This window comes from Neolamprologus multifasciatus, chromosome 17 (genome assembly GCF_963576455.1).
Source record: "Neolamprologus multifasciatus chromosome 17, fNeoMul1.2, whole genome shotgun sequence".
Classification (NCBI taxonomy): domain Eukaryota; kingdom Metazoa; phylum Chordata; class Actinopteri; order Cichliformes; family Cichlidae; genus Neolamprologus; species Neolamprologus multifasciatus.
In genome coordinates this window covers 38003097-38114614 of record NC_140455.1, presented here as the reverse complement: position 1 = coordinate 38114614, position 111518 = coordinate 38003097, and the positions used below count along the sequence as shown (strand labels likewise).

Genomic DNA, 111518 nt, shown 5'->3' with positions numbered 1-111518 from the left:
CCAGCAATTTTGCACATACAAGTGCCAACATCTTTATTTAAATGTCTTTCATGCTCGCTGCTACTTTCTTTCGCTTCCTCTTTCTTCTACTTCGTTTCCTCTCTCTTTTAATTTCACCTTCTATCTGCTGAGCTTGTGGTCAAAAAATCCTCCTGAAGGTGGGCCCAGTTCCATTTCCTATTGGATTCCTAGCTGACACGTTTGTTCCTCGTTAACTGTTTAACTGCAGTGTGTAAAAACCTGGTTATCTTTCTACTTTCTGCAAAGCTGTTCCAGCACTTTAAACGGTGGTACGTCAGGCCTGTTCATCAGTGTGCTGCTTGCACTCATCTCTGATCAGTACAACTGATGGTGTGAATGCAAGAGCAGCTGACCTCAGAGATCATGATCAAGCAGGAAATTCATGGCTTATTACCAAGAAGTACCCTCTGAAGGGCTACTAGAAGATGTGGATGCAGCATTAAAGAAAATCCCTACTGGTACATCACCGAGACTAATCAGCTGATCTACACCACGGCAGCAATGATCACTGAGATGCTACAAGGTCAACAGCCACAAGGAGCAATACCCTTCATGGAGAAGAAGACTAGAGGCGAAGATCAAGGCAGTGCAGAGGGAAGTTAGCAAATATAGGAGCTGCAGACAGGTGGGATGAAGAAAGGGAAAGAACAAACCTCAGAGGCTAGCAGCTCTAACAGCAGACCACAGCAATCTGCAGTAACCATCACAGTGGCAGATATCCAAGAAAGTTTCTCCAGTATGAAGAGTTGGACAGCACCAGACCCCGACACGGTTCATGCCTACTGGCTGAAGAAGCTGACTGCACTCCACGAGCATCTGGCAGCACAAATGAACCCAATGCTAAATGATGAGACACCCAAAATGCCTAAAATCAGGCAAAATCAGTCCAGTCCCATCCAACTACTAATAACCTGCCTCAGCACCACATGGAAGCTCGTGTCAGGCATCATAGGGGCTAAGATGATGGGGCACATGGGTCGATACAGAAAGGGATTGGCAGGAACACCTACTGGTTAATAGAGCAGTCACCCAAGACTGCAAGACCAGGCTCACCAACCTGTGGACCACCTGAATGACTATAAGAAAGCCTTTGTGTCATGCACCGCGGTGCGCGCACACAAGCGGGATCCAAAAGCAGCCTCAATATGTCAAATGCGAGCAAGAAACAGTGTATTGCTTTAACAAAAAGTGACCCGGAACAACCAAGGAAGCAAAACGAGGAACTGAAGAAAAACCGGGAAGATAAACGACACAGGGAAGCCATAATCGGGACCGTGGGAGATGCAACAGAAAGGGGAGAAAATTACTAGTGAGCCGGGAAATAGAAAGACACAACAAGACAGGGCTTTACTAAGTGGCTTACGATCAGAGCGGGACAGTGGGACTCGGAAAGGGGGGGAAGTGTGTCCTGTGGGAAGCGAATCCGAGGAGGCAGGGATGAGGACAGACTGAGTGATCCGAGCAGGCAGGTGGCAGACACAAACGCCGGATCGTAACCACAAAGCTTTTGTGGGAAGCCTAGTTACCACTGAGGGGTGACTAACAGACTGGTGTGGAGCATCCGTCAGTGCAGGGTTACAGAGTCCTCCAGGTAATTGCCCAGGATGGAAAGCAGGTGTGCAGGTGATGGCCCAGCTCGGGGGTGTGGCCACCAGGGCATCCCACACACTCCTCAGACATAGGGCCACGGGCCATGACACTATGACTTGATGCCCCACACATGGATCCTAGAATGCCTACAACTGTACAAGATCAACAGGAACCTATGAGCTTTCAGCAGAAATACAGTGGGGATGTGAGACAATTCAGCACATAACAGCAGGGTACGAGATGCTAGCAGGCAACATCTGTGCCAAGTATGGCCTGTAAGTCCTGAGGTCAAAATAGGACACGCCCCCTATGGTGGTTGAGAATGACAAACAGGCTGACCAACCAGACACAGTGGTGGTGGAGAAGCAGAAGCAGAGCTTCGTACTGATAGATGTAGCTATATGAGCAAAAGCACCATCAGGTAAAAGGAACAAGAGCAGCTCGAAGTACAAAGGGCTGAGAGAAGAGATCAGGATGATGCAGCGAATGAAGGCAACAGTTGTCCCTGTGGTAACCAGAGCGTGTGGGGCACCGACCCCCAAGCTGAGCGAGTAGCTTTAGCAGATCCCAGGAACAAAACCCAAGATCTCTGTCCAGAACAGCAAAGATACTGCACAGCACCTCCGAGCTCCTGTTAGAGGACCTGAGCTTGGAGGATAAAGACCTGTGAGCACATGGACACGTGGGGAAATTTTAAATATGATCAGACTTCAATGGGAAATAAAAATCCTGCTGGGTATATATTCTGATGTGGATGTGTGTGGAATGATTTGATGTAGCGACACCCTGAAAATTTAAAGTGAAAAAAGGACGGCGAGGACCGTAAACGTGTGTTTTAATGCTGTGTGTGTCACGAGTGACCATTAGAGTGACTTTGGCTTTGCTTCGTGTTTTTTTAACTGCCAGATTTTGCTGCTTGGTGTCAGATAGCTCTCACACCAAACCTAAATGTGAGAGCATGAATGCACTTTCACCTGTTAGAGCTGACGGGACCAAGAACTGAGAGGTGAAATCAAGTTACAGGAACATATTTTAAGAATTTACAATGATTTTGTTCGTTTCTCCACAAACCCCGTTTTCTTTCTGTCTATTTTATTTCTGATGACAAGTTAATGGTTTTATGGTTTTCACAGTGCTGTGTGAAGCTAGTGGGGTTTGTTTTTTTTTGAAATATTTTAACTTGCAGAAAGAACATCTTTGTCTTTATTTGCATTGCCTGGTGCAAGTTCCTGTCAGTGTGGCTCCTTTCCCCAGTGCTCAGCTACATCTCGAGAAACTCGTGTCTCTGGACTCCAGCTGCAGCTGCTGCTGAGCTGTCCCTCTGACATACTAATGTCTGAACTTGTCCATCGTTTTCACTCCCAACGAAAATATTAACATCTTCAGCCTTCCTCCTCCTCTTCTCTCCAATGCATACAGTGGGGCAAAAAAGTATTTAGTCAGCCACCGATTGTGCAAGTTCCCCCACTTAAAATGATGACAGAGGTCAGTAATTTGCACCAGAGGTACACTTCAACTGTGAGAGACAGAATGTGAAAAATAAATCCATGAATTCACATGGTAGGATTTGTAAAGAATTTATTCGTAAATCAGGGTGGAAAATAAGTATTTGGTCAATAACAAAAATACAACTCAATACTTTGTAACATAACCTTTGTTGGCAATAACAGAGGTCAAACATTTACTATAGGTCTTTACCAGGTTTGCACACACAGTAGCTGGTATTTTGGCCCATTCCTCCATGCAGATCTTCTCAAGAGCAGTGATGTTTTGGGGCTGTCGCCGAGCAACACGGACTTTCAACTCCCGCCACAGATTTTCTATGGGGTTGAGGTCTGGAGACTGGCTAGGCCACTCCAGGACTTTCAAATGCTTCTTACGGAGCCACTCCTTTGTTGCCCGGGCGGTGTGTTTTGGATCATTGTCATGTTGGAAGACCCAGCCTCGTTTCATCTTCAAAGTTCTCACTGATGGAAGGAGGTTTTGGCTCAAAATCTCACGATACTTGGCCCCATTCATTCTGTCCTTAACACGGATCAGTCGTCCTGTCCCCTTGGCAGAAAAACAGCCCCATAGCATGATGTTTCCACCCCCATGCTTCACAGTAGGTATGGTGTTCTTGGGATGCAACTCAGTATTCTTCTTCCTCCAAACACGACGAGTTGAGTTTATACCAAAAAGTTCTACTTTGGTTTCATCTGACCACATGACATTCTCCCAATCCTCTGCTGTATCATCCATGTGCTCTCTGGCAAACTTCAGACGGGCCTGGACATGCACTGGCTTCAGCAGCGGAACACGTCTGGCACTGCGGGATTTGATTCCCTGCCGTTGTAGTGTGTTACTGATGGTGACCTTTGTTACTTTGGTCCCAGCTCTCTGCAGGTCATTCACCAGGTCCCCCCGTGTGGTTCTGGGATCTTTGCTCACCGTTCTCATGATCATTTTGACCCCACGGGATGAGATCTTGCGTGGAGCCCCAGATCGAGGGAGATTATCAGTGGTCTTGTATGTCTTCCATTTTCTGATGATTGCTCCCACAGTTGATTTTTTCACACCAAGCTGCTTGCCTATTGTAGATTCACTCTTCCCAGTCTGGTGCAGGTCTACAATTCTTTTCCTGGTGTCCTTCGAAAGCTCTTTGGTCTTGGCCATGGCGGAGTTTGGAGTCTGACTGGTTGAGGCTGTGGACAGGTGTCTTTTATACAGATGATGAGGTCAAACAGGTGCCATTCATACAGGTAACGAGTGGGGGACAGAAAAGCTTCTTACAGAAGACGTTACAGGTCTGTGAGAGCCAGGGATTTTCCTTGTTTGAGGTGACCAAATACTTATTTTCCACCCTGATTTACGAATAAATTCTTTACAAATCCTACCATGTGAATTCATGGATTTTTTTTTTCACATTCTGTCTCTCACATTTGAAGTGTACCTCTGGTGCAAATTACTGACCTCTGTCATCATTTTAAGTGGGGGAACTTGCACAATCGGTGGCTGACTAAATACTTTTTTGCCCCACTGTACCTCCAGCCTTCCAGGCTCTTTTCCACTTGCCTCAGTGGCAGCTGTTGCCGACTTGTTAACCCTGATTAAAACATAAGTTTGTTATGTAACATTTATGTCACATTAAAAAATGCTTTGGGCCTTCCTGTCGTGGATACTGACGGTCAGGAGGCTGTAATTCTTTGGACTGTTCAGCCGTCCTATTATTAAAACCACTGTTGCAAGAAAACCATGTTACATGTAATAGAGGTGGGAATCACCATACATCCCACGATACAATATTATCACAATACTTAACGCACGATACGATATTATTGCGATTTTTAAAAATATTTTGCGATATTCAGATTCTGTACATAAAGGTAAACTTTATCAATCATCATTTTCTCTAATATCAAAGTCTCACACTCAGTCTTTGTCTCATTTCAGTTTGATTGTTGACAAACTGAACGGTTTGTATTACAGTCTAGTCCAACTTAACTGAATCAACCATCTGGTACAATTATAGCTATTCTGAACTATGCAGTTTATGAAAACTATGCAGCCCCTTCAGCAACTGAAGAATTTGAAAGTAAATTAAAACAAAATATAATTTTACATTAAATAAAAAAGTTTTAAACTTAATTAAAATAAAACATGTCTTAAATTAAAATAAGTAAACTGTCACATTTGGACAGTGAAGGAATGTCAGGATTCTTGCTCAGAAAAAGGAGCTGATCAACATTCCACAAAACCTTTTTGTAACAAAATATCGATTTCTGCTGTCCCTGTATCGATACATTATTAGCAAACAAAATATCACCATGCTACAAAGTATCCATTTTCCCCCACCCCTACATGTAACCATGTCACTAGTTGGTCAAAGATGGTAAAGGTAGCCAAACGACTTCTTCTTTCTCTTTTCATAACAATCTAACTTTGATACAATATTTAAGAAACCCAAGTTTTCAGTGGTTCCTCAGGAGGAACTGTTCACTTTTTAAACAACAAAACTTTGTAGTTTCTTACTAAATTAACAAACTGCACATACTTTAAAGATCATATTTAAATTATATCTTGTGATAAAATAATTTAATCCGATTTTGCGATCGTTTTCGTTCTGAAAGGCTCGAGTGCTGACAGCATTTTAAGCAGTTAAATGTGATTAAACGTATTTTTCTGTCTGGCGAGGGAGGGGGGAGGGCATCAGGCGAACACGAGCAACATTCAGAGGTTTCATCGTGCTACATTATGTTCTTCACTTCTAAATACAGCATCTTTCTAATGAATGACATGCGGTTACGCTGGTTACATATCTGTGTAGCTGCTAACAGCAACACTGCGCTCCTCATACAGTCGTGCAGTCACACATTTTATTTGTAACAACAGCTTCCATTTGATTACATGAACATCGGGCTGTTTGCTTAAGAGTCACTTCCTGATTACAAGAATCTGCACTGTGAGAAGTGGAAATAGCCAAATGCATGTTTCATTTGTCTAGGAGGAAATCCATATTTAGATTTTCTACAAAAAAGCCGATGTCTTTGTCGGAAACAATGTTTCTGCTCGGTTTGTGAAGTCAAACTAATTTCCACCGAATGTTTCAGAGTGAAAGAAAGAAGAAACTTTCTCTTCTTCAAAATGACTGAAAACATTAAGGAGATCATGTGACTGTGACTGCTGCTCTTTTTTAAATAGACTATATATAACTGTGTGATTCATATCAGCTTGTCACGCCATGCAAAGCAAGTTTAAGTAAAAGGTTTTATCGGCTCAGTACGACCGTCTCAGCACAAAGAAAGCTCTGCTTAGTTCCCTGCATTATTTCATATAAGAGCATGAAAAGCTGTGTTTCATCCATTTTTACATCAGCTCCCCCCCCCCAGTGTGTGAGTCTCCCCGGAGAGTGTTCGACTCCCCTCCTTCTCTTTTATCCCCTATTTTCTTGTGTATGTAAACAGAAGTAAAGCATTTTAGGGCTCCGAGGCAAAGCGTGGTGATCAAACACCATCCACGATCAATGACTTTGAAGAGATCTAACGCCTCTTATGAATGTCGTTCACGCGAGATGAACTGCAGCAATGAAGAAATTCATTTCTGGAGCCAATGGCCGTGTGTTTTCTGTCTTTAGAAGGAGAGAAGAAGAAAAAGAGAACAGAGTTCAACAAAGGAAAGACTGCCTCTGGTTTCTTGCACGTTGCAGTGATAACTTCTTGTTAGCTTTGGCTGCACGGATGAGCCGTCGTGGGCCTGCAGGGGAGGAGTCAGTGAAAAAGACGAGGTGCTCTAAGAAGTTTCACAACTCTTAGAGTCTCACAAGCAAAGTTGCTGAAGTTTAACATGAATAAAACAGAAATTACTCGGGCCTGAAACTTTAACCCGGAGGCTTCACCGTGCTCTCGTCAGTCTCATCATCATTTGTGTGCCTCGTGTTATTTGAGCCGTCAGACGCGACCCTAAAACTGAAATCTTGACCGTATTGGCAGCTATCAGCCGCCTTTTTCAAAGGTCAGAGCGATTTCACCCTTCATCAAATTCAAGTGAACATTAGACGAGCGAAGGCTTCCTGTTCTTAGTGGCGTAGTTGAAATGATGCTTCCTGTCAGCAGACGTTAAGGTAAAGGCAGTCTCTTAAGTGTGACATCACTGCCACTCGCTTGACTCGAAACCAAAGGCGAGGTTTAGAGTTTGGGGAACAAGTCCAGGAAGCTGTGTCAACCGATAAGACAGAGAACTTATGTCGCTTTAACACAGACAGCTTTTCTATGTTAGGTTTGAACTGAGGTAAGAGTTGGAAATACGTTTTGGCGTGCGACGATCTGCCGGCTGCTTTCACTGTACGGTGTGTGGCTGTACACACCCTGACTCCTGGACATGGCAGGTCTTTGGGGTCTGAAGATGCTGTTCTGGGCCGGGCTCATCGGTTTGACCTACTGTAAGTGACCATCTGCAGTGTTCTCGGTGCTGCTTTCTTTAAGGATTGTAGGAAGACTTTGAAGTTTCTCTGTGTCTGTAAACTGAGGAGAAATAACAGAAAAACGTCTGCAAATGCAAATCATGTAGGTGATGAAGTCTCCCCCCTAAACTCGCTGTGTTTGAAGTCGGATGTTGAGCTTGTGATGGTGTATGAGGATTATTATCCATGTGTGAGATGCAGACGTGAATCTGTCAGCTGAAAAGCTTCTTTAGTTTTTGAAAACTGTGAAACATCATCAAGCAAAATGTGACCTTTTAAATAAAAACTGAGGGCAGAGGCTACGCCGTAGCACGCTTTGGAGATGCATCCGCGTTTGTGCTACTTCACGTTTCTTAAACTTTCCAACCCCGAGAACAGCAGACAGGAACTGCACACGCTTGTGATGTGAAAGCTTAAAAATGACAGGTTTCTGAGCCCTTTGGCAAAAGAACGAACACTCGTGTTCAATCAAAGGCGGCTGTTAATAGGAAGAAGACGCTCTTTAAAACATCTTCTTTTATTTGGTGCTTTGGGAATTTTTGCAATCGTGTTTCTGTTCTGCTTTGATGCCGTGCACGTATGAAAGTGTGATTGTGTACTGTATATGTGTAACTGTGGGGGTGGGGGGGCCGTGTCTGTCTGAAAGCAGAGACTTTTTCTGGGGTGTGTCCCTGCAAGCTGCTGCTTCACCTCGGTGACTGTGGGTGCTGTGTGTGATAAACATTCAGTGTGTGTGTGTGTGCACGTGTGTGCGTGCACGTGTGTGCGTGCACGCTGAGTTACACTGACCTCACTGCCTCCATCATCACTCATAATTCATCTATAACTCAGCTGTTTTCAGACAGTCTGAGCTGATGAGCTGAAATAAAATCTGTCATTTATCGTCTTTGCCCTCAGTCTGGCTCGTTTGTTTCTAACATTTCTCAGCCAGTGTGAAGGTGTGTCATCATCTCACCCAAAACATGATTGTTGTTTTCCTTTCAATCATATTAATGTGGATCTGAACTGATCAACCGTTATTTTAAAAATTAAAAATAAAATTTCTACATTTTCTCTTTAGTGATGTATCTCATTTTAATTATTGTGCATCCAGTAAATCTCATGTTGAATTATTATTATTCTAACTCCCCGTAAAACTCACTGTTATTATTATTAAACGAACGTTGTTTTACAGTTTAACAGATTTTTACATTAAATTGTATCAGTTCATCGTAACACTGTGAACTGTGTTTAAATATTTACTTTAATGAATACTGATATACTTTTATTTCGTTACGTGAACTTAATTACGTTTAAAGAATCTGAATTCACTTTAATAACATTTGATTTTATCCTTTATTATTCATCTTTAGCGAGCTATACGTGTAATCGTTACAGACAAAATGTTAGGAACACCGCTAAACATCCACGTTTTTGATCAATAAAGTTCAATTTGATTGTGCCGTTATTAATCTCATGTCTCTTTGAGATGAAAGTCTCTTAAAAAGTTCAGAGACATCTCCCAAAAAGATGTCTCTCAGTGTATGATTGTATTTTAATATTAAACGCATTTAAAAATAGTTTAAAACTCGGCTCGACTTCTTCATCTTTTTCTATATTTTCCTGCTTTTTTCGCTACTTTTAAAGAATTACTCCACGCGTGTGTCAGCTCAGTAGTAAATACCAAAGTTCACGCGTCTTCTGCGTAAACTGGGCGAGAGAAGCTGGGCCCTGTTTAACAGGCCGCCTGCATTAGCAGCAGCAAGACGGCGTTGTGTGATCAAAAAGTTTGACCACTTCCGTGTTCCATTCGTCGTCGTCTTCATTTCCTGGCAGCGCAGCGCGGGCCGAGCAGGCCGAGGCACCGCGCAGCAAACGACTTGAGGAAAAAAAGGGGAAGCACAGGGTCTAAAATGAAGAAAGGAGGTTAGAAATGTGAAGCATGACTTTAAAAAGTTTCTGGGAGGAGGAGAGCGGCACAGAGCAGGACTCTGTGGTGAACGCAAAACATGAGATGGAGGAAAAACAGAGAAAATCAATGAATTAGAAACAGAGCTGCTTACTGTGTCCGTGTCTTTACTGCATTCAGGGATAATCACATTATTGTGTTTGTGATTGTCATAATACTACAATACTGTCATGCAAATCACAAACCTACTTTCCTGAAAACATTTAAAACCAGTTTAAATAGTGAAGAAAAGGTTTTCTTTATGTTTACGTTCCTGGGCTTCAAACACATCATAACGACATAGTTATGATATAAATAAACCTTCACTTCATCTCCAAACGAATAATCGATGAGCTGCGTTTGTGCGAGGCGCTGAATGTCGCTGCAAACATGTTGCATCTCTGCACGACTGAGTGAAACAACAACGCGCCAAAACCACATCCTGAGTCTCATTGTTTGACTGTCCCCAATCACCCAGTCATTCAGTTCTTATTTCTATTGTTATAAAGAACAAATGGACAACATCAATAAACCCGTTTAAAGTAAACTAACTCATGTACTTGTGAATATGATCCAAATGTATTTGTTTGTTTTTTATTCTTTGTAATATCGAAAAAAACAGATTTTAAGAGAAGAGAAATTCAAACAAAGAACAAAAGAGAAGTTCATAGCTGACAAATATTATCTGAAACCGTATTTATTGAAACACTTTGGTTAGAAATGTATTTTTGGTTGTGTCTGGTTCAGTGACACAGCCAAACCGAAACCAGTTTTGTAAGTACGGGGCGGTTCTAGGTTTGAGTGCAGGCAGGAAGCTGCGGTTTGCTTTCTGATATAGCAACTGTGGCTCTTTGTCACAGTGTCATAGCAACCAGGTTACACAGCAGCGATACCTCATCCACACGATGCTGGTAACAAAGTTCACCCTGCTGTGTTCAACAGAGGGATGTGTAAAAAGATTTATAATAAAAAATATTTATAATAAATATTATAAAATATTTATAATATATATATATATAATAAATATTTATAATATATATATATATATATTATAAATATTTATTATATATATATATATTATAAATATTTATAATAAATATAAAATATTTATAATATAATATATATATATTATATTATAAATATTTTTACACATCCCTCTGCTGTGTTCAACAGAGGGATGTGTAAAAAGATTTTTACGCCTCTGTCAGTGCGCCCCAGGGTGGCTGTGGCTACAATGTAGCTGCCATCACCAGTGTGTGAATGACTGAATGTAGTGTAAAGCGCTATACAAATACAGGCCCTTTACCATTTAGTAATCACTGGTTTTTTTATGTGTTTTGTTTTGTTTTTCCTGCAAATACAATAAATTATTTAATCACAATCAAACTGATTTACACTTTCTTCTCTTTTAATTACAGCTCAAACCACCAAATGTGAGTACCATTATACTTTATCATGTTATTGAATCTCTATAGTTGTTCACTTCTCGTAGTCATCATGACAAATATTTAGTAATCACTCATTGTTTGTGTTTTCCTGCATACACAGGCAATGTTTTCATGACCAAAACACTAATTCTGACTTTCTTTTCTCTTGTAATTCCAGATTACACCAAACGTGAGTTCCAATATATTTATGATGTTATTCAGTTTATAACATTTACTTCTTATTATGTTGTTTTCAGACTTGTTTAATTCCAGTTGTCCCCCTGCTGTGCTTCCTGATGTAGCACGCATCTCCCTCAGCCTCATGTGTAAATGTACACAGTCCTCAAACACTTATTCTGAAATGACAGAAATGTGTCTTCTTACTTAAACTGATGAACAGAAGCTTCGATCTGGGTTCTCTGTGTCAGACAGAATTTAAACGCAAACACCAAAAACAAAAAACAGTTATGTTTTTGCAAAATGTGTAAAATGTATTGTTCTTTGTCTTCAGTTAATTGTAAGTTTACTGTGAAAAAGATGAAATCCTTGTTTTCATATAGCAGCTGTTTTGCACAGATAATTTTCCATAAATGTGTAATCACATATATGTGATGACGTATTTTCCAAATCATTTTTACCCTCTGTGAAGCTGATTGAAAGCAAGTTAACATGCTGTATAGCAGCGGTCTCCAGTGGCTCTGTGGTGCGGGTCGTTTGGTACCGGGCTGCGTGATGTGAGGCTCTTGGGCTCTGTTTGCTCATATTATAATGAAATATATTTATGTGTAATAATTCATAGCTTTGCACATAATGTATCTTTTCCATACTTTCTTTTGCCCGAAGTCCCTGCACGTTAAATTTGACTTTAGATTCCTTGTAATTTAATTTAGATGCATTTGAGTTCAAGTTCAGTGAGTCTGGAAAAATCAGAGCAGCAGCTCTGTTGTTGGGATTTAGATCAAATTCACATGAAAGTAACATGAAGTCACTGATTATCCAACACAACAGTTAGTCTTTTATTGTCTATAAAAACTTACCATTGATCCATCTTACTCTCATCCTTAGATCATTTTGTTTGTGTTTTGTAAACAATAATTAGTATTAATAGGACTATATTTAATTTGCTAGCATAGGAAATGGGATAGCAGTGACAAGTAGCACAGCATCTTTCTAACAACATGAAACACGACTGTTAGAGTGAAAATGTTACAGTGAGAACATTTTACATTTGCTACAGTTACAGCTAACATTTTTACGTCATGCTGATTTCTTTTTCTTGGAATGAAAATTGTTTCAGCCTCCTCACCTCCACGCACGGCTGCAAAAGCTACAGTAACCACTTCAACAGCCTCCTCACCTCCACGCATTTCCACCAGTCCTACAGTAGCCACGTTGTCTGACTCCTCACCTTCACACATGGCTCCAAATCCCATAGTAGCCACTTCGACAGGCTCACCTCCACGCACGACCACAAATGTTACAGTAACCAATTCAACAGCCTCCTCACCTCCACGCATTTCCACCAGTCCTACAGTAGCCACGTTGTCTGACTCCTCACCTTCATCCACGGCCCCAAATGCTACAGTAGTTAGTTCATCAGTGAATTCAACTGCCACGTCTGGTAATGTATTCAGAGTTTATAGTTTCATGGATTTTTGGCACAGCTGTGTGATAAAATCCTACATTTGTAGTTTAGCATCGTGTCAGGTACAACCAGTCTGCTAGCTGTTAGGTATTTCTGCCTGAAGTTGACCTCCAGCCTGCTCTCACACAGCAACCACAGCTCCTCCTGCAAGCACCTCAAATGAGACCTCACCCCCACCCACTCCACCCAGCAACTCCTCTGACTCTCAGGCCTCACCTACAGACACCACAGTGACAGCTACCACTGAAGGTTGGACGTTTCTTTATTATACAGGCCTGTGATGACATTGATGTGAATATAAACTAAGAACACGGCGCTGCTGAGTTACAAGTACCTGTAAGGTGCTCTGAGCTGTTGTACATTCATGCTACATAATCACAAACTAATTCTTTTCTTCTTTTCTGATCTCATTTAAATGCATCGTTTCAGCCGCCGAGACGACTCCTGAGCCTCCAAAGTGTGAGTGTCAGTTTAAAGATAATATGTCGTCTGATTTCAAACACCGGTGATGCTGTCGAGCGTTTCTTACTTAGTGAAAGTTTCTTTTTCTATCGAGTGTTTCAGTTTTAGCCAACGCTGGACTGTGGTCAACATCTGCATGAACAAACTGACTGAGATGAAACATTTCAGCAGCTGATTGATGTTAATGAACAAAATGTAACAATTTATTGGATTTTGTGCTCAGGTTCCTACACTGTCACACCCATCGAGTTTGGACTGCAGATTGATGTGATGAACTCCCCCCCTGGTGACTACAACATCAGTATTATTGAAGGAGGTCAACGAGTGATTAACAAGACGTTCAACTTTACTCACTCTGGTCAACACGACATCCAACACCTGAAGCCCTGTACTGAATATGAGCATCAAGTTTTATACAAGTATGGCAATAAAACACTCCAGTGTACCTACAATGGAAATAAAACTGAAACAAAAGAAATGAGTGAGTACAAATAATTCATATTTTTGTTTCACCTTCTTGTAGTTTAACAAACTTAATATCAAATATATTTGTGCATCACTTGTGTGTTTCAGGTAAAACAGACATTACAGGGCAAAGCAACAAAAATGGATGTGTTTGTTACCAGAGTAACTGGGACATCAGCTCTTCAATATCAGCACCAAATGTAGCTTCAGCTGATCAGTGCAGCAGTAAAAGCTTCTGTGTCAAACACAGAGACATTTGCTCTGATTTTGAAACAACCTTCACTTCAGGAAACTGTGTGAATTCTTCATTTGATATCACCAAAAACATCATTGTTGGTTCGTACAAAAACTTGAAACTTGAAATTCATTTTCTTTTAGAGCTAAATTAATAATGTTTTATGCTTTTGCTTTTTTTTAATTTCCACAGATTTATATAATTCAAGCGAAATACAGCAAAGTCATTCCACTGGACTTCCTGCAGTGATAAAGCCAACGTTACCAAACGTGTCAGAGTGTGAAAACCTCTCAGTCTATTACACCTGTTCAGGTAAGTGGAATATCTGCTTCATTATGAGTAGAGTTGATCTGAAAGCTCTTCTGCCATCAGAGGACTGAGTGTTTTGTGCTCTTTGTGAATCTATTTTTATTCTGTATTTGAATATAAAACAAAGAATAACTGCTGCATGCATTTTGGTACAAAACATTATTGTCGTCCTCGTTTCTCCTCAGAAAAAGACAAACCTGATGAGGTGAACAAACTGGAGCTGTCTGAGCTGGAGCCCTTCAGAAACTACAGATGTACTGGTCTGATCTTAAACAGCAACATTAGCACGGATAAGACAACTCCACCCGTCCACCTTAACACTTCCTGTGGTGTGTTGATATTGAACTTACCTGATGAAGCTTTTCCTCCTCAGATAGTTTGAAGTGACACAAACTAACAGGTGCTTCACTGTTACTGTTTGTTTCAACAGATCTTACAATAAACTTTGAGAAGGAAACAACTAATACTTCCATTAAACTGAGCTGGAAAACAACCAGTAAGAACTGTAATGGTGTCCTTCACACCCTTCACCATCTCTCATATGACTGCAGTTGTTCTCCCGGTGATAAAAAAGGTAAGTCCAATCATTTAGATTCACTTTGATTCAATTTGCTTTGTTTTTATTTTTTTAAAATATTGAAATTTCCCACACGTGGGACTAATAAAGGTTATCTTATCTTATCTTATTTGAAAATTAAAATATACAGAAGTGTTTATATTTTGAGCTAATAATTTAGTAAATATAACTGCTTGAAATTTAACCCCCATCACTAAACACATGAAATATGATGCAAAATAACGACATGTCACTGCATTATTATCTTATACTCAGATCTCCAACCTGTTCTGTTCAGTCTGCTGCTCATGTCGTTGTCGTGGTTACTAAAGCCAGCAGGTCAAAGTCACCTGACGTCTCTTTAGCTGGACCTGCTGATTTAAACCACAAAGAGTTCATGAACTTTATTTTACAGGAATCACAAACCTTCAGCCTGATGGAGGAACGTGTGATATTACTGATCTCACACCATTCACTTTTTATAATTGTGGAGTCCAACCCAAATACAACGGCAAGATAGTTCCCAATAAAAAGGAAGTTGAACTGAAAACTGCTCCTGGAGGTAAGTTAGCAAACGAAATATTGAGAATTACAGCTCATAATAAAGCTGAACCCTTCACTCATCAACATCAAACTTTGTTTAGCTTCATTTTTTATATCATTCTAAAACACAACATGAAGACTTTGGTGGTGAACAGCAGAAAATAAAGTTACAAAATGATGTTTTCATGAAGAAGAATAAACTCAAGAGCTCATTTATTTTAGTGAAAGATTGGAAACAAATGTGTGTTTTCACAGTCTTGATCATAACTAATATAATTGATGTTCTTTCTAAGATAAATATCATGAAACAGAGAGCATCCCTCATATCAATTTAACTAAATCCGACTCTCTGAAACGTTACAGTGAACATTAAAACATGCTGAGTCATCAGTGAGGAAACGTTCAGTCGTTTAAGCAGCTGATTCAGACTCTTATTCTCTGGACTTATAGAAATGTGTCCGTTTGTTCATTTTCGTTACTCGTTCATTTTATTCTGCTGGGAAAATGTGTTTAATGTTCAGAGATAACTGAAGTTCATTCACATGTTTTCTGCTTTCACACAGTTTGTTTTTTAAAGTTACACATCTGTAAATAAAATGTAAACTGGGCTCCATGACAACAAAATGATCAATTAATTCTTCAATAATTAATCATTCATTTCTATTATGAATCGTTTTAACATTGCAAACATAAACATGTTTACTTTCACATGTTTCACTGCTGATGGACATAAAAATGAATCTTAAAACTATGATCCCTGTTTTCATTCCCTTACAGTACCCGTCGGTTCCCCTACAGTGACTGTAACTGTGCCAGAGAATAATGTGATTAAAGTAGACTGTAACCATAGAGACAACATTAATGGACCAACAGAAAAAAAAAGATTCATAGCACGTCTTCATCCTGGTGGTGAAAACAAACTACAGAATAAAACAGATTGTAAGTTTGAATTCAAGGATCTGAGCTACTCTACAGAATACACAGTGGAGGTTTGTATCATCCTACTTTTTAGAGCAGCGGTCTCCAACCTTTTTTGCGCCACGGACCGGTTTATGCCCGACATTATTTTCATGGACCAGCCTTTAAGGTGTCGCGGATAAATACAACAAAATAAAACTAGTACCGGTACTGAAAAAAAGAAGATTTATTCATAACACACGTGAAAAGACCCAGGAAAACAGAGTAAACGATAAAACGATAACAAAATAACGCTGAAAACTGATAAAAACCCTGAAAACTTTACATTTCACACCTGAGCCTCAACTCTCGCGGCCCGGTACCAAACGACTCACGGACCGGTACCGGTCCGAGGCCCGGGGGTTGGGGACCGCTGTTTTAGTATATGATTATTTTATTATAATGGTGTAATTTCTTATGAATGAACATCTGAAACATCTGTATTTATAGGTGACTGTTTTCAACGGACACTTTGAAAGCAAACCGGGCACAAGAACTGTTCATACTCGCTGTAAGTATGGATTCAATGACACAGTTTGTTAGATAAATCAGTTTACATATTGTTCAGCCATGTTTAAAAAAAATTACACCATTCTCTAAATTGTACGATTTTATGACATAATAAAGATAATCTACGGAGCCCCGCAGGGGACATGGGAGTAAAAAAAATTAAGACGGACTTTTGCGAGATCTCGTTTTGCGAGATCTCGCAAAAGTCCGTCTTAATTTTTTTTACTCCCATGTCCCCTGCGGGGCTCCATAATAATCTTTACATAAAACTAGGTAAATATAAATTCAGATGAAAAACATTTTACACCATATCTGTATTCACTTAATACAAATTAAGCCAAAACTCAGAAGCAGTGTGTAAAAAACTAAGTACAGCCTTATTGCTTCCATAGGAGTTTAGTAGTAGCCACGTGCTGCTGATCAAATGCACTTCATTAACTTTGTATGAGCAAATGTGAGCACCTCTGGATCATTTGTGGTTGTATTAACACCGTGCCAAGGAGGATTTCTAAACCATTTGGAAAGTCTATCATTCTGCAATAAGTGAGATTATTCACAAGGAAAACACTCAGGACAGTTGGTAACTGTCCTGAGTGTTTTCCTGGAGTCTAGGAAAACGTCCCAGGAGTGGATGTCCCAGAAAATTCACCTCAGTGTCAGACTGTGCAGTGTTCATGGAAACTACAACAACCCAAGTGCTGCATCTCAGACTCTACAGGTCTCAGATATCATGTTAAATGCTAAAACAAAACAAAGAATAGTTAATGAAAAAGTACAATGAGCACAAAGTATTCAAAACACAATTTAGAGGCCATGTGAAAGTGGTTTTAAAGGAAAAGAATCAAAGTGTTCAAAATGACCCATTCCAGAGTCCAGACCTCAATATGATTAAAATGCTGTTGCAAGACCTTTAGAGAGCTGTGCAGAAGTAAAAGCCCATAAAGTGCAATAAACTGAAGCAGTGTTGTAAAGACGAGTGGACCAAAATTCCTCCACAATGATATGAGAGACTTATATCGCCAACAAGAGAAGGATTATTTCAAGTTATTGCTTCTACAAGTGGTTCTAGAAGGTACTCAAACATGAGATGTATTTAATCTTTCACACACTGCCTCTGAACTTTGGCTTAGTTATTGTTGGATCAGTAATGATCCAGTGTAGTCGGATGTCTTGTATATACTGGATTTAAGATCTGCTGAGGGGTCGATTATTGTTTATTATGTCCTGATGTCAAACCTTAGAAATGACATAAGTTGTACTTTGTTTTTGCCGTGACCGTATATATTTTACATACATGCACTCACTCGTCCCATTCTTTTACAGATAATGACAAAGCTGTCATTGGGTTTCTGGTCTTCCTCATCATCCTCACGTCTGTGGCTCTACTTTTTGTCATCTACAAGATCTACATTTTGAAACGCAGAAACTCCCAGTAAGAAAACTTCTGTCTCTCTTCCACAGCATGTCTTTATCCTGTCTTCCTTCTCTCACACCAACCAATCACAGCAGATGGCCCCGCCCCTCCCTGAGCCTGGTTCTGTTGGAGGTTTCTTCCTGTTAAAAGGGAGTTTTTCCTTCCCACTGTCGCCAAAGTGCTGCTCATAGGGGGTCATATGATTGTTGGGTTTTTCTCTGTGTGTATTATTGTAGGGTCAACCTTACAATATAAAGCACCTCAAGGTTGTTGTTATTTGGGGCTGTATAAATAAAACTGAATTGAATATGTCGTTTCCTTTGTTATTTTAACAGTCGAGCTGCGCTCGCTTTTTTAGGATTTGTTCATTTTACACAAATAAACCAGCATTTTTTCCTGTTAATAAGATAATATCATTTGCACTGCTTCTGTTGAATTTAAAAACCTTCCTATGCTCTTTTCTTCACAGTGACCTGGGAGAAAGCATGATGCTTATTTCAACAACAAGTGAGTTTTATTTAATAATAGAGTTTCGGTTCCTGGCATCATTTCATATGTTTTTGTACTGTTTTTATTAAAACCTTTAGGGTTTAGATAACAACAGGATGACAGGATCAAGTAAACTATGTTCCTCTTTTCAAAATTGAGTTGACTGTGAAGTCATGCTGGTTCTCATCTATGATCATTGGAACTGCTGTAAAAGCAGCTGTAGAGCACATAAAAACATCTGTGACACTATCAAATCTGAAGAATTCAGACCCCAGACCTCAGTGTAAAACGTACTAATATTTAAAGTTCAAAGTTAAATTTCATCACGTTGTGAGTAAATATGATGACTGTGGTATTTACTCATTTCTTTGAAAATGAAATGAATGCAGTGAAATTGTGTTTGAAAATCACAACAGGATTTTTCTTTAAACTCCTTTAAGCAAGAAGTGAAACTCATTTACATAAGTGTCCTATGGCTGGTCTGAAGTAGGCGGAGTTAACCTGCCTTTTAACCTCATATATGTATTATTATAATATAATATAATATAATATAATATAATATAATATAATATAATATAATATTATATTATATTATATTATTATAATATTATAATAATATAATAATAATATAATATAATATTATTATATAATATAATATAATATAATATAATATAATATAATATAATATAATATTATATTATATTATATTATATTATTATAATATTATAATAATATAATATAATACATATTATTATTATTATATTATATTATTATAATATAATATAATATTATATTATATTATATAATAATATTATATTATATTATATTATATTATATTATATTATATTATTATAATATTATAATAATATAATAATAATATAATATAATATTATTATATAATATAATATAATATAATATAATATAATATTATATTATATTATATAATAATATTATATTATATTATATTATATTATATTATATTATATTATATTATATTATATAATAATATTATATTATATTATATTATACATAATATTATTATTATTATTATGTATGTTATCTAACAGCAGATCACTTTGTTGAATTCGGGTGACTGACAGAGTCAGTCACACGAATTATAATAATATAATATAATATAATATTATATTATATTATACTATATTATTATAATATTATAATAATATAATATAATACATATTATTATTATTATATTATATTATTATAATATAATATAATATAATATTATATTATATTATATAATAATATTATATTATATTATATTATATTATATTATATTATATTATATTATTATAATATTATAATAATATAATATAATACATATTATTATTATTATATTATATTATTATAATATAATATTATATTATATTATATAATAATATTATATTATATTATATTATACATAATATTATTATTATTATGTATGTTATCTAACAGCAGATCACTTTGTTGAATTCGGGTGACTGACAGAGTTATATAAAACTATGCATACAAATTATGATGCATGTTAACAAAAACTATAAGTTGTGGTTTTTTTTACGAGCTCATTTTTTTGCTGACTGCTTTTTGTAGACGATGAAGAAAACCTGTTGCTTGTTGAGCCGATCGCAGCAGAGGTCCTGCTGGAAACCTACAAGAGGAAGCTCGCTGATGAGGGGAGACTTTTCCTGGCTGAGTTTCAGGTAAGTGCACTCTGTGGTCTTTGGTAGGGGGTATTTCTATTTCTGCTATTTATTTTCAGGAATTTATTTACCATAGTATGTCAGAGGAGCAGACAATGGAAAACAAAAGGCCAAAACTTGATCTGAATACATGTTAGACGGTTGGAGTCCAAAGTGTATGTTTTTTAAAGGACGTTGCTTTAATTTACTTGCAGAGCATCCCAAGAATTTTCTCACGATACACGGTGAAAGAGGCCAAGAAGTCCTGCAATTCTGTCAAGAACCGCTACGTGGACATTCTGCCCTGTGAGCTGATCGATGTTATTAAACTTACTGAGAGTTACTGTGAAGACTGTCATCATTTATTTTATTTATTTATTTGTCTTGAACTAGATGATTATAACCGTGTCCAGCTAACCACAGGAAACGGAGAGCCAGGATGCGACTACATCAACGCCAGCTTCGTTGACGTATGTAAAAACGTTCAGCTTGTTCAACATAAAGTTCATGACATCTGTTTGATAAAACAGTCAAACATCCCTCCCGTTCTTCCTGCAGGGATTCAAAGAGTCCAAAAAGTACATCGCAGCTCAAGGTAAAGTCACGCTCGCGTTCTTCACACAGCTGCACTGAACTGTGTGATGCATGATGCTTATCGACGGTGTTTTCGCTGCAGGACCAAAGGAAGAAACTATAAATGACTTCTGGAGGATGATCTGGGAACAGCAGTCCTCAATTATCGTCATGGTAACACGATGTGAGGAGGGAAACAGGGTAAGATCGCGAGTCACAGAGAAATATCCTTTCTTTGAGAAGCTTCTTATCTGATTTAGTTAGACCTTCGTATTGTTTGCTCCGTTCTTCTTCCTCACTGAGCGACAGTCAGCTTCTCTCCTCTCACATCGTTTCACAGGTCAAGTGTGCTCAGTACTGGCCGTCTCCTGACCGAGAGACTGAGCTTTACGAGGAGTTTATTGTGAAGCTGAACTCAGAGGACCACTACCCCGATTACACCATCCGCCGTCTCAGCCTGACAAACGTACGCCTCCGTCACACGTTGACCCGACGAAACTGTAAAAGTGTTAAATGTCTGTAATCATATCTGTGTAGAAGTGTTGCACATTTATCTCAATAAATGCACCTGCAGAAGAGAGAGAAGAACTCAGAGAGGGAGGTGACCCACATCCAGTTCATGAGTTGGCCCGACCACGGAGTCCCCGGGGAGCCACACCTCCTCCTGAAACTGAGGCGGCGCGTCAACGCCTTCAAGAATTTCTTCAGTGGGCCGATCGTTGTTCACTGCAGGTACGATGAGGTCGCACTGTACGCTCGGCTGTTTGTTTAGGAGTCGTTTCACTTTCTTCCATCAGATATTAGGCAAAGTCTGACTGGATGGACGTCTATTTGTAGCCACACCTACTTCTTCAGATCACCGCCTCTTAGTTTCATTCAGATTAAAACACGAGCTGTTAATCGAGATCTAAAGTGCGTCATTGAACATCAGGTTAAATAAGACAACCTCACTCATGGGTGATACTTCTTTCTCGTGTAGTGCGGGGGTCGGCAGGACAGGAACCTACATCGGCATTGATGCCATGATGGAAGGTCTGGAGGCGGAGGGCAGAGTGGACATCTACGGCTACGTGGTCAGACTCCGCAGACAGAGATGCCTCATGGTCCAAGTCGAGGTAAAATATCTGTGTGTGTGTGTGTGTGTGTGTGTGTGTGTGTGTGTGTGTGTGTAAATACAACGAATTTGATGCCAATTCTCATTAAAGTAAATCACCTTATATCTGCAAATGACAAAGATTAACAATTAGTTAAATCAGCTAAACTTATATATGTATAATTGTATATATTGTGTATATTTTTTAATATATTTTTTAAAAATGTTATATTGATAAGAAGTTGTATTTTAAACACGTACACCGTAGCCTTTCTGTCATTTCCTGTCTTCCTCGGTGTTATTATCTCCTGTCTTGTTCCGGTTTTGCTTCCTGTTTTTTTTATCTCCTCTTTGTGTTTGGCCCCGCCCTCTTTTTCTTCACCTACATCTGCAGCTCTGTGTGTGCGTGTAGTCCTGTTCTTTAGTCTGCATGTTCGTATTATAGACTCATTCACCTGCTGTGTAAAGAAATCACTATAATAGTTTAAACATGTATGTGAGGAACACGCGTGTTAGATGTACACACACTGACAACACTACACATAAACAAAGCTTCATTTTTAAAATGCTGTATTAAATAAATGAGGATAAATGAGATATAAACGCTCTCGTGCATTAACATGAGCGCGTTTGTGTGCACGCAGGCCCAGTACATCCTGATTCACCAGGCCCTGCTGGAGCACAACCAGTTTGGAGAGACAGAGATCAGCCTGTCTGAGCTGCACAGCACAATGAGCACGCTCAAAGAGAAAAACGTGGACGACGAGCCCACGCTCATGGAGGAGGAGTTTGAGGTACGCCGTATCTTATCACTTTTATAGCTGTAAACTGCAGAAGAGCAGTGCGAGGGACCGAAAGTGCAGCTTTGATCATGTTTAAGTCGCTGAGTGAGTCACAGAGAAAAAGCTCTGACACAATAATGTAAATGACCCTAAAACATTGATGCAGCACAAACAGCTGACATATAAAAATATCATCAAGTGTGCCGGTCGGCCTCTTCTCCATCACGTCCTGCACGATGGATTGGATGGAAGCAAAGTTTTAATATTAAAAATGATCTTGCAGAGACTCCCCACCTTTAAAAACTGGAGGACGCTCAACACAGGCGTGACCGAAGAAAACAAGAAGAAGAATCGCTCTCCGTCCGTCATCCCCTGTGAGTTTACTTTGCACGCACGCGTGTGCTCACGTGTAAGACATCTGCTCACTTCACCTTCTTTCATATGAAACCTGCAGATGACTTCAACCGCGTGTTACTGAAGCTGGACGAAGGACGAAGTCAGGACAGTGACCCCGACGAAGACGATGAGGAGGAAGATTCTTCAGATGAAGAGGATGAAGACTCTCAATACATCAACGCCTCGCACATCACGGTAACGTTCGGCCTATTTATGAACCCGTTTCTATGTAAACTACTAAAAATACCAGCTGATGTCAAACTGCTTCCTGTCACCTTCTTTCCTGATGCAGCAGATAACGAAATGTGTCTCGTCTTCTGTGTTTGGACTCGATGTGTTTGTCTCCCACACAGGGATACTGGGGCTGCCGAGCCTTCATAGTGGCGCAGACCCCACTGGCGGACACCACGGGGGACTTCTGGTCGATGATTCACCAGAAGAAAGTTTATACTGTCGTCATGCTTTCAGACAGCAGTGAAGGAGACGCGGTACAAACAATATGACATACTTATAGTGATACACATTAAACGTACATGTGGTAAATATGCTTGTGTTCTTCTGCTCAGCAGGACGGTATTTACTGGGACAAAGAGAAGAAGAGCTTTGGGGAGATTGAGGTGGAGGTGACGAGCACAGACAACTCGCCGAGTTTCATCAGACGCACCATGCAGATCCGCCACGTCAAGGTAACACAGCAGCCACCCACTCTGCCTCTGTAAGCGAGCCTCGCCCGCTGACGAGACCGGACGTTTGTAAGCCAGCTGTGCTCTTCTCGTCCTCTTCTATCCACAGAGGAAAGAGAGACGGGAGATAAACCATTTCCAGTTCCTGAAGTGGACGAGCAAAGAGGTGCCGGAGAAACCTCAAGACCTCACAGACATGATCAAGGACATCAAGCAAAACTGCGGCACCAGCAGATCCCAGAGGAACAACCCCATAGTGGTCCACTGCGAGTAAGAAACACACGGGCGAGCACACGGGCGAGCACGCGGCGACGAAGTCATCGTTCTCAGCGATCAGTAAAATGTTTCGCAACAGCCGACTTCTCCATCTCGCTGGGTTTCAGGGTGGACACCAGTGATCAGTGTTTTTAAATAAAGAGCTCGGTAAAATCTAAGCAGCAGGATATCTTTTAAACAGAGAAATCAGCTACGTAGCTGCATTTCTGCACATATCCAGATGCTGCCACATGTTTTAGTGCAAGCCCTACAGAGCGTGCATGAATGCAGCAATCATTTACGTTGCAAATTTTAGATAAAGATCTTGATGAAAATGAGCTCACCCTGCTTTGCAGCCTCACCTCATTTCAAGGAAACCATGCATTTGATTTCCTTTGAGGCATGAATATGTTATAAAAATAGTGTGAATACTCCCAACCGCACTCTCTACAGCCACCTCGCACAAAGTGTGATTACTGAGTGAACACAGTAAAATGCATCTATGTTAGTGTGAAAGACAGTAAAGGTCAGCTGATAGTTGAGTATTCCCATGAATTTAACCCAACATCAATTATTCTTTTAAGGAAATCCTTTGTTTAATGTTTAATTAGTTATATTTTTATTTCCTATGACAACAGATCCACTTTCAGACTTTTTGTTTTTCATGTGATGTCCTTCACAGGCCCACAGCTGTCTAACACATGGATATGTATAAATGTAACTTGTTTTGTGCTCCTCAGTGACGGCTCGTCCCGCTCGGGGGTTTTCTGCGCCCTGTGGAACGTGCTGGACAACGCTGAGAACGAGAAGCTGGTGGATGTTTTCCAAGTGGTCAAAACGCTGCGCAAAGAGAGACAGTGCATGGTCTCCAGCCTGGTGAGAAAGAGGAACACAATCGTTCACACTCTGTTTATAACCAGAGATCAGCGTTGCACATCACCAGTTCCCTGTTCTAGCTATGAAATGCAGTATTTTATATTACTGTTTTAAAAACAAAAGTAAGCTCAAGTATAAAGATAATTTCTGCCTTTTATTTGATAACAAATCTATGAAAAAGCCACGCCCATTTGTTTTCTCTCTGCTCCTGCTGTAAACTTGAGTAATTGTTGCATTTTGCCTGTTTTCAGCAGCGTGTTCAGGCTTATGTGAGCTTTTACAGCAGCTGGAAAGTGACTAGAAGAAGCACTGTGATAGCCGTGCTTGTCCACACAGAGTTTAGTAGTATCGGTTCAGTGTTTGTGTTCGTGGGATTCTTCCTGCTGGTTATTTAGGGAAGTGTAGACTGACTACAAAGCAAGATTCACTCTAACAAGAAACACACTGAAACAATATTTGTTTCCTGTGTTTCTAACAGGAGCAATACCAGTTTATATACGACGCCGTGGAGGCCGCGTTCCCCGTTCAAAACGGGGAAGTGAAATCGGTGCAGGCCTCTGCAGCCGACTCGGTGCAGATCGTCAACGAGACGAAAGCGGCCGAGCAGAAAGACGAAGGCAAGGCTGAGGAGCCAGCCAGCACTACCAGCAACGAGCAGCAGGCGGCAGCAGAGAGCACTCCTCTGGTGCCGGACGGAGACAAAGAAGAGAAGAAAGCGGAGGCGGAGAAAGAGGCCCCACCCACGGAGACCACGCCGCTGGACGACACCAGCAACGGTCCCGCTGTCACGGTGGAGGTGTGAGGGTGACGTGACTGTGTCCACTGATGGGAAGAAGCGCTTCAGTTTTATGCTTTTTGAAATTACCTTATGAATGTATAAACATTGTAAAGCTTTTAGATTTGTGGAAGAATTTGACCAAATATCTCATGTCAGTTTCCAAAATGTTTGATTTAAATTAAGTTATAAATGTTTCTGAATGCAAATGTAATTTCTCTCTTTTCACAAAGTTTACCAGCACAGCTGTCATCAAACTGGAGCCTTTACTGGGTATTTAAAGGCGTCTAACAACTAAATCTGAAATATACAGCAGACGAGTTGTTTTGTCCTCTACGCTGTTATTTAGTTCATCTTCTGTTTTCCTCATTTATACATAGTAACAAGCATTTTTTGAACATTTAGTTAAAGTCAGTGTTTTATGGCACATTGCGTTTTTTGTTACAGTTGTATTTATGCGTTGTATTTGCTCACTGTCATCGGCTTTGTTAAGCATATCTTAAGTATGTTACTCACTCAGCTTCTTACTACAGGAACACTGGAAGGTTTGAAGTATTTGTTTGTATATTTCTCCCACTAATGAAGTTGGAGCAACATTTGAATCAACATTTTTTGGTTGTGCTGGTTTGAGTTTCTTTAGGTCACACCAGTAACGTACTCGTGGAGCAGACTAGGTCAACAGTTTCCTTTTTCGTTTGCAATAAATTTACCTGATGACATTTTACTCTGGATCTTTCCTTGAATAGAAAAATGTGCGAGATCTGAAAACGAGCTCAAATCTTCAGGAGGTTTAAATCATACACGTGTCTTTGTTCTTCATATTAGTAATTATCAGTGTTGGGAAGGTTACTTTTAAAATGTATTCCATTACAGATTACAGATTACATGCCCCAAAATGTATTCTGTAACCTATTCCGTTACATTACTCAATGAGAGTAACGTATTCTGAATACTTTGGATTACTTAATATATTATCATGCTGTTTACAACTACATGAATGTACTATTGCTGTGATTTATTACTGTTACTGAAGGTCCGCGGCTCCGAACCGTAGTAAAGGGACCTCTGGCTAATACGGTGGGTTCTGTGTCGGGCTCGTAGCTGAAAACTAGCTTTACTTTGTTGTCTGTTTGCTAGCGAGAGACAGAGAGAGGCGTTGAAAGGCTGCTCCAATGGAACTTATTGTTTTTGGATGAAAACACGAACACGGTGTACAGTCGAGTCTTAATAGCTTATATAACGTGTATGGCAGTCCATTCTCCCTGCAGCACGGACTACACTGCCCATGATGCTACATTCTTTAGAGCTATACCTGTAGCATTCTGCCTATTAGCTTAGCACAACAACAACAAAAAGGCCTCTCTCACCCAGGAAACACGCAGAGAGAGAGCGTCACCCTGTAACCATGGCAACCGTAACGCTGCCTGGAACAACAGAACGTAGCTGTCAAACAAAACCCAAACAGTCCTGACCCGCCACAGTATGAAACAGGGAAGTACCGCCGTGTAATCCATTTATTTCAACAAAGTAACTGTATTCTAAATACCACCTTTTTAAACGGTAACTGTAACTGAATACAGTTACTCATATTTTGTATTTTAAATACGTAACGGCGGTACATGTATTCCGTTACTCCCCAACACTGGTAATTATTTAACACACTAATAACACGTCTCAGCTCGTCTCAGGGCGGCTCTGAGCCAGAAACCAAAACCTCGAGCTTCATCAAAAGTTGTTGCTAAGTGTGTGATTGTTTCAAAAGATGGGAAAAAACTCAATAGAAAACTGACAGTGCAAAAAAATAGACTCAGTCATATAATTAAATGTCTTTAAAACACATAAATAGAAATATCTCATTTCAATAAATAGGATGTTATTCATTCACCAGTGGATGAATGTGTGTGTGACTGTGTGTGTAAAGCGCTATACAAATACAGGCCATTTACCATTTATTCATTCTGCCTTAAACATTTAGAAACTTTGCTCACTGTTGACATTTATAGTTTGCTTACTTTTATTTAATGTGTCGCTGTGAGAACCGCTGGGCTTGTTTTTATTGGCTGTCTTGCATAACCTGAGCTTTGCTTAAATGGATAAATATGATTTAAGTGAATAATATGAACTATGAATATTCTGTTTCCTCTCTGCTTAAAATTCTCTTAAGTCCTTCTTTCAGTCTCACCTTAGAAGCAGTTTTTATGTCTTTACTTTTGTTTTATCCAGATTTAGTCTCAACTTTGAAGGGACCATGTGAGAAATATCAACATTTTACAGTTTAGATTATTGTTTGTACCTGTGGAAGCTTTGTGAATACTCGCACAGATGTCAGCACTTTAATCCTCGAGCACGTGTGTGGGGGGCCGCTGTGAATCCCAGTGCTAATTCGCTTCTATGTTTGTTTGTGTGCAACAATATAACTGTAAAGGTTGTTTCTGAAGAAGATTAAAATGGCAGCTGCTCCAAATGTAGAAAAAACAGAAGATTTATCTTTTATTTTTTTGAAAATTCACATTTACTGTGATCATGTAAATAATTTATCACGTTTTTCATTGACAAAGGCCAACAGTTACAAAATTTAAGACACACAAGACACAAAGCAGACAGTTTCCCTCTATTTGAATCAAAAGCAACATTTCTTGCTTTGAATCTCAGAAACATTCATCCTAACCTGAAGTCAAAAGTATAAAAAGTCTGTCCTACGAATTTAAAAAATCAAATATGTTTGAAAAGAAAGAAAAGGGTGAGATCTGTGCGCTGCCCTGTACAGCTGACTGAGGCCCTGTGAGCGTTTGTGAACGCAGCAAATGCCAGAGTTTAAATCCACTAACGAACCTTTACAGCCACAGAGGATTTAACAGCTTCGTACTGTTGATTGTTTGCGCTGTGGAGTCACAGACGTCCACATTAAACTACGAAGGACTCAAACGCTACAGTCAGTGCACTGCACAGTAACACGTTTCCAAGCTAAACTCTTTTGTGTGCGTTCAGCAGACACAACAACACAACACAGTGTAATAAAGGACACGTAGAAGCTGTTTGTCGGTGACTCTCAGTCAGTTTTAGTGAGGAATGAAATCTCAGAGGTGCTACAGCACCGACACGGAGCAGCATTACACAATAATGTCTGCAAAGACTTTGTGGTGTTCAGCTTGGACGTGTTCTCTGCTGCACTGCTCGACATGCTTTGTTTCCTGCTGCATTAACGCCTCGCTGCATACATGCGATTGTGCTGTTCCTGTAAATGTACGACTCAGTGATGACCTGCAGTTATTGCTAAGTTTAGCAGCGCACACTCGATTGATCATCATTTTCTTGATGTCTCAGAAGTAGCAAACTTACTTTCACTTCCCCCCCTTAAACCCCCATTAATGCATTTCTATTAAATACCAGAAGCAGCTGCTTTCATAGCTACACTGAGCTTCATGCATCAGTGAGAAGAGAGAAGAAAAAGGCCGATGGACGGAGGTTTTTGTTTTTCATCAAAAAAACATCTTCCCAATTTGTTATTTCGTGTATGGCATTGTGTTATTTTCACATGCTTACCTTTACAACAGGTAAGGTTTGCAATACTTATGAGGAATAAAAAAAATGACGGACTATCCAGCTACGCTTCACAAGGTTGAGTCTCAGCTCGTGCTCAACCAGGAGCCACATGTTCACGTCCCAGTTTATCATCTTTCCCACTTGGCAGCTGTTTCCATTTGTGCTTCTCCGATCCAGGTGCCGTCACTGTAACGCATCAGTTCAAGGCACAAACGCGTCCTCGCTGCCGTGTGTTACATGGCGGGAGTTTATTTGGAATCAGTGACCTCTGCAGAGTGTCCCGCCTCCAGCAGGACCAGTTAACTGGCTCATCATCAGGTTTAACAGCTTGCACCAGATGCACTGGGATGCTTGTGATGCACCGACCTCGATTCACTGTAACAACCAGCGTTTCAGCTCCGATGTGAACCCGCCGCCGCTTCGTTAGGCTTGTTTAGCAGTCGCAGGCCGGGCCTTGCTGGGCTCGGCTATCGCCTGAGTGTTATCAGTTCGAGCTTTAGCGGTCTCTGGACGGGTTTTGGACTCTTTCTTTGGCGCTGGGAGGGTCGGCGGTTCCCAGAGGAAGAACTCGTGCAGGAGCGTATTAACGGGATCCGGACACTCCATCATGACCATGTGACTGCCGTCCTCCAAGACCTTCAGGAACGCCATTAGAAGTATCTGATAAGAATAAAGGTTAGACTCATCACCAGCTCAACACTTTCTGAATGATATTTCTGCAAATAACAAACTACAGTTCAAGTGAATGAATCAGAGTCAAAGTGTTAATCCAAACAAAACTTTTTGATCCTTTTTATTGGGCGGAAAACAACCACACTATGTGTGTAAGTTCACAGAAGGACACAATTTGGCATTTAAATGAATTTCTGTGTCTCTTCTCATGAATCAGCCACTAAAGTTCAGCCGCTGCATCATCGTTTTGGCTGCTGTTTACCTGAGAATTTGTTAAAGCAGCTGATTTTTTTAAACATTCACTGGATGCTGTAAACTGATATCTGACCTGATTTCATATTTCAGCTTGTTACGGTGAATTTGTTTGCAAACTGCTGCTCGTTTAGCAAAGCACTGATTCGGTTGTTTTTCTGGCCACCTGAGAATTATATTTCTATTTCTGCTTCGATTACGACCCCTGAGGGAACCATCTGTTCCCTAAGCTAATTTCATCGCTGCGTGCAGAGAAGCTATTTTCATCAGAGAGAAGAACCAGGCTGAAAGATTATCAAATGTTCACCGGAGAACACCAATCACCCCAGCTGGTTGCAGCAGATGGCCCCGCCCCTCCCTGAGCCTGGTTCTGAGGTTTCTTCCTGTTAAAAGGAGTTTTTCCTTCCTACTGTCACCATAGCGCTTGCTCATAGGCTACCTTACAGTATAAAGCACATTGAGGCAGCTGTTGTTGTGCGTCGTTGCTGTATAAATAAAGCTGAACGTCTGCTTTAATCAAGATTTTTAACTGGATTTTCTTCTTTCCAAACTTTGACACATTTCTTATCCTTTTCACCACAGAATTATGTTTTCAGTCCACAATCTGTTATTTATAATAACAATAGCTTCATTAGGAAGTGTGAGACCCCCCACTTACTTCTGCCATTCGCTGGTCCTCTTCAACAGGGACAAATTTGTCATGCATGCCATGCACCAGCAGGACGGGCACTGTCAGCTCAGCGTGGTAGACCTCGTCCCCCTCAGGCCAGTACTGCCCGCTCATCATGGCACGCAGCACAAAAGACGACACATTGAAGGCATTGTTCTCTTTCAGCAACTGCTTCTCCCTGGCGCCCTGCCGAGCGAAGCCCGCCCTGCAGAGTAGACGACATTTATACCAAAGAAAAAATTATTATTTTAAACATTAATTTAACAGCAGATTTAACATAGGAAGAATTATCCTACATACATGATATTACACATACAATAAATATGATTTGCTACTACAGACAGTTTTACTGTCTGCACTACTTTTATTTCTTTGTCAAACTCTCTTACTTACACTCTTTCTGCAAAATGTGTAAATAAATATTGGCACTATGATGTTATATTGAAAAAACAATGTATAACACTGCAAAATACCAGACTGTGTGCACATTTCATCTGACTGGACTCATTGTGTTTATGTTTAGGAGGCTACAAACCTGAACTTCAGCTGTTTAGAGAAACAGAAAACAAACTGAGTCGTGCCTCCTTCCTTGGAGGATCTTTCAGTTTCGCTGTCTTACTTGAGAAAGCACCAGGCGAGCAGCGGGGAGAGGCAGTGAAGCACACAGGTGGGCAGGTTGAAGATGGAGCAGAGGCTGGGCTCCAGAGCTGTGGGACCGCCGCCGTTGATCATCACCATCTTGTGAATTTGTTCTGGATATTCATGAGCCAGGAAGGTGCAGAACGACACACTAGACAAAAAGAACAAAAGGTAATGATGCTGTGGTAGTCATCTTTGAAATCAACTGTTCAGAATTGGCCTTTTTTTATGTGTGAGTCCAAATATTGTGCCTCACTTTTTCACTTGCTCACATTTTCACAAGTCAGCACGTCTTTAAAGTCTGGATTAAATACAGTGTGTAAGAAACTGAGCAATAATTATCACAGTTAACAGCAATAACACAGATTTTAATGGCTATACAGGAAGTGAAAGGAAGTTAGTGTAGCATAAGACCCAGCTAAATAATACAGAGATAGACAGATTAATAATAATACAGACAGAATAAAATTTAGCATTATTTATATTCACTACACTCAAAAAAGTATTTATGCACAAAATGTTGACTTCAAGTCATTTGTTTGCAGGAAATTACAGGATTTTTGTTACATACAATGCAAAACACACTTATTAGAATCTGGTCAAAAGAAGTTCACTGGATGGGCATAGATTCAGTTTACAGGTGGCTTTATTCAGGAGGCAGAGCATACATGCTAACTGAAGGCTGGCGGTTTGTGGCTGGTGCCAAATATCCTTGGGAAAGATTCTAAACCCAAGTTAGTCCCCAACCCCAACCAATCACAGCAGATGGCCCCGCCCCTCCCTGAGCCTGGTTCTGCTGGAGGTTTCTTCCTGTTAAAAGGGAGTTTTTCCTTCCCGCTGTCGCCAAAGTGCTGCTCATAGGGGGTCATATGATTGTTGGGTTTTTCTCTGTATCTATTATTGTACGATCTACTGTACAATATAAAGCACCTTGAGGCGACTGTTGTTGTGATTTGGTGCTGTAGAAATAAAAATGAATTAAAGTTGCTCTCTGATGCATCCATCAGTGTAAATGTTAGTTAGAAAGCACATATGCATAGAAAAAAGTGCTTGGATGAATCATGCAAGTTGTATAAAGCTACCTGAGTGCTGAGTAGAGTAGAAAAGCACTTTATAAGAACCAGTCTGTTTACCATTTAATTCTGTTGTATTTTACTCAAAGTTATTGTTTCATGCTTATGAAGGCAAAGAATCATTTATTTAGTTAGACTAGAAAGTCCCTTTGAAATTAAATATATATGTTATTCACATACTAAATGTCTATGCTGTATAATTTACACTTGTGGTTTTAATTATAGCTCTAATTATAGAAGTTTAACAGTTCTTCTTAACATATCTTTTGTTACTGTATAGCATGTCCCACTGTATGTTGCTGCACCTTTTGTTTACTGGCAACCTTATTTTCCATAGCTTATTATGACGTGTCTAAAAAAAACTATTTTTAGAATTAGTTTTGAACATTTTTAATTATTCATCCCCCGTGGTCTTTGAACCAGTGTATGGTATGGTGTGGTGTGGTGTGGTGTGGTATGGTGTGGTGTGGTATGTTATGGTATGTTATGGTATGGTGTGGTGTGGTGTGGTATGGTATGTTATGGTGAAATTCTTGTTTTATCTGACTAACTTCATGAAATCTAAATATGTTGAATTTTGACTGACATGAAACTGCAGAGTAAATTCTTATATTTAAGACCCTCCAGTAAGATCTCAGATCTTTGCCTGACAAATGACTGAAACAAAGCGGCGCTGAGGTTTCCTGAACACTTCTGGATGACCTCTGGACCGTGTTCTGTTTGAACGCTGTGATCTGGGACTCACCCGTAAGAGTGTCCTATGAGGATATTCCTCTTCCGAGCGTATCTCTTGAAGATGATTCTCATATCCTCAGCCAGCGCATAGAACGTGTACGCTGCAGGAATCTGCGGTGCTGAGCTGGCTCCGTGTCCTGCCAGGTCCGGGGCAATCACTTCGTAGCCCAGCCGAGAAAAGAAGTCCAGCTGGCTTCCCCAGATATCCAGCGAACCTCCGACCCCGTGAATGAAGAACAACGCCACATCTGGATGTGTCCCTTTACAGGCTGATATCTTCCTTTCACAGTCGATCACCACAGTGCGCTTGGGCTTCCGCCTGCGCTTCCTGGGTTGCTGAGATTGGTCAGTCTGTCCAGCAGCAGGTGCCTCGCCTGCTGCTGCTGCTGCTGTGTCCGATGTGCCGTTGTTTCCAGCCGTGAGAGAGTCTGATCTCGCCTCAGGAATGCTGACGGGCGGCGATGACTTACCACAGTCCATCAGTTCTACCTCCATGGTGCTGTTGGATTCTGTCTCTCCATTCTGGCAGCTTTTCAGCTCTGCGCTCGCCCGGTCACCCAAGTTCTCAATGAACAGCTGTCCATTACGGTAAACTGTGATTTTTCGTTTGCAGCTCACACTCCCACCAGGCCCGGTGGGCTCCTCCACCACCGGCCTGTCGGGGATGATATGCCGAACTCGCAGAATGCGGCCCGGTTTCACCTCCACAAACTCGTAGCCATCAGCAGGTTCTGAGGTTTCTACAGGAACCACAATATTGGTCGGCTTTGAGGTGAAGCAGCAGAGCAGACCTTCCAGAAAGCTGGTCAGCATGGCTGCCAGTCTGCAGGGAATATAGTCACATAAAAACACACATAAGAAACACGAGCGAAGAGGATCATTGAAGAGATGCAGACAATGTGAACCTTTATCATACAAGCAAGCTCTCTGGTTAAGCTAGAATAAGAACACAAAACTGGAAAAATGATTCTCTGCTCACGTCATTAGAAATTCGCTCAGGAAGATGAATACGAGGAGATGAAGACACAGTACACATGCATCAAGCACATGCATTTGGAGAAACAGCAGTTAAATAGCAAATATTAACTAAATATATGCTGCATGTCATTTAAGACTTCTCTACATCAACTGACTATCTGGGAAGCTTAAATGTACCATTCAGAGAAATAAACAAGTTCAGGCGCCTTTACAACCCGGCATCTGTTTACAACTTAAAGCTTCGCTGCTTTCTGTCAGACGTAACTGATCACCATCTTTACTCAGCACGGCCTTTCGTGGTATTAATAGACATGAACGGATGGTAATAGCTCCCTGAGTTAAAGCTGTCCACCATGTGATCGCTCTGCAGGAGCAACACGCAGCAGTGCTACTGGTTAAAACCACACAACAACCCATCGGTGATTAAAGGTGCTTTTTTTGAAGCGTTGCTCAGTGATTATTGAAGGATATGCATGAATAAAGAAAAGCCAGAGTGTTACTTTGGTGTAAATTAAGCTCATATAGACAGCACGCTCTTCTTCTTCTTCTACTGTATATCATATTCTTCAATTCCAATACAACCACCTTTCTACTTCCTCCTTCTTTTGAAACTTCTGCAACAATTTTGTAACTAAACAGCCCCCAAAAGGTGTCGCTGTGCATTACACAGGTCCTCCTGCAGTATCAGTTGTTGGTTGATTATCTGCTATGGCAACAGCAGCCATGCAGGGTCTGCAAGCGTCTCTGCTGGCTGCATTATCCTACCTTCCTCCCTGCTAGAAAGGATTATACTCTCAGTCTCTCTGTTTAAGTCCACAGAGCACAATCTGTCTCTGGATAAAAACAGGAAACTACGGCACTGTGCAGAGACAGTTTTATACTTTGTGTGAACTGCTGCATTTTTCTCTCAACTTTACATCAGCTCCTGTTTTCATGTGGGGATTATAAGCACAACGTAAAACAATATTCCTGCTTGGCTGGAGCTTTTAACCCTTTCTGCTAATACTGGCACATCCACTCTCCAAATAACAGTGCGGTGCTGCCTTTACTGACAGGAAGAGGCTGAGAGCGGCATTTTCACATAAGTGAGGGTCACCCATTCATCTCACAACAAAAGGCATCGTTTTGATCAGGCAGAAGGAGTGACGCATTTTATTTCCTGTTCCATTTGTATAAAATACTGGCGAGGCTGGATCATAAAAACATAAAAAATAAACATTTATCCATCTACCACGCCCCCCTGTGACATAGTCCGATCCCCCCTCATCCCCCTCACCAGAATTGACATTTCAAATATTGTATAACAAGACAAAACTGCAAACTCATAACTAACTGAAGCCTTTGATTGAAACACCAAATAATGACACTGGTTCTCTCTTTCACACGTGGCAGCACTTCTGCTATTGTTGTGTTTGTATTGAACTAAATCAGAATGCAGACATAAGTGCACACATGAGTCTGTGACAGCAGACAGCCGATCCCTCAGCATGTTTGTGCTCTCTGCTCATGTTGCCTTCATATTGAATCGTTTTTGGCTTTTTAAAGAACTTATTTTAACATCAACTCAACAACAAACAAATCCTCCCAAACAAAAAAAGTCCCTTCAAATTGCATTATGTTTCTTCACGTCAATATACGGGCCGCAAGTGACGTGGGAAGTGTAACGGAATACATGTACTGCCGTTACGTATTTAAAATACAAAATATGAGTAACTGTATTCCGTTACAGTTACCGTTTAAAAAGGTGGTATTTAGAATACAGTTACTTTGTTGAAACAAATGGATTACACGGCGGTACTTCCCTGTTTCATATTGTGGCGGGTCAGGACTGTTTGGGTTTTGTTTGACAGCTACGTTCTGTTGTTTACGGTTGCCATGGTTACAGGGTGACACTCTCTCTCTGCGTGTTTCCTGGGTGAGAGAGGCCTTGTTGTTGTTGTTGTGCTAAGCTAATAGGCAGAATGCTACAAGTATAGCTCTAAAGAATGTAGCATCATGGGCAGTGTAGTCCGTGCTGCAGGGAGAATGGACTGCCATACACGTTATGTGTCTGTGAGCGAGGGAGGGAGAAAAAGGAAAAGTACGAGCTGTCATCGAGCAGAAACGGGAGCTGGAAGCATGTAAATATAATAATAACCACTGCAGCCAAGAAGAGAGCCTGACGAGCCCAGCTGTAAGTAAGCTATTAAGACTCGACTGTACACCGTGTTCGTGTTTTCCTCCAAAAACAATAAGTTCTGTTGGAGCAGCCTTTCATCGCCTCTCTCTGTCTCTCGCTAGCAAAGTTGACCCAGACAACAAAGTAAAGCTAGTTTTCAGCTACGAGCCGACACAGAACCCACCGTATTAGCCAGAGGTCCCTTTACTACGGTTCGGAGCCGCGGACCTTCAGTAACAGTAATAAATCACAGCAATAGTACATTCATGTAGTTGTAAACAGCATGATAATATATTAAGTAATCCAAAGTATTCAGAATACGTTACTCTCATTGAGTAACGTAACGGAATACGTTACAGAATACATTTTGGTGCATGTATTCTGTAATCTGTAATGGAATACATTTTAAAAGTAACCTTCCCAACACTGTTTAAATATCACCTGATTAAAGTCGTCCCTATTAGTGAGTTTGCTTCTTGCTAAAGTTCCTGCTCGGGCCCTGGGGTCAGAGACTGTGACTGGCTGTTATATAACATTGCATGCAGGTTAGACACAATCACAGCAGGACTGGTGCCCAGACAAACAAGTAGAGACTTTAATTCGGATTAAAAACAACTGCATTAGCTTCACTGTTGCTATAGTCTCACACTTCTTTATTTAATCAAGTGTATTAGTTGTGCTGCACCATTAAAGATCCATTGCATTTGCTCACATGTTTGACACAACTATCACATATCAGGTGTGGACTGAAGCTTTGAAACATGTTATGTTAGTAAGTTATACATTTTTATAACCAGTTTGTTGTAACTACAAATTCATCAAAGTGATCATTAAAAATAATTTAAGCAAAACAACAACGAAAATCCATCTCTAATGGTTTGGGTGGTGGTCTTCTTCTTCTACTACTACTACTACTACTAATAATAACAGGAGTCTTGTACCTGGTATTTAAAGCTGCTGGGCCCATCCATTCACTAAACACAATCAAAGTTCTTTGAATAGACTGCTCACTGTCTGATGCATCAGGTGAAGCAAGTGCCAGAAGGTTTCTCTTTTCAGTGTACACTAGAATGTCAAATAAAATCCTTTTCGTTATTTACACCGGATGACCCGTGCGTCTTCAATGACGGAGCTCACCTTTACATAGCGACCTTCGTCTCGCCTCCTGCCAGAAATCCTTAAACTACTTTATAATCTGAATATTTACAGTCCGCAGGGAAAAAATGGGATAAACACACTAATTAAATCAGTAGGCTTACCTTTCCCTCAAATTCCGTCTAATTTTTCAGATTGTTTTCTCGTCAAGCATCGGGGAAGTAGGAGAACTATAATCTGTTGCGGTCAATCCAGTAATCTAATTTATCTGGATTTTGTTGCCCTGTCGGTAGCCTCCACATGGCGGCCAGTGTCGACCGACTGACAGCGCATCTCTTTGTGGGTCACAGGTAGATCCACATATCTGCGCGCTCCAGAAACTCCACGTCCACGCTGAAATATCTGCGCGTGCGCTCGGAAACCCACCGGAGCTCCGCGGATGCTTTTAATCCATCGATAGCTGATCGCCTTACAAACACCGTTGGCTCCCGGTTCTGTTAGTGGGAGTGAACACTTGTCCCCTGCTGCTATGTAAGGGGAGACTGCAGCAGACGACTGGAGAGAAACCTGTTTGTCCGGCGGGAAAAGTGCCAGTGAAGTAAAACTGATTAACATTTAAATTAATTTAAAAAGCAAAGAAAAAGAAACTTAAAGAAAGGTGTAGGTGTGTGTGTGTCGGGGGGGGGGGGGTTGGCAACGATACCCGCAGCCTTTCTAAAATAAAATAAAATAAAAAGTTATTATAAGCATAAATGTTTGAACAATTGACATTAAAAATCTTGTTGGTTGACAAACATTTAAGGGCATGAGGTGTTCCTGCCTCTGTGTGTGTGTGTGTGTGTGTGTGTGTGTGTGTGTGTGTGTGTGTGTGTGTGTGAGAGAGAGAGAGGGTGGGGGGGGGGCACACCCACTGGCACACTTTTAGAAAAACACTCGGTCCATTCTTCCTTGCCACCTTTCCTCACCGCTTCCTCTTTGTTTTTCTTGCATCTTGTCTGCTTCTCCCCCCCCCCCCCCCCCCCCCCCCCTCTCTCTCTCTGCCACACTCCTTTGTCTCTCTCTCTTCTTTTGTTGATCAGGAAAGCAAATTAGCTGAGCCACAGTTTCCCTTTGAATGTGGTCAATTTCTTAGACAGCCTTGCTCAACAAAACCATGAATTCTTTCATTCACTTCTACTAATACTTCCTTCACCTCACTTTTAAATAACTCTCACCAAGCATTTTGATGAGATTTTACACTGGTTAACTTGAAAGGTCAAATTCTGAAAGTGTCATTAATTTGAATATCAATGACAGGGGCGATCGTGGCTCAAGAGTTTGCAGTTTGTCTTGCAAGCGGAAGGCTGCTGGTTCGAGCCCCGGGCAGTCTCGGTCGTTGTGTCCTTGGGCAAGACACTTCACCCGCAACGGTGCCCTCTGACCACCGCAACCTACTGGCCCGGTGGCGCCAGTGTCCGGCAGTCTTGCCTCTGTCAGTGCGCCCCAGGGCAGCTGTGGCTACAATGTAGCTGCCATCACCTGTGTGTGAATGTGTGGTTGACTGAATGTAGTGTAAGGCGCTTTGGGGTGTATAGGGACAAAGTAAAGCGCTATACAAATACAGGCTATTTTACCATTTCAGATGACCCCTCCAGTTAATGAGAAGTCATAAGCACAGAACATTCAGTTCAGTTAAATTCAATTCAGTCTCATTTATACAGTGATCCTTCAAGACAACAGTAATCTAAAAGAGCTTAAATACCTTAGTTTGTGAATCTGAATACTCTCTCCATCTACTTAGCATTTATCCTCCAGCGTGGCTGCCCCGTGGCTGCTGTTGCTATGTAACTAAGCCACTCAGTCAGTTATAATTTAAGTGTCCCTGTTATCCAGAAGCATTTAAATCCAGATATTTTTCTTTTTCTTTTTTTTTGCACAAATCTTCTTGAGTTACAGTGAAAACAGATGTCATACAAATAATATTCTCTCTATCTTTGCATTTTTTTTTATGTTTTATTTTATCTTTATTTTATTTTATTTTTTTGTCCTTTTACATTATACAGAGCTGCTGTGTAAGTTGCCATGGCTGTTGTTGCTATGTAACTACTTGTAAGGAGTCCAAGGAGGCAGGTGACAGCGAGGTGGGAGAGCATAAAGAAACCAAGACCCAGCAATCCACGAGAAACCGGAAGGACTGGCAAATCCATTCACGCACGGTAATAATTTACATCTCCTTTAAAGTCTATGATGTTACGCAAGAGCACTGTTTAAAATAAAGAGTACAATACTGTGACTCTTCAACTGTGCTTCTTGAGGCCCCATCATGTGATTTAAATCTCATCTCCTGGACAAAGTAAATACTCCTGCCCTCTTTACTCATATGGATTCCTGTTTGATTGAATTAGAAGAGTCTGGGTGTATACACAGTATACTGACATGCAGTCTTTAAAATAATTCATTATATTCTTTATGTTAATGTTGCTCAGTCCTGTATATGTATATTATATATTATATATTATATATTATCTGTTTATTGCATTTGCTTGACTGTTGTGTGATTTTGTATGACAAGAATAAAGATATTGTGGATCTTTGATTTCAGTGATTGCTGTGCACCCATCATAAATTAGATATTTCTTATGATACAAAGAACAATTTTACACTCAGATTTGAAAGGATTTAAAATGCCAACAACACCTGAGTGACTTTGTGTTATGAAAACCCTTTTTTATCCCTAGTTTTCAATTTCTCACCTTTCAATCTGAAGTTTTCAACTTGGTGTAAACTTGCAACAAAAGTCAAAAGAATTAAATAGTCCTTCAGTTTCCTTCAGTTTTACTACAGACACTAATAAACATTGGCGCGTGCAGGAGATACGTGCGCCCACATGATGACATCAATCTTGGACTCCAGCTCGGATCAATAGCGGCTGATGGTTTTCATAATGAAACTCAATGAGGGAGAGCAGATTGCCTGGTCAATGGTTTAGGGAGGGGCTAAATTGTGTTGTTTTTAACAATTGGTTGTCCGGTCAAGCTACTACCACGTGGGGTTAGGAATAAGCCAATAAGCGCTACTTGGGGCGTGGCCTAGAAAAGCGTCGGTGCCATCATGCTAGCTGAAGAAGTCCTGTGTAACTAGCTTTGCGAACTCATGTACTGAGCGTTTTGGTGTCTTGGCCTTTTTATGCGCGTAGTGTCATTTTTTTCACAGTCACTGGGAAGTAAAATGGAAACAGCAACTTGTGTCTGAGGACGGTGATTTCTGCTTTCGAAAAGGACGTAGGACAGCGGTCTCGGTTTCCTAGCCTGTAAGCTAGCGCGGCCATCACGACCAGAACAACACACACCAAGTCCACAAGTCGGCGTTTGGCAGTTGGACGTTTCTGCCACCATCATGGAGAAGGTAATTCGCATACCCCATGTTTATTACTGTGGTTTAAGCTGTATAGCTGGTGTCATAAGGCATACAGTAATAGTAAGCCAGCTAACTGAGGCTACCGGCTAGCTGCTAGCCACACCTGCTCCTCCTGTTGGTATTCAAGGCCGAGCCGGCATCGATTTGTGCTCTGAGCCGCTCAGCTCTATCCTGCCCATTTGAAACCTCTTGATAGACACTGTGCGATATTGCATCCACTTTGAAGGTTAATGGCGACGTCGAAGGGCGGCAGGTTTGTTGTCGTGAAAGATGAGGTAACGCCCTGAATGCTGTATCCAGTCATCTGCAGGGACCTGTCACCTGCTCAGCAGCATCTGCATTAAGAGGAGCACACCTACACTCATGTCGGTGGTGATGATTTACACTGTTGCTGTCAGCCGACACGAGTAAACTACAACAGTCTGAAAGTCAGATGATTTCAGACTTGCGATCTTTGGATGTATGAAGTCGAAGATGAAAGACAAATGAAAGAGCTGCAGAGTCTAACAGTCACCTCACCTTCTTTCCACAGGCTGATTTCTTGAAAGGACTTCCTGTCTACAACAAGAGCAACTTCAGCAGGTTTCATGCAGATTCAGTTTGTAAAGCATCTGTAAGTAGCCTTTAAAATCACTTGATGCAGTTTTAAAGGTTTGTTCATGTCTAGAAGGCACAGCTCTAATTCACAGCCTCTTTCTGATCTCTCGTATAGAACCGCAGGCCCTCCGTGTACCTACCAACACGCGAATACCCCTCTGAACAGAGTAAGTACAGTTGAAACTGTAAAACTGCTCTGGTGATGTTTTCAAATGCTTACTAACCGTGGCTAAACTAGCACCCTATGTAATGTGTTTATGTAAAACATGTTGCCTGTGTTTGTTTGCAGTCATTGTTACAGAAAAAACCAACATTCTCCTGCGTTACCTCCACCAGCAGTGGGACAAAAAGGTGAGCATGTGCAGTTCTTTCATTTCTCTCATTTGGCAGAGACCACATCCTCAATTAGGGTTAGAGCTAAGAGTTGACAGTATTTCTTGAATGGCAGATGAAATAAAGATTTAGATTTTAAACTGCAGTTTGGGGAAGGTCTCAGTAAAGAGTGGCAACAGGTACTAATGCAAGAACCTCAATAAATGCTGTGTATAATGTAGGAAGGGAAATATACTGATGGAATTGGCAGGGCCGAGTATGAGCTGCGGTCCCACTCCTGAAATTCAAAAGTCTTTGTAAGGAATCTTTATTAGGTCTCAAATAATCATCTGCTGTAAAGCAGCTGTTCATCTGTGCTTCTGTCACTGACATGTGTTGAAAGAGAGCGAGGCTGATTTTGCTGATTCCTGTGTGTCAAACAGAACGCAGCAAAGAAAAGGGAACAGGAACAAGCTGAGGGTGACAGCCCGGCGCCCCCGAGGAAGATCGCCAGGACAGATAGCCAAGAGATGAACGAGGACTCATAAGTGCGCGTCCGATTGTGTGTGTGTGTGTGGGTATACATGTGTGTTTGCATCAATAGGGTATAGCCAATATAAGCAAAACCTTAGGATAATCCCTCCTGCATGCAGACTTCCTGGTTTTTCCTGGACTATAGCAGGATGTCTTTCCTGGCATGAAGTTAAGTCACTCCAGAGAGAATTCCGGGAAATTCCCACTCACAAAGCCGCCATTTACAGTGTATGAAAATAACGTTGGTAGAAATGATCTCAAGTCGTGGAGGCGAAATCATTACTGGTGTTTTGATTGTGTTGGCTCTTCCCCATGTGGGCCAGTACACATGTGTATGTTTGTGTGCATGCTGAGCTGTGAGTGCGGACGGCGAGTGGATCGTAGGATTACGATGAGACGGACTGGACAGAAAATGTCAGACACTACTCTTCAAAATGTAACTGGTACAAGACTCGTGTAGCCTCTCTGTCACCCGGACAGTCTGTTCTGATTCGTGTGAGTATTTTGTTACTGTTTTAATTTTATTTTATGATGTTTTTGTTGTTGTTTGTAAATGGCAATGAGCTTCCTGCCAGCCACAGTGCCCACCATCTCAGTTTCACTGCCCACTCTGCAACCACACGGGGGCATTGCGACTTCTTTTCCACACTGTTCGAATCGACAGAACCAAGAATGCACTGTGAAGAACAGCACAAAGTAGAAGCGACTCTTCCGGACCCCCACCTTTTTAAACGTGTGGCTTCTTTTGTTTGTTTTATGGTGACTATATGAATATCTGTGTTCTATCCTGGGACTCGTGCTTGTAGGATTAATGTGTCGGCGTGGCTGAGAAGCAGCGTCACGTCTAGCTGATCGAGGCGAGTAAGAAGGGGATTCTCTCTCTCTAAGTTTTAGCAGATCTTTCACCGAAAGATGTGAAGAAAAAGAGAGCTGTTACGTCTTAATAGGAAAATACAGAAATGTGAGATTTCATTTTTAGTCGCGCAACTTTGGCAACAGCACAGACGCTAAAGAGAAATGTCTATAGTAACGTGTGGGAAGGAAAAGAATGCATAACGTGTGTAAATAATTACAGTAGCGTATCCAATTTAGTATCTTTGTGTCTGCCTTTTTGTAAAAGACTACAGAATAAAGTAGAGAAGAGCCCCAGTGTCCAGTGGATGTTATCTTGCCTTGCATGTTACTGTTTCAGTGGCTGGATGTTATAATCCTGGACCAGAAATAAAGTGTTTGGGGGGGCGGGGGGGTATTTTGTGTGGAAGGTATTAGCCGAGAGGCCTTAAGACTCGGATCCAGCTCAGGGCCCGGGTTAGCGTCACTGCTCGTCTCATCTTTGTGACAGCTCTGGATGGTGTTTATTTTATTTTCCTCCCTTCTCGATGGAGAGCTGGCTGCTGCGTTTAGAGTATTATACTTTCAGCCATAGATGCACAATAAGCATGCACAGCAAAGTGCAGCTGCCATCCTGCCTTGTTCCTCGTATGATTCGGTTTGTATCGGTGTCCTTACACCCAAAAAAGCTTTTCTTTTCTGTCCTTTAAAAAAATCGTTCTTATCACTCCCCGGCTGAGTCACGACGTAACCTCCTCTCTTTCCTGTTTTGTGGGTCGACGGTGCGGTCAGTCATCTTCATATCTACACTGTAAATACCCCGTCTTGTTATTTCAAGTATAAAAACCTCATTATGCTTCTGCTCAGACTGTTCTACACCACCCGAAGCCTTGCCCCACACGTGTTAGATCAGATATGTTTTTAGCTTTGCTGAAATAAAACTGGATTAAAACACTTTTGGTTTATGTGGTACTTCAAAAACTTTAAAAACACATGGAATGCATTTGAAATAGTTTTATTAACTATTTGTCAGGTCTTACAAAAATATGACAAAATAAATTAAAAGAAATAAATAATCCCATTTCCCAGTATTTTTCTTTAAAAGATCTTTTTTTGTACAGTGGTACATTGGAAGAGCGTATGATGTCGTGTAAGTGAGGCTTCCATGAAAACGTCTCATCTTTGAGGTTCGGGCTTTAATGTAGCTGCGTTGAGTCTCAGCTGTTCACTCTGAAACACAGAAACATTAATACGTCCATTCAGTCCTTTCCTGCTTATTCCAAACGAGACAGATGACGTCCCAACTTTTCAAAGAAGCTGTTCTGATAAAGAGTCTGAGCTTCTGTCCTGATGCAGGCGATGCCTGCGCTGTGACGCTGCTGTTCCTCCAAACGTTGCAGATCTCCGTTGCAGAACATGTTTCACTGCAGAAACGAAAAAAGTAACAAGCCGATGTTTGTTGTGATGCTCTTCAGCTTTACCTGAATAAGGTGGGAATGCACACATGGAAGTGACCTCCGCTCGGCATCGGCGGATCTATTCAGCGCACCAGTTCTGCTTCTCTGTGGGACTTTTTCAAACGATGGACTCTTACGCAGCATGAAGCCATTTATCCCTGAAATCCTGATGCTGCGAGAAGATCAAGGGTTTTAAATGAGACTGTGCTCAGCTACGTCGTCACCGTCTCGCTCTGCTGCTCTTATGATGATGTCACGTTTCTCTTAGCCTCGGCCTTCTCGATTTACATTTATAATGAACAGTACCTTCCAAATACTCCTAAAAAATGTTAACATGACTGCACAGACTATTTCGGTATTGCATTTAATGTCAGTAAGAACTTTTTGCCTCCCGGAAAGAACATTTTTCGTCTCTTCTGCAGGCGTGTGAGCGAAAAATGGCCCAGACTTCTAAAACGAACACGTTAAAGCTGTAACAGAATACAAAAACCTGTTAAGCCGATGCAGGTCAGGGTTAAACATTAACATTAAACAGGAAACAGCGATCTGAGAGAGCTGACACTAAAACATAGAGGGAAAGAAAATGCATAGAGTCTGGGTGAGGATGATGCGGTGGAGTTGGGGTTTGAGGTTGGGTGGGTGTCGAGCTTTAGTACTACACGTCAACTTCAACGCGGTGTTATTGCCCAAATCCTCGCCGGAGGTGAACGTGTGGAAATGCATAGTTAATGTTTCCGTATCTCGACAGTGCGGCGGCCTCTGAATCCTCTCAGTGTCTCATATCATCATAAACCTGTCAGACTGCTTTAATTTTGCTACCTGTGGTGACTAAATAACCAGCGGCTTAACGTCATCGTTTTATGTGAATAAACTGGCGCCACCTTCTGGAGACCCTGCAGAAGTGAAATACCAGCTAAGGGTAGATGCTGGGCTCATTGAAAATACATGGATCATGCAAACAATATGCAAAGTACAGTACTGTGAAAAAGTTTTAGGCACTCGGAGACGTTTGTATGTTTTTGTAAATCACATGATGCTTTTTGAAAAATGACGATGACCTAAAATGTATCTTCAGTGAGAAAAGGGAGTCCTGCAACACATGCATTGGTCCCTGCAGAACCTTTATGGTAAATGGCCTGTATTTGTATAGCGCTTTACTAGTCCCTAAGGACCCCAAAGCGCTTTACACATTCAGTCATCCACACATTCACACACTGGTGATGGCAGCTACATTGTAGCCACAGCCACCCTGGGGCGCACTGACAGAGGCGAGGCTGCTGGACACTGGCGCCACCGGGCCCTCTGACCACCACCAGTAGGCAACGTGAAGTGTCTTGCACAAGGACACAACGACCGAGACTGTCCAAGCCGGGGCTCGAACCGGCAACCTTCCGATTACAAGGTGAACTCCCAACTCTTGAGCCACGATTTATGGTGATGTCATCAAGTGAGCCAGTAAATGCATGAAGAGAGACAGCCTGACTCCAGAGAAGGATTCTGGGTAAGATCTCATAATGACTGAGCGACTGTGTAGTCAAATGAAGCTCCCACTAATGTAGGATTTTCTATTTACCGAACTCCTGTCAGCTAAACTGACATATTCTCACATATCTTAGTGCCTAAAACTTTTATAGAGGACTGTACGTCTTGGGTTACCAGTATAATCTGAAAAGTTCTGCACTGGTTAAAAAAAAGGGAATTTCCATCTTCTGCAAATAAAAACAGCTGTTCAAGAAGAAAACATGAATATTTTGAAAGCTCGTTGCTGCCGACTGCGTGCACCACGTGAAAGGGGGAAATGACCAGAAATGCATTTTTTGCATAATGACGAGGCAGGCTGGTGTGGGCCCTCTGTGCCGAGGTGGTTTCTATGCAGGGCGTTGGGCTTTAGTGCAAATGTTACGTCTTTAACTCTGTGCTCGTTTGTCTAGCTGGAGTTTGTGGAATGAGGCACCATCTGTGTTTACAAGGCGCTCTACGGACTCGGATGGAGAACAGCACGCAACGGGCATCTCTGCTCCTTTTCCTCGAACATCGCTCGCTCTTCCAAAATACTGTGATTTTTACGACTTACTAAGCTCGCCGCTTTCTATCGGAGCAAACCGGGTTCTGCAAAGCTCAGACCTCACCTCTGCTTTGAAAATAAAGCTGGTGACTGTTAAGGAGGGGCGTATGCGATGATTGACACTTAATAAACAAAAACACTGACTCATATTGCTTTTCCGCTCTTCAGCTTCAGTACGAAAGCGAAGGGCCCAACAACTCGTCGCAGTTTAAAAATGAGACGATTTCTAACGATCGCTTGTGTGGTGACAGCTAAAAAACACTCAGTAATTATCTGATGTACAATCTCTAATCCGTTCGTACCGCCATGTAAGCTTTTTCCCCTTAAGCTCCTCCCCTCCACGACAGACTGTTGGTGTGAAGCCACCGAGATGTTTACAATTTCTGACCAGAAGAAATCAGGAAACAAAGCTCTGCTTCAAAGGCGTAAAAATATTAGAAACGCAGCTCATGCATTTCTTTATGTATTGCAGACAAGGAAGAATTTGAATATTTGTGTGTGTGTGTGTGTGTGTGTGTGTGTGTGTGTGTGTGTGTGTGTTCGGTCATGAAGGGCTTTCGTCTGCCTGTTTTTTTTTGTTTCTTTCTCTATTTTCTTTTTTTTGTCTCGCAGCAAAGAAAGCAAACCAGAGCAACAGTCTGGCCTCATCAGCTTCTCCTGCACCTGTGAAGCGCAGAGGGCAGGTCAGGCCTCACAGTAAACACGTCACCTGTTCAGGTGAGATGGAACCAAACACAAGTTGCGCTAGATTTTAAAACCAGCCGCGTCCAAGTCTGACGAATGTCCGTTCTCTGCGCCTTCCCCTCCGGGTGAGGGGATCTCATCTGGAACGCCATTCAAGTCAGACCGGGAAGGCTGTCTTTCCGACGTCTGCGATGATGACGCCTCTCCCGACCTGGGCAGCGGAGCTCCGTTCGTGGAAGTCCCTCCCTCGGATTTCCCGAAGTTAAACAACTTCCCGGGGTTGAAGGCTTTATTGGGTGACTGAGAACGCTCCTGAGAGCTGCTACCTGATAATGACGATGATGGCGGCGCCGCTGTCGCCGTGGCGCCGGCAGATGCGGTGCCGGCGGCCGCAGAAGCCGCGGCACCTTCCCTCTTATTCTCAGGCGACTTGAGGAATTTGAAGCTCAAGAAGCCGGGCAGTTTCGGCTCGCTGCCCGTGGGTGACTGTGGGGAGCGGGCGCCACCCGAGGAGAACTTGCTCTGCAGCGGGATGATCTGCTTCAGCTTCATCACGTTATTATTGGCCAGCAGGGAGCTGGGCCTCTTGGGCTTGTCCGACCCGCCGCTCCCTCCTCCGCCCCCAGAACGTGATTTGCTGCCGTGACCTTTGTCGTGGTGGTGATCCCCCGAAACGTCGCCTTTGCTGTCGTCCCGCTCCCTCTCCCTGCGAGCCATGTGCTCCGCCTGCCTTTGCCTCTCCTCCTCCTCCCTCTTCCTCCTCTGCAGCTGCTGGTAATGTTGCTGCGCCTGCCGCTCGTGCTTCTGCAGAGGAAGGGAAACGTTCTCACAATGCATTCATAAAGAATCAGCAGTAGTCAACTACTACACCACTGCAGCGCGACTCGTCTAAAAGCACTTACTGCAGTCAGAATCCTGCATTAGTGCTCCTGGGGCAGCTACAAGCTAATCTCTTTCCCTGTGTCGTGCAGCACAGCTGACAACCTTCACAGTAACAGTCATTTTGCTACAATATCAAAGCAACTTTAGTCATTTATTTCTAAAAAGAAACAACTGTAGCATCATAAGGTTAATGAGGGAGACTTCTTCGAACTCCCTGAAGTCACCTTAAAGGCCTCCCTGCGCTGGTAATCCAGTTTAGCCATCTCCTCTTTGACCCACGTAGGAATGTCGGGAATAGCCACATGGATGATGTATTTCAACAGGATGGCAAAGTGCTGCAAACAGACAGAGAGGTGGAAAACAGGGAAGGTGAAGTCAAACAATTATAAAGTAATTCACATCCAGTAAATAGGACACGGTGCCTCAAACACCCTCTTTAAGCAACTTGTCACTTGAGGTCATTCTTGCAACATTTGGGCTCAAACTTCTTTATCAGGCCAGCACAGAGCTGCAGGCTGTTGACCTCTGTGGATGCAGACGGCCGGCACAGTGAAGCGCAGCCTGTTTCTAAATATGTTACAAGCTGTAGCAGCAGCGTTGTGCACAGACGTTTCACTTCCTTCGTTCATGCGTTTGGTGAGTTAAAACTGGTTTGTTTCCTGGGCTTCTACTTCATTACAACGTGTCATGAAAGTGAAATCTCTGTGTTAAACAGTTTACCAACTGATGAAGTGGTTTGTTTGTTCTGTTAAATGTCCATCTCAGTCTTTACAGGTAGGAAAACTGTGTGACGGGAAAAGACTGAACGAGCGCCGCTGTGTTTCAGACTGAGCAGGAAGTAGCTGCGGTACCTCGAGGATGACGATGGAGATGATGGCCATCTCAGGGCTGAGCCATGGAAAGAGACGCTGTAGCTGACCACACTGACCAATCAGGTAGCAGTTCACTATGATGGCAATCAGGCCCATGGCTTCCATCGCAGTCTGTGAACGGGAAAATAAAAGGTTTCCATTTTTTCTGAATTTGTGCTTTGCTCTTAAATCAAGTGCAGCCAGACTCTGATTACTGATGAACTTGATTAGATTGTTAACATTAACGCCGTTTGTGTGTTAATTAGCTCCCCTTGACCTTTAATTTATCACTTTTAGATGTTCACACAGTGCATTTCTTACCTGCCACTGGCCGATGCTCTCCACACGGACTCCAAAGGGCCTCTGCAGGCCGGTGCAGAGCTTAAAGGCATCACTGCGGATCTCAATGATGTTGTTGATGAGAGCGCACATGGCAGCCAGAGGAAAGGCAGAGGAGAAGAGCACCACGTAGCCAAACTGGACAAACATCTCCTGGTAGTCTTGGAAAGTGTCCTAAGAAGGACAAAGTGGAGCAATAAGCCAAATGCAGTCTGTGCAGTACGTGACTACTTGGCTGCCGAGGACGACGCTGCATTTTCTGTGGACTAAACTCATTTGTAGATGAGATATAATAAGATATGGCAGTCATACAAGCATTTATAAGTTCTGTAGGATTCATGTTGTAGTTCTAGGATTCAAAACGTGATCAGTTTTTAAAGAGAATAACAGAGAACGAGTCGTTCTGCCTGTAAACACCAGACGTTTAGAATGAACGTTTAGAATGTACTGTGATGAAACTCTGTAGTAGGGCTGCCACAAACGATTATTTTGATAGTCGACTAGTCAGATCATCATCCATTGGACATAAAACGTACAGCTTATTGCACCAGCAGCATCTGCTCTTATATAACTATCATTAGCTTACAGCTTTAAGTGTTTAAGGTCTGTGCTAACTAAAAATAAAGACAAGATGATAGTTTATTAAATTTTAATGAAATTTGCAGATTGTTTCGGTGAAGTTTAATAAACTCCTTGCTATCTAAAATATAACAGGACACCGGAGTAAATTCTCCAGCATCTCACACTTCTGATAATCAGCTGTCTGCTTGATGTTTATTCAGCTGTGTAAAAACTATAACTTTAATCTCAGCCAAACCGATTTACTCAGGAACAAATAAAATACTAAAAAAGCCAAACAATAACATTTTTAAGTTATCTAAGTGACTTATATATCATGTTTAACCTGAGTAGCGAAAGACGGCGGTGGGTTTGAAAACTATTTGCCGGGAGTCCGGTGTTCTCACGGCTCTAGTTAGCCTAGCCCCCGGCTAGCTATCGAGCTAGTGGGTAACAGACGTCTCCGAAAACGTCGGCGCGCTTTTGAAAATATGTGGTGTCTTGATAAACTGAGCAGATATTTGAGGTTTACACAGCTACATTCTCGCCTGAAAATATGTTAAACGGTTATTTTGTGACCCAGAAAGAATAATAAGAGTAATATTAAAACTAACTAGCTGCCGCCATTGTTGGAAACTGAGCTGGGCTGCGCTATGAATTCTGGGACACAGCTTCTTCTTCTTCGGGGTTTAACGGCAGCTGGCATCCTTGTACATGCAGTGCTGCCATCTTCTGTTTCAGTCCGTTATTACACTCTTAAATCCTACTACTTATTCCTGCGTCTTTTGTGATCTTACAAAGCTTCAAACGAGCGTCGACTATTAAATCAGTCGTTGACGATTTTGATAGTCGACGTAATCGTGGCAGCCCTACTCTGGAGTCGGCTCAGGAAACTTTGGCTTACATCCACCGAGGTCTGCGGGGATGATTATCACACGTGTGGTGTACAGTCAACATATGCTACTTATAAAGTACCAATTTTATAAGGTTCAAAATATCACATCACATTTGACTTGATTGATCTGAACCTCAGTGATAATAAACTATGCAGGCATATAGTGATTGTAAATATCACGTTACTCAATCATCGCTTCTTCAAATGAGGTCAAACTTTCAAGAAAATCTCTGATCTTTAAAACTATACTAAATACTAAACATCACACTACAGTTTGGACCCAAATATGTCACATTTGACCTCTGACCTCACTTGCATTACCCTTCTGTCAGTAGTCTAAGGAGCTTGGAAAGACCTCTCATCTGAGAAGCTTCTTCAGTTCTAAATGCGACTGGTGGAGGATCCCAGATTTAAGCCCTGTGGGAGTGTCCCAAAGAGTGCCATGGACCCCCTATTGATCCTCTACCCAATCACAATCAGCCAAGGTGTCAGTTGAGCCGTACGTGCAGGGCGAGTACATATGTACACTTACTGAGTACGTCTGCATGCAGCTCTCCATCTCCGCCTGAGTGAGCGTGGTGCTCTCTCTCTCCTCTGGGGGATCCATCCACGATTCCCTTTTCGTTTTCGGCTCGACCCTCTCGGCGCTCCGGCCTCTTCTTCTGTGACGCAGCGACGTGCTGCTCTCTGATCCAGAAGGCAGCGGGCTGGCGGCGGCGGCACCGGCGGTAGCATCGGCAGCCTCAGCCCTGCCCCCGCTCGAGTCCTTCACGTCATGAATTCCGTTGTCGTCGTCGTCGTCGCACATTTCGAACACCGAGGCCGGGTCCATTCCCTTTTCCACCATGGTGGGGCTTCCCTCCTCCAGAAAGCTGCTGTCCACAGGGGGCCCGCTGCACGCCGCCTTTCTGTCCACCTTAACGACAACATCGCTGATCAGTTACATGATTCAACCTCTAAAGCGTGAACGTACTAACGCAGGTCACGCTGTACCTTCTCTATGAAGCTCACTTTCCTCAGCTTCAAGCCGCAGTCGATCAAACTTTCCTCCTCCGTCTCTCCTTCGCTGAACCTCCCGCTGTCAGCCTCGTCCTTCTCCGCTCCCTCCTCCTCATCAGGCACTCCACATCCTCCGTTCAGACACTTCTTTTCCCTGAGAGCAGGTGAAGAGACAGATAAACGTCAGAGTAACTGTGCGCCAACCTGTTCTGGCGGTCTGTGCACTCGGTGTCTGATAGCGATGAATCATAACTGCATGCGGTGCGTGAACAATAGCGGAGGACGATAAAGTGTCGTTCTGTCTGCACCCGAGCGGCTCTGTTTGTAGTGACTAACGCAGTAAGTGTTGGTGTGAATGACAGCTAAACATGAACGCCACGGTTCGCCGCACTGACACAGTCGGATCTTTCTTTACTGAACGGCTCAGAGCACCACCTTCTTTCTGGCTGCCCCACTCCAGGCCTGGTGCCCCTCAGTCCGGGTCCTGGCACGGTCTGGTCAGTGGGAGACGCCATGGCTTTTCCAGCTGCCAGCCGGACGTATTTCAGCAGCACCGACAGCAGCAGGTCCCACACGGCTCGCAGCGTAAGCTCTCCCAGCTTGTGACGCTCATACAGGTAAGGCTGCAGCACCTCTTTAACGTTTTGAAGGAACTGGCGTATGATGAGTAGAGTGGCCAGCATCTGAGAAACACAAGGCAGAGAAACAGCTGCAGCAGCCACAGATCACAGCGCACTGATTGGAGCATTTAAAAGAAACAAGACAGGATAGATGACAGTGGACAGAGCGCAGGAGGAGCAGCGAGAGAGAGAGGAGTTAATAAAATAAGGTAAAAACATTTCAAATAAAGACACATGTATGCAGACTGTGTGCTCAAGGCAAGCTCGGCCCGAACGGTTCCCTATTCCAAGCAGTAGGAAGGACCCTGTAATCGGGGGTCCTGAGGTGTTAGGCAGCAATCGCCGTGTCACATTCGAACTCTAAAAAGTACAGCAGCCTCTCCCCTACAGGCCTCGCTGCACGCGGCAGACACGAACGAACCGCCGATCTCAACTAAACTGCTCCACCAAGCCGAGACACAAAGTGACGCACAATAGTTACAGCTCCGCCCCGCGACAGGCTCGAGTGAAAAGCTCATCAGTCTTGAAACTAAAGTTTCTTTAGACGCAGCAGTCAAGACGTGCGACGGGCTTATTTGTGGACAGCTGACTAGAAACCTCAAAGCTGTCCTGTTTCCCGGCTCTGTCACGGATGCTTCATGCAACAGGAGACGCTGCGGCACCCAGGGCCCGGTCCCTCGTCTAAATACTTTGACCTGTGGGCGAACGGGAGGCGTCCAGAACAGGAAGTGACAAGAAGCAGAACGGCTACAAATAAAATCATTTCATTAGTTTTAATCTCATGCGTGAGTCCAACACGGACACAGTTCTTTGTTTCTGAAAAAGTAATCTGGAATAAGATTAAACGGGTAACTGAACTCAACTATACTCTTATCATTTTGGGATTCATTACCATTTTTTTAATAAACCTTCATTTAGGTTCGATGTAAACGTGTCTCTGTCTGTGCACCAAGTATTTATTTAGCTTTACAAAATAAAGTTTCTTAAGAGTTTAATCTGGTTAAACTCAGTGATCTCCTGGTTTTTACAACAAAAAATGTTTCTTTGTTTCTCTGATCTTGTCAATAACCACAGAAAAGTAACTTAGTTGCATTAAACCATAACTGAGCTTTAACAGTTAAAGCCAAGAGTTTAATATGTCTTCAATCATATAATACACACACGCAGAGGTTAGACAGCGACTGCATCACCACAACGCTCACGATCCATTATTGCCTTTAATCTGAAAGCAGCTCCTTCAGGTCAAACACTGATGCACAACACGCTGCGCAGAAGATGCTACAGCGCAGAAACAGAGATAATCAATAATGGACAGCACAGGGACTGAGAGACGGAGACGCTGCTCTCTGATTGCTAACATATCTTAGACACATAACAGCTGACGTCTCTCTCATCAACTGGAAACAAGAAAAGTCTCACGTGTTTTAAATGATTTTAGCCTTTCATGGTACTTCCAGTAAATCAGAAAGCTTTACCGACATGTGGAGAGCCTGAGCTGTGCTGGTTTAAACTGGGAAAACTGGGAAGTCAGCTGACATCGAGAGTCCGAAAGGTGGAGCAGATGGTGAGAAGCTGAGGGACAAGATGACTCAGAGAGGGAAAAAAGCCCAAGAAAGAAATCCACAATTCCCATCACAAGGAATACCAGGAAGACTGATCTTCAGATGAAGGGACCCAATTGAAGAAGTATGAAGAGGCGCGTTTTGACAGTTGATGTCATTGAATATTAGGGCTGCCACGAACGATCATTTTGATAGTCGACTAGTCACCGATTATTTTTGCGATTAGTCAACTAATCAGATCATCATCCATTGGACGTAAAACGTACAGCTTATTGCACCAGCAGCATCTGCTCTTATATAACTATCATTAGCTTACAGCTTTAAGTGTTTAAGGTATGTGCTAACTAAAAATAAAGACAAGATGATAGTTTATTAAATTTTAATGAAATTTGCAGATTGTTTCGGTGAAGTTTAATAAACTCCTTGCTATCTAAAATATAACAGGACACCGGAGTAAATTCTCCAGCATCTCACACTTCTGATAATCAGCTGTCTGCTTGACGTTTATTCAGCTGTGTAAAAACTATAACTTTAATCTCAGCCAAACTGATTTACTCAGGAACAAATAAAATACTAAAAAAAAAGCCAAACAATAACATTTTTAAGTTATCTAAGTGACTTATATATATTTAACCTGAGTAGCGAAAGACGGCGGTGGGTTTGAAAACGATTAGCCGGGAGTCCGGTGTTCTCACGGCTCTAGTTAGCCTAGCCCCCGGCTAGCTATCGAGCTAGTGGGTAACAGACGTCTCCGAAAACGTCGGAGCGCTTTTGAAAATATGTGGTGTCTTGATAAACTGAGCAGATATTTGAGGTTTACACAGATACATTCTCGCCTGAAAATATGTTAAACGTTTATTTTGTGACCCACAAAGAATAATAAGAGTAATTGTCACTGTCGCTACCCGATCCGTACCGGAAACCCGATCGGTACCCCGCATGCACAAATCTTACGTCACTTCCTCTCTTTGCGACATTCAATATATTTGAATGATACGGTTAGCGCCCAGTTAGCTCCTAGCATTTCTCAACAGCTCTGCCTCCTTTTCGACTACCGGGACATTTAAACAATGGATAATCCGTATACAAACAAATTCATGCTTTTCTCCTCAACAGAGAGCGTTTCCCGATTGAACAACAGCGCCATAAAATAAGAAGAATGGCGCCTAATTACAGAGTTAATAATAATGACTTAGCAATGTGTCACGTGAAGATTCAGCAGCCAGATTAAGTGTTTACTGACAATTGACAGTGATAGCGGACATCATCATCACTATTCCAGTCAATCCTCTCCACACAGACAAGCATAAACACACTTGATGATCACTAAATCAAATTTAACACACGTTTGTAATGACGCCAATTCAGTTTACAATAGGGTTCATTCGCTCGGTCAGCAGGTGGCAGTATCCTCGTACACTGGGGAGTAAACTGCCATTAAAAGAACAGAAGAAGAAGAAAACCCCTGCACATGCGCGGTACGGATCGGTAAGACCCGATTTGTACGGTCCGACTTTGCACATGCGCAGTAAGGATCGGGGAGTTCCGATCCGTAACTGTCTTTTTATTTTTTGTTTTTGTCTACATTGTACTGAAATGCTTCATTATTGCAAACATTTTAAGATATACTTAATATTCTTAACATTTTAACAGATACTCTGACCCATAACTATCGTAAAACGCTACGACCGGAAGTAGACACCATTCGCGCATGCGGGGTACCGATCGGGTTTCCGGTACGGATCGGGTAGTGACAGTAATATTAAAACTAACTAGCTGCCGCCATTGTTGGAAACTGAGCAGGACTGCACTATGAATTCTGGGACAGCTTCTTCTTCTTCTTCGGGGTTTAACGGCAGCTGGCATCCTTGTACATGCAGTGCTGCCATCTTCTGTTTCAGTCCGTTATTACACTCTTAAATCCTACTACTTATTCCTGCGTCTTTGTGATCTTACAAAGCTTCAAACGACGCGTCGACTATTAAATCAGTCGTCGACGATTTTAATAGTCGACTAATTGTGGCAGCCCTATTGAATATAAAGTTTGTTTTAGATAATCAGACATTATCTGCTGACTCCTACAAAGTCCCAAGTCTCCCAAATACAGAGATGTAATGAAAACAGCCCTGCAGCCATTTAACAGCGTGGAAGTTTGGAGCTTTCAGCAGACAAACCAGCACGCGTTCTTTCCAAAGCACACCTGCTCACCGATTGGCACCGAGCTGGCATGCAAAGGCATAACGGAGGTGGTCAGAAACAGACCTCTGACCTTCCCTACGCGTAACAGGGATCGTACTTTGTTCCCGAGTAAAGCCCTGAAGAACCAGGGAACAGAGACCACCAGCATCTTGATCTTCAGGGAGATGTGAGGCAGCACATTGACCCGGACCTGCCGCTGCAGACTCCTGATCAGAGACAACACCAGCAGCATCTTCCACAAACGGACAAACGCACGGATGTGCGGATTAATGACGACATCGACGAGTGAGCGTGAGGATCTGAGCGGCGGAAACGTCTCACCTCTTTCAGGCGCTCCATGTCTTTGAGGTAGAATCCGATGTAAAAAAGGCTGAGATAGGAATTTACAAACTGAAACTGCAAGAGACAGAAAGGCCAGGTGTGATTACACAGGAAGAGGAATTAGCTCCACCCAATCCCAAAGCAAAGGACGACACTTACAAGAACCATTTTGATGATGAGATTTTTCTCATAGGCACTCTGGAGTCTATAGTTTTCTGTGGAAACACAACATCAGCTTAACACCTGCGAACCATTAAAAACATGCAGCACACAGGAAAACGTTTAATCATTAATTAGTAACTAATGAACAGAGAGAGCTTCACTCCTTTAGTTGAGCGCTCAAAGCACACAGGAAGCGACTTTCAGGAGATTATCTTGAGTAAGAGACGCTCTGCTCTGAATCTGCGGTTACGTTTTGCCGGCTAGAAGCTCGGCGCTCACCCATGTCATTGAGCCAGCAGGCGATTTTCCTGTACACCTCATCACATGCAGTCACAGTGATAGCGAGCATGATTTTGGGGATGAAGCGAGCCAGCCGAGGCATTTCCTTGATCCCCATCACAAACTCCTGCAGAGACACAAACACAACTTCTCACGTCTCAGCCCCCAAAGGAAATAAACACTCACATTCTGGATTATGAAGCGTGGAGTCTGTTTGTTCATTTTTAGTTACTGTCTGTGGTTTTTGGTTTCGTGGTTTCATTAAAGCTTCTTTAAAACGCTTCATTACGTCAAACTCTAAAAGAAATCTGACAGAAGAAGATGATTTTCTTGCGTTAAGTTTGCTGCTGTATTCATCAAAGCGGGACACAACAAAGAAAACAGATGCTGACAGCTGGACTGACCTGCAGCTCAAAGCAGATGAGCATGACCAGGAAGACAAAACAGAGACAGAGGATACAGATGGGCAGGCTGACCAGCCACCTGAATAGACGCCTCCGCCACGGAGGATAGTAGAACTCCTCGCATCCCGTTATAGGACTGCAGCGCTTGATTCCCTGCAGACAGAGAATATGAAACAGCGTTAAAGAGGAGAGGCTGGAGGGAAAACACACCGTATTATCTGTACAAAGCACTTATTTGAGTTCTCAAAGGTAAAATGTGAAGCGGAGCCTTCAGCCAACCGTCACACAGGAGACGCGCTGCCTTTATTGTTGGCTTTAAATTAGGGCTGCCACGATTAGTCGACTAGTCACGATTATGTCGACTATCAAAATCGACGACTGATTTAATAGTCGACGCGTCGTTTGAAGCTTTGTAAGATCACAAAAGACGCAGGAATAAGTAGTAGGATTTAAGAGTGTAATAACGGACTGAAACAGAAGATGGCAGCACTGCATGCACAAGGATGCCAGCTGCCGTTAAGCCCCGAAGAAGAAGAAGATGTGTCCCAGAATTTATAGCGCAGCCCAGCTCAGTTTCCAACAATGGCGGCAGCTAGTTAGTTTTAATATTACTCTTATTATTCTTTCTGGGTCACAAAATAAACGTTTAACATATTTTCAGAAGAGAATGTAGCTGTGTAAACCTCAAATATCTGCTCAGTTTATCAAGACACCACATATTTTCAAAAGCGCTCCGACGTTTTCGGAGACGTCTGTTAGCCACTAGCTCGATAGCTAGCCGGGGGCTAGGCTAACTAGAGCCGTGAGAGCACCGGACTCCCGGCTAATCGTTTTCAAACCCACCGCCGTCTTTCACTACTCAGGTTAAACATGATATATAAGTCACTTAGATAACTTAAAATGTTATCGTTTGGCTTTTTTTTAAAGTATTTTATTTGTTCCTGAGTGAATCGGTTTGGCTGAGATTAAAGTTATAGTTTTTACACAGCTGAATAAACGTCAAGCAGACAGCTGATTATCAGAAGTGTGAGATGCTCGAGAATTTACTCCGGTGTCCTGTTATATTTTAGATAGCAAGGAGTTTATTAAACTTCACCGAAACAATCTGCAAATTTCATTAAAATTTAATAAACTATCATCTTGTCTTTATTTTTAGTTAGCACCTTAAACACTTCTCCTCTTTGCATTTTTTTCTTCAATTTTTGAAAACATGAAGCACGTTTCACATAAATGCACATAAAGGGACTGTTTTCTACTCTCACTGCTCAAAGCACTTTAAACAACTCGCCTCGTTGACTCACATCAACACTGTGGTTAAGTTCTCCTTCTTTCAGTTGAGGCAGCCGTCAAAAATTAAACACGTCCTGTTGACACTCTGATCTGAGCATTTACTGCAATTCATTGGTTTCCATTAAGTTTTGAATCCATTTTAAAATTCTTGTATTTGTTTTTAAGTCTTAATGGTCTCGCCTGAGCTGCTTCACCCTTACGTGCCGTCTCGTGCTCTTAGATCAGCTAGCTGTCCCGGAGACATTTTAGAAATCCCGAGGAGACGAGTCTTTGCAGCTTTGTCTCCCAAAATGTGGAATGAGCTTCCTCTGGTGCTCAGGCAGGCTCCATCCCTCGCTGCTTTTAAAGCTCATTTAAAAACACACCTTTCCTCCTCGGCCTTTAGCCCGTGTGAGTTGTCATCTGTGTTTTTGCCCTGTGTACCGATTTATTCTTTTGTTCTCTTATTTTGGTACAGCACGTTGATCAGCTGTTATGTTGTTTTTGCAGGCTGGAGCAGCCAGGGATCAAACCACCGACCCTCCGATTAGTGGACGACCTGCTCGACTCCTGAGCTACAGCCACCCCAATCAATCAATCAATCAATCCTCAGTTCCACTTCTGACATCTCCTTGTAGTGGAGAGTAACTAAAGCTGTTCCCAAATTACATAATTAAAGTTTTTGTGAATAAAGCAGGAGAAAAAAGGAAACTGTGCAGCTGTCAGCATCATTCTGATACGCTCGCTATCATTGGTGAGCATTTAACAACAGGTCGTCTATTTTCAGCTGTAGTCCTGCAGGGATGTTTTCCCATAACAAGGACAGCATGTAACCAGTTTCTCCAGTGTGTTATACTGGGAGCTTCTTCATTTTTAACTATTATCTGGATATTTGCCCACTATAGAGCAAATATCACTCAGCTTCCTTACATGTTGGACTATTTGTTGCTTCATGCTCTGCTTTAAATCTGTCCTCCTGTTTCTCATCAGCTATAACTGAACTTAATTCCTGTTGCAAAGCTTTGTTCAGTGTCACTCTGCTGTATTGCCTTTATCAGAAGTTGTAAAGCACTTTTAATTTCTCTCACCCGGAACTGAGGCCGTGGTTCCTCCAGGGACTCCGCAGGCGCGTCCAGCGTTCCCCACTTATACGCCAGCTCCGCCCCCCTCCGCTTCCACCGCTCCAGAAACAGAGTGGCCCACACCACGTTGAAGAGGGCAAACACCACGCAGCAGATGTCCCGGCTCGTCTGAGGCAAGCATGCAGACATTTATGGGTTTGACTGGGCGGTGTCATTGTTTCCTTTTCCTGTACGAGCACACGGCTCATCTCTGCTCACCTGATCGGACTCGGTGAGCATCCAAAGCACAAAACCGATCACGGCGGGATATAACATGGAGGTGGTGTAGAAACCCAGCCAGGCAAAATACATGGCAATCTTCACCCCGAAGTAGTCGCAGATATCATCTGTTTGTGAGATCGATAAGACAACAGTGAGGCAAAGAGAAAAGTCAGAGATGGAAACGGCGTGAAAGCGAGCTTTGATTTATTAACCTAACGGCTGCTTCTCACAAACAGCCTGGACCCAAGACTTCATCAGCTGGCTGAGGATCCTCTGCTCATGCAGAGGGAACACCTGCTGGATCACGCCTCTCGCGCTCAGCTCCGGGACTGCAGAGAGCAAAGCGAGCAGCAAAACATATTTAAGCTGATGAGTTACTTTATTTAGTTAGAGAGAAGCACTCGAGGAGAGGAAAGCATAACTGCAGTAAACAATCACACACGCCGCGGCCTGCTGAAGACAACGGAGCTGTTAGCTCTGATCACTTACTGATGGGCTGGCCTTCCAGGAAGCTGATGTTGTGAAGCACCTCCCCTTGTTTGGCACGTAGGTTGTCCAGCCAGTATTTAATGATGCTCTGCCTCTCCTGCAGCCGCCGGGAAGAGGAGGAGGAGGAAGCAACATGAGAAAAACGTTTCCCAGTCCAGGTACCTGGGAATAACTGGAGTTGCACTGACCTGCGAGGTGAAGAAGCACAGCTCGCTCTCGATGTTCTCGTAGATGTAGTCCTCCTCGCAGGAGAAGCTCCGTGTTCCTCCGCCGAACTCGGGCTTCACCGCTTTCCTCAGTCCCATTTCCTCGGCGCCTCGCAGCAAACTGCACGACAACATCAGGCGGTTTTTTTAAGCCGGCCTCAGACGCCCTCGCTACACGTTTAATCTGTGTCATCTGCAGCGCATTAATCTCGTCTAATTAGACCTTTTGTTTCTAATTGCCTACGTGACACTCTCACACTCTGCTGGTGGTTACGCCGCACATTATGGAGGCGGCGAGAGGAATAATGGGAGTAATTGCATAGTAACAGCAACACGCGGCGTTGTCTCTCTTTTTACAGCTATGAGTTATAAACATGTATGGATACTGGGATGGTCCTTTTTTCTTCTAACATGTTGGTTAAACTGATGATTGACACTAAAAATAATCCCAATAATCACCTGATTTATCTTAATTCACAGCACTGCAGCACTTCTGTTTGGCCACTTTTCCACATTACTAAAAAAACAATGGTTTGTCCTTCAGCTCATCTCATTTCCCATCATGCCTTCCTGCACATCTTCCATCCCCATGCTCTCGTCCTCTTTCATGCCCACGCTGTCTTCTCTCAGCCTCCCCTCTTCATCCATCGCTCTCCTCCCCTCCTTCTATCCCATCATCCTTTTTTCCATCTCCGTCCGTCCTTCCCGCCGGCCTTGTGCTGAAATCTCAATAATAATGCAGCTCCCTCTCTGCTCCCTGCAGGCTAAGAGCTCACCTCGCCCTCACATGTATATATAGTCTTTACACGCACACACAAAGACGTACGGCCGATGTGTAACAGCCATCCATCATGCAGCTCCATGCGCTCGCAGGGGCAGCACAAAGAAGCACGGACGGCACCTGATGGATTACCGCAGAAATCTGAGGTGTAAGCTTGTGTTTCACGCCTGAATACTGCTTACAGCGCACAACCGTCACAATAAAGCTCCTTGTGTGAGGAAGAAAAAAAACGAGGCTTTATCTGTTTAAACCAACTGTTTAGTAATCGAAGCCAAAACCAGGAGGCCTTTTAGAGGTGTGCAGCTGCTGCCAGGAATCTTAATGAGAGTCTCTCTTTTCTTATTTCATCAAAAAGTGTTCAGCTTTTTAACAAGAAAATACAAAAACACAAAGAGAGAAAGTCTTACAGTGAGGCTGGACGCAAAGTGTGGACAAAGCTAACCTTGTAAAGTAATACTGCTGATGGAGAGCTCTGCGTGTTTATGCTAATGCAGGTAATGCAGGAACTCAGCAGATCCAAATGGCAAACCGTAAACTGCCCCGTCAGAGCAGCAGAATGAGTAACCGATGACATGTCAGGTAAGAAAATGTTCTGTTACAGCTGAATTTGCTGCTTTCAGTTAAATGAATGAAGCCTTTCTGAAAAAACGCATGAAACACTCCCGAGGCCACACGTACAGCTGATAACAACGTGATAACAACACGACTGTAAATCATGTGACGATATGAAAACATACTGAACACATGGCACAGCTGAACATATCCAACAAAACTAAAACAGGACAGGATTTTTCACACTGCTTCATGGTGGACTGGGAATCATTATCCGAGGGGAATTCAAGAGGACGTGGAGTACTTTCTGGGTTATGATTTCTACCACATAAAATGTAGGTCAACCAACCCCACAGCAGGTGTGTGTGTGTTTACATATCTTTGTCGGGACCAAAATGTGATTTTAGTGTCAGGGTTACAGTTAGGTTACGGTTAGGCTGAGGGTTAGGATTAGGCATTGATTTTTCATGGTTACGGTAGGGGCTAGGGAAAGCATTATCCCAATGAGATGTCCCCACAAAGATATGAAAACACGTTACGGTGTGTGTGTGTGTGTTTGTTTACATATCTTTGTCGGGACCAAATGAGTTTGAGACTCAAAATGTGGTTTTAATGTCAGGGTTACAGTTTGGTTACAGTTAGGATTAGATTTTTCATGGTTACAGTAGGAGCTAGGGATTATTATTATAGGCATTATCCCAATGAGATGTCCCCAAGAAAATATGAAAACACGTTACGGTGTGTGTGTGTGTGTTTGTTTACATATCTTTGTCGGGACCAAATGAGTTTGAGACTCAAAATGTGGTTTTAGTGTCAGGGTTACAGTTTGGTTACGGTTAGGATTAGATTTTTCATGGTTACGGTAGGAGCTAGGGATTATTATTATAGGCATTATCCCAATGAGATGTCCCCACGAAGATATAAAAACACGTTACGGTGTGTGTGTGTGTGTGTGTGTGTGTGTGTGTGTGTGTGTGTGTGTGTGTGTGTGTGTGTGTGTGTGTGTGTGTGTGTGTGTGTGTGTGTGTGTGTGTGGTCAAGCAGCAGTTTCTTTGAGCTTTTCATCCAAAACCCACTGGCACACTTTAAAAAAAGCACTTAGTCCATCCTTCCTCGCCACCTTTCCCCACTGCTTCCTCTTTGCTTTTCTTTACCTTGCATCCTTTCTGCTTTTATCTCTCTCTCTCTCTCTCTCTCTCTGTCACGCCCGCTTGTCTCTCTCTCTTCTTTCCCACAATCTGTCCGCTCTTACTGCATTCACAGGTAAAAGGTTTATTTTAGATAAGCCCGTTGTCTAAAAGCGCAGTCAGCACAGAGGATTCAACATTTGTGGTGAGATGCAGCACGGGAGCAGCTGCCACCCTGATCCCCAGATCGTATTTCTCTGTATTTATACGTCAAAGTCAGCGCTGATATTAAAGTGACCCTGCACTCACCTGTGACTGTCTGTGACAGTGGGAGTGAAATCACAGCAAATCCACTACACAGAGGCTAGCATGACGCTAAAGCCTCTGGAAAACTTGAAAGAGCAGCAGCAGAGGAGTAATGCTGATTCACCATCAGCTTCACTCGTGATTCACAGTGTACGAGCTAAACTGCTGCGCCTACTATAAGCTGCAACTAAATTTGAAGCTATGATAAACGGAGGCGCCGCTTCACACCGACACAGCACAGCAGGGTTATTCTCGCCTTTTACATCCCGACTCCCGTAGTAACGTTCAAAAATAACTACACCTCAAGCCAGTGGAGGAAGAGGCGATATTAAGTAATATCTGCGATGGGTCGTTTGTTAACAGTGTTGGGAAGGTTACTTTTAAAATGTATTCCATTACAGATTACATGCCCCAAAATGTATTCTGTAACGTATTCCGTTACGTTACTCAATGAGAGTAACGTATTCTGAATACTTTGGATTACTTAATATATTATCATGCTGTTTACAACTACATGAATGTACTATTGCTGTGATTTATTACTGTTACTGAAGGTTACTCTCCACACCAACACCAACGAGATGTTTAAATCTGAATATAAATGAGTAACAGTAGGTGGACATTAGGTAAGGCTGCACTTTTTGCAGTGATCTCGGATAGAAAACTATTCCTCGCGTATATAAAACAGGTCCGCGGCTCCGAACCGTAGTAAAGGGACCTCTGGCTAATACGGTGGGTTCTGTGTCGGCTCGTAGCTGAAAACTAGCTTTACTTTGTTGTCTGGGTCAACTTTGCTAGCAGAGACAGAGAGAGGCGTTGAAAGGCTGCTCCAACGGAACTTATTGTTTCAGAGGAAAACACGAACACGGTGTACAGTCGAGTCTTAATAGCTTACTTACAGCTGGGCTCGTCAGGCTCTCTTCTTGGCTGCAGTGGTTATTATTATATTTACATGCTTCCAGCTCCCGTTTCTGCTCGATGACAGCTCGTACTTTTCCTTTTTCTCCCTCCCTCGCTCACAGACACATAACGTGTATGGCAGTCCATTCTCCCTGCAGCACGGACTACACTGCCCATGATGCTACATTCTTTAGAGCTGTACCTGTAGCATTCTGCCTATTAGCTTAGCATAACAACAACAACAACAAAAAGGCCTCTCTCACCCAGGAAACAGAGAGAGAGAGCGTCACCCTGTAACCATGGCAACCCTAACGCTGCCTGGAACAACAGAACGTAGCTGTCAAACAAAACCCAAACAGTCCTGACCCGCCACAATATGAAACAGGGAAGTACCGCCGTGTAATCCATTTATTTCAACAAAGTAACTGTATTCTAAATACCACCTTTTTAAACGGTAACTGTAACTGAATACAGTTACTCATATTTTGTATTTTAAATACGTAACGGCGGTACATGTATTCCGTTACTCCCCAACACTGTTTGTTAATTATTGATCACAGTTAAAACAGCACCAACATCCCGAACTATGATATGTCTGAAGAAGCAGTGAAGGCGAGAACAAGCAAGTTTGATCATAAAGCTGTAATATTCTAATCCTTTTAAAGGAGAGAGTGAAACATTGAACTAACTGATTAACTAAAAGAACAGTCGAGATGATAATCAGTAGTGAAGTGCTGCGGTCCTACTGTCAGCAGCATCAGCCAACAAATGGCCTGTATTTGTAAAGCACTTTACTAGTCCCTAAGGACCCCAAAGCGCTTCACACATCCAGTCATTCACACATTCACACACTGGTGATGGCAGCTACATTGTAGCCACAGCCATCCTGGGGCGCACTGACAGAGGCGAAATGAACAGAAGCACGAACCAGAGACTCCTTTCTGATTTGATTGGTTGATTTCTTACTTTTCATACGTAGCGGTGATGAAGAATGCGTAGACTCGCGTGTGTTTATGATGTCGGATCTGGATGATGAGCTCTGGGATTCCCAGTCGGATGTGGTTCAGTAGCCATAGTAACGTGTGGTCATCTGTAGTATCTGTAACAGGAAGTGGAAAAACAAAGAGTTCGTGTTGACGCCCCTGTAGGATCTGCCGAGCACTCCCACAGTCTTTGCTTTTATTTCTGAGCAGCAGCTGGAGGTGTGAGGTCATACTACTGAACACAGGAGAAACACTGTTGCTGTAAAAATCATCACGTTCTTCTCGGCCTGCAGGGCGCCAACCTAAGCTTACAGCTGAAAGTGAAACTAGGAAATAAGAGCGCATCTAACATTTTTCCACAGATACTACAATGACTGACTGAGCGTCAGAATAAAAGCTCGTGTTCACTGCAGTTATTGCAAAGTTAACATATAACATAAGTCATATTGTATGCCACCACCAATCAGCTCCCAACAGTCATCATGGTAAGTAAAGACCCTGCAGTCATGGGGAGAAACCCCGACAATCACACGATCCTCTGTGAGGCAGAACTTGGTGACAGTGGGAAGGAAAAACTGCCTTGAAACAGGAAGAAACCTAAAGCAGAATCAGATTCGGGGATGGGCGGCCCTCTGCTGGACTAAAGACGCCCCGTGGAAGAGAGCCAGAGATGACTAATGACTAATGAGTAAATGCCAAATTGTGTTTAAACATATAGAGCAGGGGTAGGCTACTCCAGGCCTCGAGTGCCGGTGTCCTGGAGGTTTTAGATGTGTCCATGATCCATCACAGCTGATTTAAAGGGCTAAATGACTCCTCAGCATTTCTTGAAGTTCTCCAGAGGCCTGGTAATGAACTAATTATTTAATTCAGGTGTTTTAATCTAAAACCTGCAGGACACCGGCACTCGAGGCCTGGAGTTGCCCACCCCTGATATAGAGAGTAGAAGAAGAAACAGTGCAGCCCTCAGCAGTCTAAGTTAGATCTGATCCAGGTTTAACTTTAAGCTTTATCAAAAAGGAGCGCTGTAAGCCTCATCTTAAAAACAGAGACAGTGTCTGTCCCCTGAACATTAATTATTTCAGTTTTTTGGTCCATGTGATTGTTTCTGCCAAAACTGTTTCCTCAAGACATTCCCAGGACATCACAATGAGCCGAACAATAAAAAAAGACACAGCGCCTCCGAGATCTTCTGTGATAGAACAGAAAATTGTTCCAGCGTTTCAAACACGGGGATTACCCTCTTTTCCTACATGAAAAGCAGATTAAAATGTAAGTGATGATGAGCAGCAGCTCCACACTGAGGGTCAACTGCAGACATAGTTCTGTGTTTGTGATATCAAAGCAATGAATGAGCTGTCAGTCAGAAACCAGCAGGAACGTGTGTGTTTGTGTGTTTGATTGACCTGCAAATGTCATGAGGACGTCGCAGTTCTCCGTGGGCACCGTTTTCATCCAAGACTTATGAGACATGATGTGTCTTCCAGCCTGCAGCAGCCGCTTCCCGAACAACTTATCTGAAAGACGGAGAGACAGACGGACAGTCAGACGGACCCACAGAGAGGGGGACAGTCACCTTTTCAGAGAGACAGCGTGTAAGCAGAAATGGCATTTTTAACATTTTCACACACCCCCGCCACCTGACCCCACTTTCTCCAAACCCTTACCCCTGCTGCCACAAAGACACACACACACACACACACACACAAAACCGTCTTTCTTGACAGGACAGATTTAAATGTCACACCCCTCTGACTCACCACACGACACTGACTGAAATAATCCTGCCCTGCCAAGACCAGAGGCCACACATTGTTCACCACCCTCTGCTATGATTTATCACACACACACACACACACACACACACACACACACACACACACACACACACACACACACACACACACACACACTTAAAGCGGTTATTTCTGAGTGCTGTGATATGTAATGATGCAATGCTCCGTACACACACATGCATGAACTCGGTCTGTGTACATTTACTTCCTCTCTGGTCCCTGAAGTCCAGAGCAAACTGGAAATAGCTCGACTGTAGCCACACAGTAATGTGACATTCAAAACGCTGCCAACTCCAGGCGGGCTGCAGGAAGACCAACACAATAAATTTTCCTCCCTGGATCCTGTAACATCGCTGCAATCTCTGCTGTCCCTGACACCTCGCTCATCTTTCAATAACCTCGCTGAAAAATCGGAGTCAGTGCAAATAGTCAAAAGAAAGGCGAGTGAACTGCGACGGGTGGAAGCTCACATCCTGCTCAGCTGTCACAGGACCGTCTGTGTAAACTGTTTATGATAACAACGACAGCAGCGTGGAGAGGCCGTCCCACAGCATCCCCCCTTAATGAAGAGCAAAGTCAAGAAACGTTTATTTTTGTATGTTTGAAGCAGTAAAATGAATCTTACAAATGTAAAAGCTCGTTATCAGTTCAGATATCACTTAAATGCTTTTAAAATGTGGCAAACAGTGAAGTTGAGTCCGTGGCTGGTAGTTTTATTACGGTGCTTTAACTCAAACTGTCACATTAATGCGTCGCTGCGCTGCTGCCAGTCAGGGTGTCATCCTGCTTCCTGGAACTGTGAACAGAGGGACGCCCGGTGGGGCTTCGGGGAAAAAGCCACAGAGTGTATTTGCACATCTAGATTTGTTTTTCACCTTCACATTATGTGTGCACATCAGCACTGGATCAACGTGCATTATGAAGTCATGTCTGTATTCATGAAAGCTCATGAGATCTGCTGGTACAGTCCCTCGGTGTTTAAAGCTCTATTAATGCAGATTTATTTTTTAAACAAATAGAGCAAATTAGCAGCTGCACCACGCAGGTGTTACAGACACACGAGCTGTTTGTTCGTGTCTGACAGATCACCGATAAAACTCTCTGTAAGTCACACATCAAGCACGCAGCACACTGTGCTGGGCTAACTACAACAAATACACTACAGCACATGTGTAAGACGTATAAACAGGAAGCTTTTGGTGATTTTTAAAATTTATTTAACCAGGAAAATCCCACTGAGATTAAAAACTGGCCAAGATGGCAGCAGCGAGTATCTCGCAGTTACAAAGATCCTCAAGGATTCAGAGTTTTGATTTAAAAGCATGTAATGAAATGAACTCTTTTTCGTTTTGGTGCTAAATGGACAAAAGCTCTTTTGCCGAGTTCAGTTTGTGCAAATTGAACAGAAAGCAACAAGTAACCTCGCGGACGAAGACGACAACGAGCAGCGCGTTTCACTGCAAGCAGGAAACATTCTTTGGTGTTATTAAGAGTGGACGGATCCACCATAGTTGGATATTATAACATATAAATAACAGCATTAAGGTTACGCTGTAGGAGCGACACCTACTTTTTTACTGTTTTTATTAATTAAGGCCATTAATATTATTATTTATCAAATATATCCAGGAAATCTAAAGATTCGTCTGCCTCCTATCTGGTGTCTTTTGTCGAGAACAATGATTTCAGTATTTAAAGAGTCCCTCGAGTACTTACGAAGAGGTTGCAACCGCTTGATTTGGTTCCACGCTGATTTTCCTCTGAAGAACATTTTTAAACATCTCAACAGGCCAAACAGGAGACGGAGCTGTTTGTCTTTTTCTTCTTCAGTGCTTCTCGTGGATACTGAAATGTGACTGGTTGTTCCACTGTGCTTTAGATGAGATGCTGCAGGCAGCGCTGCAACATGACAGCAATTCTAATGAGTCCTGTATTCATCGCTGAAGGCAACACACACACACACACTTGGAGCAGCTAACAGATTGGTTTCAACAATTCAACAAAGCTTCACTTCATGTGATGTTTGATTCATACGTCGCCCATCAAGGCTTGAATGCAGACGTGCTCGTGCTGCAGCTTTGTGTTTGCACGTCGCCCCTTTGCTATAGAAATAACCCGCCTCTCATGTTCTGGGAATAAGTTGTTGTCAGTTTCATAGAAATGTATTTTCATCAAGCAGCACAAATGAGAGCACGGCCAGATGAGCAGCTATTTTTGGAGTGTTTTGAGGTAACGGTTCGTAAAACAGCAGCAAATAATAACGGTGTTAAACAGGACCTGAGCAGTGAGGGTCGTGTGTTTGTTTACTCTTTTGATCCATATTTATCTTTAGACAACATCTCGGTAAAGACTGTGGAGCAGCTACACAGAAAAACAAAAGATCCCGGATGTCATTTTGGTCGGTGAGTCTGAGCTTGAAAGCCCCTTTGGCCTCGTAACAGAAACCAGGTCAGTGTGGACTCGGCTGGTCCAGGACTCGCAGTCATACAGATGAATCCTGTATCACTCACTCAGAGTCAGGCGGCTGCTGGGGGGCTTATCAGACAGCAGCCAGGCAGGCATAACAAGCAGGGCGTCGTTCTGTGATCTGAGACGCTCTGTGAAGTGTTTCTGTGGGACGTCTGTGCGTGCGTGTGTGTGTGTGTGTGTGTGTGTGTGTGTGTGTGAACATGAGATATAAAGTATGATGGGGTGTAATTCAGTCATGAAACTCAAGCAAAGCTTAAATGAAGGTCACAGACCTGATGTGTCTTCTCTGTGAGCAGTTTGATAACTGATTGCCGTTTATGTAACCTTGAGCCTCCTTTAAAGATTTCGCTTTGCCAGGTAAAAGCACGTTTGTTTTTAAAGTTTTATGAACTTATTTCTTCCAAATGGGATAAAAGCTGGGACTGAAAGCAAGCAGCAACCTGCGAGCCTGAGAGATGAAGCCAGCAACAGTGACGCCATCAGGTACCAAACGTGGTCACAGCCGATACAAACAGAGGCCAAAATACACAAGTTAAGCCTTCAAACTCCATAAACCAGCAAACTGATAATGTTTTTATGTGTTATTGAGTTTGTGCACAACTAATTAATGTTCTTTGGTTTCTCACTCAGAGGTTTTTTTTGTTCTCTGCCAAAAGATGTGCATTCAGGAAAAAGATCAAATGCTATGGAAAAATAAGCCTCATTAAACTGTCTGAATAAGCAGATTTCAGTCCTTGAAAACCCCATTTCAACGTCAGATAAACTAGTGACAACGAATAAGTGAATAAGGGCCCACTTTCTGATCATGAGTGACTGAATGACTGAATGAGTCACCAAGCGCTGGCCAGCGGTTGCTGGAAGTTGACGGCAGTTGTAGTGAAAATGTTTGGTGAGGCTCCATCACAGAGGCCTACAGTAACCCCTGGCAACCACCTGCCACTAGGAAAAATGAATATTCGCCAACCAGTTGGCCAAAACCTCCCAATGACTGTTTTGCTGCATCGGTTTGAATGGAAGAGCCGGACTTTACAAACAGTTCCTCTAAAAATGCACGTTTCCAAGTTTCACTACTGCTGGATATTTCATGAGTATTTACAGAGAAACACGGAAAATTGGCTCCAAACTAAAGAAATCACAGATTATTGTTGCAGCACCTTCTGTGCAACCGGCGCAACCTCCAGGAGCCACTCCCAACCGACACATCTTTACCTAGCAACTGGAGGTTGTATAATTTCCAATATGGCGGACAACTCTTGACCAATATGCACACGGTGTCATGTGACCCCAACATCCAGAGCTGCTGGGAGCCTACGACTGATGAAGCTGATTAATGTGGGAATATGAACCTAAACGAAGATGCTTTTACCTTGTGGTGCAAAGCTTTGAGTGGCAGAACTACAAAGGTCCTTAATGAGCATCCTTAGAAAGCTCATTAAACTTTTACTGCAGCTTTCAGGTCCTATGATGAACCGCAGGACATTTGACGACCGCACATTTCTCTTCACAAACTTTCAGCTCATCGCTTCAAACCACATTCCTGAAAATATGGTCACAGACATCCCGAACAGGAATAAAATGTGTCGCTTTAAGTAACAACCAGGAACACGTTTATGGTTAGCAGGAATAGCTTCTGTGCTTCACACACAATCAGCCTTTATCATCATAATAAACTATCTATAACAATATTATTTAGTCCTTCAAATATTTTACACGTGAGAGATTCTGTCACCGTGAATCTGAATTATTTTCCTCAAAAATCACATCCTGAGAAAACAGCAGGTTTGCTGATTCGCTGCAGGTGATGAAATCTGTTAAATCGGCTTAATCAAAGTCTGCATTGAGCTTCTGAAGACTGGATGTTTCCGTCTATTCAACAGAGAGCCTGAGACAGACATGAAGTAATAAAGGCAGAGAGACAGACACAGCTCCCAGCAGACACAGGAAGGACGGCAAAATATAAAACAGGCAGAAAATACTTGTCCTGTCACATCTAGTGTGCAAATGACCCTGTTACAACGATTACATCAGTAAGTGGGACAGCGAGCCTAATCGGGTTCAAACACCCAACAGTTTCATTTATGTTCCTGACTTGTTGCCGTCCTGTAGACGAGTCCACAAACAGCCACAGAGGACCCAGAGCTGACCTGTAACCCCAACACAAAGACCGACAGCTGTGCGTTTACTCGTACAAACACAGCATTTTTACACCGAGTCGTCCGAGACGTTTGAAATAAATAAAACATTCGATCATTTCGCCCGAGCACAAAATGATCCTGCGCGTCTCGAGGAAAGGAATAGAAACCAGATCCGTCCTGCTTCCTGCTGCTCCCAAACACTGACTCACTCCATCGCTGTCGCAGCGGCCACCTCTCTGTACCACCGCAAGGTACATGTACAGATGCCGACACCGACTCTCGTACACCACGTCCTTCTGGCAGCTGCACACACAGATGTGTTTTAGAGGATATGAAAGGCCCTCATCCCAAAGCAGCACAGCCTTCCTTCCCCTCAGTCTGCTCTCTCTCCTCTTCGTATCTTTTTGCCACCACCATCTAAATCTTCTCTTTTCAGCCCCTCTAGGCAGAGTCTATCAATCCCTCTTCCCGCCATGCTTTCGTTTTATCCGTGTCTCTCCTTCAGCTCTCCTGCCTCCTCTCTCAGTCGTCTCAAGAGGTATTTGTCATCATTGTGTACACAGAGCTCTTAGGGCTGATGCCTTCACACAGGCAGGGGGAAAATCCAGAGGAAGCTTTACAGTGTGCTCTGCTCCAGGAGCCAATACGAGAGAGCTTTCCTTCGAAATTACCCTCACCCTAAACCTTCTTCATCACTGAAGGTACGCGAGGAAGATCACGCCGAAGATCAGGCCCAAAGACAACGAGCCATCCTCTTTTTACAGCCGTTACCACAGGATGTTAAGGTACTTTGGTCCTAACATGCTCACAGTTAGAGCTGATAGATTTTTTTCTTTCAGACACATCTCTTTCTTTTTAAGTTGTTTTTTTCGGCTTCCTTGGAAAGAGGAGCAGTGAAAGCTAACGGGCTCCAGGTCAGACTTGGCCCCTGTGCTCCGCCCACAAACAGATTTTTCTGACACTGTTTTACGTGTAGCTTTTTGTGAGTCCGTCCCTAGCTAGCACAACAATGCAGTTTAAAACTAAATCTGTTTTAATTGAAACAAGTTGTGGATTAATTCCTTTTCGCTCTGCTGGTTGTTGCCAATGACTGTAAAGAACATGGACGACGCGGCTCCACCTTATCCCGGATCTGGGAGACGCCATCTTGAATTTGAAGCCAGGATCTGCGCAGTAGTAACCACGGGTGGAGCCGTGGTATGAAACTCCCACCCACAGACATTCATCAGTACAACCCCCTCTTAACTTTTACGTAGTCTGGCCGTTTTCCTGCTGGTTGCACTACAACCAGCAGGAAAAAGACCCATTAAGACAGCGGTCCCCAACCCCCGGGCCTCGGACCGGTACCGGGCCGCGAGAGTTGAGGCTCAGGTGTGAAATGTATGGTTTTCAGGGTTTTTATCGTTTTTCAGCGTTATTTTGTTATCGTTTTTATCGTTTACTCGGTTTTCCTGGGTCTTTTCACGTGTGTTATGAATAAATCTTCTTTCTTTCGGTACCGGTACTAGTTTTATTTTGTCGTATTTATCCGCGACACCTTAAAGGCCGGTCCGTGAAAATATTGTCGGGCATAAACCGGTCTGTGGCGCAAAAAAGGTTGGAGACTGCTGCATTAAGACACAATAATTACAACAGCTAAGATTCATACTTTGAAATTCCCACATGTTAACATGTCGTCATTATTAAAAGACGAGTAAAGAGGTTTTTTATTAATATCAACATACCTGTTAAAACATGGTGCTTAGCTAAATTATCACTATATTTTAAACAGTCACTGGTTGTTGCCAACGGGGGTCTGCAGAGCGCCCTCTGGTGGATAAACCTCCAACATCAATGCTCATAACATAGTTGAACGGTGTTTCTCCCATCAGTTCTTAATGCTGATAGCAATATATCAGCCAGTTTATGCATCTCCAACACCTGCGCAAGTAAAAGGTTGTTGGTTCGATTCCAGCCACAGACACGTGACAGTGATAACATGCTGGTGTTAGCAGCTTGTTTTTATGGGGCGCCGTTTGTAAAGTGAAACATGCTGAAATTAACGGCAACATTTTTCCACATTTAGCTCAAAACAAGTCCTTTTTTACAACATTTAGTAAAATATTTGTAACTTTTCATATTTAAAACAGAATTTTAAATGTTAAAACTAAATGTTAAACATTCAATCTAAATGTTAAATGTTAAATCTAAATATTATATTTAAATCTAAATCTAAATGTTAAATCTAAATGTTTAGGCTAACATGCAAATTTATTGCACGGATCAGCGGAAATACCAAAATAAAAGCTTTCCGAAAACCTCCGGTGCAAAAATGTGCCGGTAGTGGTCAGACACGTTCTCACTCCCTAAGCGTAATCATTGACAAATTATCAACATTTTATGCTTTCGGGTACCCAACACGTTCCTAAATGACGGCATCGGAAAAAAGGAGAGCACATGAGAACCGTTTGGACTCAATCTACACATGTTCGTTCATTTTTTAACAATCGCTTTGGAAAACACTATTTTACGTCATTTAACTGCTAGTAAAGGTTAAGAATAAGATTATGGTTAGGGATAAGGTTAGGTTTAGGGCTGGAACGTCTATTATGGCGGGACCGTCATTCCACTGGAATTCAGCCATAACCCGGCGCGGACCATGAGAAAGCACGTCCGGCGATTTAGCTGAAAACAATCCGTTTTGTCGGCCATCCAAAGGTTCAGCAGTAGTGCACTCTTAGCAGCTGCAGTCTCCACTTCACAATCGCTGCAGCACATGTCCAGCAAAATCGCTGGACATGCTCGTAGGCAAGAAGTGAAGCAGCACATGGCGGGGAGAAGTGAGGCGGAGAGCCGACACAATTTTGCACCGGAGGTTTTCAGGAAGCTTTTATTTTGGTATTTCCGTTGATCCGTACAATAAATTTGCATGTTAGCCTAAACATTTAGATTTAACATTTAACATTTAGATTTAAATATAATATTTAGATTTAATATTTAACATTTGATGAAAAGTTACAAATATTTTACTAAATGTAAAAAATTACTCGAAAAAACATGTTTTTGTAAGGTTTTGAGCTAAATATGGAAAAATGTTGCCGTTAATTTCAGCATGTTTCACTTTACAAACGGCGCCCCATATGTTTTTGCACCAAAGCATTTTCCAAATATGGGATAAATAAAATATCTAATGTTATCTTGACCCAGTGACACAGTCTCCTGATGCTGGATTAAAATTAGAATGACTGTGTTTCACTGACACCAAGAACATTCATATTTAATGCTGGATTACAGTTGTTAGGACATCTAATTCAAAACTACAAGTATGAAATATTTAGCTTGAGAATATTCAGGAAAAAAACGTCAGTGTTTATTTGCAATACTGTTGTTTTATTGAAAACAATTTCCATAAAATGTTATTGAAACTCGTGCAGAGAGCTGTCCTGAGATAAAAGCGAGTATCGATGACGTCGCTCAGATTAAGATTTCTGTGTTTGTTACACGTTTGTGACAAATGGGATAAAGACGCGAATGCCCGTGGATGTCAGAACTCTGGTTTCCTCATTAACAGACGCAGGGGGGATAACAGAGACTCATCCTTGGCTTCAAAATGACAATGATTGCTTATGACACTGGAGCCGCCTGTGGCTGAGAGCCAAGAGGACGAGGCAAGAACCCACCGCTCACATGGCAGAATAATCAAAGCATGGCGTCTCCCATCTCAGCGCCTTTCTACCCTTTACATCACTTTTTTGCCTGCACTTCAAGCCTAGTCTCTCTAAATGTGACGCCTTTATTTCCGACTCCCTTTCTTCTGCCAAGTGGGCTGATCGCTGGTTCATTTCAGGTTAGCTGGTTCATTTAAATGAGCAACCTCAGCGAAAAAGCAGAGAAGCAGGGCCTCGGCTGTTGTTTACAATATAAAACTAGGGGCTGTGTGCATTCATCAGGTAATAATCATAAACAGAATCCCTCTCGTGCCCAGTCGGTGCAGAGCACGCCTTCAGACAACCACAGACTGGTTATCTAACTGCATGAACTGAGCATTGTCAAGCAGGGATTACGAATCATGAATAAGTGAGTGGTGATGATGAATATAGTGGACTGAATAGCAGCCTTTGTGAAGCAAACAAACCTCCTTGTTGAGCAGTGGACAACTGCCAGTGTGGAGGAAGGCTTTTTCTGAGGGGCACGGAGCAAAAAGGCAACGCGTGCAAGCGGGCCTTTCTGAGCGACGTTTTTCACTTCAGTGACAGATTAGATGTAGTTCTGGATACATTTGATCACAAAATAAACAATAAACTTGCTAAGAAATGACAACGTTGTTAGTTTCTGGCGAAGAGCTTGACGTGGAAGAAAAATATTCAGAGACGTTATTTGAGAAAACACATCAATTTGCTTCGTTTGGACACGTCACAAACGTCAAGGATACGAGTTCTCGATGTGTAAAAGCTAGGGGTGCAACCGATATTTACAGTGCTTTCGGTTAGGTACGCAAATGTATCGAACAATACAATTTTTTTTATTTATTTTATCAACTTTTCTTCTGACGATGCTGTCTGTGTTGAGCGCTCAGTGGATCTGCGTTCGACTACTCCGCCAAGGCTGCACTGTCGAGCGCAGATCCACTGAGCGCAGATCCACTGAGCGCAGCGCAAGCTAGCAAGACAGAAGCTAAGCTCGTTGCAATATGGCAAATTGAACCTCCCCCACCCTCATTCAGATCTGGCGTTTGGAACTATTTTGGTCTTCATGTGAGGTATGACCCTGAAGGTAAGCGCGTCATGGACTAAAGTAAAACAGTATGTTGGATGTGCCACGCAATGCTCAATTACATGGGTGGGAACTAGTGTGTTAGCGCAGTTAGCTTGTTAACGGAGATTTGCCGTGTTGTGGCGTTAACGTCATTTCAGATTAACGCTGACAGCACTAGTGGGAACACAACGAATATGACTGCACATTTACTCTGACATCATCCTTGTGCAAAGACAAGTGGAAGCAGACAAAAACAACAAGCACGCATGCTACAAACTTTACCCGAGTCATTTAGACAGCCGTTAGCACATGATTCTCCTTATGGGGACCTGATATGTTTAATATGCTGCTGAGAATATAGCCCAGAAGAAGCGTATAGTAGAGCTTTTATTTTGGAAAGAGACATTTCTCTGTAATAAACTCTCTTTTCCAAAGAGGAGTGATTTCTCCATCAGATAGATTAAATTTTTTTTATCCCTTTGTTGTTTCAGCAACATTAAATTTAAAAACTGTACTTTCGAGTTAAAATATATATTTGTAATTTTAATAAATGACAAATTAAAAAAGCATGAACATTTTTTTCTATCGAAAAAATATCAAACCGAACTGAACCGTGAATTTTGTGTATCGTTGCACCCCTAGTAAAAGCCATGATGGTGATGATTTTACGGAGAATCAACAATACGACCTTTTATTCAGAGGTCGTGCAGAGTGTGGACGACTGAACAGCTGAGGCGCTGAGAGAAAACAGACTCATGCATTTTTAAAAAGCTTTTAGTGCATTAGTGTCCAAAGTACACGAGCTCTGTTATTGTGAAAGGGACTGACTTTACTAAGCTTAGAGTTTAGCAGTCGTTTCAGTGGGACTGCGGTCGGACCGAGCTATCTGGGAAGGTTGATTGAATTGTTGTCAGATCCTCTGAGGTCGTATTCGCAATGACTCAGAGGATCCAGCTCCTACCAGCACCAGAAAACACTATTAATCATTTGATAATTAGATACTGTGGTGCAGTGAGAGATCCCAGTAAACACTGGGCAAACTGGGCGCTTTTATTCATGTCAGAAAGCATAAGGGGAGGATAATTAGATCATTTAGAGAAAAGGTACTACAGTCAGTCAGTCTGATGGAGCTCTGTCTGTACGATGGTACCATACTCTATTCCTGGACAGGAAAGCCGGAAAGGAGGCTCCGTGTCGGATCAATACCCCGGAGGAACCAGTGATTATTGGACATAACGACACCATTCCTCCCATGAGGATATCATTAATGACTTAGTCAGCTTTGATTTCTTCAGCTTTTTCAAAAGGAGGAAATGGAGCAAATCATCATAATTCATTAAGCCTGGCAGCGCGCAGAGAGAGATGTTGGGATGGTCGATTACGCCACAAGGCAGGAATCAGATTTCTTCAAGAAGCTAACACAGTTTAAACAGTTGTAGCTGAACTCATGGAAATGGTCGGCGTGAGGCCTAATTCAAAGTCGCAGCATCTTTGAGCCGTCGAATCCTCTTCTGTTAGAAGGAGGCCACGCAGTCGCACTCAAAGACCTTAAAGCAAACGTTAGGCGCTCAGCTGCTTTGCCTGAATAAACAGTGATCAGGAGAAACGTGAAAACGGGAGATCATCCTCTCTCACAGCCACATACGGGTGTTATAGCCGTGGCAATGCAGATCCTGTCCCTCAGCGCGACGAACGAGCTGGAGTAACAGCTACCAGGAAGACAAAGGGCGCGTAGCCACAGAGGACACGCTGAGTTTGTGTCCTTTTATATATCGTGATGATGTAGACTCAAGAGTAAAGATAAGCAAGGAGAAAGAAGAAAACGGAGGAGGAAGAAACCTCTGCTCCATCACAGCTGGAACTGTGTGTTCCTGTTCAGCTGTGGACTTTCACCACATTAAAGGCACCGGCCAAGATCTGACTCTCGTTTTTCAGATAAGGAACAAAGGACGCAAACAAAGAACGAGGAATGAAAATGACCTCGTTTCACTTGTTACACACTCTTCAACCCCACAAGCCCATCAGGCTGTACAGTCTCACGCTACACGGCCGAGCTTCATCACATCTCACAGAACATCGTTTCAAACGAGGGTGGAGGTCAGAAACCTTTAAAGACTTCAAATATGTCAACTTGTATCGCAGGAAACTCTGTAAACAAACAATAACACATAAATAAAGAATATTTCCATCCTGTTGAAGAATACAGCTGTGAGCGCATGGAGGCTTAAAAGACATATAATGGTTTCATTGCTGGTTGGAATCACCAGCCAGTTTGTTAGGTACACCTGGTCAAAGGCTCATATCATCAAATATCTAATGAACGAGTCACGTTGCAGGAATTTGGGACATTCAGGGATGTAAACACTGCCAAGGCGGCCTGCTGAAGTCCAACCTGAGCATCACAATGGAGGAGAAAGACGAACTATCCCATGAGCAGCAGAACAAAAGTGGCGCATTTTAAGAGGACATTCAAAGAAAAGCCCAGAGCGACGCTGTAATCTGTCATCTACAGCTCTGAGCTTTGTGCTCATATCAAAGCAAAACAACATTGTTTTTTACACTCACACATGCAGCTGCTTGTCTTCAGCTTGGAACAACAAACCCTGATTCTGATCCTCATTTGCACTAAACTAGCTCCGTGTCTAACTTACACGAAACCAAATCGTATACACGCACACGGAGCCGCGTCAGACAACCAGGGTGACGAGCACCTCGAAGAAAAACCACAGGGAGTAATCACAGGGAGCTGTAACATTTCTGACTGTGGCTGCTTCAGAGGGGTGAAGGACACGAGCGTGAGGACTGATTGCACCTCGCTACCCACAAAAAAATCAAACTTAGTGGCTGAAACAAAACGAGTCACAGGAGGGTATTTACTGAGAACCGTGAGTGATAACTAGGACAAGAACCAACGTTAGTGTGCTTTAAAACCGTCTCCGTGCTAACACTGACACGGATATGTCCTGTTATGAGCTTCAGGAGAAAGAGCATCCCTCCCTGGTGAGTCGTACACGACGCTCTGACGAACCTTTAGTCTTTGTGGACGCTGCGGAGCAGCTAATGTGGAGCAGTTTCCTGCGACTGCGACAGGAAACAGCATTCTTCACCATGGTCACTGGATTTCTCCTGGCTTTGCTTAGCAACTGATGAAAAAAGCAGGGAATCAAATCCAGGCCTAGTCAGTGCAGTCACACAGGATAAAGGGCGCGCTGACCCAACTCCTCTGTCCTCGTATTTCTGTTTTTTCCTTTCAGGAATGAGCTACCAGCCTGCACAGGACCGTGCTTTGATCACAGAGTGGAGCCTAAACCCGCTGATAAGGTTTCTGCATTGTGTCACTGCTTCCACACAAACAGGCGGACGGGCAACACCAGCAGCTCTGCGCGCATTAAGCTCTGGAGTGTGCATTATCGTTTCCTGCGTGCACGAATGATAATCTTCATGGCTATAAATGGAGGAGTGTAAACTTCCAGAGGCCACGAGTGGAGTTTTTCGAAGTCGATTGGCTAGAAGCAAAGAGGCATTACGGATGATATGATTAAGCCATTAAAAAGTTGAGAATGTAGGGCAAGTGAATCACTGCTGGCAAGACAGACGGTTTATCGCAGCTCTGGGAAATTATCTGTAACTTCCTAAAACAAATTATCTAATGTTGCTGGATACACACAAACACCTACACAGCAGGAAGCCTGATAACACAAGTTTGTGTGTTCTGGAGCAGTGGTCCCCAACCCCCGGGCCTCGGACCGGTATCGGTCCGTGAGTCGTTTGGTACCGGGCCGCGAGAGTTGAGGCTCAGGTGTGAAATGTATAGTTTTCAGGGTTTTTATCGGTTTTCAGTGTTATTTTGTTATCGTTTTTATCGTTTACTTGGTTTTTCTGGGTCTTTTCACGTGTGTTATGAATAAATCTTCTTTTTTTCGGTACCGGTACTAGTTTTATTTTGTTGTATTTATCCGCAACACCTTAAAGGCCGGTCCATGAAAATATTGTCGGGCATAAAGCGGTCCGTGGCGCAAAAAGGTTGGAGACCGCTGTTCTGGAGCATCTCTGCAGTTTAGAAAAAGCAACCAATAAGCAGGTAACAAGAAGGTGGGGGCGTGGCCACACTGACCAAGTGCTAAAGGGATCAAGTTCATCAGAGCAGATCACTCTCGGTTTGTTTTAGATTTTCTTTAGTTCATGTTTCAGTTTATATTACTGGTCCCAGTATGGCCTACAGGGGGCTGGGCCAGTAAAACCACCACACATATTTAAAGGACGCCTCCGAAAGCCTGCGTTAGAAAAAAGAAACAGAAACAATGTTTTCTCAGGTCCATCATAAACTCCTTCTGTCACAAAGGTCCAATAATGATGTTCCCATCATGCAGTGCAGAATCAGAGCAAAGACGTCATCAGGCCAGTGCACTAAAGAGTTATAACAACTTATCATTTAAGGTGCTTTTAAGTTGTTTTTCCGACTTCAGCTGTGAACGTGCGGCTATCAGGGAACGTTTTTGTGTTTCTGTGTGTGGAACAGTTTGAGTGTGGAGTTAAAACGATGTCCAAACATAAAGCACTTCAAAGTAAATGTCTCGGTTGCTGCTTCGTTCTTATTCAGATTTTACAGTCAATGCTCCACAACTGGAGGTCATTGGCTTTAATGTGTGGAGTTATGAGTTGTTAAAATTAAATAATATGATAATATTAAGATTTTAAGCAGTTTAATAGTCGGTGTTATTAGAAAATGTCTATTGCTGACAGATTATGGACGAGGATGGAATTAAATAAGTGTGCACTTCTTCCCAATGCTTTTGGACATGTAAACTGAGAATAGTCAGAGGGTATTTTGCTTTATCTTGTATAGTTTGTTTCCTAAATGACTTTCTGTTTATTGTTTACATCAGGGGCGTCCAACTCCAGGCCTCGAGGGTCGGTGTGCTGCAGGGTTTAGACGTGTCCTTGATCTTCACCTAAATGACCTCCTCAAAGTGTCCTGAAGTTCTGCAGAGGCCTGCTGATGAACTAATCACCTGATTCAGGTGCGTTGACCCTAAAACCTGCAGGACACCGGCCCTCGAGGCCTGGAGTTGGACACGGCTGGTTTGCATGATCAGAATAAATTGAGAAAACAGATCTGTGAACAGTCAGCAGTGATAACTCAGTTCATCTCCTTACGCCAAATTTAAGACCTGTGCTCAGCTCAGCTCCTTCAACAATCTGGGGAAGCTCCCTTTGTTGGAGCTCACAGAGATGCTTTGTAGTCTGACATTTTTCTGGCACACACAAAGATCCACTGTTCCCACAAACACACCACCGCTGTCACCATCGACAGAAAATCATTGCAGCATTAACTGCAGTGTTTAATGTCATCTGGTCGGCAGCTCGACTTCACAATTTGAAGGCAAGCTGCTCGTCTGAAGAGCGGGCCGATTCATTTTATAGTCGCCAAAGCGATCGGTCAGCTGTGCGCGTGACGTGTCGGGGAAAGGCTGATAAAGCTACAGCAGCAAGGTCACCCCACACAGAGGCATTTTTCCTTGACTGCTAATGCAGCTAATGTGCAGCTCAGCGCTTACACCAGAAGGCGAGGAAAGAGGGAGGAACAGGAAATACATCTCTGCGGAGCGTGCGATGAATATCGGGGGACACAGGCGAGGAGGCAGATGCAAGAGAGACATTAAGTTCAGAGTCATTAGGCACAACATATTGCTGTCATTATATCATACTGCACGACATTCATCAGCCCTTTCATTACGAAGCCGTGGGAGGGCACAAAAGCAGCGGCTCGTCTGCTGTGAAAAGCAGCTCTTCTTTTAGGAAGTTCAGTGGGATGCTTTCCCCTCACGCTGCTGTATTTAAAGCAGCCTGTGTGACACTCAACCTGACTAAATCTGTCTGAGGCAAAGCTGAGGCATTCAACTCGCTGAAGAGGCGAGAGAGCCGGAGATACAGCGAGAGCGGCGCTCTGGCAAAGAGTGTACGGGTGACTGCTTAATGTTGTTCTCATGAGGACGAGGTCAGACAAGTTTACAGGGATAGAAAAGGGCCGCTCCGATCTCCCCACTGGATCAGACTCGAGTTTCAGAAAGAAGCAGGGGTCCAAGGATGGATCAGACTATCACCTGTGAACTTATTGTCAAATATATTTAGATTTTACATCAAAGGATCACACAGTGATCACAAAGTTACATTTTTATTGGGCTAATTTATGAAGAACATCCACATCTACAATCCACTAACTGCTGTTTTGGGTCAAAAGAAGCTTTTAACAGCACCGTGAAAAAAGTGAAGCGTTATCAGTGCAGGAATAACCTCAGCACATACGTGTCCTTAATCCTAAACCACAAATTGCATGGCCTAATTTCCATAACAAATCTTATCAACACTGGCCTCAGAGGGAACACAAACTAATTGCTGAGGCGTTAACGTTGGGTGTCTAATTAATCCTTGAGACGCGGGCTTTTGAGTTTTGAGGCTACAAAGGAGGATGGCTGCGAGGATCAAAGTCTTTCCAGTCGACTGCGGCGGGAGAGATTAGCAAAATACGGTGGAGGCAATCGAGCATCCGAGCCTTTCGGTTCCAGAGCACAATCAAGACCCCGGCTGCACGAAGAAGTCACCCTGCCCTTGTGCTTGGCTCGCTGACTGACACTGACACGTGCGAGGGCGTTATGTGATATCGTAGTAATCCCACTGAAGTCCCAGAGCCTCTTTTTCGTAACCCATGCAGGAGAACAGACACAGGAAGGAGTTACTGCTGCAGTAACTACTGATAGCGGGTTGTTGTTTTAATTTCGTAGTTTGTGACACATGTGAGTGATTATGAGTTTCGTAAGCATGCATGTTGTTTATGCACCAAACTAAAGGAGAACGTTAGGACAGAAAATGTAGCTGGTTCCCTAAAAACACAGCGGCTATTGCAGGGGTGGGAACTCCAGGCTCGAGGGCCGGTGTCCTGCAGGGTTTAGATCTCACCCTGGGTCAACACACCTGAATCACATGATTAGTTCATTACCAGGCCTCTGGAGAACTTCAAGACATGTTGAGGTCATTTATCCATTTAAATCAGCTGTGATGGATCAAGAACACATCTAAAACCTGCAGGACACCGGCCCCCAAGGGCTGGAGTTGGACACCCCTGAGCTATTGGCCTCAAGGCTTTTCCCTTTGTGTATATAATTAACAAGTATTTATTATAAGTAAATGGGGCACGTCACTCCAAAATCTTAGTTATTTCAACTTTTATATAAAAATAGGAGAACAAAATTGCAAATCTGCAGAAAAATACATCAAACTCTGCAGCAGTGTCTCTTTTCAGAAATCCTGAACCAGTTACTGAAAAAGAAAATACACAAACCTTCACGCAGAAACGAGTTTCTCTCACCTAACAGCTGATGGAAGCTGGCAGCAAGCTCAAATTTAAGCTCAGCTTAGGGCAGCAGCATTAATGTTTACATCGTGTCACACTGCCGTGAGCGCGAGCCACTCCTCACGGTTGAAAGCACCCTTGCTTCTGCACAGCGGTACGGTTCACATTCTCGAAGATAGCTGCATCATATTTAAGGGAAAGCAGACATCGCTGATGACTCCAACACTGGGAGCTCACAGCAGAAACAGTGTAGATAAACAGCAGCAGAGGAAAAACCCTGGATTTCGTGGCGAACTACCCCTTTAAGAACGGCTTCATGGAAACGTCACTGCATCATTTCTTCATCGCTGCTGTCGGTGAAACAGTCTTGATTCGCTGAACGACTGCAGGTGTAATAGTAGAGCCAGATGTGCTGAAAATCCTTTCCCACTATTTGCATCTCTACATGCGTGTTTGTGTAATGCTGGGGGAAACTATTACACAAAAGCATCTGTTTTCATGTAGATTCACACACTGTAGATGGTTTTGAAGTTTAACCATCCATTTATGATCTTATGCTTATTTAATTCAGGCTATGCGAGCTCGCTGGACAGAGGCAGATATCCACGCTCACGTCCTGAGATTCACCAGGCTGAACTCACGCTGACAGAATATGCAAACAAAGCAGGACAAACCTGGATTCAAACCCAGCACCTCCTTACTGTGAGGCAACAGTGCTCACCACCTCACCACGCATGTTGATGTTTATTTCTACACATAATATTCTCGAGCACAGATGGGAACAATAAACATCTCACAGCCTCGTTCATGTCACAGAAACCGTTGGAAGCATTCAGCTATTATGTCTGGTGTTACAGTTAATATAAAACCTCTGTAAGTTACTCTCCCTGCACTGTGGGAAGCACGGGGACTTTCTATAAACTCATTTCTTCTTTCATTAAACTTAATAAACATATCGAGTCAAACAAAACCAACATCTGAATAAAACTGGGATTCCTCTGATCTGACGATTAAAAACAGTGTTAGACGTCTGATCAAGCATTCAATGCTTTCTGCACAGCTCTGCATACTTGATACTAATTAAACTTGTCCTACACATGTGTGTCTAGCCAGCTTTAAAGCCCTAGTTTCTTCTCTTTGCCCCGGCGCTGCCTCTAGCTAGTCGAGCCACCGTAAAGTTGAACTCATCTCCATTTCACTGGCCCTCCAACAGCCTGTAACCCATTCAAGGACCACTGGGTGCCACCCTCTCAACTGGATGACAGGTTGCTCTTCCATTCGGCAGCCGCCTGCTCAGGTTACCTCGACCAAGAGTGGAAAGAAGGTCTCATCTGCTGACAGCCCACTGCTCCACTGCATCACTCTGCAGCAGCACTCAGGAGGCACAGGCTGTGTCTGCACCCCGCATGCAGGAAAACAATCCTGCCTTGGCAGCTGAGGCTCCCTGTCCCAGCTAATATTGTGGTCTGATCCAAATATAGCCTCACTTGTAAATCTTGCAAAGAGACAACTAAGATATGGGCTGTTCAAATCCACTGTCACAGGCACGGAGTATTAACATGATGCAGGCTGGTTCTGATTATCCTTTGTAAAGAAGAAGGAGGGAAAAGTCGATTTTATGATGTACTTTTTTCTTGCAGCCTCCAATACAAGAACAGCACCGGAGACCAAAATACAATGAAATGTGAGGAGGTGTGAACAAGAAAAGGCAAACACTGCGAGCTCAAAGCAGATTAAACATGCACCTGTCCTCGAGTCTGTCCAATAGCATGGAAACTGACGCTGAGGTGCACGACGCTGTGTGCAGTAGTGCAGTCCACCTGCAATAGTTCGGAAATCCCGAGGAAAGTGATCGCGAAGCTAAACAACCTTAAACCAGAGGAGATGACTGACAAGAGAGAACCTCCTTCAATAAAAATAGGCTAACTATCAGCCAATCAAGGCCCGTGAGCTGCATGTGAGGATAGTACGGACAACAACAGCTGCCCAGTGGGAACAAATGGGCTCCTATCAGGAGGCAGGCTAATGGGCTAAATAGACAATAACCGACCAGAAGGTCATAACTGAGATGTGCCAAAGTGGCCATTTTTCCTGAACACCTATTATCACAGCAGTGAATTTTGGAAACAGCACGAAATGCCAGTGAGAGCCATCGTTTACAGGCCCGCTGCCTGACCAGGTGTTGATTTTGGGACGCCCTCGTGGAGACAAAAGAACCGTGCCACCGCGAGGTGCGCGACGGCAGTGCGCCTCTTGTCTCGTTTTCCAACAGCGTCGCGTTCACCTGTCCTTCCCCTCCGCCTCCTCTCACTCACCCAGCACGCCGGAGGAGGTCTGTGGCGGAGCCGAGCCTGGATCCGGCCTCTCTGCGTCTCCTTGCGGAGCTCGGTGTCGGTGCCGGGAACTCTCGGGGCCGTCCCCGGAGGTGGTCGCGCCACCGGCGGCCGCCCCGGCTGCAGCAGCGCCCGCCGCTGCCGTCCCCGTGTCGGGCATGCTCTCTATCAGCGAGGAGCGACTGAGGATGAGGGTATTCTCCGGGAAATCGTGCAGCGGTGTCGCATCTCAAGAGGAAGGCAAAGCATGGGTGTAGCGTGGGGGTCAGAGTGGGGGTTAAATGAGAATGAAAGTGAAGTGAAGGTTGTCGGCGTTGGCGCAGCGGCGGATCATCCTGGTGGTACTCTGGAGCAGGATGCGCGGTTAGATGGAGAGCGCTCCTCCAACCACTACAGGAGGAGGGACAAAGAGAGGGAGGGAGGGGTGGATGGAGGGGGCTGTGTGACACACATGCACCTTCACGGTCGCTGACTGATTGTTGTCTCAGATTACATTACCAAAACTGTTAAATGTAACAAACCCGCACCACACACACTGTAGGAATTAAAAAATGTGTCTGTTAGGATCATTTTATGCATGAATGTAGTAGCGGTTCCTCCATCTCTGAGAGAAATGTATCTTTATCACCTCGCAGGCTGCAGATCGAGTCCAAAAATAGAATCCAAATGGCTACATTAAAGGAAAACTCATTCAAAATGCATGATTTTCACAGTGATGACATTACTTCACAGGCAAGATGCCCAATCAGATGATCTTGTGCTTTTAATGTGCACGCCTGTGATAATCCTTTCATAGACTATCACTCTTCTTTGACTATGACAGGAAAACTGAAGAAGCTGTGCAAAAAATGGATTAAATTTTTAGTGACACTTGGGTGTGGCTACGGTAATATCGCTTCCCAGTCAAACACTCTACAGTAAACACAGCGTGGAGCTGTGTAATGTTTGCTCCATCACTGTATCGCTAAGGCCAGTTTACATGGTCACACTGTCTTGAAAAGAGAGCAAAGAGCAGTCCTCCACCCTAAAGAGACACACAGCCCTCAAAATAAATGTTGTTACAGCAGAGCGAGTCAGATGATCCTCTGCAGGTAAAATATGTGCTTTGTCTTAAATTACTATGTCTGCCCCTTTTCAACCTGTGGGGGAGTTGCTAAATTAATGTTAGGAGTGCTTGTGTGTGCAGGGAAGGTGAACACAGCTATCGTTGTAGACGAAGATCATTTCATAACCTGGAATCATAATCGGGGCTGAGAGGTAACTGTCTCTGTTTGGACTGTGTTCGGCAGCTGTGAGGTGGCAGCTGTCATGCTCTGTGCACACACTAAGCAGTCTATAAATTATTTAGATCCCAGGTTAAAGATTGCTCCCAGGCCTTGGGCCATGCCTCTTCACCGTGTACACAATCTATCATCTTGGTCGTCCCTCCTGGAGGCCGTGGTTCACTGTGCGGCTACAGAGGCAGGCTGGCAGCCCGCCCCCTCGTATGGCTCAGAAGCATCTCATCTGTGAGCACAAATTCTGCTTACTCACCACTCTCTGGGATGACAGCTGCAAGACGCTGCAGTGGGGCGTACACAAACACACGCACACACTGATGCACACAGTCTCTGTTTATATTCTGTTACATGCACGCATTTATGTAGACTATGAAGAACCACAGATCAAAGCACTGTTAGTTTTAATAGACAGAACACAATCTAAACAAATACTGTAAAACTTATCATTTGAAATAAATTAAAAATAGTAGTGCTATTTGCACTGCTGTTGATTCTCACACACTAAGGGATACCTTCCACCTTGTGCTGAAAAATGCAAAACTTGACTGCTGATTTGTTTCATGATTAACATGTGCATTCTGCATAATGTGCCAGAGGTGTTTCCCCCAGTCTTTGATGATTTGGTAAGTAAATTGGCAGTAAAACAAACTGTGGTCTGTCGTGAACTGAATTTTACATCCTCCTTTTTTTCCATATACTAACCACAAAACAAAGGTGACAGACATGTTGGCACGTACATCGCACAAACAGTAGATCCTTTGACAGCAGGTGCATCACTGAGTTAATCATTTGAGTTCATGTAAACATAAGTAAAAACAAAAACAGTAGTGATAAAAAGTGAAATGTTTATAGCAGCAATAAGAACGATATTAGCTACATACACAAAACGTAAAACATTGGAAATTGCAGCAATGATCGATGTACACCAATGACAGTGTTAATGAACCTTTTTGTGGCCTAAATCACATAAAATTCCTTCATATTAGAGGAAGATTTGTAAATATCACAACACAATTTCAAGTTAAACAAAGAGTTATTTTCATGCTTTATTTCATGCAACGCTACTTTTGTGGGGGGACAAAAGATTACTGTCAAACAGATTCCTTCCACAAAATAACCAACATTTTATATTTTAATGTTTACATGGATGTATTTGTTTAACGTGTTATAAAACAACAAAAAAAAGCTGAAAATCAGACCTTTGATCCCGGAACCGATCATATTTGAAATAGTCACACGGACCGAATTTTCAGCGTACGGTGGGCGTGTCTTAAGCTAGATTGACAAGCGTCGAACAAACGGGAGTGCTTAATCTGCTGTCGTTGTGAGAAACGCTAACCAATCAAAATCAAGGGTGGGAGGAGCTACTTAAATGTGAGTGAAAGATGGGAAGGAAAAGTCACGAGTGGGATGAGTGTGTAAATTATACTTTAATATAACATAAGATAAGACGCAAAAGAGTGAATGTCCGGATTTGGCAGCTAACATTAGCTTCACAGACACTCCGACGTTAACTGAAAAGAAGTAAAGTGGAAATAATGTGTTGGGTGTCGGTCTGTAGGAGAAGCGGCAAATAAATGAAACGTTTGGTGTCTCATAATCATGCTGCCGCTGCGGCCCGTGTGTGGTGGGATATGGAGAGCTGCTGTGCACACAGTCAGGATGAGGTTTGTTCTGTTTCCCGGCCTCTATGTCAAATTCATGTCTTTATTCTTATGGCTGCATTCACAGAAGCAAAATAGTGATAAATATAGTTAGATTTGGGCACTTTTCATTATTTACCCACTCAAGTTTAATGCTTACACTGACTTAACTTGCAGTGTTGTTTATTTAAGTGCTCATTTATAACTTTTATTTTGAGTTTAAATAATATAATAGAGGTATAATAACTGAAAACAAGATGTAGAATATGTTATAGTATGAATCAGTCATTTTCTTATTTCCAGCCGTGGAGCTCCACCCTACAGGCTCCTCTCCTCTACCTGTGATGGAGCCCCAGCTGCACTGGCTGATGCTGACACCATCTTTGCGCTGTCGTCCGGGCACGGCAGGTGCGGGGTGGCAGTGGTACGTGTCAGCGGTCCCGCCTCAGCTACAGCCCTGGGGTGTATGGCTGGGTTCACGCAGCGTCTCCCCCCTCCACGCACCGCCCTGTTACGCAGCATCACAGACCCCCGCTCCACAGAAGTGCTGGACCGTGGGCTCGTCCTGTGGTTTCCAGGTCAGTTCCACTGGACCGTTCTTACATTTTGTTCTTCTCTGTTTTTGTCTGAGAATATGAGGATGTGGATATGTTTTTGTTTAGAAGCACATAAGTTACATCCATGTCCAAAGGTCTATCAGCATGTCCCAGATATGTAGACAGACTCGTACTCAATTATGATAAAAAGGAAGTATTCCCTCAGCCAGTGTTATTGTTTTACATATCAGCACACAATATAAAAATGATGTAGTGTTTGCCAGGCAATAAAAGTAGGTAAATACAACCTGAGATGAATAATGTCTTATGATGTATTACACAGTGTCATTATTCCTCAGGCAGGGACCACACCTTAGTTCTGATTAAACAGTGCTTATTGAAACAGGATGATGGATGGAGTGAGCAAAGATCTTGATTAATGCTGCGGTTTGGGAACGGCCTCAAAGAGGATCAGCGGTTTCTTCTAAGTCCTGGGTACCAACAAGAGGAGAGGGTGGGTGGGTTGGGATGCTAAGCCAAAATACAGAAGCAGTGTGTGAAAAACTAACTACACTCCATGATTCAGGGACTAGTAGAACCCCATTTAGCAGCAATAGCTTGAAGTATTGTTGTGGAGGATTGTAGGCTCACTCTTCTTTTCAAATGTGCTTCAGTTCACTGATGTTTGTGGCTATTTATTAAGCCACGAGGCTGTAAAAGAAGCCCAAACCTTCATCGCTCCATCACTGTGCTGAAGTATTTGTGCTAAGATGCTGTTTCTCCACTTTGGTCTCATCTGCCTGAAGCACATTGTTGCAGAAGGCTTGTGTTTGGCAGATGCAGCCATGCAAACCAAACATGCAGAGTCTGAGATGTAGTTCTTTGTTTAGTTTTTTCCCCCATTTCTCTGAACACGACCTGAGCTTGAAGTGACTTTGGTGGAAGGTTTACGCCTGAGAAGTGGAGCATCTGCCTCAAATGTTTTCCACTCGTGAAATAAGGTTTTTCACTGCATTGTTTGGAAATAGCATGTAGAGGCTAAACGGTGGAAATAGAGCGGTGGCTGCTTTAACGGTGGGACACATTCTCTAAACAACATGACAGAGTTTGGTAAAACCGCGTCATTTCTCACTAACCCACAACCATAGCTGCTGTGTTTGATCTAAAACCAGTAATAAATCTTTCCAGCATCTCACGTCCTGCCTGTTATTCACTTCAGTTCTCTTTACATATCTAAATAACTAAAGGACGCACAGAGTGTTGTTATTCCTTTGTTTGTTTCATCAGCTCCTCGTAGTTTCTCCGGAGAAGATAGCGTGGAGTTCCATATCCACGGAGGTCCCGCTGTCATTACTGCTGTCTTACAGGCTCTTGGTAAGATGTGATTCTCAGTATAATGTTTTAAAAAACTTGATATAATTCAATGTGACAAGCAAACATATCCAGACTTGAGATGCAGCCGTCCCTTTGAAGAGCGTTTTGAAGTTTGAGTCTTTGTAGCTTCCTGAGCTCTAAGCCTCCGTAAGTAGGATATCTGTTGGAGTCAGGCGGCCATCCATCACTGCGACTTAAAACAGAGAACTGACGCATGCATCGCCGCGTCTGAGATACTTTTAATATGCGCTGTGGCAAGCGTGACAGTCCTCCTGTGCTTGATGTTTTTACTGCAGTTCTCCTGTTGACCTCCCAGGGGGCAGCGTTGTATAAAGCAGAGAGTTTGTGTGCTGTAAGGTTTTTTTTTTTCTAAGCAGGGAGGAATATTTAATATTACATTACCTTTGTTTTCAAGGTTCGTTCAGATAAAATTGTTGCCTTCATTTGGAAACCAAAAGCACCGAGCGTGTCGGTGAGATCAGTCGGGTAAAATGTCTCTAATCAGGAGACGCTGACCCACGTTTGGTTTTGCACTCACTATTGTCTCTCCTGATGAGATTTGCAAAGTGTCTGAGAAAACAATGAACCTACTTAACCTGTAGTTGTGCCTGTTTTTGCTCTCTGCGTGAGTCATTGACCTTGTGTTTTGTCCTCAGTGTGTGCATTGTGTGCACACACGTCTCATACATTTCTTCATATTTGTGTTTACGTGTGTTTTTCAGGAAGCGTGCCTGGCTTGAGGCCGGCCGACGCGGGGGAGTTCACGCGGAGAGCTTTTCAAGCAGGGAAACTCGGTTTAACGGAGGCGAGTGGAGAGGAATGTGTAAAACACATTGTTGTGCATCTAGAGTTATTATAGCGGCCCGTTCGGGGATTTCATATGCATGAAATGTAAACAGGGACAACTTCTCCTTTTGCATATTTTGCCCTTTGGCAATTTTATTTCATTGAGTTGTCTGATATTCCCGCATTAATGCAACAACTGGGCCTGTGTAGATTTTTTAATATACAGCCTGAAGCCTTAATAAAAAGTCTGTTCGGATTTTCTGTGAAGCGTAAAAACCAATATATTAACCTCACACAGGACATTGGATATGAATAACACGTACAAACAATTTAATAAAGTTTTTAATGGACTGTTTTGAGAGGAAAAGTAAAATAGCAGATGAGCCAAACGCTCGCAGGACTTTCAGATAAGATGAGTTTTATTGGTGCTGAAAGGAATTTGGCATCGGTGTCTAAGCTGTGGCAGCAACATCCCTCTCTAAACAGCAGCAGGATGCACTTTCCTGTAGATAACACCTAATGGACATAATAAGGGAAAAACACTTGATGAAACTGCCCGCACCACTTCTGAAAACTGTTGTCAGTGAACACAATTCATTTTAAAATTGGTGTTGGAAAAGATAATGGGACACGTTAAAGTTTGCAGATATGATTTTTGGAAATCGTGGGCGCCAAAATGGGTTCTGCACGTATCCCTGCAGCCAGACGTGCTGAACAGGCCTGAAGACCCACATCTGCGTATTCAATGGGCTGCATTACATATATTTATATACGCCTCAGCCATAAAGGGCTGGGGGGGGGGGGGGGGGGGGGGGGGAGAATCCCTGTGTCTTCGACCAAAAGGTCAAAGGTCAGAGGGCAAGTTTCCTGAAAATCCAGTGACTGCATAACTTGAAAACAGGTCAATGTAGGATTGTGAAACTGTTGCTGGCACAGGGACGTCTGCTGGGAGGCTGAGGGGAAGCTCTGGGTGTTCCCAGTATTTTATACCCTAAAACTCAGTGCGTCTGCTCATTTCCTCTTATACTCACCGTGTGTTATCATGTATACTAGGGCTAGTAGGAATAGGAGGAGTATATTCTCGAGCATCTCACACTTCTGATAATCAGTTGTCTGCTTGATGTTTATTCAGCTGTGTAAAAACTATAACTTTAATCTCAGCCAAACCGATTTACTCAGGAACAAATAAAATACTAAAAAAAGCCAAACAATAACATTTTTAAGTTATCTAAGTGACTTATATATCATGTTTAACCTGAGTAGCAAAAGATGGCGGTGGGTTTGAAAATGATTTGCCGGGAGTCCGGTGTTCTCACGGCTCTAGTTAGCCTAGCCCCCGGCTAGCTATCGAGCTAGTGGCTAACAGACGTCTCCGAAAACGTCGGAGCGCTTTTGAAAATATGTGGTGTCTTGATAAACTGAGCAGATATTTGAGGTTTACACAGCTACATTCTCGCCTGAAAACATGTTAAACGTTTATTTTGTGACCCAGAAAGAATAATAAGAGTGATATTAAAACTAACTAGCTGCCGCCATTGTTGGAAACTGAGCTGGGCTGCGCTATGAATTCTGGGACACAGTTTCTTCTTCTTCTTCGGGGTTTAACGGCAGCTGGCATCCTTGTACATGCAGTGCTGCCATCTTCTGTTTCAGTCTGTTATTACACTCTTAAATCCTACTACTTATCTTTGACTATTAAATTAGTCGTCGACGATTTTGATAGTCGACTAATCGTGGCAGCCCTAATGTATACTCACCTTGTGTTATCATGATAAACACACACAGCAAACATTTCCACGTCTCTGCTTCTTTTTTGTGAAAGATGTCGGCTTCATCAAATCCAAAAAATTATTAGTTATGTTAAAAAATAATAACAATGACATTTCTAACTTTTAACATTTGATATGCTGTGTTTAAATACTCTTTCAATGATTTGGAAATTATTGAATTTTTCACTTTATTTTAAACTTTTTGGGAGAAACGTTTATTATCACAGGAGACAGAAAGGATGTGTACATATTAAACATTCCAGTATAAGGATATATGTAACATATGGTGTGTGATTCATAGGTGGAGGGGCTTGGGGATCTGATCCACGCAGAGACGGAGGCCCAGAGGAGGCAGGCTCTTAGACAGATGTCAGGCGAACTGGGACGCCTGTATCAGGACTGGAGCGACAGACTGAAACGGGTATGTCGTCTGGCAGAAAAGCAGCTGGTTTGAAGAAGTATTTGCCCGTTTTCATGATGTTTTAGTTTTTATTTTTGTCACGCATACATATTTAATTCATTTACACCTGCCGGACCTGCTGAATCGAGAGTCTTTCAGCTGCGGGGAACAAACCAGGAGTGACCGGCCAACCAAAATTACTCACATCGACGACTCATGCAGGAGGAAGAACATCTAGAGAGCTGCAGGGCTCATGTGGGGAAATGAATTGAGGACATATCCTGATGAGTCAAAAGCTGGACTTTTTGGAGTATTTGAGACCATCCACGTCGCCCCAGCCGGTCGCAGCAGATGGCCCCGCCCCTCCCTGAGCCTGGTTCTGCTGGAGGCTTCTTCCTGTTAAAAGGGAGTTTTTCCTTCCCACTGTCGCCAAAGTGCTTGCTCTGATGTTGTTGGGTTTTCCTCTGCATGTATTATTGTAGGGTCTACCTTACAATATAAAGCACGTTGAGGCGACTGTATAAATAAAGCTGAATCGCATTGAATTGAAAAACTGACGCAGCGATTCAGTCAAACCTGGTGGTGGTCGTGTGATGGTCTGCAGCTGAAACCATGAATTCTGCCGTCTATAAGAAAATCCTAAACTTGCTCCGGTCTTCAGCTGGACTGGACGCAGCAGCTTTGACACCCGGTCTCTCCCATCCGCACCGCGTCTGCACAAACAGAAAGCATCTGTTTTAACTCATTCCGAGTTAGCTTGGCACCTGAAACGAGGGGAATTTCTGGAGTTTTCCCAGAAGAAACTCAGGAAAGAACCTGTCCGGACTGTGCTGTAGGTCGGGATTCACTTGCTTCGTACCAACACAATGCATTTTTGTACCTCCAAGACTGCAGTGTTGATGCAGCAACCTATGGGAGTCTGAGGCTTCCTGTTTTCAAGTTGCTGCAGTCCGTGTGTTTCTGTTCAATGCTTGGATTCAAAGTGATAGTCTTTCCAGGGCACATGTACACAAAGTAGTTTTAAAATATTAAAGTCAGTTTAGATTAAAAGAAAATCATATGAATCCAATCAACCAGCGTAACAGTTAAACAGAAGGTTTCTAAAGTCTTAATAACTTCTTTAAATGATTGAACATTTCTCACAGATACAGATAAAATGCTCAGACGGGAGAGTCAGCAGCGTTCGAGTGAGTAACTCAGCGTTTCCTCTGATCAGTGATGTGATTCACTTTCCAGAGAAAAATTAAAAAACTGTAATTTTTAGCATTCGTGGCATCAGACCTGTGTTAACATTTTTATTTCCTGAGGAAAAGTGTGATATTAGTAAGCAGACAAATCTGTTTCTGACAACTGTCGTTTTAGAAAAGTGGTTAAAACCTGCTGCAGTGTTTACTGAACGTCTGAAAGATGAACTATCTCAAGCATGGCTAACGTCTATCTGACAATGACCACAGTCGAATAAAAGCATGATACAGTACGTGCAGCGGTATTGTTCTTCTTATCTCTGTAAAGTATCCTGTGTGCGTCATAAATCAGTAGGTGTAGCTCAGGTTGGGAGAAATGAACGCAAATTTAAATCTCAGGTTAGAGACGTTGTTCATTTGTGGTTGAGTTGATGCATGCAGTCCAAAATGATAAAGAAGTCATTGTGAGTCGAGCCCAAAGTTAAAGGATGCTGATGTGTTGCTGTGCGTTTGTGTAATCCTGACCTGATCGTGGTTTTTGTTGCCGTTTTGCGGAGGCAGTTCACAGGAGAAGGTCGCTGACCGCGGATGAACACTTGAACTCGCTGGATGTGGGCCAAGCCCTTTTGTACTCTGACCTGTTTTGAAAAGCATAAAACGTTGGTCTTTCAATACTTTGGCACCAGACCTGACCAACCGCTCCAGGTGTTCCCCCCGAGAAAACCTAATCTGCTTGTTGGCAGCTGCTTAGCACGGTTCCTAGAAGCTTTTAAAACACGGCTTTATTTTGGACCCGCATTTCTGAGAAGATTGCTAATAAAAAACTATCCTATATGTTCATGTTCACTAAACAATGCTGCTTTTTTAACCATAGGTTTCCCACATTTATAAATTGATTCAACTATGGGAATCGGATGCTTCCTGTTTTTCTGGAGCTATACCGCTATTGTGTTTATGTTCCACAGTGTCAGTCAAGATACTGATCTTGGTGGAAATGCTGAAGCTTTTCTCTATACAGAGCTATTCCTGAGCTTACAGGCAGTGAAGCAAACCTACAGAAAGACTCAACAGAAGGGATTAATGTTCATATCTGCAGATAAGTGACGTAAATAACTGGACGGCTCAAAAGGAGAAAGCCTCTTCTTGCTCTTACCTTGAAACTGAACTTAGAGTAAAAACATTGAGTGATATCAGTGACTTACAGACTTGTTTCTGCTCTTTCTTTGGCTGAATTACATTACTGCATCACTGTAGGCACAGCGACCTGCTCTCTGTCGTGTATTTTTCTGGCCTGGTGTCACATTTCATGTAGGGCTGCCACGATTAGTCGACTAGTCACGATTACGTCGACTGTCAAAATCGTCGACGACTGATTTAATAGTCGACGCGTCGTTTGAAGTTTTGTAAGATCACAAAAGACGCAGGAATAAGTAGTAGGGTTTAAGAGTGTAATAACGGACTGAAACAGAAGATGGCAGCACTGCATGCACAAGGATGCCAGCTGCCGTTAAACCCCGAGGAAGAAGAAGAAGCTCTGTCCCAAAATTCATAGCACAGCCCAGCTCAGTTTCCAACAATGGCGGCAGCTAGTTAGTTTTAATATTACTCTTATTATTCTTTCTGGGTCACAAAATAAACGTTTAACATATTTTCAGGCGAGAATGTAGCTGTGTAAACCTCAAATATCTGCTCAGTTTATCAAGACACCACATATTTTCAAAAGCGCTTCGACGTTTTCGGAGACGTCTGTTACCCACTAGCTCGATAGCTAGCCGGGGGCTAGGCTAACTCCGGCAAATCGTTTTCAAACCCACCGCCGTCTTTCGCTACTCAGGTTAAACATGATATATAAGTCACTTAGATAACTTTAAAATGTTATTGTTTGGCTTTTTTAGTATTTTATTTGTTCCTCAGTAAATCGGTTTGGCTGAGATTAAAGTTTTTACACAGCTGAATAAACGTCGAGCAGACGGCTGATTATCAGAAGTGTGAGATGCTCGAGAATTTACTCCGGTGTCCTGTTATATTTTAGATAGCAAGGAGTTTATTAAACTTCACCGAAACAATCTGCAGATTTCATTAAAATTTAATAAACTATCATCTTGTCTTTATTTTTAGTTAGCACATACCTTAAACACTTAAAGCTGTAAGCTAATGATAGTTATATAAGAGCAGATGCTGCTGGTGCAATAAGCTGTACGTTTACATCCAATGGATGATGATCTGATTAGTCGACTATCAAAATAATCGTTTGTGGCAGCCCTACTTTCATGTAAATAAGCTTTGCAGTAAAAATAGAAAAAGTGGCTTCATTTTTTTAAGACTCCTCCAAAAATGTTATGCTTAAGTCATTGAAAGAGCTGAGCTTTAGCTCCCTGATTTCACCCCTCCCCTCCCTGTGTCTTCACAGTGTTTGGCCCACGTCGAGGCCTTCATAGACTTCAGCGAGGACGAGCTCATTGAGGACGGGGTCTTGAACCGAGGTACCTGTGCACTTTGACCTTTGCAAAACAGCAACAGGGCAGTCATCCTTTGGGGGTTAAAGGGGTTAAAGGGAGAGAGGAGTCCGACCGCTCTTCCTGTTATGAGCTCTAAGTGGCAATTTTTCCGAGGGTGATTTTCTTAGGATGTGTTGAGAGGACGGCCACAAGGACAGTTGAGGCATTTCAAAAACAAGCCTACTCCCAGGAAGAGCGCCGTCAGCGGCCCGACTGGGTTTCCTATCCTCTCAGCAGACGTGAGAGGGAGCGACCTCCCCTGTGAGTGTCTCCAGTCGTCTGGCACTGCCTGATTCTTTCATAAGTCTCTAATGTTTTGAGATTTCAGCACAAAGCCTGGGAACGGTGTTTGTTTTGGTGGTGACTAATGTTGGCTCATGCCACAGAGCGGAAAATAATAATAGACTTAATAATAGACTTTCAAAAATAGGAAAGGTGGTATAAATACTTTGCTTTTCCACCTTGAAAGATTTATCTGACATTGTGTTAATTTTTACCTTCAAAGTGGCCAAAATTTGAGTGAAGTGCTTCATGTCCATCGAAGAGTTTTAAGGAAAAAGAGGACAGCAATGTAGTTTATAATGCCTCTGTGTCTGTGCTGATCCCCTCATAGTGGACGTGTCAGTACGTGATCTGCAAGCGGAGATTGAGCGACACCTGAAGGACGAGAGACGCGGCGAGCGGCTTCGCAGCGGGGTCCAGGTGGTGATCGCGGGAGCTGCTAATGCAGGGAAAAGTAGCCTTCTGAACAAACTCTGTAAGAGAGCCAGAGTTGGACACACCCTCACATACAGCCAAAGGATCAAATTATAATGTACAAAGAATATTTTTAATATATATTGTGATGGCGAATCAGGGAAAAAGATATCTGTCATCTCAGAATGGAAAGAGTGAAATGTGTGAGTCAGAGGAAGTGTGTGCTGCGTCCCATCAAGCACAAGAAACCTGATTTTTCCTTCTCATCAGAAGTTTTTAGCATCTGTTTGAAGAGTGTAAAAGTTTCTGATGGATCGATCCGGTTCATCTATCCAGCAGCATTAGGAACGACTTTAGGGAATCACATTTGGTGCAAACACCAACGTGGAGTCAGAGACGAGCCAATCACAGCCCAGCGTCACTGTGACCACAGTGAACATGTTTGTGAATGAAAACGTGGACAACTTGGTTACATTTTATATCCAGAAGTCAACGTTCAGCTTCATTGTGACATCAGCATGGTGATATATTTAAAACCATAATTCAGACTCGGGCTGCGTTTAAATATCGATTTCCTGATTCAAATCATTTTAGTTTGAATGAAGCGATATTGATTCATTAAATCCTGAATCGAAATTTAGAGAAAACAGCAAATGAGAGCAGCTACACGGATCCACACAAGGATGTAAACACGAGTGTGGACCGTTCACCCGACAGCACGGACACGGACACGCCGTCGGGGCTGAAAGTCGACGTCTCACAGGTTTCGTCGCTCTGACCAAAACTGACTGAAGCAGCAAAAGAAGATGAAAACTTCACGTCATTAATTCTCTCTGACTTTGGCTGTTTTGTTTCCACCACGATAAAAGTCTCACTTCCTGCACAGCTCTCTCTCTCAGTGTACTCAGAGGCCAGTTTACCACCAAAATCTCTGTTTTCTGCATTATTCACTGATTATTACGCACAAGTCTGCCGTTGTGTTCAGAGCTGTCGGCCTCATTTCTGCTGTTCAATCCAGAGGAAATGTAAACTTTGTAACTCTGCTTCACTTCAGCAGCATCAGGTCACGTTCACATGTTGATTCATGGTCTTCTTTATATTTATATTTTTAAGCTCATCTGCTATAAAAAGCCAGGCCTGTGTTTTATCCTCAGTCACACAAAGTTACTCCTCTGATGAAGTGTCAGCTTTATAGATGTCGATGCTCAGCCCTAATTCAGAACCAAAGAGGAGATTGTGACCATGTTTCATATTTGGTTGGATGAAGAGTTGGTGACTTACATTTGTGCCCAGTTCCTTCAGTTCAATCCTTCACATTCTTCACTAAACGTGAAAGAACAATAATGAAAGGAGTCTGGATGGAAACATAAATGCACCTGAGAGCTTTCACACCTTTACGCTGCAGCTGCAGCTTTTTCTAGTTTTTGATTAGACAAAACTTTCACCTCTCGTCTAATCAAAAGTTTTTAACTTCTGTTTTTCATCCCAGCTTTTCGTTTGAAAGACGGGAACCTTTATCTCTGTTTTCCGCTTGTGCTGGTGCTTCAGGTGACAGTGGAGTCGATCTGTAGAATAAACACTTAAAAGAATAAAAACATCTAAGATATAAGTAATATTTTCACATTTGTTAGATCAGTGGTTCTTAACCAGGGTTTGATCGAACCCTAGGGGTTCGATTGAACCCTAGGGGTTCGGTGAGTCGGTCTCAGGGGTTTGGGCAGAGCCTCCGCCGTGACATGCACGGCTCATTTTGTGCACCAGTAAAAAACATATCTACGTCTTGAATTTTAAAAAATTCATATTTTATTTTTCACTAAAGAGGGATTCAATGAATTCGCATATGAAACTGGTGGGGTTCGGTCCCTCCAACAAGGTTAAGAACCACTGTGTTAGATAAGTTTCTGTAGAGTTTAAATGTTCCGCTTCTCTCTAATTATGTATATATTTGGTGTTTTGTAATATGAGGACATGTTTCCTGACATAATGTCGAACCTTTTAATCTAAGCTCTCCGGTCTTGAAGCTCGGATGTCAGAGCGATCGGTGTATTTGATGTCAGATCAAGTCCTTCCTGCTCCGGTGGCTCGAGCTCCAGAAGCACAGATATGTCAGCGTTATTAGACTCAGGAGATTTCTCTGGTTATAAATGATCTGCTGTATTGCAGGTGATGAAATGACCAAATTATTACTTTGAGAAATGCACACAATGCTTGTTTTTTTGTGACAGGCAAGTTTATTTTGTATTCCAGGTCAGAGACCTGCAGCCATTGTGTCTCCCATTGCTGGCACCACCAGAGATGTGGTGGAGACGGCGCTGGACCTCGGTGGGTTCCCCGTCCTCCTGAGTGACACAGCTGGCCTCAGAGACAGCTCGGACCTGGTGGAGAGAGAGGGCGTCCGCCGCGCTCGGGAAAGGTAGCGCATGAAAACCTTTTAAAGTCGGACTTCTGTTGCATTGTTTTGCTTTCGTGTTAATAGAAAGAAATGAAGACTGATGTTCGAATACTTGCACAGGACGGGAATGCAAGCGAGTATTTATTGCAAAGTGTTGCATTATGTATGATTTAACAGAACATATTGGCCTGCAGACCAATGCGAAGTGACCCTGGAAACAAAGAAAGGAAGAAATAAGTCATTTCTGTAATGTCTGTCCGACCCCAGAGTTTATATTGATGCTAGTTATAAATACACAGAGCAAACACTCTCAGGAGGTTGCGTAACGAAGAGTCCCCTTTCCTCGTTGTACCGTCGAGACGTTTCGAGTGTGTAGGAGAGATGAACATACAGCATCAGGCCATTCAGCATGACAACGCAAACATCTCTGCTGAACAGTATCCGCCGTGATGGAGCCGCGAAGGCTTTAAAACAAGTTTAGAAGTTCCACATAGAAATAGTAAACTAGTAAAGACATGAGGAATAAATAGCAAACAGAGGAAATATACAAACGGCACAGAGAATAAAGAAACAGGCCAAGAGCAGAGGTGTGGTCGGAGCCCTGGGGAAGCAGGTGAGGCCCACAGAAAATCTTCTGTTTGACAATTATAACTTAAAGCTGGGTGCAGTGCATGCATGTGCTCTACAGTGTTATTAATGGAAGCTAAAGCCGAGTCGTTAGTGCCAAGTGTTAATAAAACATCTGCACATGAGTGTGTGTGATTTAAAGACAGACTTTCTCCCTAATATTAGTTTTAGAAATATTGGAAATGAACCTGAAATTATAGAAGAGGTCAAGGTCATCAAGCACAGGCTGCTCCACAGCGTGCTTAAACCAAAAATGAAGGACACATCCTGAAAGGTATTATCTATGACTCATTTGTGCCTCTTTAGGGAGGTGAGATGGTAGGACGGCAGGAAGTAGGTTTATTCAGATTACAGTGGGTTTTTAAATATATTAGACCAGATCAAACTTGTGTAAACTAGTCGGGCAGAGCAAGTGTAGAACAAGGCTGAAATTCTAACAAGGTTTCAGTGTCAGTTCAGTGTGCGAGCTAATGAAAGGGCTAAAACCTTAAAGCTTTCACATTAACTTTACATAAACAGTGTATGTTTCTACACCACATAAAGACAGCTGAGCCCTGTGATGGGCAAAGGTGGGCTTCAGTCCCCCTGCTGTCCTAAACTGAATATGAAGTTAAGATGGATGGATGGAAGGTAGGGCTGCCACGATTAGTCGACTAGTCACGATTACGTCGACTATTAAAATCGTTGACGACTGATTTAATAGTCGACGTGTCGTTTGAAGCTTTGTAAGATCACAAAAGACGCAGGAATAAGTAGTAGGATTTAAGAGTGTAATAACGGACTGAAACAGAAGGTGGCAGCACTGCATGTACAAGGATGCCAGCTGCCGTTAAACCCCGAAGAAGAAGAAGCTGTGTCCCAGAATTCATAGCGCAGCCCAGCTCAGTTTCCAACAATGGCGGCAGCTAGTTAGTTTTAATATTACTGTTATTATTCTTTCTGGGTCACAAAATAAACGTTTAACATATTTTCAGGCGAGAATGTAGCTGTGTAAACCTCAAATATCTGCTCAGTTTATCAAGACACCACATATTTTCAAAAGCGCTCCGACGTTTTTGGAGACGTCTGTTACCCACTAGCTCGATAGCTAGCCGGGGGCTAGGCTAACTAGAGCCCGTGAGAACACCGGACTCCCAGCTAATCGTTTTCAAACCCACCGCTGTCTTTCGCTACTCAGGTTAAACATGATATATAAGTCACTTAGATAACTTAAAAATGTTATTGTTTGGCTTTTTTAGTATTTTATTTGTTCCTGAGTAAATCGGTTTGGCTGAGATTAAAGTTATAGTTTTTACACAGCTGAATAAACGTCAAGCAGACAGCTGATTATCAGAAGTGTGAGATGCTCGAGAATTTACTCCGGTGTCCTGTTATATTTTAGATAGCAAGGAGTTTATTAAACTTCACCGAAACAATCTGCAAATTTCATTAAAATTTAATAAACTATCATCTTGTCTTTATTTTTAGTTAGCACATACCTTAAACACTTAAAGCTGTAAGCTAATGATAGTTATATAAGAGCAGATGCTGCTGGTGCAATAAGCTGTACGTTTTATGTCCAATGGATGATGATCTGATTAGTCGACTAATCGCAAAAATAATTGGTGACTAGTCGACTATCAAAATAATCGTTTGTGGCAGCCCTAGTGGAAGGATGGAATGAAGTACAGACGCACGGATAAACAGATGGACAGATGTATGGATGGCTAGTATGTGAGTCAGTGGGACATGAAGGGGCCTGCAGTGAAAGAAGGACACTCGTATTTGCAGGCTGTACTCACTGGTACAGAGTAAAGTGAATACAGAACCTCATACATGTGTCAGCCTTCACAGCACTACGCTGTATTTTTCTTATTCGTCACCTCCCGACTCCCAAAATGAACTCAGTATCAGCTTTGCTGTCACTGCTGGTATAAATCCAGGTGTGTCCAGAGGAATGCCATTTCCAGTGCAAACGCAGTCTCATCCCTTTACTCCTTGTTTAAGTTATGTGCCTGACCTGGTGGCTCTATAGGAAGGGCAGGCAGTTTGTGTTCTGTGGGAAACGTCTTTTGCAGGGAGCAGGAGAAAGGCTCGTGACCTGGGTCACTACAGGAAGGACGTGGTAAGTGCAAGCATCCGCCTCCACTCCTGCTGCTACCTCGCAGTGAGACGGATGCAAGGAACCAGTATTTCACGTGAATACCATTTAGAGCGATGGGATGTCCCTGCCAGCTTTTCTGGGCTATAGCTTATAGTTGGTTTGTGAAACAGAACAGCAGTCTCTGCTCTGAGATATGTTGGTGCACAGCCAAGAGCGGGCACAGGTGGTGGGAAACGTATCTGGGCTTGATGTATTTCCCAACAGTACTGCCATAGATCCTAGAGGAACCACCTGTAGCACAAAAACCACCACAAAAGCAGTTTTGAGTGCCGGTGTTTGTTCGTCTGTGTACAGTGCAAGATACAGATGTGAAGGTCATGGTCAAAGTCGGTGGGATCTGAACATAAGTCATCAAAGTAAGAAGTAAGAGGCCCCAGATTATTTTACAGTTGCACCTTTACTCAGTACTCCTGGTCTACAGCTACTTTCCTTCACCTTCATTTTGACCTCAGCTGTCGCCCTTAAAGTGTCCTGACTGCATCTCACGATTTTCACGCTGTTGTGGAAAAGTTGCCTCGAATAAACACATTTCAGGAGCCACGTCTGAAATACTCACGACTGTCCTTGTTGTGGTTACCAGAGCCACATTCAGCCATGGAAACGCACACGGTGATGAGAAATACCTGCCACGCCATCATTACAGGTCGAGTGTCAGCAGTGGGTTTGTGACTAAAGTGGAGGCTGCTCTGTTTCTCCAGGGTGGAGCAGGCAGATCTGACGCTGGTGGTCGTGGACTCTGCTCATCTCCCCTCTGAGGTAGACCAAGCCGCGGCGTTCCTGCGGGAGCAGCTGAGGAGCGTGCTGCCTGACACAGGTACCGTGACATGCGTTTGTCTACTGATGCACCAACTGCATTTTAACCCTTTAAAACCGGTCGGAGCAGCACGCTCTGTTTTGCGTAACTATTTTTAAATCCCGGTAGCTCTGCAACCACGTGAGCTAGCGCAATAATTTTTTTTGCATATGAAACCGGAGGAGTTGTACTTACATCTTATGCCATCAGCTTGTCCTCGGTCACAGTTTCCTTCCACATATAACTTTGCAAAAACTGCATAAAAAGCACTTGCAGCAACAAAAACATAATATTCCAGAAACACGCTTTGCCGATCTGATCAGCTGTTCGTAACACTTCCTACGTTGGAATAGACGTCAGCGCGAACTTTTGCATGTCCACCATGACCTGCCTGAAACCGGAAGTGAAATGATTTTGCAGAAATGTAGTTTTTTACCATCAGGGCCTCATGAGCCTATACTGGTGTTTTTAAAAGTTATCTTTGACTTTCTGACTTTCTGTGTCATTTCTGGGATGCTTAGGACTCATATTGCTGCTGGAAATAGTTTATTTTGATGCATATGCTGCTTTTTTGCAAATTTGCACTATAATATTTATTTTTGTTTTTCCTGCAGTATATAAAAATTGGTGTATTTCAAAAATAAAACTATGAAGACACTCAAAATAAATTTCCTGTGGTGGGAAACTATTTTGTGCAACTTTTTTGTATTTACAGTTTTGAGGGATAAGCCTCTTAAATTTCTCTAACTAGAAATATATGTTAAAAAAACAAAATGATTTTCAATTTTTTTGTAGTTTATTGCACTTTTTTGCAATTTATGTAATTACTATGCACTTAATGCAGACATATTATTAAAATCTGGGCTATAATGGTTGTATTGATGTATAGCAACTTGAAATGCTCCCAAAAATGGCTCCACAGCATGTAAACATATAATATAAGCTCTGGCGGACTTGGTTCTATGGTAGGTCTTAAAGGGTTAAAGATGTTTGACTTTCACAGAAAGCCTTGGTGCCTGTAGCTGTCTGCAGTTAGTTAGAGTCTTAAACATGTGCATGAGGTAACCCAGGCAGGGACAAATAAGGATCCGGATCAGTCAAGTTAACTTACCACATCATGTCCTGCAGACAGGTGTCTCCTGGTGTTGAATAAGGCCGATCTGCTGCCTGAGAAGCAGAGACAAAAGCTGGACACGGAGCTGAGGGGTGTCTCTGGTCTCCCTGCTGTCTGTCTGATCTCCTGCCAGACTAACGAGGGACTGAAGGACTTCCTCACCGTGCTGCACAGCAGTGTCAAGACTCTGTGAGTTTGAGTTTTGTTTTGTTGCCCCAGTGCGAAGGCCAAGTCTCATTTGAACGTCCTCTTGCAGGATGTGTGAGATAGCTGTACAAACTGAACTGATGGCAGGGATCAATCTTAACTGTTTATTTGTTAAGGCAGTCTTCCCAGTGCATCTTTATCTTTGTAGTTCTCCTCCAGAGGCTCTTCACATTCGCTGATTAACTTCCTCTGTAGGTGTGGCGACCCTCTGTTCAGTGCCCCCACCCTGACACAGGCTCGCCACAGGGCCCACCTGCAGCGGTGTGCGGCGGCTCTGGCTCAGTATCAGCGGTACCGTGACACTGACCTCGCTCTGGCAGCCGAAGGTGTCCGTTTAGCTGTCACCAGCCTGGGCCGGATCACTGGACGGGTCGGGGCAGAGGAGATCCTGGACATCATCTTCAAAGACTTCTGCATTGGAAAATAAAAGAGTGAAAAACTGACAGATATGCGATCGCCGGCTCTGAGAGGAAAATCGCATTCCTGCAGAAAACAGGACTGAAAGGACACAGCTGGGCGCCGGGCCAGGCGTCGACACGCGGGCGCAGCTGAAAGAAAAAACTCTGTGTTCTTGGCCGCTGAACGCGTGCGCTCCCAGGACGCTAAAATGTTTTCTGTTGATGCTTTTTATCAGCCAAAATAGTTTGAGCATGATGACAGGTGCCTCAAAGGCCCAATATACCCAACAAGTGTTTGGCAAGCCTTGAGTCGTCATTTGAAAATAGATGTCGAAATCCTTTGAAGATTGTTCTCCTGGGCTGCAACATATAACCTGCAAGGTCATGGACTGAACGTTTGGATGTTTACTTGTACCGCAGGAACATGACTTTGCACCTTTATTCCATTTATTTATTTTCCAAAAAAGAACTAATACTGATCAGAGTGATTGTATCGGTTTGTTACATGTTGCTGTGTTACGTTACTTTGGACCCTTAAATAAATGAGATCGTGTCTATTTTTGTAACAAATAAAAATTCTCTTTAAAGAAACCAAACATACACAGAAGCTACGTCCTTGTTTTTTTTGCTGAAGATAAAACAGTGAACTAAAGACACTCTGTGCCCTCTTTGAGTCACTAATAATAATAATAATGATAATAATATAAACCCATCAGCTACTCGTTAACAGTACAAAATTAGCCTCCCTATAGAAAATTACTTTTCCCTCATGCTATTAAACATCAAGGGATTTTTACAGCTTTTCAAAACATATTACTACATATTACATAAACAAATGTAACACACACAATGAGTTAAACTGCAGGAATGTCTTAAAGACATAAAGACCTGGATGGCCGCTAACTTTCTGCTTCTTAATTCAGATCAAACTGAGGTCATTGTACTCGGCCCTGAAAATCTTAGAAATATGCAGATTCTTACTCTGGATGGCATTACCTTGGCCTCCAGTAACACTGTGAGGAACCTTGGAGTCATTTTTGACCAGGATATGTCCTTCAACGCACATATTAAACAAATATGTAAGACTGCGTTCTTCCATTTGTGCAACATCTCTAAAATTAGAAATATCCTGTCTCAGAGTGACGCTGAAAAACTAGTTCATGCATTTATTACTTCCAGGCTGGACGACTGCAATTCATTATTATCAGGATGTCCAAAAAACTCCCTGAAAAGCCTTCAGTTAATCCAAAATGCTGCAGCAAGAGTCCTGACAGGGACTAGAAAGAGAGAGCAGATTTCTCCTGTTTTGGCTTCCTGTTAAATCCAGAATTCAAAATCCTGCTCCTCACATACAAGGTCTTAAATAATCAGGCCCCATCTTATCTTAATGACCTTGTAGTACCATATCACCCTATTAGAGCACTTCGCTCTCGCTCTGCAGGCCTACTTGTTGTTCCTAGAGTATTTAAAAGTAGAATGGGAGGCAGAGCCTTCAGTTTTCAGGCCCCTCTTCTGTGGAACCAGCTTCCAGTTTGGATTCAGGAGACAGACACTATCTCTACTTTCAAGATTAGGCTTCAAACTTTCCTTTTTGCTAAAGCATATAGTTAGGGCTGGACCAGGTGACCCTGAATCCTCCCTTAGTTATGCTGCAATAGACGTAGGCTGCCGGGGATTCCCATGATGCACTGGGTGTTTCTTCTTCACTCACTATGTGTTAACAGACCTCTCTGCATTGAATCATATCTGTTATTAACCTCTGTCTCTCTTCCACAGCATGTCTTTATCCTGTCTTCCTTCTCTCACCCCAACCAATCACAGCAGATGGCCCCGCCCCTCCCTGAGCCTGGTTCTGTCGGAGGTTTCTTCCTGTTAAAAGGGAGTTTTTCCTTCCCACTGTCGCCAAAGTGCTGCTCATAGGGGTCATATGACTGTTGGGCTTTTCTCTGTATGTATTATTGTAGGGTCTATCTTACAATATAAAGCATGGCTGTATAAATAAAATTGATTTGTGTAGAAAAGCCATTGTTGGTGCTAAATGGGCTGCTGAACTATTACAGACCACATCCACAAAATTGTCTTAACGCACTTTGTGCCCCGTAGTATCAGATGAGCATTGTTCAAACACCACAGCCTACCTGAGCACCGTCCGTCCCTTTATGACCACAGTGTACCCGTCTGCAGGTGTGGCATGTCACAAAGCTCGGGTCATCCCGGACTGGTTTCTTGAACATGACAGTGAGTTTATTGTACTGGGATGACCTCCACAGTCCATTGCATCACTGGTGAAACAGGAATGTGTCGCTCAGCGATGATTTTAATTAATCTTTATTACACAAGTTTAAAGGTGCACGGACTTGTTACAGTAGAGAAGTAAAGGCAAAGACCAGATTGCACGAATCGCATGCTTTAACCTTCTTCATTATGCATTACATATATTCCTGTCTGTTCCTACAGAGACTGGCTCACTGTTGTCTAAAACCAGCGTTCCCCTTTGTGACAAAGACACATTCTTGTTGGCACTGCTTTCTGTGCCCTTTGTTTCCCTGTCAGTTTAGCCTTGATCAAATATTTATGTTTCCACGCTGAACTCCTCACCCTTCTTCCCCAGTTGGTGTCTTCTCGCCCCGTCTCTGACGACATTTGCACCTCTGTTACCCAGCTCCACCGCTGCCTTTCTGCCTTTTCTGCGTCTCTGGCTTCTGGCTGTGCTATCTGACCTTTCCTCTTCCTGTGCTGCTCTGTCACCCTTTTTGTTGACTTTCATGTTCTGCCTTGATTAATTGCAAAACAAGGGAAGTGTAAACTAAAAGTGGGGCTTGTTGTCAGACAAATTAGTGGTAGTAAATTCTGGAGCTTTGTCTTTGAAGCCCTGCCCGTGTGCGATGGCCTCCAGGTCGCTGTGTTTACTACAGCTGTGAAAGTCGGATGTTTTGTATATCAGTAGGAAAGTTGTACTTCTTTGGGACCTCACAACGCTAATGGTGCCGCTCTGTGAAAGTTCAGTGGTTGTTGTCAATTTTATGTGTCCTGTTGATATTTTATCTACAAATTCATGATTCCCAGAAGAATAATTGCAGTGACTCCTGATTTGCATTTATGTTTGTAAGAACTAGGGCTGCTACAAACAATTATTTTGATAGTGACTAGTCACCGATTATTTTTGCGATTAGTCACTAATCAGATCATCATCCATTGGACGTAAAACGTACAGCTTATTGCACCAGCTGCATCTGCTCTTATATAACTATCATTAGCTTACAGCTTTAAGTGTTTAAGGTCTGTGCTAACTAAAAATAAAGACAAGATGATAGTTTATTAACTTTTTAATGAAATTTGCAGATTGTTTTGGTGAAGTTTAATAAACTCCTTGCTATCTAAAATATAACAGGACACTGGAGTATATTCTGGATCGTCTCACACTTCTGATAATCAGCTGTCTGCTTCAGCTGTGCAAAAACTATAACTTTAATCTCAGCCAAACCGATTTACTCAGGAACAAATAAAATACTTTAAAAAAAAGCCAAACAATAACATTTTGAAGTTATCTAAGTGACTTATATATCATGTTTAACCTGAGTAGCGAAAGACGGCGGTGGGTTTGAAAACGATTTGCCGGGAGTCCGGTGTTCTCACGGCTCTAGTTAGCCTAGCCCCCGGCTAGCTATCGAGCTAGTGGCTAACAGACGTCTCCGAAAAGGTCGGAGCGCTTTTGAAAATATGTGGTGTCTTGATACACTGAGCAGATATTTGAGGTTTACACAGCTACATTCTCGCCTGAAAACATGTTCAACGTTTATTTTGTGACCCAGAAAGAATAATAAGAGTAATATTAAAACTAACTAGCTGCCGCCATTGTTGACAACTGAGCTGGGCTGCGCTATGAATTCTGGGACAGAGCTGCTTCTTCTTCTTCGGGGTTTAACGGCAGCTGGCATCCTTGTACATGCAGTGCTGCCATCTTCTGTTTCAGTCCGTTATTACACTCTTAAATCCTACTACTTATTCCTGCGTCTTTTGGGATCTTACAAAGCTTCAAACGACGCGTCGACTATTAAATCAGTCGTCGACGATTTTGATAGTCGACGTAATCGTGACTAGTCGATTAATCGTGGCAGCCCTAGTAAGAACCAAAAAATGTAATTTCAATTCTTTTTATATGGAGGGTATATGACAGAGATCTGTGACAATAAAAGCGCAGCTCTGGATATTCTCATCCATCAGTGCCTCGTGTTGACTAAACCTGAGGTGTTTTATTTTAGCTGAATCATCACGATTGCAAATATCAGTGCCCTGAATTATAATAATGTAGTTAAACAAATTCAACATGATAACATGTCCTCATAATCATCAGTCTGCACACGAATGGAAAAAAGAGATGACGCATAAGCTTAACCTCATCGTCACAGTTTGGTCCATATGTGACTGATGATGGGTACTTTTATCTTTCTGCCCATTAGCTTCCTGTAGGTTTGATTAATGACTGTCTGCTCCGGTGCAGCCAGTTCCACCCCTGCACGCATTTTACTTAAACCAGTGTGAGTGCATTCGTAGCTATACACGGCACTGGAAACACTTGATGCGAAACAAAGGATTTCCTGAAAACAGGAGGCGACCAGCTCACCTGTAACACACACATCCTTGTGTACAGCGAGTCTGGGAGGTAATCCTGGTTTGTTTCTTATGTAATATGGAAACGAACTCAAATATTTGTTCTGTCTGGCCTTATTTCTTCCACTTCTGATGCAATTTTGTCACAAAATGAAACTAAAACAAATCCTCGGGATTTATAAGACAGAACAGAAAAACTTTGTTGAGATGAAGCCGGTCAAAGGTCACCATGATCCCGTTCTTGTGAATGCAGAATACCTGGAGGAAATGTCTTTAAATTTAGCACAATTATTGCATCAGATTCAGGAATAAACTGAGTAAAATTTGTTGGTCAAAGGTTAAACATCTTCTGTGACTTCACACAAACTTAAATGAGAACACAGCCTGTTAGATAATCGTGCAAATGATAGAAAACGTGCACGGGTATCCAACAGGATAAAAGAAGTGATGCTATTATAGACACAAATAGGCAAAGATGTTCTGCAAAAACGCTTTTGTGTCTGAACTTAAACACCGCGTTCACTAATCAACGAGGAGGCGGTGCCGGTCTCAGTGTTAATGCTCACGCACAAAATCCCTTAAAGGCTTCATAGGACACGAGTCGGGCCTAGAACCCGCGGACGCCAGTGCTGCGTTTCCTTCGTTAACGTGCTGTGCCAGGCCATCGCTGCAGCCGCCTCAGCTGCTGCTTGTTTGTGGGTCTCTCAGCTTTTGGTTTTTGCATTTAAAAACTAAAAAGCATGTTTTTGTGAGTTCAGGCGGTTGGCTGTGACGTGCATTTGGACCTCATACGAATTATTACAGTGAAAAGATAACACGACACAAGCTTAACCTCTGAAATGAAAGAAAAGGGCTGTATCCCAGTTCAGGGTCTGCAGCCTTAAACGATCGTCGAGGGCCGCGTACTTAAAGACCGCTAAGGCCGGAAGTG

General features: G+C 42.8%; 5 protein-coding genes across 14 annotated transcripts; 3 read left to right on the top strand and 2 right to left on the bottom strand.

Moving 5' to 3' along the window:
• The first annotated feature begins 10943 nt into the window (after positions 1 to 10943).
• ptprc (protein tyrosine phosphatase receptor type C) lies at positions 10944 to 26324 on the top strand. 3 transcript variants are annotated; one of them, XM_085136916.1, is made up of 30 exons: positions 10989 to 12359; positions 12411 to 12524; positions 12678 to 12797; positions 12978 to 13007; positions 13234 to 13491; positions 13584 to 13811; positions 13903 to 14022; positions 14205 to 14348; positions 14450 to 14593; positions 14991 to 15137; positions 15896 to 16107; positions 16526 to 16586; positions 17909 to 18017; positions 18469 to 18506; positions 20079 to 20188; positions 20383 to 20473; positions 20561 to 20637; positions 20726 to 20762; positions 20844 to 20941; positions 21081 to 21206; positions 21315 to 21472; positions 21720 to 21855; positions 22478 to 22627; positions 22899 to 22989; positions 23070 to 23206; positions 23365 to 23499; positions 23581 to 23697; positions 23804 to 23964; positions 24690 to 24825; positions 25304 to 26324. In XM_085136916.1, exons 1-30 carry the CDS (start codon positions 12185 to 12187, stop codon positions 25625 to 25627), a joined length of 3984 nt encoding a protein of 1327 aa, XP_084993042.1. In that variant the 5' UTR covers positions 10989 to 12184; the 3' UTR covers positions 25628 to 26324. The 3 variants fall into 3 exon arrangements, with proteins under 3 accessions (XP_084993044.1, XP_084993041.1, XP_084993042.1); XM_085136915.1 differs by having other exon boundaries at positions 10988 to 12524; XM_085136918.1 differs by lacking the exons at positions 12411 to 12524; positions 12678 to 12797 and having other exon boundaries at positions 10944 to 11093.
• Positions 25942 to 39248, bottom strand: abhd8b (abhydrolase domain containing 8b). 3 transcript variants are annotated; one of them, XM_085136921.1, is made up of 5 exons: positions 39157 to 39248; positions 33195 to 34007; positions 31357 to 31527; positions 30726 to 30942; positions 25942 to 29803 (listed from the first exon to the last, which is right to left on the bottom strand). In XM_085136921.1, exons 2-5 carry the CDS (start codon positions 33995 to 33997, stop codon positions 29567 to 29569), a joined length of 1428 nt encoding a protein of 475 aa, XP_084993047.1. In that variant the 5' UTR covers positions 33998 to 34007; positions 39157 to 39248; the 3' UTR covers positions 25942 to 29566. The 3 variants fall into 3 exon arrangements, with proteins under 3 accessions (XP_084993047.1, XP_084993045.1, XP_084993046.1); XM_085136919.1 differs by lacking the exon at positions 39157 to 39248 and adding an exon at positions 37580 to 38043; XM_085136920.1 differs by lacking the exon at positions 39157 to 39248 and having other exon boundaries at positions 33195 to 35858.
• A 1090-nt stretch (positions 39249 to 40338) lies between these two features.
• Positions 40339 to 46845, top strand: dda1 (DET1 and DDB1 associated 1). The gene is made up of 5 exons (XM_085136914.1): positions 40339 to 40799; positions 41344 to 41424; positions 41524 to 41575; positions 41698 to 41759; positions 42164 to 46845. Exons 1-5 carry the CDS (start codon positions 40791 to 40793, stop codon positions 42266 to 42268), a joined length of 309 nt encoding a protein of 102 aa, XP_084993040.1. The 5' UTR covers positions 40339 to 40790; the 3' UTR covers positions 42269 to 46845.
• A 242-nt stretch (positions 46846 to 47087) lies between these two features.
• ano8b (anoctamin 8b) lies at positions 47088 to 86497 on the bottom strand. Of its 4 annotated transcripts, none has more exons than XM_085136883.1 (20): positions 86119 to 86497; positions 66725 to 66835; positions 65302 to 65434; positions 60652 to 60790; positions 60464 to 60560; positions 60187 to 60303; positions 59972 to 60099; positions 59720 to 59881; positions 57363 to 57515; positions 56959 to 57085; positions 56677 to 56732; positions 56518 to 56592; positions 56294 to 56428; positions 52251 to 52498; positions 51810 to 51969; positions 51349 to 51732; positions 49346 to 49537; positions 49025 to 49156; positions 48398 to 48508; positions 47088 to 48095 (listed from the first exon to the last, which is right to left on the bottom strand). In XM_085136883.1, exons 1-20 carry the CDS (start codon positions 86294 to 86296, stop codon positions 47352 to 47354), a joined length of 3582 nt encoding a protein of 1193 aa, XP_084993009.1. In that variant the 5' UTR covers positions 86297 to 86497; the 3' UTR covers positions 47088 to 47351. The 4 variants fall into 4 exon arrangements, with proteins under 4 accessions (XP_084993009.1, XP_084993010.1, XP_084993011.1 ...); XM_085136884.1 differs by lacking the exon at positions 86119 to 86497 and adding an exon at positions 68831 to 73866; XM_085136885.1 differs by lacking the exon at positions 56294 to 56428.
• Positions 86498 to 86633: 136 nt separating this feature from the next.
• gtpbp3 (GTP binding protein 3, mitochondrial) lies at positions 86634 to 106584 on the top strand. 3 transcript variants are annotated; one of them, XM_085136893.1, is made up of 11 exons: positions 86634 to 89083; positions 89363 to 89637; positions 90883 to 90969; positions 91692 to 91774; positions 93826 to 93945; positions 97519 to 97591; positions 98220 to 98363; positions 100550 to 100715; positions 104163 to 104278; positions 105386 to 105560; positions 105774 to 106584. In XM_085136893.1, the coding sequence occupies exons 1-11, from the start codon at positions 89019 to 89021 to the stop codon at positions 106003 to 106005; spliced, it is 1536 nt and encodes a 511-aa protein (XP_084993019.1). In that variant the 5' UTR covers positions 86634 to 89018; the 3' UTR covers positions 106006 to 106584. The 3 variants fall into 3 exon arrangements, with proteins under 3 accessions (XP_084993019.1, XP_084993021.1, XP_084993020.1); XM_085136895.1 differs by lacking the exon at positions 91692 to 91774; XM_085136894.1 differs by lacking the exon at positions 98220 to 98363.
• Positions 106585 to 111518: the final 4934 nt, after the last annotated feature.

Excerpts from the sequence above, each read along its gene's own strand:
- ptprc (XM_085136915.1), top strand. The coding sequence starts at position 12,185 with ATGAAAATTGTTTCAGCCTCCTCACCTCCACGCACGGCTGCAAAAGCT. Across the intron at positions 18,507-20,078 it reads GATGCTTATTTCAACAACAA|ACGATGAAGAAAACCTGTTG; the intron begins GTGAGTTTTATT and ends TGCTTTTTGTAG. Across the intron at positions 23,500-23,580 it reads ACAGCAGTGAAGGAGACGCG|GACGGTATTTACTGGGACAA; the intron begins GTACAAACAATA and ends TCTGCTCAGCAG.
- abhd8b (XM_085136921.1), bottom strand. The coding sequence starts at position 33,997 with ATGCTGACCAGCTTTCTGGAAGGTCTGCTCTGCTGCTTCACCTCAAAG. Across the intron at positions 31,528-33,194 it reads CTCATAGGACACTCTTACGG|TGTGTCGTTCTGCACCTTCC; the intron begins GTGAGTCCCAGA and ends CTTTTTGTCTAG. Across the intron at positions 30,943-31,356 it reads CTCGCCTGGTGCTTTCTCAA|GGCGGGCTTCGCTCGGCAGG; the intron begins GTAAGACAGCGA and ends TCTACTCTGCAG.
- dda1 (XM_085136914.1), top strand. Across the intron at positions 41,425-41,523 it reads ATTCAGTTTGTAAAGCATCT|AACCGCAGGCCCTCCGTGTA; the intron begins GTAAGTAGCCTT and ends TCTCTCGTATAG. Across the intron at positions 41,760-42,163 it reads ACCAGCAGTGGGACAAAAAG|AACGCAGCAAAGAAAAGGGA; the intron begins GTGAGCATGTGC and ends TGTGTCAAACAG.
- ano8b (XM_085136883.1), bottom strand. The coding sequence starts at position 86,296 with ATGCCCGACACGGGGACGGCAGCGGCGGGCGCTGCTGCAGCCGGGGCG. Across the intron at positions 60,304-60,463 it reads CCTGGAAGGCCAGCCCATCA|TCCCGGAGCTGAGCGCGAGA; the intron begins GTAAGTGATCAG and ends TGCTCTCTGCAG. Across the intron at positions 49,157-49,345 it reads AGAGCATCGGCCAGTGGCAG|ACTGCGATGGAAGCCATGGG; the intron begins GTAAGAAATGCA and ends TCCCGTTCACAG.
- gtpbp3 (XM_085136893.1), top strand. The coding sequence starts at position 89,019 with ATGCTGCCGCTGCGGCCCGTGTGTGGTGGGATATGGAGAGCTGCTGTG. Across the intron at positions 93,946-97,518 it reads GGAGCGACAGACTGAAACGG|TGTTTGGCCCACGTCGAGGC; the intron begins GTATGTCGTCTG and ends GTGTCTTCACAG. Across the intron at positions 100,716-104,162 it reads GTCCGCCGCGCTCGGGAAAG|GGTGGAGCAGGCAGATCTGA; the intron begins GTAGCGCATGAA and ends CTGTTTCTCCAG.